A 144179-nucleotide genomic window follows, 5' to 3' on the forward strand; every position below is an offset into this window, starting at 1 on the left:
TGATTGCCTTTGTTTTGCAGATGGGAAAACTTGATAATGAAGTATAAATTTTAAGGGTGTTTTGTCTCCTAAATACTAAATCTGCCCCATCTCTGTGTTCCAAACACCATCAAACATTATTCAGGGGCTTGTCTCCCCATCGCGGTGCCTGTTGTATTTGTGACCGTAGCAACAGTGACCGATGCTTAGCAATGTGTCAGGCAGAGGGGAATCAAACCAACACACCCTCTGAACACAAGCTTCTTCTCCAACCTGTGGGTCATGAATCATTCCAAGGTAATTCAGACTAATTTCAAGCTTGTATCGCTGTTTTATAGTGAAAGAGTCGCTTAAAGTTAAAACAAGACATAAAACTGCAGCAAAAAAAAGTTTATCAAAGTCCTTCAAGTCCCAATTTTATATCTCTTTATTAAAATACTCCGTTTGTTGCACTTCCTTTAACTCTAGTTAAAATTTGACACATTACTTAGGGGCGTTTTAAATCAAGAAGAAAGACAACATTGGGTGTATCAAATCAAAAAAGTCAGCGAGTGAATCTTAACTGAAACTTTATTGACTGATCAGATTATGGAAGTTGTTCTGCATTAACGTTATTACAGTACAAACCAAGAACAGAAAGAAAGGCCACGTTACTACAGCTGAGAAAAGCATGTTCAGTTAAAAAACAAACAAAAATAAAACGGCTTCTCCGGGCAGAAAGGAAAGAGCGACGGCAGCAGAGAGAAGGAGATGTGGAGGAAGAAAGAGAATTAAGAATGAAGTTATCAAAACATAACCCTTCATAGAAGGTCATTTAGATTTACAGCAGCTTCAGGTAATGCTGTCAAAATGACTGACATCAATCAAATAAATCAGTAAAAATTTAGCATTAGATTGTGGATGCCCCGTAACATTTCCAGTGTGACTTCATCTGAACGCCCCGCTGACGGATGACATCAACGGTCATGAAGGAACAGAGAAAATGGCTGCAGGTCAAGTTGTATCTAGGAGGTGGGGGGCTGGAAGGTCTTGGAGGTGGCCAGCATGGCTCTCACTTTGGCCATCAGGTCCTGAAAGCAGAAGGAGAGACCAGTTGGTGTTTTTTTCCACACGTTCCGGAACACGGCTCATCGGAATGACATGTAAAAATGACAAATATTACTTAAAAGAACTAACAAAAAAAAAGGATTAGCCTGGTGTGGTGATGTTTTTGTGTCGTCTTTGCAGAGTGCTGCACCTCCTCAATGAATAATAATTCCTAGTATAATTATTCAAACCGCTCCCTGAGGCGTGGAAGAGTTACAACGTAATGCTGCTCCCACTGGGAATCAACTTAGCAGCTGGCAGTTACTTAAAGCTTACATTTGTTTTAGCTCCGTTTCTTTCCTTTTTTTTTTTTTTTTTTGCTAGCGGCTTGCATGAATGAACAGAAGTGAATCAGTGCAGCACAGGTTTTCTGACAGGACACATGTAGGCTGGATTAAAAACTATATAAAGGCTCCTACAAGCGTTCAAGCTGCTTCCCATTTCACGTCTAATCCTCCACCGAGGCAACAGGTGTGCGATAGGAAAATTGTAATCTTGAACTGGGGAAAAATTCGTCAAAGCTGCAGAAAATGTATGTCCCCCCCCCCATCCGTTCTCTTAGACTTAAATTCTGCTGACTGGCAGACAAACTCACGCTTTTGCGGGAAAGGAAGTCTGCATTTGCATTGCATGCATGGACAAAAATTCCGCCCCCTGAGCTCTCCTGACAGATGAGACAAATTAAAAGCTGTAATCGCAGAGGGAAGGAAGTGTCACGTCAAATCAGCTGAAGGCCGTTCATCCACGCCGCGTCCGGACACACAATCTACACACAATATGGCAAATAGTGCCATGCCTCCTATCCCTGAGAACAAGGCGGCAAAAATGAAATAAAAATAAAAAGGTGCATTCCGTTAACTAGAATGTCCGTTACACTCCTTAAAAACGATTGGGAGCCGCTAAGGACCAATGCCTTCTGTTGGTGAGACACATTTTTTTATTAGGAGTTGAAGTGGAGCAGACGCTGAAATTATAACAACTTTCTGTTGGTTGTTAAAAGCCTGTGGCAAGAGGCCATAACCTGAACCCTTCTTTTCCCATAAAAATGCTCCTCTGGCTCTCAGAGACAGAACACTCTACAGGCATTGTTATAACTCAACAAAAAAAAGTTTGGAAAGATTTATTTAAGCATTTCATCCTGTTTGATCACAGTTGTAATCATTTTTTTAAAAGTTATTTTCTAACTGTAAATGATGGGAGTTTGAAGTAAATAACGCAGGTTAGGAGGTGGAGAATAACACTTAAGAACCATGTTCTTTAATCATATGTTTAAATAGAAAACTAGCCGGACAGTTCTGAAGTTCAATTCCATGTGTTTGTTGAAATGAGGGTGATTTTCTGACATGTTTTGAGTTTATTTAGGCAAATGCTAAATGTCAGGACTCCTGTGAGTATTTCCTGTTGTACTCTTTTCTGAAAATACAAATAAAAAAGAGAAATCCTGAATGTTTCCGTTAGTATCCTTCTTTATCTAAGTGATTTTAATGAGTTTCAGCAAAAGCGTCCATTTTACTGACTGAATCTGCAAAAATATTTGATATTCCTCAACATTTTATTCTAATATTTAATTGCATGTTTTTATAACTACTTGGATTACTTCAGTAGCGTTTTAAATGCTACAAACTGAATGAAGTTAGCGTTTTGTAACTGGACTCACAATTGTCCAGCTCTGTCACAATAAGGTTCCGTTGAAAAACGAAGTTCTATTTTGCCTGATTATTGATTTTAAATAAATATACAGAAGTGGAGTTTTGTGGGATTCAAGAGGTCAAGGGGTGACCTAGACTGGAATCTAAGTGGAGTCTGACAGGAAGTTAAAGGGCGGAGGAGGCTGTTTGAGAAGCAGCAAGGCGGTGTCACAGGAGCTTGTGTGGGAGTGGTCACAAGGGTCCAGGCAGGACAAAGATGCCTACCTGCTGGTAAAGTAGCAGAAAGGAGGACAGGGGAGAGGAGGGACAAGATGTCCTAAAGGAGAGGGGATAAAATGACAGGGAGCACGGACCTTTTATTTTTTTCTTAATAAAATAAAACCGGATGGAGCCAGGCCAGTTTACCAGATAACCACAAGGTGATACTATTTCTAAAGTGAGATGTAACCCTTGTGTTTTCTTGTGGGGTCCAGATGACCCCACCCTTACATTGACGTGTTCTCCTTACCACAACAAAGGTGGATAAAGGTGGAGAGGATTTCATGTAATCCATGGACACCAGTGAAGATCACAAATCATTGAGGAAAAAAGTTTCAGCGCACTGTCTAGTGGGTCTAGATGACCCAACTCCCAACGTTAACGAGCCTCCAAGGCACGTTAAGGCATGTTAGTCTGAGTTATCATTTCTATGGCAACCACTCTCGCTAATCAGAAGTGAGCTTGTTTGAAGTCCACACCCCTCCCACTTAAACAGGGCTGAGGAGAATCTGTCAATCAAAAAGGTTTGAACGTTCGAGGTGGGGGCCAACATGCACCACAATCTTTAGAGGTATTTGATTGGTCAATTTCTACTTTGAATAACTTGCACTACAAAGAAAATGAAATAAAATAAGAATTTGCAAGAACATGTTAAAAAGCTAAGAGCAAGAATGGTTATTCTGAGGAACAGCTTTTTATTTCTTTATAGAAGTCTATGGGATATTGGCTTCTTGGAGCCAGTGGGTACTTCCTGTTTGGAACACGAGGGGAGTGTTTTTTACATAACCTAATATTTTCTAATGTTCAACAAAAAGTATCTTTTATTTTTTGAAGTGTAATGCAAACATGCACTGAATGGCTACCTAACAAGTCAGATCCACGGCACACAAGCCTGTGGTTTATTCTCCTTCATTGCTGCTCTTATTCTATACCATGAAAAACGTTGAGATTGGAATCTGGTCTTTATATTATTACAGATGTCCAAAAGAAATACAACCGGTAAGTGTGCTACTCTTCAAGATTTCTAACAGCGCGCTGATAAAACCAGATCTAAAAGCTTTTCTGAGAGGCGACCCAAGTACTTATCAACTGCAAAGCAAAGAATGAAGTAACAGAAGTTAAAGGAACAAAGACAAGCTGGAAGAAAATGAGAGATGGGATGAAGCAAGTAGCAGCCAAGCATCCTCTGGGATGTGGAGGCCATTATGTAGATGAGGATTTGCTGAATTATTCAAGTTGTGTTTGTAAAACATCACAGATGGGGTATAAGTAGTTAGTGGTTTAGAACTGGGGCATGTTGCAACAGCATGTTTTTATGAACAACTTAATATTACGGTGAGAAGATGAAGGCAGGAAAAAAAGGGATAAGGGAGATAACGAGCACAAAAAAGAAATTAAGGCGTTTTTTAAAATGAAAAATAAGTATGAAGCGATGGGAAATGTGCAATATGTCTTTTGTGGAGCATCTGGTCACTAAGCACCAGAGGCTCCCACTTTGTCTTTCTCTCTCACACACACACAAACATAATGGTGGGGGAGAATAGGTTCCAAATGAGTAAAAGTAGAACCAATATTTATATAATAGCAAATGCTGCTTCTTCATTCACAGTCTGATTATTTCATTACATTAAATTTCGATGCGTCTTAAATCCCGACTTGTGGTCTATCCTCCCAGCACCCACCAGTTTCTGCAGATCGTATCTACATCATGTAATAATGCCGTGGAAACAGTTCTAGATCACTTTAATAAGATCTGTTTGATAAACTTTTAATGAACAAATCAAAATCTTCAAATTTGACCATTTTTGTACTCTAAAGTCGCCCAATAACCTCCTTAACACAGACACTTACAAAGTAAAAACAATTATTTAAAATCCTAGTGGCCCTTTGTTGATACTCGTATCCAATAAACTTTGGGTTTGGAGAGACATAGCAAGAAATTGATACCGAAATAGCAGTCAGCCTCTTTTACATGCTGGGCCATTCAAATAAGTGTTCCAACTACGGGTGTATTCAGATGGGAAAAGTCCTTTGGTCTGGACCAAGTCTGCTTGATCCTGATCGAATCCTGAACTTTTATGTTTCAAATCAGAGCTTGTACACAAAACTATGTGACTAAAGAGTGATTCAGTCATTTACCAGGAATTATGAGGGTGGGACAACGCAACAAGAGAAAGAATAATGGAAATCCTGAGCTTTGTTCTACTTTGGATATTTCACTTCTTCAAACTTTAGATTTCGTTGACTAATCTGGAACGTCTGTATCAACATCAAGTAAACACTTTTCACTTGCCACTTTGCCAATAGGTGTTTATGACAGATAGATTTTCGGAAAAACTGTGAGAAGCAATGTGTATCATGTTAAAAGTTGTATTCATAAGCCTGCATTCATCCGACCAGTTGTTTCACTCCGTGCATGGAGCGTATTCAGACTGAGGAAATCATTTCCAATCATTCCAATTGGAAACGGACCTAAACCAACCCGAAAAAAGGGTCCGAGAGGGGTTCCTGGTCGCTGGCCAGGATCCACTACGGTACATTGTCTTAGATTCTGATCAAATTATAATATTAGGGGATTTTAATATTCATGTTGATGACCCCAGTGACTGCCTAGGAAAGGCTTTTGCAGCTTTATTAGATGATGTTGGTTTCACCCAAAGTGTGAATGAACCCACTCACTGTCATAAGCACACCCTGGACCTTGTTCTAACCCATGGGATAGAGATCAGCCAGCTGAGTGTCCTTCCTCTTAACCCCATCATTTCTGATCACTTTCTGATTACCTTCCAGCTTACACTGGAACATCCTTCTGCCCCAGTGAATAAGAAACAGCTTAGAAGAATCTTAACTGACCGTTCTGTGTCTGAGTTTAAACACACAGTTCAGCCAGTACTTAGTGATATTCTGAGAAAATACTCTGAGACCAGCTCCCATAGTATCAGTCCTAGTATAAATGACCACTTTGTTAATGATGCCTTACAAGCCCTCAGGAGTACAGTCGATGTTGTTGCCCCCTTGAAACCTAAGTTCGTCAGACAAAACCGAGTAGCACCGTGGTTTAACGCTGAAACTCGTTCTCTTAAACGAGAAACCCGTAAGTTGGAAAGAGAATGGCGCCGCTCCGGTTCAGAGCAGTCTCTGGATATCTGGAAACATAGCCTATTAAATTATAAAAAAGCTCTGCGTAGAGCTAGAAGCCAGTACTATTCAACCTTAATATCAGAGAATGGAAACAATCCAAGATTTCTTTTTAGCACTATAGCTAAATTAACTCGCAGTCAGAGCTCAGTAGAACCACATGTTCCTGTTTCTCTCAGCTCTGATGATTTTCTTACATTTTTCGATAGTAAAATCTCAAATATTAGACATAAGTTAAATCAAGTTATTCCTACTATCAGCCCAGAACAGGCTGAAGCGGTAGAAATGGAGGCATCCATAGAAACCTCTGTAACATTAGACTGCTTCACTGCTGTGGATCAAGCGGAAATAACATCAATTATTACGTCCTCCAAATCCTCAACGTGTCTGTTAGACCCAATTCCCACTAGACTTTTTAAAGAAACTTTTCCCCTAATTAATGATCCCATATTAACAATGATAAATGCCTCTCTGGAAACGGGTTACGTGCCACAGTCTTTTAAATATGCAGTTGTTAAACCTCTTCTGAAAAAGCCCAGTTTGGATCCTAGCATCTTGGCCAACTATAGACCGATATCAAACCTGCCCTTTATTTCTAAAATCCTAGAAAGAGTTGTAGTTAAGCAGCTTTACTGCCACCTACAGGACAACAGCCACTTTGAAGACTTTCAGTCGGGGTTTAGACCTCACCACAGTACGGAAACTGCACTAGTTAGAGTCTCTAATGACTTGTTATTGGCCTCAGAAAAGGGACTACTTTCTATTCTGGTCCTGTTGGACCTCAGTGCTGCCTTTGACACTATCGACCACGGTATTTTACTCCATAGATTAGAGCAGGACATAGGGATCAGACGATCTGCTCTCCAGTGGTTTAAATCCTATCTGTCTGATAGGTATCAGTTCGTTAATGTAAATGGCCATTCCTCTCAGTGCACTCGAGTCAACTATGGAGTCCCACAGGGCTCAGTCTTGGGACCGATCCTGTTTACGCTTTATATGTTACCCCTAGGAAACATAATCAGGAAACACAGCATTAATTTTCATTGTTATGCCGACGATACGCAGTTGTATTTATCCATGAAGCCTGACCAGAATGACCAGATAGAGAAACTGAACGCCTGCATCAGTGACATCAAGACCTGGATGACAATTAATTACCTCCTCTTGAACCCAGAAAAAACTGAGGTCATTATACTTGGTCCTAAAAACCTCAGAGATGCTCTGTCTGCTCAGATAGTCTCCCTGGATGGTATACGTATAGCCCCCAATTCCACAGTTAGAAACCTTGGGGTTTTACTTGACCAGGATTTATCATTTAAGGCTCATATATCTCAGGCGTGTAGAACTGCCTTTTTTCACCTGCGGAATATTGCTAAGATCAGAAATATACTTTCTAAGAGTGATGCTGAAAAACTCATCCATGCATTTGTTACGTCGAGGCTGGATTACTGTAACTCCTTGTTAGCAGCGTGTCCTAAGAGTTCCTTAAGAAGTCTCCAGCTTGTTCAGAACGCAGCTGCTAGATTGTTAGCTGGAACCAGCAGAAGAGATCACATCACTCCTGTGTTAGTTTCGCTCCATTGGCTCCCAGTTGATTCTAGAATTAAGTTCAAGATCCTCCTGTTAACCTATAAGGCCTTACATGGAATGGCCCCGTCCTATATTAAGGACCTCATAGTCCCTTACCAACCAATCAGAACACTTCGCTCGCAAAATGCAGGACTGCTTGTGGTTCCTAGAATTGGTAAAAGTACGGTTGGAGGTAGAGCGTTTAGCCACCAAGCCCCTGTCTTATGGAATAAACTCCCAGCTCATATAAGAGAGGCCGACTCAGTTTCTACATTCAAAGCTAGACTGAAAACATTCCTCTTTGGACAGGCTTATTGTCAGACTAGTTAGTATTCAGAGATTATTTAACTTAATGTTAGTTTGTTTAAATTAAACTTAATAATAACTATTTCTTTTAAAAGGCTGCTAGAAGTTGAAGCTGGGGTAACTATGGTACACTGGGGTTCTGTCCTCTTTCCTTTTTTACTTCTACCCTTCCTCTCCTCTATTCTTGATCATAATTTATCATTTAGTTCTCCATGCCTCTGTTTGGTGCAGTGCGATTCATGTATTGTCCCTCTTTTCCTCTCCCCTCCTGGGGAGTGGGAGTGCTTCCAGACTCCAGTTGGCTCATCCGTGCTCCAGTTCCTGACCGTTTACCTCGCCTTTGCTCCTGCTCCTACACCTGGCTTTGGATCCTGCCTCTGGCTCATCTCTGGCTCGTCTCTGCTCTGTACCTGACCGAGTACCTCGTCTCTGCTCCTGCTCCTACACCTGGCTGTGGTTCCTGTCTCCGGCTCGACTCGCGCCTTTGACTGTCCCGATAACCACGGCTGGATGAAGCTCGTCTGCTGGACTTTTATATATGTAGTTGTAGATTTAGATAAGTGAATTCTTCTCTAAGATTTCTGGTAAATCGCCTGTCCGTCCTGGGGGAGGATCCCTCCTTCATGTGGGCACCCCTGAGGTTTCTTCGTTTTTTCCGGAATCCGTTTTTTTTGGGAGTTTTTCCTTACCGCGAAGGGGGGTCTAAGGGCAGGGATGCCAGTATAGCTTAGTCAGTTTGTTAGTTCATTTTAGTATTTTTCTATTGAACTCTTTGTATTCGTGATCCTTTTGATTTCATGTTTTACTTCGAAGCCCATCGAGACGACTGTTGTTGTGATTTTGGGCTATACAAATAAAATTGAATTGAATTGAAATTGAATTGAATTGAAAAAATTTGATCCAGATTATTTGGGAAATTAACTTTTGGTTCACTTATTCACTTTAAGCGAACTAATAGTGTCCAGTCTGACTACACCTTAAATGTTGAATCTGTCTTTTATTGCAACTTGTCCGATCTCATGTTGTATTGTATACACATAATCATACATGTATGATTGTGCGTACTTAAGTGCACTTAGAGCTTAGTGAGTTGTCAGGTTGTTGAGCGCTTTCATCCAAAATTCGAACTGGTGCAGTCTAGTGCTTGTGGCACAGTTATCAAGAAAGTTCAGCACATCTACCGTACCTGTTGTTCATGCTTATGGTACTAGCGTCTACACTCTACAGCTTTAATAATGCCGTACTGCTGTTGTGACGATTTCCTTCATTCCTGAAGCGTTCATCCAATGTTGTTGCTTGGATTTTGAGGCTGTAAACACATACTGTGTTTCATTGCCAAATAATCCCCGTTTACCTATTACCATTCCGTCTGCAAGGTGAAAAATATCTGGTCTCCTATGGTTTCTATTAAACGCTCAATAATTTTTTGAATAAATGCCGGCGCTATTATTTGAAGATAAACAATATATTTAAAAGAACTTGTCTCTTTTGGAATACAGTGTTCCCTTGTTTTCGTGGAGGATACTTCCATGAATACTCTGCAATAGGTGAAATCGGCAAAGTAGCATTACAGATGTTTTGAGGCTGTAAAAACCCTCGGTTCAGACTTTATTGACTTTTCTCAGAATTACATGAACATTTTCACTCTTTTTTTTTCTCTCTCTTGTTTAAACTCTCAAAGTTCAAACCCTCAGGAAAAAAAAGTCTAGTATTATCAAATAAAAACAAAGATCTGCTTGCCTTGAAAGATTTATGCATCTGTCAAGCTGCACGCGCAGCATCTCTTTACAGGAGACACGGCACGGAAGACATTGATTGATAAAGTCAACAGCCAATCAGGACAGAACTTAGTGCGCTGTTGAAAAAACAAAACAAAAAAACATGTGGTAAAATAATCTGTGACCCAGCAAGACTGTGAAAGGTGTAGCAGGATATAGCGAGTGAACATTGCAATTTAAACTTAACCGCATTATAACAATGCTTGTTTAGAATTATTAGATTTAGAAACCACTTGAATCGTGTAATATACTCACCTGCTTTCAAACGATTCGATTATTTTCAATTTAAATGTTCAATTCCAAGATTTCACAGGCCACTTCAGACTTATTCTTAAAGTGAATTTGCTAACAAACAGTAATTGTTTTGTGCATTGGACTGTAATACTTTAAACAAAGTAGGAGTAGAAAGAAGCACGGTCATTGATTGAGGGCAAGTGTGTGTGGGTGGGTGAATGTGTGCTGCAGCTCTTCAGACACAAAACTGATGGGGACACAAAGTCACTTACAGTCATTTAAAGACAAAGTCACGAGAATCAGAGCATTAACAGTAATTAAAGAAAGAGCACAACACAATAAAACACATCCCTCACACACAAACAAGTTGCTTAGATCTCTGACTGTTTCCCACTTAGCCCTTCTTTTTAAATTGGAAGACTGCAGTGACCTTTAAAACAGCAGTGTGATGTAGAAGGCTTTTATTTATTTCATTAAACACTGGTTCAAATGTTTCAGCCATCAAACTTACAATGATAAGATTCAACATGAATGCCTCTAAAACGACCAAATATTCTTTAGGGAAACTGCCGGCTGAAGTTTCCAATAAAGACTGGGAGGACCAGTTCTTTTCACTGTTAAACTGATCCTATTGTAAAGAGAATGGAAACAAAAAGCAAGCTTTTTGAGTGGACCAAAATTGAAATAGAATAAAAAAAATTGAACCTCATTTTCTGAGGAAGACACTTTAAATCAATCTACAAACGAAACGCATCAAGGACGATTTTAAGATGATTTTGCCTCCGATAAGCTTAACCTCACACCTAAAAACATTTTTTATTCCATCTAACTTAACAGTAAATGGGTTACAAATAATATTGAGTGTTTAAAATTAACTGGATTTTACCCTAAAATTAAATGTATACTTTATTTGAATTAAGGCTTTTTTTTTTTAAGTTTTAACTTAAAAACAACTTTTAATTAGTTTTTATGCTAAGAAATTGTATATTGTAATCAGATGTATATAGTATTTTGGCCATAACCCCCAGCCTAACTAATGAATTAGTCTTAAGGAACTACAGTAGTCTCTTGTTTATTGCGGAGGCTACATACTAAGAATAATAAGGCAAAATCCGCTAAGTAGGATTACTGATGTTTTAAGGCTGTAAAACCCCTTACTACACACTTTATACACTTTTCTTGGACAGAGGCCATGTCCAACTTCAGCCATTATTCCCTAGTGCGGGACTATCGAGGGCCCTGAATTTTAACAGAAACTCTATCATGCTCATTACTTACATGATGTCACCGATTCCCCAAAGTAAAAACCTGAACATTTTACAAACACTATGAATCTACTGTGTTCTGATCATAAAAACTTTGCTTTTTTGGATAAATAAATAAAAAAACAAAACGTTTTCAAATGAAAAATCTTTCAAATAATTGCATTGTGGTCTATAGTTGACAATCAAGTGCAGACTACATATAATGCACATATCGATGCACAATATTTTCTCACTGGATTTAGGAATTGTGGATTCTGACACCCAGTTATAATGGGGAACGGCCTATACAGTGGACTACGAAGTGAGTAGTGAGGGAATTCAGTCATTCAAGTATTCACGTTCTTCTCCCTTGTTTATACTCTTAAAATTCAAACCTGCATAGAAAAATAAGTCCAGTTCTATAGAATGAAAATGAAGATTTGTCAAATTGAACACATTCTGTACAGGAGACACGGAACGGAGACAATTGATCGACAAGGTCTGTAGCCAATCAGGATGCAAAACAGTGTGCAAAATTGTACTGAAAATAATCTGCCAAACAGCGAGACCGTGAAAGGTGAGCCGGGATCAAGTGAGGAAACACCGTATACGAAAACAACAAACATGAAACCATTGATTTATGCAAAAAAAAAAAAAAAAAGCATTGTATACAATACAATATTGACATGTCTTAATATATTAAGTTCAATTAAAAAAAACTATTTGTGAATACAGTAAAATGGATGACATTATTATTTAATTTCATGCCAAAATATGCAAGTTTGGTAGAATCTTTTTCTTAGAAGCTTAACATGACCTTTGTGAGAGGTCAAGAAGACAACGATCTGTATTTTTCAAAATAAATCTTCAATGATTTAAATTATATGATTCAGACATCTGGTTCTTTTGCTTTTATCTCATCTGTCAAAAACAGAATAAATAGATGTTCTAATAGAGCTTAATGTGAGTCAAAGTGGAAATGCTGTAGCAGGGAACTGATGAAGGCGTGTGTGGTCATCATAAAGAAATGAGATTCTGACAGCTGCAAATAACAACTGCCACAAAGCGGCAACATGCAGAGCCTCAAATGATTATTTTTAGTTTAGGTGACAGCGCCTTCAACCTTTTGAATATTCAGTAAAAGACCAAAGCTTGCATGAACATTAGATTGTATCAAAAATATGCTGTTATTGTTTTCTTTAATTGGCAAAAACTACACATTTAGGTTGACTTTCGATTCTCTGGGAAGACGTCTCAGATGGATAGAGCAGCTGCACTTCGCAACTCTATTTACTGGAAAAAAAAAAAAAAAAAAAAAGCTATTCCTAATCACTCCCCCGAAAAAAACTCCAGTGACAGAGGAAACTGAGAATATCAAGAAGTGGCTTGATTTAGTGCTGAAGGAAGGTAGAGGCATGAAAATCCTGCACGGACAGATCCTGAACGTGCTAGAGGAGGGGAGACAGGTTTGGGGTCTGAATGATCAAAATGTCAACAGGATTGAGATAATCGCAAAATGAATGGATGACCAGGAGCAGAACTCCAGGATTAGCGACATGATTATCACTGGATTGAAAATGAAACCCCGGTCATATGTGCATGCAGTGACCACCGGGAACGGTGAGGAATCAGACGAGCAGGAGACGAGCCCTGGAGGAGTTCTTAAAGTCCAAAGGAAATTTCTCAGGACCCAAAAACAATGTGGAGACCTGCCGACCGTTCCCCAGGAGAAGAGAGACCGACAAACCACGATTCTCTTGAAGTTTGTTAATCGGAAACACAAAGCAGCTTTATCCCTTGTGCTATCCTAAGCACTTTAACATTGGGAGTTGGGTCATCTAGACCCACTAGACAGTGCTCTGAACCTTTTTTCTTCAATAATTTGTGATCTTCACTGGTGTCCATGGATTACATGAAATCTTTCCACCTTTATCCACCTTTGTCATGGTAGGGAGAACCCGTCAAAGTAAGGGTGGGGTCATCAGGACCCCATAGGATAGCACAAGGGTTATTGAAACAAGGAAGAAATCTGAAGGGAACCATCATTTTTATGAATGAGGACCTGACTGAAAGGAATGCCGACATTACCAGAAAAGAATGTTATCTGAAAAAGCTGGGAAAAATTCAAAGCACTCGGGTAAGAGACTGCAAGATTTACGCCAACCTATACCGCTCCCCTAAGGAAGCCATGGTCATCATTATCAGGAGGCTGGAGGAACTGGAGAAGTCTTTACCCACTGCAGGCAATCAAGAGATAAGTGAAGATGCTGGTCTTACAAGGTGAGGAGACGAACTCTACAATCAATGGCTTCCAAAAAAAACAACACATTTTCTTAAACAGTCACCTGCAACCACGACTTTCAGAGAGATCTGAATAGTGAGCAAACAGACCTTAAAATATTCAGTAATAATGACAACAACCTGCAGATCATTTTTTTCCACTCTTAGTATGGACTGTAAATTTTTCAGCATAATGACTTTAAAAACTGTTAACCCAGAAGGAAAACTGTCAATCATTCTCTTTAACAGCAGAAGCATGTATACCAACTTTGGAGAAATCACGGACTATTTACAGAATATTGGACGTTCTTTTAATATTCCGACCATATTTGAAACTTGGTTCAGTTGCGACAAGGACAATGACGTTGAATAGGAAAACTATGAACTTAACAGATGAGAAGGGTCAAAGCCATAACATCAATGAAGAAGCAAACTAAAATAAAATAAAATCATGGATGGAGTACAACAAATTATCACTGAACCTAGATCAATCAATAGGCACTTCTTCTCACTCCTTTTCAAGCAATAAATCAAGCTCTACTTGACTTTAGTTCATGATCACTATATTTAATAAACAAAGTCGACCTAACTGTGTCTTTGTTTTTTATTTATGCTTTTCATCATTTCTGTATTACATTTTATGAATGATTTTTTTATTGCACTGACTAAAATTGACGCTTGAAAATCAATCAAATCAAATCAAACTAATTTGAAGCTGAGGGAGAAATTATGAGCAAAATGCAAGACGGAAAAGGAAATTTCAGTTTTTGCCAAGAATAACATTCGTCATCAAGTGCTGTTTAAATGAAATCAACCGTTATGGAGTGTTTTTCCTCTAAAATGTTTGGCAATGTTTCCAGGATGAGTGCATAAAACAGAAAACAGACTGGATAAAGGCGCGTACATCCATGACAGAAGACGGAATCCCAGGAACGAAGCTTAGTTCAATAGATAAAATAAAACTTCAGAAAACACAAGAGCTTACAAAAAAAGAAGAAAAAAGCTCTGATTAAGGGAGAGGCTAAAGTGATATTTTAAAAGAATCAATTAAAGAAGTAGGGAATTGAAAAAGTTAAAGAGCATACCACCAGTTTAAAGAAAACATTAAATACTAGTATGATTAATCGTCCCAAAAGACTGAAAAATTGCATCCTAAATAATTCTCCACAAAAAGAGCCCACTTTGTGCTTTTGAGGCCCAAACTCCGACTCCTATAGGCATTTGTTCCGCCTTTGTGAGGCCAATTCTCAGACGGAGTGCAGCAATGGGATGTACATGCGTACATAATAAAATGAACTATCGTAACCCCCCCTCCCGAGACAAAAGCTATAAACCTGGCTGTTAAAGCAGAGCACTTTGTGTCCCCTCTCATTGCGTGATGGAAACAAAGAACAGCACTCAGTACATTTAAGGCATAGCCCCTAAAGTTCAGCGGAAGAAAGAGGAGAAAAACAAACAATACCTGAGTTATTTTGGACTGCACAGAGGATACTATGGATGAGGACACTGCCTTGTCTTTCTCTTGAGAAGCGCCCCTAAAGAGAGGGGAAAAAAATCAATCATTTTAGCAAAAAGGACATATAACATTGATGATATTTAGAAAATCCTAAAGTTAGTCAGGCTCTGGGAGCAGAACAGGGAGCTCAGAGGATGAGAGAAGAGGAAAAAAATCAGCTTCTGTACATTCACACCTATAAAAACGCACAGTAAAACTTCAACAACCAGAAACACTCAGACTTTTCGGAAAATACTCTGCTCTTGCTGCTGCTCATTTTCAAGTAATCTGGCAAATGAGTGATGAAGAAAGAATGGCCATTAAAATGACAAAACTCTGGTTTAATGTGTACATTATTCACATTTCACCTAGAAAGATCTTAAATAAAAATAAAAAGATTCCTATTTATTGTAATCTTTTAACATCAAAGTAAATCTGCTGAATCTGGTGCGGAGAAAAGCTGCTTTTCATGTTGCCATTGCCTTGACATGCGTATCTCTGCAACAAAAATCGTCTGATTTACGTTGATTGCGTAATCACTTTAGCCAATCAGCCTAAAGCTGCTTCTCTCTGCTTCAGAGTTCGCTGGAATTATGTTAATTGTGTAAACATTTAGTTTCTTTAATTTTAAAGTTGAATTCGATCTTTAAAGTTAATTAATTTCAACTTTAAAAATGCTCATTTTGAGTCTCTGTGCTACAGTCTTGTTATGTTTTATTGGCGATACCTGGATTGGCCAAAGCTTGATGCCGGGCTGGCAGACTGGGACAAAACTCTGGGTGAGGAATAAGGGGAGACATAGGAGCCCATAGTTTGCATGTTTTTTGAAGACAACGTGGAGCGTTTTTCTTTTTCAGGAGGGGACCTGAGAGAAAAATAGAAAACACTCGGATCTCAAAGCAATAGACACATGGCAAAGTCTACATAAGGTGTATTCCCTCATAATGGCGGGTATATGATGTAAAAAAAAATGGGAACAAATAACTCAGAGCCAACACTGAAGTTTTTGCTTCTGATCAGAGCAATTACAGTTAATTGTAACAGTGAACAGGCTGAATATGGAGAATCATGACACTTCCTCTCAACCCAGACTCTTAACACCAGCAGTTCTATTCACCTAGACTTTGAATGCCTTCTTTGCAAGCTGGAACTGCTACTGGGGTGATAGCGATTTCTCTCATCGCGCCTCCTTTCTGCTGAGTGGCCCCTCCTGTCCCTCCTCCCCGGCGAGTGTGAGCGAGATCTGGCAAAAATAAAAGACAACGCAACAAGACAGAGTGAGATCGTAGATCATAGCCATGCTGATACATTTGAAAAACAGAAGCCTCACGAAAATCCAACAAAACTATAAATAAATGGTAAAAACTGAAAAAAACATGAATCAAATTTTAAGTATTGAAACAGATTTGTTGTGTTTACATTGGGAGAAATATACAAAATATCCAGCATGGATACTACAGTAGGATAAAGATCTGTTTTTCTAGATGTACTGTGAAAGATTTAGCAATAACACTTTAGATTTAAAAAATATGCAAATTCCCACTAAACTATTATGCGTAAAAAGTGCTGAGACGAGAGGTGATTCTGTAAACAAGAGTCCAAACCTGCATGGATCTGCAAACAAAAGTGAAATGAGTGGATCTGAATCCTTTATGGAGCCCATTACTGCCAGCAAAATACTGCAAACAGCCAACTCTGTTGCTGCTAATCAAGAGTGTAACTCATATACAGATCATTTGGAGAAATGATTAGAAATGAAAATATAAATACATAAAATATGTTGGCAACTGATAAGCCACATATTTAAAACCATTTATTCTAAGAAAGCAAAAATCTCAATATTTTACTGAGTTTTGCCTTCTTTTTTTTTTTAAATTGGTTCATTAGGGATCAGCGTCTATTAGAGACCGGCCACTATCGGAAGATATACAGCAGTTCAGATTGTCCAAATTTTGGCAAGGACCAACAGTCAACACTTTTAAAGCACCATTTGTACAGGTTAGTTACCCTTTAATTCCAGTTCTCAAAGTTTGCTGACCTTCTTTTCCATCTAACCTCAAGTTGCTGATTCTCATTAATGGAACACACCTGATTATAAAGAATTTGAACTGTGGCACATGATTTTGGCTTGGAGAATAAATATGGGTCTGCATTTCCTTACCGGGATCTACGGGATCGTCTGTAGGCACTAGGGAGAGAGTGGCTGGTCTTCGATCTAGACCTCGACCTAGACCGTGATCTTGACCTTCTCTTGTGTTTCTTTTTCTTTTTGTCTTTATCCCGCCCCTTGATGCGGTCTCTGTCTCGATCTCTTTCTCTGTCTCGCTCTCTGTTGCGGTCACGGTCTCGGTCTCGCTCTCTGTCTCTATCAGAGCCTTTGGACCCGGAGTAAGAGGACGATGAGATGTGGGTGATTTCCCTGCTGCGCTTGGTTTCGTTGTTCTCTGCCGAGTGCCTTTGATTTTGATGACAAAAAGTTGTTGCCTGATAGACTTCAGCAGGTGCAGGATCACACAGAGCAGACAAGGCTTCTTGCATCTATAAGACATAAACAATTAGAGTGGTAGTAAATATTTTTATTGTAATTCGGGAGAGTCAGGATTTGAAGTTTAATGGCTTTGAGAAAAACAAGCTGACAGGATGAAACGCTCCAAACAGCCATTGACAACAGGAACATTGAATACATTTCCATAATTGTTGCTTCTGAGAGATATTGATACAAATCTGTCTAAAGAAAAACAGAAGACAGTGTGTAAAAACTAGGTAGAAGTCAAGAGTAAAGATGTATTTATTTAGGACATCCGTGTGCCACAGTGGTAAGTCCTTCCTAATTTTAACAATGTCACAAGATTTGACAAGAGACGACTGCTTTCTTAGGAAAAAACAAATTCAACTCTTACTTTTTTTTTCTATAAGATTTTCACTCAATAACAGAAATGATAACATTTAAATATTTCATTTAGATTCATTTTTTTTACAGCACTTGCGTTGCAACACGTGAGAGCAAGGGGTTTTAGTACGGAAGCACAAAACGTGTGTTTATTTGCGTTTACATACTTTTCATTGGAAGTGGCGGCTTGAAAGAGAAATTCATTATTTTAAAAGGGGGAAAATTAATTCGAAGACTTCTTTCCAACTCAGACAGTGTCACCTCTTAATTAACCATAACAGAATAAATAAAAAGGGAGAGGAGTAAAGGGGGTTAGGATGATGATGAAACAAAAAGAAAGGAGGCAGTAGATGAGGTAAAGCAGCAAAGGTAGGCCAAACAGAGAAAACCCTCCAAGACAATTTCAATAAATGTTTAACAGCACCTGAAAGGAGGAAAACAAACAATTTACCGCTTTGATTGAGCTGATTAAGAAACAAAATGACTAGTGAGACCTTGTTGAGGATTATTGCTGGTGTGTGAGAGTTTGAATCTGCACGCCTGTTAAGCCTTTTTACACTTCTTTAACTGGAGAGAAACATCTACTCTTAAAAATTAAAAAGAACAGTCTGGAGAAACAGCATTATTTGAATTCTTTCAGGTTTGACCACTTTTGTCAAACTAAAATAAATAAAGTAACAATGTATTCTGTGTTCTTATTAAGGACAGTATTTACTAGAAGGATTAGTTTTAAAACAGAGGGGTAGTTTGTTGCAGACGATGGTTATTTAAAAGCGCCTGAAGGAAAGCTTGAAAATCCTCTATACATTTAACAGCTATACTACAGCTATACTTGAACCACAGTTGAGTACTAGCCCTATTATTGACCCCGTATGAATGCCACACGCACGGGGTGGAACCCAAGTGCTCGTAGGATGCCCACACATACTACCCAATTATGTCAAATTTTCTCATTCCTAAGTTGGTCACAACGCCACCATGCTAGAGGAGAGTGAACTGCTTTCTTACATTCACAACGGAAATATCAACCACATGTTTAAAAGGACTTGCAAGGCTTGCTTGAGATTTAGTTTTTCAGCATCTCTGCATTTACCCCCTGAGCTACAGATGGAGAAACCCAGGAAGTAGACCAACTGTCAAAATAACCATTCAATACATTTTTAAAACAAAGTTTTGAGAAAATGAACCATTATGTAAATATCCCACACCAAGACCGTCGCTCCATGGACGATGAGGTGGAGAAATGAAATGGACTGTAAAATGCAAAACCCGATTTTATAACAAACAAAGCAAGGTGCACAGTAGCCACATCTTTGAACTTTTGAACATGCTGCTGTGAAATGTTTTGGTGTGAATTTAGCGTATGGTGAAACCCTGTATTTTTAGTGGTTCCGCATTTATTGGGACAACTCTACATCACTTTACTGGGACAAAAACATTAGTTTAGATCAGGGTCTTTTGAAGTTATATTGCTTTTCCTGGGGGAAATTGCACACTGAGGCAACAGTTGTGTTTCCTCTGTTCTGTCTAAATAACCAAATTGGTGTAAAGATGGCCCAATTACTACTTTTGTCCACAACAATAGGCTGAGGCAGGGCCTTTGTGAAGCTGCAGAGTTCTGTTTTGATAGTGAGCGGATCATCATGTGTCAACTTTTATATCTGATATTACTTTAATAACTCCGAGTCAATTCATCAAAACCGCTCTACAAACAGCATGAACATTTACATTTGTCCCCGAGCCTTTCAAGAGATTAAACACAAGCCGTTTTAAACAATGATTGCACCGTGTCAGCACAAAAGACGCCTTCATTAAGCCTCAGCGTGTGCTTATACACAACAAGCTGGAGTCATAGATGTCAGAGCAACACTGTTGTTTAAAGAAGTGCGTTTTCCCCTCCACTGAGCAATTCATTTAGCCTCTGTTACTACCTCAAAGCCAACAAAGAAGCAGAGAAATCAGCTGCTCCGCCTTCAAAGATAGTACACTGGGGAAGAATACTAGTCTGCCAGGGGCAGAACAACTGTCTGTGCTCATAGAACTTTTTGTTTTAAACAACGCTGAAGAAATGGAAACTACAACTCTTTGTAATATGGAAAAACTCTACTGTGGCAGAATCAACAACCTATCAGACATGCTAGCATTGTTTAATTTATGACTTAAACTTCCATTTTCTGATCTTGAAAGGAGCAGACCGTTTTAAAAGCTGTCAACTTTTTGTTCTATTATTGTCTATTTTTGTTTCTAAACACACACACCAGGCTAAAGAGTGAACACTTATAAAATACAGGGCCGTTTCTTGCTATAGGCAAACCAGGCAAATGCCTCGGGCACCCAAAATTCATCCCCTTCAGAAGAGTATTCAAACGTCTGTTTTTTGTCTTTAGTTATCTTCTGTGTGCATTGCCCCCATTAAAGGCTTAAAATAAATGTTAGCTATACATTAAATAAACTGCAAAGATAAGCCGTGGCTGATATTTTTTGGCATTTTAAGGTCTTTGGACCACACTGCTACACAATTAGGGATGCAGCGGTCTGGAGACGCCCATAGGCATGGTGGGAATGATTCAGAGGTATCATTCAGCCATGTTAGCAAGATGATAAAAAAATAAATAAAAAAAACTGTAATGCCACGGAATAAAAAATGAGCCCCCCCCCCAAGGTTTGCTTTCCTAGCGTCAGATACCGGTTCTGCAAAAAATCCAAAAAGTATCCAGACCCATTTATTCTGATGCTTTCAAAGAGGACATGTTGGAATCTGTTGCAATGATAGAGTACTGACTCAACGAAAGTTTTAAAGTAGTTAAAGTAAACATTTTCATAAATACTAATTGTTTAAGTATAGGGGATTCCTGTCCTTGTATTACAGTGCTTTTATGAGATCAGTTTAGCTTGGCTTAGTGCAGGGGTCGGGAACCTTTTTGGCCGAGAGAGCCATAAACGCCACATATTTTTAAATGTAATTTCGAAAGAGCCATACAATAATGTTGTGTCTCTTTCCCACACTGATGCACGGAGACTTAACCTCTTTTAAAGTTCTTTATTCTGGTTACTGTAGACCGCAACAAACGCCGTACAACTAATTCATCAACTCCTGAATCTCTCCTGCCGAGACGAGAGAGAGCGTTTCTCCCAACTTTATATTCACCTGCTCCCGCTCCAGCCCTCCCATTTTCCTTATTCGGCCCATAGTTGAACCCCATTGGTCCAAATTACCTAACAACAGGCTGAGCGACAGAACTGAGAGCCAATCAGATCTCTGCTTGATGCCTTCAATGAACCCCAGAACTTTTAACGCGGCCCGACAGCCAAGTGAAACTCAGTCCGCGACAATATTTTTAAAACTAAATATACAAGTGAATGTGTGCATTTGATGTAATTTCAACATTTTTAAAGTACAATAAGTCTGTGGATCCTTTTTAATAACATTGTTATGCTGTTGCTAATAAATGATGAGTATTTCTCGTGGTAGTTTTGTTGATTGTCTAGTCTGGTTGATACGTGGTGAGTTTCTGCTTCATGCAGGCGTTGAGACTTTAAACGTGATCGTAGGTCTGAATGTTCTGTAGATGTGACAAAGACTGCTCACATAAAGACGGGGAGCCAAACACACACTCACACGCTGCAGTGAGTGACAGGCAGCGGGTTTTACGTTATTACAATCCCTGCGCGATTCACCTGCAGCCTGTCCCCACAACCCCTCACCCCCACCCTCTGCTTTCTTCCTCACACATCCCGTCCCCGCAACTGCGCGCTCTTTCTCTTTGGCACGGCAATTCACAGGTTTCCGGGTGGTACAAACTCTGTGAAATAATAGATAATAGTAAACTGATAGTTTTTTCTCCAAGCACCGCTACTACTGCGCGCCTCTGGCATCGCATTGCGCCCGAAAAGGACTGGTCTAATGAAAAAAAAAGTATAATTAAAGATTTGTCTGCGAGCTACATGTGACCATCAAAAGAGCCATATATGGCTCGCGAGCCATAGGTTCCCGACCCCTGGTCTAGTGGTTCAGTTTAAGATTAGCCTGTTTTGCTTGTAAAGTGTAATACAACAGACCATATAATATAGAACATATAAAGGATTTGGAATCTACTTGATTACAAACTAGAAGCCCCCAAACAGCATCTTGCCTTGAGCCCCCACAAAGCTAGAAACGGTCCTGCAATCAACAGTCTTACTTTCAAAACATCAAACAGGAAAATTCACTTTATTATCAGAAGCTATTACAATTTAATTAGGAGCAGTAGAGCTGGTATGGCTACAGTGGAAGGCAAAGAACATCTGGAATAGAACAAGAGTCAGCGCTTCAGTGACAGGAGACTACCCACCGCCACCTGGTCTAGCAGGCAGCTGGCCAGTTTACTACTCATCTGTTGGGCTAACATGAGGACCTGACACAAAACATCCATCAAGAGAACTTGCAATCTACACATCAAATGACTTATGTGTCTTATTAACACAATAAAGTACTGGTTTATCTACCTTTTTGTAACTATAAAAACAGAGTTTTAAATGATGTAGAACCTTTACGGAACTTCAGAAGCTGCCTTTATTCAGAACACACAGGGTGATCTGATAACTGACTAGCCACTTTAACAAAGGGGCCTCTGGACATCTTTTTAAAGGCCAACTTAATTATCTGGGATATTATCCGGGAAAATGAGAAAAATGCTACTAAAGATACAAATAACTTTTTTTTGTTGCTTCAAAGATGGCACTAGTTCAAGAAAAGTATGTAAAATATATCCAGCAGTTGCCTGGTGATAAACTTATACAGCATACAAATGTAAACAGCCTTTTTTTTTTAATGAGTGGCAAAAAACAAGAACCCATGAATAAAGCTGCTGATGTGAATAGTGTCTCCACAAGGGGTTACCAGCTCATGAAGGTATGCTAAAATTTATCTTGAGCTAAATCTTTGACCGTGTAGCGTCTGCTAATTGTTGCTTCTAAGTGACAAAACTACTATTTAACCCCTCGAGGATTCGTGCGGCATGTCAACCATTGCCATAAATAAACAAAACAAAAAACAAACAAAAAAATCGGCCTCATCCCTAATCCAAAACCCTTTGGATTGGAACTACCTAGCTGCCTATGCTTTAGCTGCCTATGCTTTTTAGTGTTATTCACATTTGGAAGAAATTATTATTCAGCTTTCCAGTTTTTGTCTATCTTAAATAAATATGAATGAATATATGTTTTTATGTTTTTTCCATTTAAGGTGATGCTAAATTAAGTGGAGTTCATAATTTGCTAAATTAGCAACATTCGGGACAAAGGGGTTAAAAGTGAGATTGGCAAATTGGTAAAGAATGGGTGAAAAAATAAAATTTAATCTACAAATTAAAATGATTATAAAGGCTGGGGTTTCACAAACAGGAGATTCTTTGTGTGAAAAATGCAAGAATCCTTAATCCTCAATATAAGAGAAACCCAAAAGTTAATCGTATACGCAGTGTTTCACTATTATAATGTTTATCATCTACACTGGAATCTCTCAGTGAGAGATAAGTTCTTATCGGATGTAGCAAAAATGAGCTAAACTTTTTCATGAATTAAGGAAGAAAATGGTGTAATTAAAACCTTGATCATGCTTAGGGAAGCACTGCAATTTGTTTAAGTCCTGAAGCAGACTTAATAGTCTGTGAAAATTGACAAATTACCTACTGTGTTTGTGGAGACATATTTTTATTAGTTAATCGGCTTAGACGGCCCATACAATCAGATATAATGAACAGTACGTATAGAACTGTATCAACTGATTGCTGTGTTTGTGTGACACACTATTAGCGGCTGAGAGAGGTTTTGGTTCGGAAAGATGTTTATCATCTTGAGTCGAACAGAATATGTGAATGTGGCTGCTGGATGGGGAGGAAAAAACCCTGCCTAGGCATGAATGCTGTGTTTTCTAACACAACTCCATCTGCGCTTACACTTTCATGGTGAACACTGATTTTTCCTAACCCCACTGACGCAAATGAAGGCATTAGGAAAGTTATGTAAACACACTTTTTTGTTTTAGAAAGGAAATTTAGGTAAATTTTATGCATTTATTTAGCAATCAATAAACAAAGCAGTAAAAACTAAATAAGGTATAGGGCGAGACCTTTTCTGATTCACATTTGTAATGAAAATTTACCACAGTTTCAGTTTATGTTCTGAGGGATCAAATCCACTCAGTAGCATAGTAAATACTATTTTTAAAAGAACTAGTGTGCCTTTTAAAACTATTTTTTCAGTAAATACATTTTTATGATAGCTCAATTCCATAAAGAAAAGAAAAACATAAAAAACATGACCACAAAACCCCAGTAACTTTATAATGATAATAAAAACATAATTTTGAATAGCTGACCTACAAAAAATAGAGTGAGAGTGTATATTCTGTCAGTTATCTTCCATGACATCATAGAATAAAAAGTATTGTGTGCATGACTAATGTGTCATATCTATTTATCTATCTATCTATATCTATATCTATCTATATAGATATAGATATATATCTATATCTATATATATATATATGACCTGCACGGTGGCGCGCAGTGGTTAGCGCTCTTGCCTCACAGCAAGAAGCCCCCTGCTTCAAGTCCTGGCCGGAGGACATTAAAAAAACAACATCAATGGGGGGGCCTTTCTGTGTGGACTTTGCATGTTCTCCCCATGCATGCGTGGGTTCTCTCCGGGATTTCCGGCTTCCTCCCACCGTCTGATCTGGCTTCCGGGGACAAAACTGTACAGCTGGATAGCTCCGGTATTGCTCGAGACTTTTGTTAAACCGCTAATGTTAGATTAGTGGGTGTCAGGGGCTCAGTCCTCCGGTATGAGTGGGTCCTGCCTACAACTAAAGAGACGTTTTTCTAATGAACTACTGGTGTTCTGCAAAAGCTATGTCCTATATAACAACACAGGTTTATTGATTTTGGCTAAAAACTGCATAATTATAATTAAAAGACCACTGGGAACACTTAAAATAGATTAAAAGACGACCAGAGAGAGACATCAACTTACTTCCTTCTTGGTAAGCTTCATTAGTGAGTTTGATGGGGTGATAGGTGCAATTAAGTGTTCTTGTTTTTTTAAGTCAGGGTCTGAGTGTCCTGTTGTTTCTACCCATAACTGATTTTTGCTCTCTTCTTTTGTTGTCTCCTTTAAATTCACCGGAAAGTAAACGAGTTCAATAACTTTTTTACTCCTCCCCCCCCCCCTTTAATTTTGGGTCACATATTTCGCCCTCCATGATGAGCCTGTCAAGGACGTAACGATTGTTTTAGAGTAGTTTGAGGATAAACTGCCCTGGAAAGAATCAGAAATTGTTTTGTTGCAAAGAAGCATTAACAGCTGAGCAGCAAAGAAGCTGTGGGGCCAAAAGGTTGAAAACTTTTTTAAACGATCTAACCTCTGGACTAAATCAAGGCTACACTACAGGTAAGGCTAAAAAAATAAACTATTTACTGAACTGTTGACAGTTGTGGTTGAGCTGTGAAGCATGAAATAACGTAGACAGTGATGCTGTAACTGCTCTGATAAAATCTTTGATTACTTTTACAGCCACTGCTGCTGTAATAGCCGTTGAGCTTTTTCCCTTGCAAACAGCACATTACCACAAACTCCAGTCCAGTCAGTCTTATTGATTCTTCTGGAAAAACAGGGTTGTGCTGTAAAATCCACACTAAGTGGAAATGAAACTAAACGATGTTGTGTTTTAATGTTGCGAATGAAACTATATCAATCTTTGTGTCATTTTATTTTAAAACCAAAAGGAAAAACTAATAGCGCTTTAGCAATACCAAAAATTTAGGGAAGCAGTGATATGAAAAGGATCCACGAATAGCAGATTCTCTTTTCATACAGATCTAAGCAGTAAGTGATTAATATCCATTTTTAACCAAGTATAATCTATCAGCTTCCTAGAATTTTATCTCTTTGAGGCAAATTATTGCCTCGAACATCAATCTGAACTCCTCTTACTTTGGAAAAACGGTCTCAGATCAACTTGTCAAAGACCAGCTTTAAACATTTATGAAATGAAAGGGTTTTTTTTTTTTACGATTTAGTCTTCGGATGTGCTGGTTGATCCATTTCAAAGGGGTTGGGGTTCTTTCAAACTGAAGCTTTGCTTGTGACTAAATACATTCAATTGATTTTGCCAATGAAAATTAACATTTTAAAGCAATAAGGAAGGAAGTCAAATTAGAATTTCAGAGCACTCACATGAGTCTTTTGGTCAAAAGGAATAAACACAAAGACAATAAAGGCAAACTGGCTGGCTTTTATCGGCCTACCTCAAGTTGTGCATATGCATCTAGCTCGGCTCTCTTGGCCTCGGGCTCTCCAGCGGCGGGGCCACGGAGAGTCTGTAGGAAGAGCGCTGCCTTCCTCTTCCGCTCCGCCTGCAGCTGTTTCTCCTTGGACTCCTTTGACGCCTGGGCCAGCTTCTCCCTGGCTGCAGCTGCAAGACGATCCTCCAGTTTCTGCTTGGCTGAGGACAAAAAAGATGGGACCGCAAACACTGGAGAGATCAGTTGGATTCTTGTCGCTCTTTATTGTTTTCGTCAGACAGTTTAATGTTTGACAACTGAACTGTGGGCAGCTTGCCTGTGATTTTGTTTATGTTTGAAAAGACGAGACAAAAAAGAAAGAAAAGGGCAAAAAGAAGATGGGAAAGATGGAAGCAAAAATTGGGCTTGGTATGTTTTTTAATCATTTTAATAAAAACTAAGATCCTCCCATCCATTTTTGATTGAAAAATTAGGTCTAAAAATAAAAAAAATGTGAAAAAAGGACTTTGGGCTATGAAGAAGAGAAGTCTTTAGTTTGACAGTACAAAAAAAACCGTCTCTGAAAGTAGTGGTATGGGACTGACAAAAGAAACGAGGAGAAGCCAGGAAGAGGCAAATGTGTACAGAAGACAAAAAGCTTCCAGTCACGCAGCCACAGGGGCTACAGTTATCGCCTCACTGTAAAAATAGGCCAGCTGCTGAAGCAAATCACTCTCGAGCACAGAGAACAACGGCCAAGTGGAGCAGAATGCATCTGTACTCTAGACAATGACAACACAGTAACGCTGCGTCTGCCTCCGACTACTGTACACACACACACAGCTGACTGACTCCCTATATGATGTCAGAAGATGAAAACAGACAATGTTTTCACTGGAAGTGTTTGGGTTACACAACCGGGAGGACTTTGGTTTGTTGCACGACGTCCAAAAAGTGAAAAAAGAAATCTGGTTTGGAGATGATAAAGAAACCAGGCCCGTGGAGTCAAACTGAAAACTGTAATTGCTGACCATTGGTTTGGTTTATTAAAAAAAAAAAATTAAATCAAGAAGAAAGCCGACATCCCATAGATTCACAAGATTAAACATGTCCTTTTAAGACCCACTCTATGAAAAAGTGTGTTTTTTACATGTTTTTCTGATGGTGAAGGACATTTGTAAAGAAAATTCAACTTCAAATTGCTTTTCTGAGTATTTCATTATTCAAATAGTTGGGAATCAGGAGTAGATGGAAAAAAAGAGGTTTTGAAAAAGAGGACATTGGATGTGACATAAACTGGGCGAACTACAAACTCCGCTCCATAATATTGTTGCTCCGCACCAAAGGTCCCGCCCACAACTTACGGGAGAATTTTGTCATGAACTACTGCCGCTCTGCAGAAACTATGTTCTAGAAAGTGAATGTTTTTTTTTCTTTCATTTTTTGCCTAATCGGCATAATCATGATTAAAAGTGCTTTTAAAATGGCTCAAAAGATGATTGGAGTGGGACCTAAAAAGGGTTAAAAGGTTAAAATAAAAATGACAAAACTTTATAAATGCAGTTATACGAGAAAATGAAGTGAATTAAAAAAGTGAGTGCTAATCTATGAACTGGTGACTCAATAAAAACGTTTTTTTTGACTGAATCCAGCCTTCATCAAACATTGTTGAAGTAGGAAAATTCTGATTAAAAAAAAAAAAAAAGATTTGGGGTAAAAAATGGAAGCCATTAAACAGCCTCCATGCTGTCGCTTGCAGAATATTCAGCTCCTTTTTACTTTTGTTTGTCCTGAGAAGTAATTGACTCCCTGTTGACAAACTACCCAGACAATCCCACCCATTCCTTCTAAGACGTACCAAAATGAAAGACATCTTTTTGAGAAGTAACTCGAGTTTGTACTTCTGCAACTTTCGCCTCAAAGGCCAAATACTTCCACTCTGTTGAGTACAAAGTGATTCAGACCAAAATGTCTTCTGTGAAGAACACAAAAGAAAGTGCCCTTGGACAACAAAACGCATAACATTGTCTGAATGGAAGAACTACGACCACAAACCCCCATGACACCAAAATGAGCTCAACCGCAAAGGGAAGTTACCGGAATATGATTATTTGGAGCAGTACACACTCTAAACGGAATATGAGTTAATCAATTTGTAATTCTTTCATTTGTTCTATTTCTCAATTCTAATTCTAAGTCTAATAATTATCAGTTACATTTCATTTTGGATATTTACCAGCATTTTCTGTAAAATATAATTGGCCTGTTTGCTTTGGAGAGGCTTTTTGTGTAATGTAAGGAGACACTAAATGACTGACTTTGGCTTTTGCTTCGTCAAATCCCAACTATTGTATGTAAATCACATTTATGCATCAATTAACTTGATCGATTACAGACCACACCTACACTTACCGTAATTGTAGCAAATTCATCTTTATTACTGAATATTTGCCACTTGCATTGGTCATGCAGCCATTTTAAAAAGACATTTGAAACCAAGTGCAAATCTTTCACCATTTCATTTTGGGATGTTTTTCACTCAGTAAAAAAAAAAAAAAAAGTCTTGGTAATATTAATTTTGAATCATCTGTTCAACCTTGAAGCCACTAGAAATTGATTTTTGTTTTTGTTATGCATAAAAACTGGTTCTAATCTCAACAACGTCAGACTTCAAAACCAATAAGCAACAGTTCTTTCTTAACAAATAATAATCCATTTTATTTAAAAGCGCCTTTTTAGAAACCAGGGCTCCAGACTAACTTTTTTCACTAGGAGCACAGTGGCCCCTAACTGAAAATTTTAGGGGCACAACCAGAAAATTTAGGGGCGCATACCGTAAATCAACATGCTAACCAAATCTACTAATTTCCACTGTATTACTAATAAAAACTTTAATAATTGATGCAGAAATTACAATGTGCTGTTTCAAATTCAGTGTCACATTTTATTCTGCACTTTTGAAAATGCAACAAGAAGGTAAACTGACAGCAGCATCACTGTCATGTATGGAGTCCTATACTGTTCATAATTAAATAAATAAATATTTAATTCAATAAATAAATATGGCCCCATGCAAATACACAATCAACCAATAAATCTCTCATAAATATATAAAAAGATCATGAAATTGTGAAAAACCTGCACACTGATTTTAAATTAGCCATTGTATTATTCAATATATTTCATTTTGCTTTAAAAACATGTTCATTATTTTAAAACAGCATTTTAAAATATTCATTTTTAATCATGTTGAATTTTACTATAATTCTGTCTTTTTTCAGAAGCTCATATTTCAAAATCGAATATTTTCCAAAGTAGCTTTGTTTTATTTCATGTTGATGTTTTTCACAATGGCTTATTTATTTCATGAAGAGCTTTTCAGGAGAATGGTTCTGTCTGTCAATCAGTGAAAGTGGGCGGGATCTAAACGCTCATTGGCTCACCCATGGAAAATCGACTCATATTCCTCGATACCCGCTCAGCGGTGTGCCAGTCAGAGGGATTACATGTTTCAGCGATATCCGCGAGGCTTTGCTGACATTAGAGGATCAAATAGAGACAAACTATCTGTCTGCTGCAGAAGATGCAAACATCCACAACTCTGTTTTTGTAGTTTGAGGGTTTGTGTGGACCAAACCACAAAGGAGCTCCGGTCGTCAACATCTTTCACACTCCTCATTCTTACGCCATTCACTCACAGCTCACATCGTGACATATGTCGGCTCGCAGGAGGATCGACAGAGTGAGCAGCTGTGCAAAGCGGGACAAGCCGGCTCGGGCCTCCTGAACCTTATGATATTTTTCTATTTTCAATGAGACAATGATTATAATCAGGTCCTCTGGTTTTATTTTTCCCTCTCAAGAAAAATGTTGAACCTTTCCTGCGATGACGTTTCTGACATCTTAACACTCTCCATGTACATTGTGCATCCATGCATTGTTACTGAGATAAGCACAAGCAACCGCTCCATGTGGCTATCAGGCTAAAAACATTAGCTTGTTGCCCCTCCCACACGCGGCATGGTGCGTTCATGGAAACTCCAGTTCATAGAAGCTTAGTGGAACTCCAACAACCACTCGTCCTAACTTAGACCACTACTATACGTTCATAAGAAGATGAAAATTGCCAAACCGACCACAAAATCACCTGAATTATGCACACTCGCCCAAAGCCACTTTTGTTTTTAAAGCAAAATGAAATATATTGAATAATACAATGGCTAATTTAAAATCAGTGTGCAGGTTTTTCACAATTTCATGATCTTTTTATATATTTATGAGAGATTAATTGGTTGATTGTGTATTTGCATGGGGCCATATTTATTTATTGAATTAAATATTTATTTATTTAATTATGAACAGTATAGGACTCCATAGTCATGACGGTACAAATAGTAAAGAAAACGGATGGAAATTCATCTTTGTGACACCAAATAGGTGTAGCCAAGATGCACAATAAGCGTGTTTGAGATCACCCAGGTGAACTCAACGCTGCGCAGATCACCTGGTGTGTGACATATATTTTTGTTTTTGCTCCAACATCAACTGTCAATCATCACAAAAATATCGCGAGAAAGGGGAGGAGCAAGGGGCAAACCTACCCGGACACAGCTGGAAACTGAACTGACTGAAAGCTGCCCTACAGACTACAAAACAATGCATTATGGGACATGTGTCCCGCACTCGATTATCTCTAGGCCCCTACACGCATTTTAGCCACTCACAGTGGCTTTCCCTATTCTTCTCACACGCAGTGGCCGCCTCACAGACAGGCATCATGCGAGTGTGTCCTCGCGTTTGATGAGTATGTGCGCGAGTGTGTGTCTGGCTGCGTCCGTGTGGGCTTGCGTCTCATTGATTATTTCATTGATCATTGACGTGCCCCTTCCACGTTTAATGTATAAAAAATACGAAGGGTGGGGGAGGCAAATTTACTGGTCGCGCATGTGCGACTGGATGTAAAATTCAGTCGCACACTCTCAAATTTTGGTCGCAAAATGCGACCAATTGCTCGCAGTCTGGAGCCCTGAAAACCCAAGGACACTGTACAAAACAAAGGTTAAAATAATCATTAAAAGCAGAATAAATAGAATTAGACAGAAAAATCAAAAGTGAATCAAGATGAGAAGGCAGAACTAAACAGATGATTTTTGATTTGAACGTTTGTAAAGAGTCTATGTTAGGGAGGGAATTCCAGAGTATGGGAACAGATAACATCTCAACTGTCACTGTGCGGGTTGAAACCATCTTTCCAATTTTAAAATGTAAGCAATTCACTTTTAACTCAAATATTGTAATTTGAATAGAGAGGAAAATGCAAAACTCCATCAAGTTACTTTCTTCCTTCTTGTAATCTTTGGTTTAAAAAATTCAATTTTTACAAAAACTACCAAAACAACAACAAATCTTTTGCTTTTTTGAGGCTAAAAACACAACTACGCTAATGAAATACATTGTTGAAGATACCAAAAAGCATTTAGTTCGTTAAACTTGCACGACTGAACGGTGACATCCACAGGTAAATGCCCCCAGCCCCAACAGTTAAACAGAATGTACCAGCAAAGACCACATTTAGTGTGTGAGGTTTATTCTCAGCTTATTCTTCCACAGATTCAAGTTTGCTGTCTGCTGCTGATTCTAGTACTATCTGATCAAGGTAGGTCTCCTGACTGACATCCACTCCAGTGACCCTCAAAGACAATTCTGTTTAGCTTTTTATTAGGCTCTTCCAGCCTTTCTCTGGTCAGTTTCAAAAGTGGCCATTATGCTCTTAAACTGTTTCAGTGAACCCAAAGTGGACCCGTCAACCTCTTTGATGCTGAAAAGCAGCACATTTGTCTTTTCCGCCATTGTTGTTGCTGCCAAGTTTCTTGTCTGACCGTCTCCATCTTTTATCTCCCCAAACAACAAACTAGGCTTCAATGAAATTTGGTGGAGCGTTTATGATGAGGAAAAGGGTCATTTTGTTTTTTTATGCCTGAAAAGTAAACACTGCTGTAAATAACAAGAGTGACAAAACGTTTTGGTAACCAAATCTCTTCAATGCTATTTTGTGATGGACAAACACCCCTAAATAAACAATTTAACAAAATAATTTTATACTTGCAATCAAAAGTTTTAGGTAGAAATAATTAATAAGTTAAACTTCATGAAATACAGCGGCTCCTCGGTTATTGCAGGAGTTCTTAAAAAATAACTTGCGATGGGTGAATCCTGAAATGTATTTTTCACAATATTTCTAGATGTTTTAAGGTTGTAAAACTCTTCACAAAACACTTTGACTTTTCTCACACAGACATGAACATTTTCACATTTTTTTCTCTTGTTTAAACTCTCAAAGTTCATACATTCATAGAAAAAAAGTCCAGTATAAAACAATAGTATTAAAGTAGTATTAAATAGATTTATGTAACTAAAGTTAACTGAAGCATTCTGTACTGGAGACACGGCAAAGTGATTGATTGTTGTCTACAGACAACTGGGACCCAGAACACAGTGTGCTGGAGAAAACAAAACACAGCAGGTTTAAAATTAGAAAAATAAAAATAATAGAAAAGTGAGGCTGAGAGTGCTGAACCATGATAAATCAAGGACACTTTTGTTTGATAGAATTTAAAAGTGTGTCTGTTACCAGTCATTATATTGCTTTGTTTAACCCCTTAGTTTTTTTTATTTTAAACAACCAAAAATAATCCATTTCATAATTCACCTTGTTTTGCTTCCAGTTCCTCCAAACTGAGGGTGGCTCTCTTTTCTTCAGGTGTGATCGCTGGAACCGCCTCCTTCACAGCCATTTCAACCCCACTCATCACAGCCTCTAGACTCGCCTCCTCCAGCAGCTTTAAACACAAATGACGACGATGTTAAACACGCTGCAACAACCGGAGGAAGTTTTGTAGTTCAGACCATAAAGCAAGAAGAAGGGAAACAAAAAGACCTTATCCTCGTCAGAGTCATCATCCAGTCGCACTCTGTTTTTCTCTAAAGGAAGCAGGTCGTTTTCCTTGGGTTTGATGGCAAAACTGATGGGTGCGAAAGAGGCTGTGAAAACACAAGGAGAGCACACTGAGGGGTCAATCCACGGTACCAAAAAGAGGGTTCATGTAGGAGGAGGCAGACAGCCACTCCAGCATTTCTACACTTACAAAAAAAAAAAAGAAAAAAAGAAAGAAGATGTGGTAAGTGTGGTTCAATCAGGCCAAAAACAAGTATTCAGAAATAACGGGGACAGACAAAAAGGGAAACTAGGAAATAGAACCAATATATTTTTAAAACAAAAAGAGTCAGAAAGGAAGAACAAAAGTGGTTTAAGCAGGAAACATACTTCTATTGCATTATTAAATGGAGCAGAGATGACAATGTACCCTGTTCCCTGAAGCAGCAGCCTTAATGCAGGACCAAGATCATTCTTGAAGCAAGCAGGATACTTTTTTTGTTATTAGTTTTCCCTACCAGATTCGTGATTGGTTGCATTCAAGCAATCTGTATGCGAGCACGCTTTTATTTGCATGAAATGTCTGCACGTGTTTACGACTCCTGCAAGCGCAGAGGTAAGCGCTCATCTGCATAGACATTTGTGCTCTGATACCGTCACATAAACCTGTCTGCTTTAATAAAAAACAGATTCATGCACAACAGAGTCCCAACGCAGCAGCACACAGACAATGCAATAAAAGTCAACACACACCGATATGATCAGATACATGTTTGCTCGCAGATGTGCGTCTACTTTTGTAGAAACAGCTCAAGAAAAGAGGGTTAAATTTCGATTGCGTCTGTGTGTAATATGTTACCTTTTGTCAGCATTGACCCGTCGGCTGATTTATCGGATTCAGGCTCGTTTTCTTTGCCGTTCTAGATGGGGAAAAAACAAAAAGAACATATTTAAACGAGGTAAGGTAAAGATCCATCATTTGGTTTCCTTTCAATACGTCTTTGATAGAATCCTGTGTTTGGGTGATGGTTAAGCATCTTCATTGAGTCGTGTCATGGAAACGGTTTGAATTGTAGGGCATTTCCTGCCATTTGCACATGGAATTCTGTCCATATTTATGGTCAAAAAAGACCCTACAGCGAGCTGGCTCCCCGATGTCCATTTTTATTACTATTATTGATGTATGCCACCTTAAAAACAGAAACCAGTCTGAGGAGAAATGTATTGCATATATTTTACACTTGTGTGGAGGAACGGCAATGAAAAAACACACACTTTAAGCTACAAATATTGGGAGAGTGAAAAATGTAGGGCAGACATCTATGAATAAACTGCTCATATTCTTACTCAAAAATTGTAAAAGTAAATAAAGTGTTCGGCAAAAACAAAATGTCAGCAGGAAAATGTCCTCTTTCGTGTTTTACAACTGTCCTTTTACTATTTATTAAACAACTGATTTTTTATTTTATTTTATTTTTTTAGGGTTGGCCCATTTGGATGGGTAAAGCGGTTATCTCGTCTAAACATTTCATCAAGATGCTTCACTTGGCAGCATTATTATGAATAAAATGTGCATTTTTCATCAATTTCTTTACCGTAATACTTCATGAAGTCTAACTTAAGCCATTAGAACCAATGCTATAATTCACATACTTTCATTTTTAAGGAAATTTTGGATTTGGGCGAGCGAGCATAGCTTCACAGCAACCGGGAGGAAGCGCCATGCAACTTTTCTGCAAGCTACCAGATCGATCGACCAAGCATGGGCTTCAGTGACAACCAGGAAGACCATCCTGTCTCTGGAATAATTTGAACTGGAACCGTGTCTGAAGACAGCCATGCAGAAAAGGAAGCTTTGCGCCGTCTTCCTCCGGAGTTGGCGGAGTTTTTCAGAAGGGACTCAAAGGACGAAGAATTTAACGGATTTAGTGGAGTGAGATTATAGTTACGTAAAGCTGTTTGTTATGTGACATAAGCACTGGACACCATTTCTGTTCATGTTTATTTTTTGTGTAGCTAAGTAACCTTCATTGTGTTAGCATTTCTTACACCAATTCAGCATGTTCTATGCTCTTTTATTCATTTTAGAACTTGCCTTCCAAGATGATAATGGCAATGACGGTTTTTGGTCAAGTAGTTTGTAAAATAAATGACACGACAGAAATGCGACTTATACTCTGGAGCGACTTATAGTCCGGAAAATATGGTGATTGTAGGCAAAAGCTCTCTGGGAGCAATTTTAAATATTTTACAAGACGGTCGGAGTGGATCTTTAAAGATATGGTATTTAAAACACTACCAAACATATTTTTTAAAATAATTATAACAACTTGCTAGGCAATGTGGAGTTTTTCTTTTTAATTGGATGTAGGGCGGCACGATGTGAGGAGAACTCGCAATATGCGATATTAGGGATTAACATTGCAATAACTATATAATTTAGTTTAAAAATTATACTCCAAATGACCCTCCTTGACATTGGAAGCGATCATCTAACATAACAAGCTTCCATCTGATTGGTCAACAATGTGAAGGTGTCCATCCGATTGGTCAAATGCATTAAGGGATTTATTTGATTCGTTAAATACTTCAAACTGCCATAAGATTGTTTTAGCACATTTAAGGTAATCATTTATTTCAGTTTTTGCAGCCTTTTGCGATATGAATATTGCACAGCTTGACATTGCGATAACGACAAATTAGCGATATATTTTTGCAGGCCTAATTGGATGCGTTTTAAAACATCTTAAATAACTCTGCTGGATGTCTTTTAGCCCACGTGAAGCTACTGATAGTATTCCATCATGATTTTATGTTTCTGGATCAAGATAACACTAGGAGAAAAAAAATGTTCATAAATCAAGAAAGAGATAACAGTAGATGGTTAAAAACAAAAAGGTTACTCTGAACATAATTAGGAGCACATTTTAAATTGAGATGTTCGGTGTTAATCCTCCAGAGTGCGCAGACACAGTTTTTACCCACCATCACGGTTAAATTCATTTTCTTATTTCCTATTTTGTTCTGCAGCATCTGGTTTTTTTGTAATGCATCATGTAGTTTACAACGATTGAATAAGATCACTGCAATTCTTTTTGTTGCTTTTAATGAGGGAAAAGTGAGACATTTTTCTGGCTGCTGCAGAACTAAGGACACGTCCGCTTTGCTACCATCCCTTAACATTATTCTTGAACTCAATCTTGCTGGTAAGAACCAAATTCATTACTCCATGACCGTTATTACATTTAATTTGAGGATTGCTGCGAGTCCTGTTCTTCAAAGCATCTCCACAAATCATTTTTTCAGATTAATATTCTAAGGGCAACGAGAGGTTCAGAGTCCTCCAAAAGGACCAAAGTGCAAAAACAGGAAAGTGAGGATCAGCTAGAGGGGATAAGGCACTGAGCATAAATTTGTATGGTTCTAAAGAACTCTATACCTCTGACAAGCCTCTTCCCTCCTTTTGCATGAAGTAATTCTTCTTATACTCATAATAGATGTTGTACTGATGCCAAGACTGCAGAAAGTCGAACCTGCAGGAGACAGAACGAGTGAATGTGCATGAGACTGAAGCGCACACAAGACATGGGTGGTTTACAGAAAGTCCCAAACACTTACCGGGGGTCGTTCTTGGCGCGAACACTGGCCTCAAACTTCACCCCATTCCTTGCCACATATTCAGCCAGCTTGTCGATGACGGGCTGGATGTCGGGTGGAGGAGGAACGATAGCCTGTGTCGCTGATGTGGAGACCGAGGGTTCAACTTTTGAGCTGTTTGAGAGGAAATATCATCAGTATTACTTTTTTGTTTCTTTATAATCACCTCTAACAAAAGCTGAGGTCAGCTGAACACAACTCATGTACGTTTTGAGATATTTGTTTTGAAATTTGAAAACTCAAAAGTACAGCAATAACCTATTTACAGATTCAGTCAGATGCAGGTAAAAGCCACAAAGACTCCTACCTGGTCTCTGATGCGTTGACAGGAGGCGTGGAGCTGGAGACTTGAGGAGGAGGAGCTGCCGCTGCAGCAGGAGCAGGAGCTGCCAATGTGACAGCTTCAGCGGGTGTGGGGGCAGTCCTTACCTGCTGCAAAGCTTCAGCAGAAGCAGGGGCTGCCATAGCAGCTGGGGGGATGCTACTATAGTATGAGGTGGCATCGACACCTGGGGGGGGAGGGGCAAAGCAGCACGACCCATCTGGTAGCATGTAGTAGCCATAGTACATTACAGCTGTGGTTCATGCAAAAAGAGACAAAAAAAACACAGAATAAGAATGCTTTTATTTCACATAAATCATTCAGTTATTGTAGTTATAAAAGTACTGTTTGTCAGACGCTGCATGCATGATTTAAATCTGTTTGAAAGATTGTGATGGTCTACTACAGAAAAAACAAAAATCTGACTTTTTAGCTTTTAGTTTTTCCGAATCAAAACATAATAAAATATATTTGCACTTCAGAAAGTCTTAAATCTCAAGAAATACAGGAGTAATATCCCCAAAAATCTTGGTTTTTGGAAATATAATAATAAAAATAATAATAATAATAAAGGCCTTTGCAGCTTCACCAATTTAAATTGGATGGTATTTTCACTTCCTAAACCTTCAAAAAAATCATTTAATTTCAACCTTCCAAACTGCCAAAATGTTAAATATCAAGCATGCAACCAGTAGACTTTAAATTCTGACATCGAGTTGGACTCTTGAGGTGCATTTCATGGAAAATTGAAACCTGTCCCAATCTTTTTTCCCCCCTGTGAAACGACAAAGTAGCACAAATACATTTGGAAATGGCCTTTACAACTGTTCTCAGGTGGATGGGCAACAACGTTTGGCTTCCTGAGCTCATTAATGATATGGCTCCTCTTGTACATTAGGCTGATAACAAACGGAACATGGCAGACAACCACCCTGCCAAAGGCCTTTTTATAGCGGTATTAAAAATCAAACAATGATCAGTTAATCAGGCGGATTTCATTTACAGTGTCTGGCTGCTGCAGAACGTCCTAGTATAATTTTATGGTCACACCTTATTTATGTGTCAATATATTTTAACTGGACTGTTTCTGTTCAGCTCTTTTCTCTTCACGACCTTTTAAAAAGGACTTTCTCAAAAACTCATGAAGTCCCTTTTGTTTTTTTCAAATTATTGTACCGCTATAATTTTTAGATATGTTTCCCACCTTAAAGACCCACTCTGAGGAAAATTGTGTTTTTAACATTTTCTAAATGTCCTCCTGATAATGATATTTATTTAGAAAATTAAGCGTAATTTTTGCATTTTTTTCTTCAAATTTTTGTGGTCCGAGCCAACAGTCCAGCCCAAAACTCAGAGGCAAATTTCTAATGAATTACTGCTGCTATGGCAGATACAATGTCCTAGAAAACAATACAAGTTAGTTCTTTTGTGGCTAAAAACTGTATCATCTTTATTAAACAACTACTGGGAACACTTTGACTATAAGCAAAACCCTAAAATCTCTATTTGCAATATTATTGGATGCAGTCATGTCAAAGGAAGTTTCTATATAATTAACATTTTATGGAAACACCACAAAACAGGAGTTAAACCAGAAACTCTCTAATTGATGAATGCTTATCCACTTCATCCATAACACTCAGCACATTTTTGATAAATGTAGTCACACACAAAAAAAGAAACAATTCTGTTTACTTTCAACTCTTACATAATTGAACTGTAATTAGTTACTTACCTCTAGGACAGCATTGTGCTAATCCTGTGCATTCTAGGCTAATTTCATGTATTAAAGGGCTAAAAAACACACATCTTCTGCTATGATTAACATTTTACTTGAAGTTTTTCAATAATTGTTTTAGAACCTTGAAGAAAGCCTAATATTCTTTCCTGTAAATCCACATGATTTAATATGCGCATTCATAAATGGTTGTGAACATGTGTATTGGGTCCTGTAATCCTTCCAGCTATCTCAGCTGAGGTCACAGTAAACCCTCAAATTTCTGCTATAATCTGTGACCAGAATTCATAAAAGTCACCTATAGACCTTAAATAATAATAAAAAAAATGTTAACAGCAGCATTTTCAAGTAAATGTAAGGGTAGCTTTCTAAATGCTTGCTTTATTCGCCTGCATTAAAAGATTGTTATTCAGACATTTTGGGCTCTGCGTGGTCTGACTGAACTAGAAAAAGTAAGATCTTCTGTCTACTTAAGTCTAACCCAATACAGAGCCCAGCTTCAGGGCAAGATATGTGTGAGCTGATTCAGGTCAAGTACTGCTGCTCTCAGGAGATCTACCCTGTCATGGAATATAAGAAACCTAATACTAGGTTAGAAACTAAGAGTTCTGTTGTAAACCAAATGGTCGTAAGAATAACTTTAAAGAGTAGCTCACTGCAAAGTTGTTGTACAGTTATCTGTAATGCTCTGCCCTTTCTCTGTTAGATAAAAACAAAGGGTATGCTCACGCTCAGCAGAATACTGGATGGGTGTGCTGGTTGGAGCCTCCTCTGGTTTGGTTTCCACAGGGGCCACCCCGTTTCTTTCCTGCTGAGCTTTCCGAACGAGTGCAGCCAGCGGATGATCAGGGTCCATTACCTTGAGAGGCTGCAAAAAAATAATTAGACCTTTCAAGTTGAGTCCGATTGTCCTCCATTTAAATCATAAACACAGGAAAAGATTTTCTCAGAGGATTATGTACAAAACAGAGATCACAAAGACACACTGTGCACCGCACATCCAAAATAAATGTGTTAGTGTGATTTAAAGTAGGGACAACTTTTGATACAATACTGACATTGCAGCATTTAGTCTGGGTACACTATCTGTCGATACCAGTATCCGTTCAATCCTATTTTAGGATAAATCAGACTTTTATCTACTTTGAAGTGGGAATTGGTGAGAGGCTTCATGAAGTACTATTACTAAGACTGACAACAACAGTCAGCAACAGTAAGTATTAACCTTTTGAACCCGAAACATAGGAACATATAACACATAGATACAATATTAACAAATTAAAAGATCCAAAAAAATAATTGAAATAACTTCAACAAAGCAATATTATCAAGTAAGTACAGCTGAGGAGGGGAGAAACAACTCTCTGTCCATCCATGTAGTTTCTTTTTTAGACTTAAAAATCCAGACAGTAAATAATGGTCTGAGGTCCAGATATCAGTGGCTAAGCTAACAAACAGCATTTGTTATATCCACGTGTGCAGCACTTTATTTTTGGACATTTCTGTCCTGTTGATATTTGTCCCACATTGCAGGTTTTTGGGACAGTGTTGGTTGTTATAAGAATAAAGAGGATTGTTTTTCATCTTGGTAGTCTTGAAAAAGTCAACATATACTTTCTTATGATGATGTATTAAATGTTCTGTTTTAACTAACCTGCTTTGCACTTTTTTGGACTTAAATGAAAAGATTAAACTGCCACACCGCCGAATTTGCAATTTCACTCTAGTGAAGCTTTCCCACTGCATTCTATTATGCCTATGTGAGCGATGGTACTAAATATATATGCCGGAGAGAATATATATGCTTAATTTATAAGCTTCAGAGAGGAAATGGACTACTTTTCTGAGATTTTTAATGCAGTTTGATAAAATCTGACCCGTTTTTGTATTAATATCAGGTTGGGACACCCCTAACTTAAAATCACAGGAGTCAGAAACCTAAATCATAATACAGTTTAGGCGTCTTTATGGTTTGTAATTTTAAAAGACTCGCTCCAATCATATTTTGAGCCATTTAAAAAGTGGGACAGTTAGTGCTGAGCAACCCGCACAGGTTATATACGTTTTTCAAACTGCATTTTTGTGTCTGTTCCAGATTCAAAACTATTTGAGTAAATATGTTTCAATTTATTCTTAATAAATGTCCTCAAGAACATGTTAAAAACACCAAAAACAAGATTTTCATCGGAATGGGTCTTAAAAAATTATACTCATAAAGATGAAAATAGAAAAGATGCAGTTTAACATCACCAGAAGATAAGCACAGAATCTTTGTTGCATCTGGAAATTAAATTCCAAGTAGAGAAGAAACTTTTAGCAGGAAAGCCTTATAACAGGAAATGAAAAGTTTATTTATCAACATTACCCTAGTCAGCTCCTCCAGGCGGGAGCACCTTTTGGGGGCAAAAAGGCTGGGATGGAGGTAGTTGCCATCACAATCATCATCGGAATCATCAGAATTTGACTCTAGTTTAAAAAAAAAGAAAGAAAATAAATGACGACAAGAACATGTTAATAATATGTGTCAAGGAATATTTTCAATGAATACCAAAGCGGAAAATGTCAGAAAGCTATGTACACAGTGGATGCTTCTAGAACTTACCTTGTGACTGTTCCTGCTTCCCAGTAGAGGCCACTTTGTATTTGCCGTCTTTCATGGCCTTCAGAATGTGCTTGTAATACGGGTTCAGGTAGTGGTCGAAGCGCAGGAAGTCAAATTGGGAATTACCAGCCTGCTTTGCTTTTAGCACGATCTCAAACTGAGCTCCCTGTTGACACACAAAGTTGGCTGTCCTCTCAATGATGTTGTGGGTCTTCACGGTTGCCGGCTAGAAAATAAATGAATAAAAAAAATTTAAAAAACGAGAAACAGGAACACTAGTCTTAAAGCAAACGACCACTAAGATACAAAAAAACCTGTGATTAACCGAAGGACGACCATTTAGGGTTTAGACATTTCCATGCTAAGAGCCCTTTACTGTGATAAAATTATTTCTGAGAAAGTGGAAATCAGCAGAACAAGACACATCCCATTAGTAATTATTGCAACCCTTAAGCCCTTTGAGTGATTCATCCTCATCAGTAGTCTGTAAAGAGCAAAGAGTGGCAAACCCCAAAACACTGTCGATGCCTCATCAAAATGAAAGCCATTTGTCATCAGTCCTGCTAAATTATTCCATTGTCCAACGAAGAGACAACTTCTTTACCTTTCGGCCGTTCTCTTAGTAAGTTGACAGTGAATAATCTGCATCTGTGTGTGCATACCCTCAGCGATTTTCTCGTTTACGTCAACCACCCTCATGTCCACGAACCTCTTGTTTGGCAGCTCCAACCTCAGCATCCTTTACCAATATTATATATGTTCCTCCTTTCAATATTTCTAAACCAGGAGCCGGCAAGCCAGGGCAGGCGTGCCACAGTTGGCATGCGGAGAGCAGACAGTGGCAGTCTGTTGTCTGTTTGTAGTATTATTTCTGATTTGAAATAAAGTAAGGGTTTGGGTGACAATCTCCTCAAACAATGAGCTTTTTTTCCTCCATGGGGTCATATGGAAAGGATCCAATCACGCTGCGCTGTTACTTTGACCCAGCCCACCAATAGATAAAAACCAAACCCAAAACAATGTTTGCCAAGGGGGAAATGAAAACGCTGTGAAATAAGTGCATCTGTGGATGGACCGTGTACGTCAGTGGGGAAAAGCACGAAGCTTAAAAGTTAATCTTACAGCTAATCGCCATTCCATTTAATGAGGATGAACAAAATAATAATGTTCAATTTAGGAAAATTTATATTACTATAATTAGCATACTAAGGAAAAAGGAAAAACCTCTAATTTTACATGCAACAAAAGCACTATCACAGAATGAACTTACATTAAGTTACTTAGGCTGTCTCATAATGTACCAAAAGATAAATAAGCTAAAATACACTTTTTTGTCATCTTAATGGTGAAGTTCTTAGAAATGTTGATGGTATTTTGTTTTGACATATCCAATTCTATTGCAGTAGGTATGACATACCACAAACGTAGTACTTTTTGTTTCAAATATAGATGCAACTTTGCACAATGTTTCTTTGTGCAATATTGTAATAAAAACATTTTTTTGAGTTACTGCCAAAATATGTTTAAAAAGATATTTGACCTGCTGTTGGTGAATTTAAAAACATTTCTGATAAAATGGAAATGTTTCTTTGTATTATAGTTCACATTATGGTTGATGCTGGCACAGTAGCTACGGACAAAATTTCCAACTGGTACTTCATGACATAAACATTGCTGGCCCCTGGTCTAAACCATCTCAATCTGCTTCCCAGGATTAATCTCCAAAACATTCAACATGAGCTGGCCCTCTGATGGATTCCTGATTCTATTTATCCTCTATACCTACATTATAAAGCTGGACAATGCTCTGCTGGTGCTTCAATTTAAAGTTCACAGTAAAAATATTTTCATTGTCCAAGATAACACGAGTAATCTGGAATTTATTGGCTTTACATAGCATGTTTTTTTTAACATGACTACTAAAATCGAACCCTACCTCTCCCAACAGGTTTCCTTTTTTTTGTCCAGAAAAGCTCATGGGTAATCAGAAAAGCTCATGGGTATTGCACTTAATCTAACGATAATTTATGACTAATGAGGATGGTCGAGTTTAGTGTAAGAATAAAACCAAATTGGGTATGGTTGGACTTATGGGTTGATAATGACAAATGTCCTATTAAGAATTTAAGTAGACAAGATTGATGATTTTAAAATCAAGTAATGATTGATTGATAAAGACGTCTGCAGCGTTAAGACTCTATCCACTGGTTGACCTATCATGTATCTAGGTAGTTTGAGAGCTATCCCCTACATTGATTTTTCTCTACAATAACTGCACAGCCAGACCTGAAGAGACAGCAGTACACATAATAAAAAAGTGACTATCTTGAAATCTGTTACAACCAGAGCAAACAATGTTCATCAATGGAGCACAAGTAAAAAGAGGTGAACAGTTTATGTATCTAGAAAGCCCTACTACCGATAACCTGTTCCTGTAGCCATACATCTGTATCTTGGACAAAACACCTCACACCTTTATTCGAGCATTTTTATGAGCTTTCAGATCTTAATGTCTAGTTTTAGTAAGCTCCTAAAGAAGAGAAACAGAAGGCATCCTCACTGGCGACGTGACAAACTGGCATGGATGTGCACGTCTCACTTGCTTCTCCAGCAGATGATTAAAACTGTCCAGAGAATCGCTGATGTATTTGGCTCCTAAAAATCATTGCGCATGTTAGTGCTCTTGCATATTAGGCTAATAAACATTTGACTGCTCCAGTCTATCATAGTGCCAAAACCACAGCTTTTAGAGGAGCGACTGAGATTAACTGCATTCAGGTACATCGAGTTTTCAGTATGATGTATTTATAAGTAATTACCTGTGGTTGAAAAAGAGCAAACCTACTTCTGCTTTAATGTCTATTAAGCCTTACAGATGTTAGAGGGAAGTTTCTACAGGATTCAGAGGTCTTTACAGGCAAATCTCAACATTCTTATGTTAATTATTATTATTATTATTTCTCAATTTTTTTTATTTTTAACACATATTGAAACACTTTTTATGGAGTTTTATGTATTATTCATTATTTTATTAGTAAGTTGTTTACTTTTTTTAAAGTATGAATGTTGCACTGACCAGAAGGCACTTTTAATTTCATTGTATGCATGACAATGACAAATAAAGATCAATTGATCTATTATAGTATAATACAATACTAATCAAACTCATGGTTTAAAACTACCTTAAATGCTGCATGTGTGAGTCTTGTGCCTGTTACAACTGCACTAAGAAAGTTGAAGAAATATCCTCCTCATAGGTAGATAATGCCGCAATAAACAATTTTCCAAGAATGAAATCAATACATTTGGAAAATCTTTAAAAATGGCGTATACTTATATAGCGCCTTTCTTCCTACAAGGACAAAGCGCTTTACAGTCACAGACCCATTCACCCAGTCACACACACATTCACACACACAGTCACACACTGGTGGTCGCTCCGCTGCCAAACACAGGCGCCCGCCTACCACCAGAGGCAAGGTGGGGTTCAGTGTCTTGCCCAAGGACACTTTGACTCATGGGCGTGCAAGGCGGGAATCGAACCTGCAACCTTACGATCATGGGACGACCGCCCTACCGCTGCACCACTCCCTGAAGACACCAACTGTCTTCAGGGAGAATCATGAAATCTGGTCTTACTTGAAACGCTCTGCCACTTATGCAGGTAGCTTCATCTGTCTTCAAAAATGTATCAGTACGATTGCAAATCCACTTTTACACCTTTGCTTTTTTCTGTACAAGAATTTTGTTGTTTTTTGTTTTAATCCTAAAATCTATGTCCTTTACTACTGTTATAAGTTTAAGTGGCAAATTGTTCTGTTGTGATATTGACATACTGAATAGTGTAATATTGAAATTTTCTGGAGCAACAGTGACAACCAAGGACACACTGCAAGACTGTAAGGCAATCTAAAGACAAAGGACGATTGGCAACGTGGGATGAGGAGGGTTTACATCCCAAACCACTTTTTCAAGAGTAAGAACACAAAATTTGCTACAAAATCCACTTAAGGTTCGCCTGAATGAGGGTACATGTTGTGAAACCCGAAACAACCCATGGCTCCAAGAGACAATACTGATGATGTATCCAAGGTAGTAGACCAGTAGATTTAGCTCCATTGGTGGCGTGTAGGCCTGGCGCATGGAAAACTAGGGTTCGTTTCCCAGGGGGTACAATAAGCTTCTTCTTGGGCAAGGCCCATTCACACTACTGTCTAACTGTGTAGCCACAAAGGGGTCCAATCTGGGTTTCCCTGTGCTGGTCTCGAGACCGAATAAAAATACAGGCTTGTGTCAAGAAAGGCAGCCGGCGTAAAAATCTCTGCCTAACCAAATGAGGTAGGTACTCTTTGAAGGCTCACTGGGGCGATTCCTGACAGGGTTTGCCGAAAGGTTAACAATACCCTAAAAGCAAATATATTGATCGATATATTGCAATTCTAGAGCTTTAGGCCACATTTGACTACCGTCTAACACATACACTGGTATTTAGCATAAAACATACATATGCTGTGATACCTAATGTAGACAAAAAAAAGAAAAATGTGTTTTAAATTTAGGAAAATGAACAAATCAATCCAACTGCTTGGCAGATGTATAACTTTATACAATCATTTCAATGCATTTTTGCATTTTTTTTTTTGTTACCCAGCTGTTTTTCTTTTTTTATTTAACCTTTATTAAACCAGGAAAGTCCCATTGAGATTAAAAACCTCTTTACAAGGGGGTCCTGTTTGTTTGTACAACAGGATACTTGCAAAACAGAAGAAAGCAGTGTATTACTTTAAGAAGTGTATGCGTCTTGTCAGCATTTGCAGAAAGATGCTGAATGTTTTCCACAAGTCTGTGATGAAGAGGCTCTTTTAACACGCCGTCATTTAATAGGGGAGCAGCACTGAAGCCACACATTCAGTTTCAGAGAGCTTTTTGCTGAGGACTGCCCTGGAACTACAGAGCTGACTGTGCAAGTCTTTGAGCAGTTGACCTTTGTTTTAAGTGACAAAGTATTACAGATAATTTTGCACAAAGTATTGATAAAACGACAGAGGATCTTCAGTTTGAGTGTTTTCTTTGCCCCACAGCCACAAACACTGGGATAGAAGGTCGTTCTCATCTACAGAAACAATATGAAACAATTTTTACTTTATGGACAGACACTTTGCACTCCAACAGAATAATTTCTCCTTGAGGATCAATAAGATACTTTAAAATGTTGGTACTATTTCTTTTTAACAGTTTTTATGACTATATCAGAGTGAACACAAGTATCTTAAGCTTCTTTATAAATTCCCTTTATTTTCTGTGATTGCAACACTAAAATTGAAAATAATGTGACAGCCTGAATACTGTGTTCGGTTACACCTCAAGTTTAAAGATTTAGGAACATTTGCACAAAATAAAACTATGTCTACGCGTGCAAGCAACTGTTTGACTCACCAGCTCGACGTCTGGAGGGATATCAAGTCCTGGGGGAGCAACAAATGGTTCTTCACTCTCTGCAGGCTCTGCCTCTTCTGTGTGTATGAAAAGACATCAAAACAGAAACAATGTTTAATAGTGAAATGAATCACAGTGAAGCATCTGACACAAAACTGTTTACAACACAAAAAGTTCCAAAACTATAAAAAAATAAAATAAAAGAAGAAGAAGAAATATGTCCCCGTTGTTTGTCTGCATATGTGCGTGAGGACTGTAGTTGTGTTGATTACATGTTGACATAAATGTATGTCAAGGGTTTTGGAGCCAACAGGTATGTTTGTGACAATTGAGTATTTGTGGACAGGCCCCGCCCCTTTTGACTAACATTTATACCAGACAGTCATGATGATAATCCTCCAGCATCTTGTTGCTTAATGATTGTAGCCCCAAAGCACCTCTGTAATCCTCCTACAGACTTCCGTAACTCCCCTTTTTGCCCCTTTCTTCTGTGCCCTTACCCCCCGTCTCCAACATCCTTCCCTTCCTTCCTCTTCTTTTCCATCCGGTCCAACAAAAATTAATAAATTAATTTAGGAAGGAAACAAATATTATCAACATAAATAACATTTAGCCTAAATTACAAAAGGGGTTTATACAAATATAAACCTTCTGTGTCAGAAGATCCAGAACCCCTTGTTGTAACAGTAAAATATGTCCAACAGAAGAGACCTTCAGCTCCTATGTGTCTGCTCAGGGGTTGGACAGGACAAGTTAAAAAAAGTTAAATAAAATAGGTCCCCGTTTTATTATTCTGTCTTCTGCATTAATGCATTACAGAGAAATACCACTTTAGCCTTTTATCTTGGTGATAACACAGAGGTCAGGTAGAAACAAGATTGAAATGCTAATAGAGCACTACAGCCAATTCATTCTCTTTTACAACCAAGCAGAACGAAAAGAAACGACAAACTCTGCCCCTCTGCAAAGCCTTAGGAACTGATTGAAACAAATATATGGAACTTCCATACATAGAGCCAATAAACAGAAATGCATTTTATTTGTTATTGCATAGCATCTTAATAGAAATTTAGGACAAAAAAAATAATCTTGGCTGCAATGGTGTGTATAGCTATGACAAAAGGGAAAAAAGAAAAGGTTGAATAAATAATTATCCTGATGTGAATATTTGGGATTGGAAAAAATATATATATATGTTTTGGCATTTAAACTGTTGCTGGCCAAGTATGCTGTAAATAAAATCACACTATACAAGACAAAACATAATAAAGACCTGCAACTGTTACACAGGTAAAAAATGGAAATTTGGGCAGATTTCAGAATTGGTCCTTTTAGAACGCGCCAAAAATAGGATTTCTCCAAATAACAATCAGGCTTATGTGACTTTGACAGAAGAAGAGGAAAACATTATTTTAATCTTTTGAGACTGTATTTAAAGGTACAAAATAGGACTGTACAATGGGGCAATTTTACTTGATTTAACAGCACAGAGAAGCATTTATAAGGAGAAATTTGTTTACGTTTTGAAAAACAAAAAAAGGAAGATAAAAAAAAGAACAGAGGAAAAACTTGCTGTCAAACGTCTTTTTAAAGGAAAGAAGAATTGATTTTAGCGCTAAATTGGGCCAGGATTAAGATTAAGCTTTAATTCGGGTATGAGCATGTTTTTCTTTCAGAATAAAGTGATGGAGAAAGCAATAAAGACCAATGTGCTGCATATGATATTTGTGGAGAGCCTGAGGGGAGGGGATTTTTTAGTGTGACGGTTCTTGCATATATAGACAGACAGATTTATGCCTTGCAGACAGACATCAACAGAAGCAGCATCCTCACACCTGGGAGTGCACAGATGCTCGCTTAGGTAGGACACAAGGGCAACAAAAATGTCACATAAAAGAAGGAAAAAAAACAACAACAGAAAGATTCTTTAAGGCCATTTATAAACAAGGTGATTTAGCTACAGAAGCAGAACTGCTGCCTCTATAAACCACCTGCTCCTGCTTCTGTAAATGTCTGTGCTACATAAAGGAAGTTTTATATTCTGTTTGCCCCAACACATCTCTTAGACGTGGCAAACTTACCGGACAACCTGTTGGCCTCCTCCTCTTCTGTGGGCTGTGAGGGGTCGTAGTAGTCGGCGCTGTATTTGAAGGCCACCGCGTTGTAAGTCCCTTCATCGGCCAGAGCTTCACTCAGTCGTTTGTACTCTTCCTCTGGGGATGAAATATTCACCGAGCATTTTTAAAAGTCAGTACAAAAACTGGAAATTATTTACTATGCAACGTTCAATTTTTAAGTGGTTCGTTTACATAATTTAGGTAGATAGATATGACAATTTCAGGTGTTTAAAATCTGGTAAAAAATGAAAAGTTTTAACTTCCAAATTTTGTGTTGTTATCAAGGTTGTCCAAAAAAAAAAGTGTCAAATGAGACTTTGGAACTAAAAGTATCGAATTACATAAATGCCAAAAATTGAAAGGGCGTAAAGACAACTAAGCGGGCGTATTTAGAAACTGAGTGAGTGAACCTTAAAACTGTGATGGCGCAATTCTAACCAAGCGACCCCGTATTTTACAACTGAACGGCTGAAATCCTAACTGAGCAGTGATCCTCCTCGGTCAGTTCTCCTTTGCGCCCTCACCTGGATTTACGCTCAGTGATAAGGGGGCGTTTTTGTCACTTGGGGGCGGCATTCAGGGGTGTGTTTATCACTTAGGGGCAGGAACCTTTCTGGTTGATCTGATTTGCATGCCAAGCAGCGGGGCGGGACTTTAATTTTGGGGCTTTAATAGAAATCGAACGGCGGCTGTAACGTGGATTAAAAGCATTAAAACGGTAACAAATGCAGTGAATTTCACATGAGAAAAACATACAGCACAGAAAAACCCGCTGCACTTTCTTACCTTAGTTTTGGGTCGTTGGTTAATGTTTTAATCCACGTTACATCCGCGTTTTTTTTTCTATGATTGCTTCTAACAGGGGGGACAAACAAGTTTCTCTAACTGTGATAGTCAAAGAGCCACACCACACACTGACCTGCCAGACAGACACACAATTAAAGCCATATTATTTCTCATAACCCCCTCCTCTCCTTACAACAGCACTGGATTAAACGGCGCCGTTTCAGTTTTGAGTGTTTTTTCTGTATTTAACGTTAACACACATACCGGTGAAACGTGCACGCTGGTGTGTGTTTAAAAAAGGCAGCGAGCGCAAAACTGAGTTGGTTGTGATTTATTTTTACAGTCATCAATCAGCATTTATAATCCATCAAAGTCCTCATCTTCTGTATCTGGAACAGCTGGACTACATCTCTATCAAACACGCCAGCTTCCCTTTCCTCATGATCATCAGACTCCGTCTCTTTGCCGTGCGGCTCCAAACAACAGTGAAAGCAGACGCGTCAGGCCAAGTTTAAGTCCTACAGTCCCAAAATGTGGCGTAACTCGCCCGTTGCTGCGTCCCGGTAAGGGGGGACGATGGACAGCATTTCACGGTCATCTGCTGGAAGTAGCAGCGCTCAGCCTCGAGTCGATCTTCCAACACAGGCCTTTCCTTTTCCGCGGAAACTCAGCAGCTGCTGCGTCTTCTTGTCTTGTCGGAGTTAGTTTTCCAGCGTTCTCACTTGTGAACCATGGATTCATTATTTTAAATTCTCTGGCAGCTGAGGTTCGATAAGTTAGAAAGATCTTCAAAGATTCAGACTTCCTGCTTCAATAACTCTTCTGATCAACGTTCAAATATGTCAGCAAGTATCTCAATCCTTTTGTATTAACACAGAGAGTGAACCACAAATGCATTTCTAAAGAAAAAAGATCGTTTTTTTGCCTTTTAATCAGAATTGTTCGCTTTAAACTGTGAATGCAGACATGCAGCAGCCGGCTGCCAAGAGACCGTCAACAAAGTGCAACCTCTGAACTGTGAAACACCACTGTGTAAAAATCAATAATCTTACAAAAAAATCATAAAATTATAAAGCATATTCTTGTTACAATACCTATTTTGTAGGAAAGTCCATCTTTATTTTATCTTGTTGCATATACTTTTTCAAATTTTAATAGATATGAATCATGACTAAAGTTATCAGTAACTTGACATGACCTTATTGTCATACTAAAATAAAGAATGTCAATAGTTCACTTTGTTTATTTATAGGAATTTTTCATATTTACAAATGGATCAGATTTGGTCAAAAATCCTCAATAGCTCTGAAGATGCCAGATTTTTTTTTTTGCAAAATCTTTATTTTAGTAGGAAAATATAATATAATAAAATAAAATAAGGTCATGATTAATCAGTACAGGAAGTTTTGTGTCAGTAACTACAGCATCTTCAAAGCCATTGAGCATTTTTGACCACATCTGATCAATATTTCAATATGAAAAATTCCTAACAATAAACAACGTGAATTATGACATAATCTTTGTTGCAGTAGGACGATGAGGTCATGATTACTCAGTACAGGAGGTTTGGTGACAGAAGCTTTAGTATCTTCAGAGCTATAGTGCATTTATGTTATGATTCATGTCTCTATTAAATTTTAACTTTGACTTTCTAACAAAAATTAGTATAATAAATAATAATGTAGCATGACTATGCTGACGAGTCTTCATTACCAGTTCATATAAATATAGACATTTATTCGCTTTTTAAAAGTTCACTGATTTTGACAGAATGCTGTTTCACAGAGGTTGCACTTTGTTGACGGTCCCTTGGCAGCCGGCTCGCTGCTCTGTTTGCATTCACAGCTTGAAACGAACAATTCTGATTAAAAGGCAATAAAAACGAATTTTTTTCTTTAAAAATGCTTTTGTAGTTCACTCTCTGTGTTAATACAAAATGAGTGAGATACTTGCTGACACATTTGAACGTTTATCAGAAGAGTTATTGAAGCAGGAAGTCCGAATCTGTGAAGATCTAATTTAACCGAACTGCTTCTGGTCTATTCCCGTGTTCCTCCGCGTAGCTGATAGCTGCAGTTTAAACTATGCCTCATAATCGTGTCTCTTTGCATTTCCAGGGTTTCCAAACGAAGTTGTTCTGCATTATTCACATATCTGCTCCTTTGTACTATGGGGGGGGGGGGGGGGGGGGGGTCTTCTTTCACGGCCTTATGGTTGTGAAAGTAGTGAATATAGAAAATATGATAAAAGGCAGAGGGCCGCACGCAGCTCAAGAGCCGCCTGTTAACCCCCCCACCCCCCCCGCACTGAAAATGAAGGTCCCGCCCCTCTGCCTCGCCGATAGGCCATGCAAATTTCAGCCAATCAGATCAACCAGAAAGGTTCCTGCCCCAAAAGTGACAAAAACGCCCCTTAACACTGAGCGTAAATCCACATGAGCGCGCAAAAAGGAATTGACCGCGCAAGATCACTTCTCAGTTAGAATTGCGCCTGCGCGGTTTTAAGGTTCACTCACTCAGTTTCTAAATACGCCCGCTTAGTTGTCTTTACGCCCTTTCACTTATTGGCAGATTTGTAATTCCATAAAAAAGTCACCAGAAATTCATCTTAGTCAGGCAAATACCCTGGTGCCACATCAACAAATCACTCAACGTAAAACCACGTTACAGCTCAAAACAACAATTAAAAAAGCAAAACAAATATACAGGTTTCCCTTATCGCCAGGGATAAGTTCCATAAATATTCAGCGATAGGTGAAACTAGGATTTCAGATGTTTTAAGGCTGTAAAGCTCCTCACTGCACACTTCTCAGACAGACATGAACATTTTCAGACTTTTCTCTCTCGTTTAAACTCTCAAAGTTCAAACCTTTGTAGACAATAATTCCAGCATTATAAAATGAAAAAGATCTGATCGCGATTAAAGATGTATGTAACTAAATGCATCCTGTTTCAGAGACACTGCACGGAAGAGATGAGCTCAACAGCCAATCAGTAAGCAGAACACAGTGCGCTGATTACAAAAAAGTAAAAGTAAATAAATAAATAAATATATAAAAAAGATCTGAGCCAAAAAAAGATTTTGAAAACTAAAGTAGTTTCCAGAAATAAAGATGAAATGTTAAAAAAATGAAACAAACAAAGAAACCACAAAAGGTTGGTATTATGGTGGCAGGTCGCCCAATGATTGAAGGGTCGGCAGTTCGATCCCCCCAGTCAACTGTTGTGTGTCCTTGGACAAGACACTTCACCCTCCTTGCCTCCAGTGTTGCTCCACTGGTGTGTGAATGTGTGTGAATGTCCCGGTGATGGTCAGAGGGGCTGTAGGCGTGAACTGGCAGCCACGCCTCTGTCAGTCATTTTTCTTTTTTGTACAGTTTGAGTGTAAATGAAGGCTGTATGATATTCCAAACATTTGTTTTGATCAGAGTGGGATGCTTACATACATTAGAATTAAAGTTACTAATTAAAGTTACGTCAGCCCTGTCAGCCAGGGCAGCTGTGGCTACATCAGTAGTTCACCATCACCAAGAAGGAATGAGGAGTGAATGAATAATGGACACACTGTAGGCTCTTTGAGCGTCTGGAAGAGCACAAAAAAATCCAATCCATTATCATTATTATGGGACACCACTGACTGGACAATGGTCTGAAATTTTGGAAGAAGGAAAAAAAAAACGGAAAGCAGAAGGATGTTTTGGCCAAACTGTTGTAAAGAGTTCACTGAGAATTGGGTGAGGCTTTGCCATGGGTAAGTAAATTGTATCATCTATGTTAGATATCAGCTTGTACATTTTGGAAGTGAGCTTTGGATTTTTAAGGTCAATGGAATGTGTTACTGTATGGGGGAAGGTCTAGGTCTAATTGGGTCAAGCAGAATTTAGTGCTTATAGCTGATTTAAGTTGCTGATATTCTAGAAATTTGTTTTAACTAATCCGATAGATTGAGGATAACGTTGGGAGGGACATAAATGTTCTGTTCTGAATTATATGCTGAAACTGATGGATCCCTTTGTACTTCCATGAAGCAAAGTGAATCATAAAATAAATAAATAAATAAATAAATTAATTAATTAATTAAAGCCGAAAGCGGCGTTGTATGGCCCGCAGACGCAACCCGCCTTCCACGCCCAACTCTACGCACCACCGCTGCTCTCACTGCCCACAAATAAAAAGCTAGTCAAGGCTGCGTTTGCTAATTATGCTAACGTAGCTAACGTAGCTAAAAATGCTAGCATTGCGATCAGCATCATCAACTCTATCAGAAAAACACATTACGTAAAATGCTAATTATGCTAACTATGCTAGCTATGCTAATGTGGCTAAAATCTCTAGCATAGCGATCAGCATCATTAATTGACTCAGAAAAACACATTATCTAAAATGCTAATTATGCTAACTATGCTAGCTATGCTAATGTGGCTAAAAGTGCTAGCATAGCGATCACCATCATTAACTGACTCAGAAAAACACATTACGTAAAATGCTACTTATGCTAACTATGCTAGTTATGCTAACATAGCTAAAAGTGCTAGCATTGCGATCAGCATCATCAATCGACTCAGTGAAACACATTCCTCCATTGGTGAAAGCTATATGTCATAAGTTTATAAAAAACCCACTTTTTCCAAAATGGCGGCTTTTCTGTTGTTTTTATCTCCATAACAACCATTTTATGTTTTGGTCCCCTCAGGAGGACGAACAGATTGACGTCAGTTTCAGACAAATCGGTAAAAGTAAACTTTTTGTCGTCCTTAGCAACAGTGGTTTTATGATAGCCACGCCATCATTCCTTAAATGTCCATATCCAGTGTTTTTCAATGTATTCAGTTTCAGGCATGAATGCATGCATTCAATTTTCACTGTATTGTATTGAAAGGCATGGGAGTTATAACAGTGCGCCACTTTGCTAGCTTGCCACGCGCACGCCGTTCAAAATCTACAACTTCTACTTCCAACATTTTTTCCACAGTAGCTTGCCATTGATGCCCAAAAAGTTTCGAAACAATCGATAAAAATTCCAAAGACAAGTTTACGTTTGAATTCGGCGGTAAAGGTGTTTCTTATATAAAATTCAAGATGGCTGCCTTTTTCCGAGGTCAAAGGTCGAAAAAACTCCAGAGATGATTGTAGACTTACACTATGGACATGTGAATGAAATTTCGTGAAAATCCCTGGAAAAAAAGTTCATTTTTCCATGTTGTGTAATAACGCGAAAATGGCGAAATTGCAGATTTTGGCACAAAATGGCCGCCAAACAGTAGGTCGTGTCACCATCCCGTAATGATTTCAAAACTTTCTTTAGATATCGCGAACAAGGGTAGATTGGTTTCGTTTGGCGATTCTCAAAAAAAAGTTCCGAATTTTTTCGTTTTTGCCGAGTCGGCACATTTTTTTGCGACGTTTTTTTGCTTACCACGCCCACATTCCTTTATCGATCTTGTCGTGCGTGACATCGTTTTGTTCAGCGCGGGCCGGGGAATTGCATATTTCCTCTTCACAACATTCCGGTGAAAAATTTGCGAGCTAGCTAAGATGGCAATGGTTGCGAGCTCGCCACGCGCACGCCGTTCAAAATCTGCAACTTCTAATTCCAACATTTTGTCCAGAGTAGCTGGCCGTTGATGCCCGAAAAGTTACGAGACGATTGATGAAAATTCCAACGACGAGTTTTCGTTTGTATCTGGTGCTAAAGGTGCTTTTTTGAGAAAATTACAGATGGCGGCCTTTTCCCAAGGTCAAAGGTCAAGGACACTTCTGTGGTGTTGGTAGACTGGAGCTGGCAGCAAGTGTGTGCAATTGCGTGAAAATCGCTCAAACAAAAGTGTCGTTTCCCCATATCGTGGGAAAACACGAAAATCGCCAATTCTCAGAGTTCGCCACAAAATGGCCGCCAAGCCGTAGGTCGGGTGGCCGCCCCGTAATGATTTCAAAACTTCTTTGGGATATCCCCGACACGTGTGTTTTGGTTTCGCGACTGTATTTTGAAGTACATTTTGTTGGGCCCCATACGCGATTTTCGGCCCATTCATTTTTTTGACGGGATCGCTGGCCGTGATGTCATCGTCTTCGGGGGGGTGACGTTGACTCTGTGGAAAATTCATTTGCAATTTATCCCAGGTGTGTGCACGTTTTGGTGACTTTTCGAGCATGCGGCGGGGGTCACATTCTCGCTGAAAGGCGGCGAAGTCGTCGTTCCAACTGCGAAAACAATATGGTCCTTGCAGTCAGTGACTGCTGCTGCGGGCCATAATAAATAAATAAATAAAAGAGAGAATTGGGTGTGGCCGTGGTCAGAAAGCTCAAGAAATATTGTTAAAAAAGTGACCAAACAAACAAACATTCTTTTTTTAACATTTCATTTGTAATAACTGGAAATTAACTTTGTTTACCAAAATGTTTCCCTTTTTATTATGGCCCGCAGCACTCATTTTTATTTCACTTTTTTGGAATAGTTTTGTTTTCCTTCGATCTATGCTTTTTTTTCTGGAATTTTGTTTGGATTTCTAAAATTGATCATGTTTTTATCATTTGTTTTCCTTTTAATTTTTTCTTTTTTAATTTTAATTTTTGCATTGAGTGATTTGTTTGATGTGATTTGCACTTCAGGGCCACCGTAAGAAAAGGGCCTTTCCATTAGATTGAATGGGAAGTTGGCATTAGAGTGAGTGAAATTCAGAGTCACAACAGTTTGCTCCAAGCCATCGATTCCGTGCACAGACCCAAGATACCAAACCTGCCTTTTAGCCTTCTAGAGACATTCAGCCTGCACTTGCAGAAAAATACCCAAAATGCACACTAAAGCTTTTGATTATTCTGGATAGTTATATGGATATTACAAAGGGACATGGGCTCTAAGCTTAATGATGTGCAATTGTACAAAGCAGCAAGGAAACAAAAAAACATAATTCAGTTGATGCTTTTACACACATTTACGGAGCAGGGCTGACTCAAGTAATGAAATCCCTTTTAAAATTCTTCTTGGTTGATGCCCTTTCATTTCACAAATGTGCAATAGGCTGAGTATATGGGCTCAGGCCCCCCAGGTTCAAGGGCATAGCAGTCTGCAGATGAAGCATCTGCAGCATTAAGAGTGGAGAACATAAACGGACTCGTTCTGTCCTGCCAGTTCAGAGAGAAGACATTATATTTCACTTAAAGCGGCAGAGCAGTCATCAAGTTTGTCTTTCAAATGGGGGCTTCGCCGTCAAAACACCCTGCTTTACTTCCACGTGAAATGGGATCCCAAATGTAAGAGAGCCCAAATTGATTTCAATGGCGGCTCTTACGGGCTCATAGCCGGTCCATTTTGCAGACATCAAGCGGAAAAAAGGTCTTAAAAAGAGGGGCGGGGCTGCACACGGCCAACATTTAGATGCACTTAAGGAACAGTTTTTGGAGCAGAGCAACTACATTATCGACATGGTTCAGCCGAGCAAAATGAAGTCGTTTCAGAAAAGAAAAACATGTCATGACAGGAATCACAAACCTGATCCAATATGTGACATATTTTGTCCAAATGCCAAATATTTCCAAATATTGTTCCTCTTACATTTCATGGCTGTCTGTAACAAACGTTTGTTCAGCATCTCCAGGATTAGCAGGAAAATTCAGATCCAAGTGGTCAGACAGACTCTCGCTTGGTTTGCTCTGCACTGTCGTTTTATACTGTAACTTTTATTCAGTCTATTGCTCATTCCAAGTGACCATTATTTCTAGCCAGAGGAACCCGTGTTTAGCTCATGATGTTGACACTGGATTCTTCCCATCTGATACTATTGCATGTCTGCCACCTAGTTGGAAGAGGCTAGGTGTGAAATTTTAAAGCAGTGCAAATCTTGCTCTAGACATTTTTTTCACAGCTCTATTCCGATGTGTGAAAGATTTGATGTCACATAATTCTGTCTAGGCGCAAAACACAATTATTATTATGCATCATGATCAATTTTCAAACGTTAACAGGGATGACATCCATATGTCACCACCAAATCCCAGTCCCTAATTGGTCAAAATTTGACCTGGTTTAACTTTCAATGTAAATTCAATGGCCATATGTTTGGTACGTCTTAACCCTTGTGCTATCTTAGATGACCCCACCCTTACATTGGCGTGTTCTCCCTACCATGACAAAGGTGGATAAAGGTGGAAAGATTTCATGTAATCCATGGACACCAGTGAAGATCACAAATCATTGAAGAAAAAAGGTTCAGAGCACTGTCTAGTGGGTCTAGATGACCCAACTCCCAACATTAAAGTACCTTGGAGGCACGTTAACGTTGGGAGTGGGGTCATCTGGACCCCACAAAATATCACAAGGGTTAAAAAAGTGCGTAGTTACACGCGAACGTTAGAGCTTTGGATGCTGTGCGTTTACATGGACTTTTCATCAAACGTGATTGCTTGAAGAAGCGATGCAGAGGGTGGAGTTAACGTAGTTTTAGTTCTCATGTATCTAAGCATCCAACTCTAATCAAAACAAATGTGTTTGGAATATCGTACAACCTTCATTTACACTCAAACTATACAAAAAAAAGAAAATCGGAGTTAAAGTGTCACTATGTTTATTTTGTTGAAGTGCCAAATTTTATTTGGCAAAGATTTAGCATAAACTACATTTAATGAACTTCTGTCATTTAATTTGTGATTTCTTTTGTCTGAATTTGACTTGCATGCATAAATCTGTTTCATTTCACCTGTTTTCTTCCCAACTGCTGACTTTCTACAAAGATTTGGTTTTTACCTTCAGCTCTTCAGGTTTGTTCAATCGAATTCTTTCAAAGTTAATTACATATTTTTTTACTTTGTTTGATCCATAATCCATTTTCACGTCTCCTCCAATATAAATTCCTCTACCTTCTTAAAAAAATTGAATTTCTATTACCTTCCCTGTGCCTGACCCTCACTAAACTCTTAACTTTGTGTGTTTATTTTCATTTCCTGTTTGAACATTTTGAACAGTGGTATAGAATTCAAATGGCCTTATCTGAAGACGTCTAACAACACAGGGAAAATGACGTGATAACAGGAATTCGTTTGATAACACATTAATGATTGTTTTTCTCTATCAAACCATTTAAGTGTTGCTCTCTGCAAAAAGCATTACATTGATGTTCACTTTATCCCTCAGAGATTCCCATTTTTTATGAAACTGGTTAGAGTCTCTGCATCCAAATGTACTTTTCCAAGCACGTTGCTTTGTACATTTCGAGTTTAAAGCAACAAGAGAAGCTTTACTATTAAATTATATACATAGTTTAGGTTTACACTTGGAAAAAAAATCCCTACAACCCTTTAAATATTACGATTTTTTTCCTTTTGAACTTTTTTGTTTCTTTTTAATTTTTTTATGTCATTTGACGGGATTATGTTTCTTAACAAATTAAAAAGCTTTTAGCGTAACCTCCACATAATTATGAAAAGTTCTAAAGAACAGGCACAAATAACAAAAATGTATCTTCAATCCCGTTTAGTCATGTTAAGCGACTGAAAGGAATGAGTTTCACTTTAGGTGTTCAGAGCTAAACTTTTGTCACTTTGTAAACTCTCTTTTGGGAGTTTTGTGTCCTTGGTCCTTCTGTACATTTACTACAATATATTAGTACTTAATGTTTAACTCAAACTGACCTGGAAAACATTGAGCAAAACACATACATTGTCTGTTCTTTAGAAAAGGAAAACATCTGGAAAAACCTTTAGTGAATCTGGAAAGTTTTTTACAGCATTCAATCTTCCCACACCATTTTATTTCATTAAAAATATTTTATAAACTTTATAAAAGTTACGTTTGAAATACAGAAGTAGTTCACACAAGTGAATACAAGAAAAGTAAAAAAAACTTTGTCCCGAAACTCAACAAAAAACGTCTATTCATGGCTTTTCATCAACTGTTCTCTCTGGTCTGTAGTCAAGTAGCAGTAAGCCAGGGGTGGGCAATTCCAGGCCTCGAGGGCCGGTGTGTCTGCATGATTTCCAGATAGTCTTGCCCTACTCATGGCTGATTACCTGGTTCAGGTGTGTCCAGCCAATTAGAACATGCCAGAGCAGGGTATGCTGGAAAACATGCAGGAATGCGGCCCTCAGTGCCCACCTCTGCAGTAAGCCGACTACCCCCACAACATGATGCTGCCACCACTGTGCTTCACTGTAATGAATGATGTTAGTAAGATTCTTTTGGTTCACTTGGCACTGATGTTAAAGAGTTGACTTGGAGAATTTTGTTTCTAATAGCCTGAGAGTCTTTCAGGTTTAACTAACTCCAGATGGTTCCGCATCACCTCTCACTAAGGAGTGGTTTCTGTAAAGAAACTTTTCCTCTCTACACATAGGAAATAGTGCTCTGACTGGTCGATCATGAAATTCTTGGTTTCCCTCTGACAATTGCTCAAGTCGGATGGTTGAAGAGCTCTACAAAAATTCCTTGTGGTTTTAGACTTCCTCCATTATGGACAAGTGATCCGCTAAGCTTATGGGAACCTTTGTGGCACCGCTCCCTTCCCCACATTCGTGCCCCGAGACAACCTTGTCTTGGAGGTCTAAAAAAATGTCTTTTGGTTTTCACGTTTGCTCTAACATTTACTGTCATGTAAGCGATCTTACAGCTTAGGAATATAAAGATGTACCTCAAACAAAAAAGCGACAGAAACTTTCCAGATGAACTGTGGGATCCAAATATTACAAGTTTCTGTATTCTTTGCTCTAAAACATGTTTTTATTCTATTAAGTTGCAACATTTGATAAAAGAAAACAAGAGGGTTTAATAAAAAAAAAAATCAAGAAACTTAAGTGTCAATAAACCCAAACTTGGATGCTATATTTATAACAAACAATTAGCAGAGAGGCTTAAAGCAGCGTTTATTAAACTGTTATGTCAAGATAATACTGAAATAACTTAAAATGTGGAAGGATTGTTTGTGTGTTTAATAGTCTGAAGTGTTAAGAAACTCACCTTGTCTAGCCTCCTCCTCTAAGAGGTCAGTGTGCAGAGCCAGGTACCTCTCTTCATCACAAAGGGCCTCAATCCTGGCCTCCTCTTCTGACAGCTGGTAGGATGTATTCCATGACCCGCTGTCATACTCTGACAGGTCATGTAAGTGACCACGGCCATCGTATCTGTTGAATGATAAACAGGATTAGAGAAAAGGGAGTCGACACATTTTTGACTAATATGATTGTGGGACATAAAAAAAAACCAATTATACAAGATTTCAACTTTATGTTTTCAGAGAATGTTCTACAAGCCTAAAATTTGGTTGTTGTTGTTTTAATACAACATATAAGTATTTTCTATTAATATGGTCTTTTAGTTTTTTTTTTCCCAATCCAGGACCCTTCATATGAATAAAGAAGAAAAATGGAAGAAAAAAAAAATAAAAAGAAAACAATAACAACTCGCCTCTTACCTTACAGGGTTCAAATCCCCCCCTGTAACATTCATCATTACTTCTACATCTGCAAAGAAAGTTACATTCACACAAACCCGAGCACATAAATACCTATCCGTAAGAACCCAAATGGACGACATTTTCCAAGGTTCGTCCCTCTACGGCATCGCTCTGTTGTAGTTTCTTCATGGAGACAAAGAAATGGGAGGCTGTGGAGGGCATTCGGGGTTTGGAAGGACCCCTAAGCCTAACTTGCTGGGGAAAAACCGGGTTATGTGATAAAGACACACATACAAACTGTGCACAAATGAAATATAAGCTGGGTCACTGCAGACCAAGGTGATTTAAATGTTTAAAATATGGGAAACTATAGTGTTTTCTATATAAAGCATATTACCTATATATTCACTTTAAAAAAGGTGATTTTTTAACTGAGTGAAAGCACAAACCAGATTAATATTTTGAACCACCTTGATTACAGGGACCCATTCCGGTTAGATTTTGCTCTAATGTTGCAAAATACAACAAGGCATTTGAAACACCTCAACATTTAAGGCAAGAAGAAAATGACAGGAAAAAAATATAAAGTTAGGCAAAACTTTAATGCAAATATTCAATATAAAACTGATATCTCCACAGGAAGTTCTCCAAACATGCTAAAATGCAAAGCCTACTTTAAAAAGGACACAAAATAGTTCAAATATGGAAAAATAATTTATTGATTTCCATTTTAGTTTTGCTTTCAGTGTGCGCATGCGTATTTATAGGCCTGTTGAGGCTAACTTTAGCCATCTGCATGTTAGCATGTTATTGTAGATATCAGACAACATTTGTTGAAAGTTCAAGACATCATAAGACAAGTTAGCAGGAAGAAAGCATCTCATTGTTTGTCATGTACAGGTTTTCCAAAGCTTACGGCATAAAACATCCGACTTGTCCCTTGAATTTTGAAACAGGCTAGCAGAGATGGTTAGCATAAGGTTTCGGTCTAAGTTTGTTCAACCGACCTATCAATCATGATGCTCTTGTCCCCCATCCATGGGATAAGATGCTTTCCATATTCGTGGTAAAGAGCCTTTTCGTCATCCCGGAACAGTTTGCAGGCATAGCCGAAAACAAGCAGGTCGGCGTATTTGTCGCTGTCGCTCACATCCTTCTTCGCTGGTTTGTTGTTGTGGTCCCTCTTTGCAGCTCCGCGCCGATACATCTTCGAAACACTTAAAAAATAGATACTGGCCTTAAAAAATGAGTACTGACAGTACAGTGATGGCGTTGTGGTGAGCAGAAGGCAGGCAGTTATCCCAATGTATTAATAAACTCCAACAGTTCATCGAAGAGCCTGCAACCTGACTCTGCAGAGGGCCGCCATGCTGTTAAGAAAGTAAATTAAACGGCGCAGCTAGTCAGCACTTTCTATGCAATTCTAAAACGTTAATAAAATGACTTCAACCTGTAAAATTTAGTATGTTATGTAGAATATTATACCTAAAAAATTTAAATGTAGAGTAACGATTTGTTTACTTTATTTGATTTTATTTTAATTGGCGAAAGTGTTACGAACAACTGCTTGGTGAATGTTGTTTATGGAAACAACCGAAGTTGCCAATTAAAAAAACGAGGAAAAAAGTGATTAGGTTGATACGTTTTATTTTATACACATAAACTGAATTATTAAATTTGTGTATCATTACCAGATATGATTTTCTGTTTAGCTATTGCGGTTTAGTGTTGAACCTGTTAGAAATCGCTATAAGCCATTTCGATGAAGAAACGTGTTCAACTTTTAGTTATTTTTTTTATTTTTGTATCCGTCACTTCAATATTGGTGATCCTGCAACGTTTAACAGATTGATAAAACATGTAATAATGATGATGACGATAATAATAATATTAGTAGTAGTAGTATTGTTATTATTATTATATAAAATAATCATTTTCTAATAACAGTAATTTTTATTATTATAAAACGTGACTATAATATATTTAGGAAAGCGTTAGAAATAATAAGGATAGAAAATCATTTTATTTTAACCCTATAAACAAAATTTATTTATAAAAAGAAATGTACAACTATTTACACTTACATCATGCTTAATCACATGATCTTTAAACATCACTATTTATACACTAGTTTTATTTATTTATTATTATTCTATGGTTCTTGTGGACAAAAGAAAATTACAACATTAAAAAAAGTATTTTAGGTGGTTTGGGTAAGAACTGAGGTCATTATACTGGATCCTAAAAACCTCAGAGATGCTCTGTCTGCTCAGACAGTCTCCCTTTATGGTGTAAGTATAGCCTCCAATTCCACAGTTAGAAACCTTGGGGTTTTTTTTGACCAGGATTTATCATTTAAGGTTCACATATCTCAGGCACGTAGAACTACATTTTTTCACCTGTGGAATATTGCTAAGATCAGAAATATACTTTCTAAGAGCGATGCTGAAAAACTCATCCATGCGTTTGTTACGTCTAGGCTGGATTTCTGTAACTCCTTGTTAGCAGCGTGTCCTAAGAGTTCCTTAAGAAGTCTCCAGCTTGTTCAGAACGCAGCAGCTAGATTGTTAGCTGGAACTAGCAGAAGAGATCACATCACTCATGTGTTAGCTTCACTTCACTGGCTCCCAGTTGATTCTAGAATCAAGTTCAATATCCTCCTGTTAACCTATAAGGCCTTACATGGTATGGCCCCATCCTATATTAAGGACCTCATAGTCCCGTACCACCCAAACAGGACACTTCGCTCCCAAAATGCAGGACTGCTTGCGTTTCCTAGAATAAGTAAAGGTAAGTTGGAGGTATAGCTTTTAACCATCAAGCCCCTGTTTTATGGAATAAGCTCCCAGCTCATGTAAGAGAGGCCGACACAGTTTCTATATTCAAAGTTAGACTTAAAACATTCCTCTTTGGACAGGCTTATTGTCAGACTAGCTATTATTCTGAGATTACTTAACTTAATTTTAATGTGTTTAAATTAAACTTAAGTAGTTGTTAGTAGGCTGCTAGAAGTTGAAGCTGGGGTAGCTATGGTGCACTGGGGTTCTGTCCTCTTCTCATCTACTTCTACCCTTCCTCTCTTCTCTATTCTTGATAATTATTCATCATTTAGTTCCCTCTGTTTGGTGCAGTGCAATTCATGTACTGTTCCTCTTTTCCCACTCCCTCTTTTCCTCACCCTTACATTGAGGTGTTATTCCTACCATAACAAAGGTAGATAAATCTAGAAAGATTTCATGTAATCCATGGACACCAGTGAAGATCACAAATCATTGAAGAAAAAAGGTTCAGTGCACTGTCTAGTGGGTCTAGATGACCCAACTCCCAACGTTAAAGTGCCTAGGATAGCACAAGGGTTAAATATGTAGTTGTAGAGTTGTAGAGTTAGATAAGTCAATTCTTCTCTATGAGTTCTGGTAATCGCCTGTCCATCCTGGGGGAGGATCCCTCCTTCATGTGGACACCCCTGAGGTTTCTTAGTTATTTCCCTGATTCCGTTTTTTTTGTTTGTTTTTTTTTAGCTTTTCCCTACCGGGCTATTTGGCCTAGAAGGAGAGTGATGGGGTGCTGCGCCAGATGACCTGGCTGTAACGGCCCCAACAGGCAAACCTGTCCCAGTCTAGGGGAAATCACAAAGGGGCCAAAACATATGAAAGATGGAGACCAAATAAGTTTAGGATCACAGTTTATTTAGAGGAAGAAAGAACCTGTGTCCTGCAAAACATAAATAAATTACTGTGCTGGTCCCAACAAAAGACAAAACAGAGGGATTGGAGCCTTGGCCAAACATGAAATAAGTCAGGGAGACAACTGACCCAGCCACCATGACCGTCGGAGTCAGCAGCTCCCTGTTAAGGCTGCCTAACAAAATCTAACCAATGAAAGAAACAAACAAAGCCCACAAATAAGACTACCAAGGTCCAACCCCAAACTGAAATCACAAAACCCAGCAGTATAAGACTGCTGAGGAACAAGAGGGAATCAAAAGAGAAAACAAACCAACCAGCACAGCTCCAACTCAGCCTCCGTCGCTGCGCTGCGCAAAGTAGGGCTTTGTTTGTCTGCATACCTCTCCTTTGGTTGAGGCCTCCCCTGACTTAAATACCTGGCAGGTGCTGATCAAGACCATTGGCATCACCTGCCAGGTGAGCAGAGTGGCGGCGGCAGCAGCAGCAGCAGCACCACCACCACCACATAACACTGGCCTCCTCAGTCACCGGAACTGAACCCAATGGAGATGGTTTGGGGTGAACTGGACCGCAGAGTGAAGGCAAAAGAGCCAACAAGTGCTGAGCATCTCTGGGAACTCCCTTGGATAGGGCAGAACAATGCCAAAAATGATCTTTTCTACTAGAGGTAATCACACTCTGATCATCAGTGACTCAAACGTAATCGCTTTGCAGAACCTGGCTGCTGACATGATAGCACCATGCAGTTGCTGCAGATTTGTCTGCTGCACATCCATGATGCTAATCTATCGTTCCACCACATCCCAAAGGTGATCTATTGGTTTGAGATCTGGTGACTGTGGAGGCCATTTGAGTACAGAGAACTCATCGTCATGTTAAAGAAACCAGTCTGAGGGGATTCCAGCTTTATGACATGGCGCCTTCATCCTGTTGGAAGTAGCCATCAGAAGATGGGAACACTGTGGTCATAAAGGGATGGACATGGTCACCAACCATAGTCAAGTAGGCTGTGGCATTGTAACCAATTGGTACTAAGGGGCCCAAAGTGTGCCAACAATATATCCCCCACACCATTACACCACCACCACCAGCCTGAGCTGTTGAAACAAGGCAGGATGGATCCATGATTTTAAGTGGGTGTGGCAGCAGAACTGGAAACTCATCAGACAGGGCAACGTTTTTCCAATCTTCTTTTGTCCAATTTTGGTGAGTCTCTGTGAATTGTAGCCTCAGTTTTCTGTTCTTGGCTGAAAAGGGTGGCACCTGGTGAGGTCTATTGCTGCTGTAGCCCATCTGCCTCAAGGTTGGACGTGTTGTGCATTCAGAGATGCTCTTCTGCAGACCTCGGTTTTAACTAGTGAGTTACTGTTGCCTTTTTATCAAATGGAACCAGTCTGGCCAATCTCCTCTGACCTCTGGCATTACTGTAACAAGGTACGATAATTCCACCCACAGAACTGCTGCTGACTGGATATTTTCTCTTTTTTGAACCATTCTCTGTTAACCCTTGAGATGGTAGTAGGTGAAAATCCTGGTAGATCAGCAGTTTTTGAAATACCCACCAGTAGCTGGAAATACTGCCAACAACCATACCACATTCAAAGTCACTTAAATCCCCTTTCTTCCCCATTCTGATGCTCAGTTTGCACTGCAGCAGATCATCTGGACCATTACGTATTGAGTATCTGCCATGTGATTGGCTGATCAGAAATTTGCGTTAACGAGCTGTTGGAAAAGTTTACCTAATGACAAAAACTTTATCAGCACAGATAAAAAAATCTACTTCTCCTGTCATAATTTTTATGTTTATCATTAGTGTTCAGTTTAATATTTCTTCTCTGTTTCCAAAGTGTTGTCAGTTCATTCCAGCAGCTGCTTCTGTTTGGGATGTGGACGCCTTAAATGCATCGCTCTTTCTTTAACTAATGTATATGATTATCTTCAATTTCTTGTTTACAAAATCTCGTGGTAAACTTTTGTATTTCCATTTTTTCTTACATTAAGTCTAAACATGTGTATACCTTCACCTTTTAGGGAGCCTTGTTTTGTTTAGCCCATCCATAATCCAAAAACTATCAGCAATTTAAATGAAAAAAATATAATTGACAGTGAATTTGAGATGCTTATTAAAAAAATCTGCCTTGGTACAAGAAAACAGGCATAATTTAATTTAAGGATAAAAATTGAAATTGTTAAAGTCAGAGGATACAATGGTTAGATGAACACGTGTGTACTCTAAAAAGTAGGATTCTATCAAATCTCTGCTGTCAGAGGAACAACAATGTATGAGAATTTTACATTCATGTCAATCTTTTTGGATTGTTCTCTAAAAATTGAACTGTCATGTCAGATAGATTTGCCTCTGTGGGGAGTGACATCAATCTTTTTGTTCCCCACACTGACATCCCTACATTCATGCATCAAGTAGCATCAAGCGACTGTGTGGTGGTATAAGTAAAAAAAAAATGCAAATTTGTCCCCATTTATACTTTTTTTTTCCTCTTCGGGACACTTGGCACAGCACGTCAGAATTCAGCCAAGTGATGGAGGAAAAAATACAGACTTGCATAACAAGAGATGAATTGAGTTTATCCTTGCAGCAAAGCCACTTCCTACAGCAAGTTGCATTAACTCTTCTGAGTGAGCATGGATTGTTTTAGGGATACAATAATCACAGTCTACTGCAGAAAGTACAGCCCACTCAAATCTGTCTTTGGAAGTCATCAGTCTCACAGTGCAGTTCGAAATGACTCTGCCTCTCTGTATCGCCTTCTTCATGCAGAGCCGAACAGGCAGTAAAGATCAGACATGTCTTCCTGTCAAGACCTGTCTCATCAGTTCAGGTGATCAGCTTCACAAGTTGGACAAGACGCAGGTCGTCGAGGACAAATGTCTCAATGCTGTGGCTGTCACTTGTATTTATAGGCAAGTCCGCCTGGGCTGTACTGTAGTGGCAAGTGGATTTATCGGTATGAGTCAGAGGCTTAATGGGACCCCTGGGCTCTCATCATTATTTCACACAAAGCCAGTGCTTAAGGGTGGGGTTAAACAAAGTATGAAATTAATTTAGGAGTATTTATAGCCCCCTTAAATGAGCCCCAGCTAATCAGCATTCTCTATGGAAATGTTGCAGGTAAGACCCCCCCTTTGCCCTTCTGGACCTTCAGTTTGTTTACCGGTTTTGTTCACATTATCTGAGTAATTAACACGCTGATTTAGTCTTACCTGTGACATGTTTTGTTTTTCATTAGCCACTGATGTGCATCATCATTGTGGATCATCAAAGCATCACGTCTTTATGTGGTGCGTGAAATGTGTAAACAGGGACTTTATGAGCGATAATGTACTGATAATCCGAAATAATGGGAGGATAAAAGGATTGAATGAGCTTCAAATCCCTGAGAAGTTAATCCAAGATATCTTTGTGTTAATTCTTACAGACAAACACGATATATTATTTTTAATTATTAAATCTATACAGGTTTATTTATTGCAGATGATTCGATATTGGCTAAAATTGTTAAAGGGTTGCCATTCTTGTTGCTCTGGTAATGTTAGATTGGGAGTATAAGGGGCAATAAGTAAAATAATTTTAACAGGTGGGTAAAGTGGGGGCGGACTTACCATCGGCCCTGCCCACAAATTAAATCAAATCAAATCAAACTTTATTTATAAAATAGCGCTTCTCATGCATTTTGTGCAGCTCGAAGCGCTTTAACATTAAAAACAGAAAACACACAATATTACAGTAAAAACCCAACCCACCCTTCCCCCTTCCCACTCCCCTCCGTTAAAACACATGACCCATGGCCCCCACGTGTAACTCTAAATAAATAAATAAGCAAACAAACAAACAAATAAGTATGGCTTGGCTCTGCTGTGAGGAAACAGTATTTGGGAATCCCTTCATACCAGGAGCCAGCCTGGCCATTGGAACATCGCCACAGCACCCACCCAGACTGGGACAACACTAGGGTCCACTCCACAGCTGTGAAGCTGCAAAATTAGACCCCAGCTGCCCCAGCAAGGGCAAGAACTGCAGCAACAACCGCTGACCAAGCTGGCAAGCTCTGGAGGAAAAGATTCCCACAAGAAACACTGGGGCTAAAATCATGATAAGATACTAAAATTAAAAACATAAGATTTATATAAAAACGTAAAATTGAGAATAAGATGGATAAAATGAAAATAAATACATAAAATAGCCTGTACTAAAACTAATAGAATAAATTAGCAGTTAAAATCAACTAAAAGCTAAATTAAAAAGGTGGGTCTTGAGCCTCTTCTTAAAAACTTCTACAGTCTCTGTGGCCCTGAGATTCTCCGGCAGGCTGTTCCACTGGCGAGGACCATAATGGCAGAACGAAGCCTCACGATACGTTTTGGTCCTCGCCTTCGGAACAACTAAGAGGCCAGCACCGGAGGACCTCAGGGTCCGGGAGGGGTCATATTTTAAAATAATATCATTTAAATAAGAAGGCCCAAGACCATAAAAACATTTATTAACCATTAAAAGAATTTTGAAATCAATCCTGAAACGCACAGGGAACCAATGCAGCGATTTTTAAAACCGGTGTAATGTGTTCCCGCCCCCTGGTCCTCGTCAGAACTCATGCCGCAGAGTTCTGGAATAGTTGTAGATTTAAAATAGACTTTTTTGGTAAACCAGAGAGCAGGGCATTACAATAATCTAAACGACTGAAAATAAAAGCATGCATTAGCACCTCTGTGCTGGCAAGAGAGAGGAACGGACGGACTCTGGACGGATGTTTTTAAGATGGTAAAATCCTGTCTTAACGACATTTTTTTTGTGTGGGATAAAAGTTAGCTCAGAGTCGAAAAGTACGCCCAGGTTTCTCACAAATTGAAAAGGTTTACAATTATGAAGATGTGATAAAATCATCTCTCTCTTGTCTTCAGAACCGATGATTAGAACTTCAGTTTTGTCCTGGTTGAGCTGCAAGAAGTTTTCTGCCATCCATGACTTAATATCTAAAATGCAATTTAAAAGAGTGTTAACAGGTTTAAGGTCACAGGAGACACCGGGTTGTAAAGCTGTGTATCATCAGCATGGCTGTGAAAGTCAGCGCCGTGTCTCCTGATGACATCCCCAAGAGGCAACATATATAAATTAAACAGTGTTGGCCCTAAAATCGATCCTTGGGGAACCCCACAACTTATTTCATGGATTCCTGAAGAGCACGTATCCATACTTACATAAAAGTGTCGATCTGTAAGGTAAGAGTAAAACCACTTAAGAACATTTCCAGAGAGGCCGACTAAACTGCTAAGTCTGTCTAATAAAATCTGGTGATCTACTGTATCAAAAGCGGCACTAAGATCCAGTAGCACCAGAACAGAAAGTTTCTGTGAGTCATAGTTTAATCTAAGATCATTAACGATCTTTGAAAGAGCCGTCTCTGTACTATGGTTTGTCCTAAAACCAGACTGATATTTTTCTAAAATTTTCTTGCCATTTAAAAACTCATGCAGTTGAGTAGCGACACTTTTTTCTATAATTTTACTTAAAAATGGTAAGTTGGATACGGGTCTATAGTTATCCAGATTTTTTGGATCTAATTGACTCTTCTTCAGAAGGGACCTCACCACTGCCGTCTTACAGGCAGAGGGGAAGACCCCCGTCTGAAGAGAGCAGTTAACTATGTTTAAAAGCTCTGACTCAAAGAATCCATAAAATGTTTTAAAAAGTGAAGTGGGAATGGGATCTAAAAGGCAGGTTGTAGTGTTTACTTGGGATAAAACTCGACCAAGCATCTCAGACAAATTCCTACTACTGCTCTGCAGAAACTATGTCGTAAAAAAACGACACAGGTTTTTTTGATTTTGGCTGAATACTTCATAAATAAAGTAGTAAAAGATCACTGGAAACACTTTGAAAAAAGATCAAAAGATGATCGAAGTGGAACTTTAATAAAAGTGCTTTGTACTTTTCCGAACTTTATTAGAAAAACTGAGAAAAATAACTTGAACCAAAAGCTTCCCCTTTTCTGTTTTGGATACAGCTTAAATTGCATGCTGCTGTGCATTTTGACAAAAATACTCTTTGCTCTTTCCCTTTTGATGATTGACTTGAGCACTTCAGTCAAGAGGCAATATGTGAGGAAGCTAAGTGAAGGACGGAAGTTCCGAATATTTGCTCTACTCTCAATTTAATTAAAACTTCTAAAGCCATGTTTGTAATTTTCTTATTTCTAAGATTCTTTTTTTTAAAACATACACAGAGTTTTTCAGCTGTGTGTGTTTGTCCTTAATAAAGTATAATGTATGACATCACGTAACAATGACTTTTTCAAACATGAACAAATGAGGGGAAAAAAACAAATGAAATTAAAAACATTGTTTAGAACATGCCCCAAGAGGGCCCTGCGACAGACTGGTGACCTGTCCAGGATGTCCGCCGCCTTCGCCCACAAGTGGCCGGGATGGGCTCCTGCAGCGCTGAGACCCGAACGGGATAAAAAAGGTTTGTGAATGCCCGAAGAGTTTATTCAAAACAGAAAATGTAGTTATGACAGAAGGAGTGTGGCAAGTTGTACCACAAAGGGTACTATGTGTGAGCCAAAATCACCACAAAAACTCCTTTAAAGACCCAATCTGATGAAAATTGGGTTTTTGGTGTTTTTACATGCTTTTATAGCATTTTTCTCATGATGGAGAACATATAATAAAAAATTTAAGATTAGTTCAGAACACTGCCAAAAAATATATATTTTAATAGAGGTGATCACACTGATGATCAGTGACTCAAACGTAATTGCTTTGCAGAACCTGGCTCCGGCTTACCCAAGGCACATCTTGCTAATGTCTTTGTTACCTACACACAAAATAGCACACCACAATTCGTCACAACACTAAAAAAATTTGCTTACAACACGAAAAAATTAACTCAAAACACGAAACAATAACTCACAACACAACACTTTAACTCACAACACAATAACTCACAACACGAAATAACAACTCACAACACGAAACAATAACTGTGAGTTAATCTGTTGTGAGTTATTGTGTTGTGAGTTGATTGTCATAGTGCCTCTGGCAGCTCTCCTCCCCCTCCCCTCTTTGCTCGGCTCCTGAGGACTCCCAGCTGTTTCCACTCAACTCATCTACCAGCAGCCTTCTTAAGGAGATCCATATCGCCAGTTCGTTGCTCCTCCATGGTGCCTAGTCTGGTCACTCATGGGCTTGCTCTTGATGGTTTGCCTCAAGCTAATAATTTCCTACACCTTGCTTTCAGGTAGGGATGGGAATAGAAGCCCCATGAAGCTTCCCTTGGGGTTCATGTAATTGTGCCGGAAAAATGAACCAACCATTCAGGGCTTTGAAACCACGCAGAATAGCGGCATCTTGTGGCGGACTGGACATCTAAATGTTGATTTAAAAAAAAAAAACAACGTAAAAAAACACAACATGACGTTTTCTATCAGAAGTGCTTGACACAGCAAAATACACATCACATGAAGAAAATAAATGCAAAGCAAAAAAAAGCAAAATACTGGCCATGAACCAAAGACCCCTGGATACAAACCCCATTAACCTTTCCAGTGAGCTAAATCTATTGATACCGATGCACTTTTGCCATTGTAGATTTATTCTAGTATTTTTTTAAACATTTATACTTTGCCATTATAGATTTATTGAAGTATTTTTTTTATACACAACGTTCATAGTGTATTGTTTTATTAGGAGAAATCAAGTTGAAATGATCCTGAGCCGCAGTACGTTTTTTTTACCAGGAGTCATGGTAAAGTACAATGAACTGACGCTGATTCAAATACAGGGGAAACAATAAACCTGGTCGGGAAACGTTCGGGATTCATTTCGTATTTCTAGAGAAAAGCGCGCCCAAGTGTTCGAACACAAGTGACATCTGAATCGTGGTTCGACCAAACGATGCATTTGGCGCGTCATACGTCATCAACCACGTGATCTGCGCTAGTTGACACACGCCCCGAAACATTGTGCCGAGCCACTCTGCTTCATGAAGGTGAACCACGCGCTAAAGCATCCGTGTCAAATGGGCCATCACTACTTTCAGGAAACAAACCCACCACGAGTGTTAACCTGGGATTCGCCTCTAGAGCTATCGGGCCTCCTCGATCATGCCACGATTCCTGTTCATGCCTACCCACCAGCACAGCCTTTGCAGAAAACCTCCAGCCACCCCACAACTTCAAGCCAGGATTCACGTTTCTCATTCTACTACTCACCTGCTGTCATCAGCCGTCCTCCTCGCCATCGGATCTACGTCCTGCAAACATAAATCATCTAACTTACCTTACACTCCTTGTTTCCTTCCGGGTTCCAGCATCTGGGTCTGTCTCAGTTCTTTGAAATCATTACATTATTGTGTTGTGAGTTATTGGGTGTACTTCCGGTTCCGGGTTACACGGCAGGACGCGTGGCGTGCCTCTCTGCGAATACGACTATCTTCAAATTACTTAAAAGGTTGATTTTCAAAAAAGAGAGCTGACCATGCCCCCGAAGAAACCCCAGGAATATGAAGATCTCAAAAAGACTCTTGACATTATTCAAGAAACGCTGAAAATTTTTATGGAACAAGTGTCGGCTAAGCTAACGCCCCTTTGGGATATGATGGAAGAGTTCCGAAGATTTCGGGCTCAAAACGAGCAGCGAGAAAACCAGGTCGAGATTCTGGAGAAAAGACTGGACGATGTGGAACACCAAGTAAGGATGAATAATGTCATTCTCACTGGAGTACCAATCAAGCCTCGAGCTAGCACTGCTAATGCTAGCGCTAGCGTAGCTAGCAGTGCCAATACGGAGATCGGTGCTGTGTCTCTGGATCAGCAAATACATTCATTTCTCACATCTAAAGGGATTTCCCTGGATCTCAATACCATCGAGACCTGCCACCTGCTCCCCAGGAGAAAGGAGACGGATAAACCAGCGATCCTCATCAGGTTTGTGAATCACAAACACAAGCTAGCTTTGATGACCCAAAAGAAACACCTGAAAGGTTCGGCTGCTTATCTGAACGACCATCTGACCAGAAGGAATGCTGAAATCTCAAAACATGCACGGCTTCTCAGGAAGCGTAAGCAGATTGAGAACACTTGGGTTAAAGGCTGCAGGATTTATGTCAAACCGCTCGGTCCAGAGGACCGGTCCAAGGTTGTGGTTGTGAACACCATGAAAGACTTTGAAAAGTGTTTGATCACGGTCGTCTGAAACAACGTGGAGTAATAAACCAAAGAGCCAAATAATTTCAAGAAATATGACACGTGGATTCATCACTTTAACGTAACCTGAATAACAGCAGAGTTCTGACCTGCAGAAACTTGACCTCAACTTTCACCGTCGCTGATATCAGCTGAAGAAGGATATGGACCTGAATCTAATGTCTGCAGACATAACATCGAAGAGAACTATAAACTCTGTTTTGAACCCAGGAGATCAGCTGTTATCAGTAAAAGAAGAAATACCAACCTTGGACAATCGACAGTTATGGACCCTTTTTACTCTTCCCCTACAGCATTTCTTTATTATAAAAAAAAAAAAAAAAAAAATACAAAAAAATATTTTAAAAAAAAGTAAAACAAATGATTAATCACTTATTGAAAATTGTTAAATTGATTGACTTTTAATGATATTACTACACTTTCTCCAAAACTTGATAAATTGATTCAAAAATCTTTCCTAATGTAGCATAATTTTGCACATGTTTTTAACTTTTGATACTTGATGAAATTATTGCTATGAAAATTCCTGAAGTAGTGTTGTCTGCTTTAATAATATAGTATTATGTTTTATTCATATGAATGGCTTTTATAAGTAACATAAGCTGCATATATTTCAGATGACTGATCTGCATTTGCCATGTTGATTTCTAAAATAGTTATTTTTGACGTAATACTTAAGTAATTCATCTTTGTCATGTGCTTTATCGATATCTTATGATTTTTAATTCTGTCTGATAAAAAACTGGGAACCGGATATTGATAAATCATGTAATGAAATGGTTACAGTATAATCGGGGTGGGATTATATAAGTTCGCTTCCTCCCACTCCCTTTCAAGCAATATTTATTAATATGTCTAATTATCCTAAGTTTGATTAGTTACTGTATGAATGTATAACTGATGTTTATATTGCTGTTGTGTATTATTTCTACTTAATTTGCTTGAAATAAACCATTTCAAATCAAATCAAATCAAAATTGTTTCGTGTCGAGTTATTGTGTTGTGAGTTGTTGTGTTGTGAGTTATTGTGTTGTGAGTTATTGTGTTGTGAGTTATTGTTTTGTGTTGTGAGTAAATTTTTTTTTTAATGTTGTGATGATTTGTAGTGTGTTATTTTGTGTTGTGTTGCGAAATCTAAAGTGTTGTGTTGTGACCCTTCTGTAGGTTTGGCAAAAGATGGAACAGACTAAGACTAAGATTAATCACAAAGATTAACATGATTTATGAAAAAAGAAGATTCCTACATAATGACAAAAACAAATCTTTATATTATCTACTTCAGAATGCAAGACACAAAATATCGTCAATTAATCAATCAACAGTAGTTTCTCACAGTACTAAACAATTGAAAATGTTTCACATGTTTCAAGAGACTTAGATTTTTTGTCACTTTTTTTAAAAGTTGTCACATGCAGGGGTTTTTCACTGGAGGGTCACAGTCTATAATCCGTGACGATGTTCTATCCTTAACAAAGGCATCATCATGTAGTTCTTCTGTCATGATTCAGGGTATTGGAGCGAACTTGGTTTTTGCTCCATTGCACACTATCTACCTGGAGTCATCCCTTGTTACCGGAATGGTTAAAGGGGCAGTACTTCCAGCTCTGTCTATTGAAGGCATTGACCTCATTTTAATTAACGATTTGGCTGGGGTAAAATATCAATCCAGTCCCTGAGTTACTCAACAGCCCTGACACGGATGATGTGCCGGATAACTTGATGGGTGTTGCTCTTTATAACCATGCTTTTGTCTCTTTATGCTGGAGAGTGTGGGAGGTTTGTGGACAGGTAAGACAGGGTACCCAGTACACCTCATGTAGCTTGTCTTCTGGAAGGCACACTAGATAAGTTGGTTGGTGCGACCTTTTGTATGTTTTCATTCCCTTTTTGTAGATACAGTACAGACGAGAAGTTCGGAGACACCTTCTCATTCGAATGAACGGGAAGGTGTGTCCAAACTTTTGGTCTTTACTGTAGGTCAGTGAGACTTTTATTTTCTTGATTTTGTTTTAGAGCACTGATAGCTAGGCTGTGTTTTGTTCTATTTATTCTCTTCCTTTGGCCAAACCTTAGTTCCTCCCTCCTCTCTTTATTCAATTAAAACCTTAAAAGTCATTCATTGTGTGTTTTATGCTAAGTACCCTCCAACCCTAGACCTGTATGTTTGTGGATGTAACACAAGTCAATAAAGACATTTTGAAAAGTCTTCAATTCTATTCTGTTTTTTACATTAAATGTCAGGAGCTTTAGAGCTGATAAAAAAAGAAACACTTAATTTTGTTTTGTTCAAAAATATCACCAAAATTTCATGTGTTCACAGGAATAACGTTCAAATAATTTGGATGAATAATTAAAAAAAATCTGTATGACTAACTCTTCTATTCAACAATTTCTATTTAACAATTTTGTGGGTTCTAACAAAAGTGTTGAAGACGATTGTGGTTGTTTTTTAGAAATTGAAAGGAACAGTTTAGAAGTGAGAAATGCAGTTTTTGCTATTATTAGATCATATAAGCCAACAACACAAACATCATTTGATGGTATGATTTCATTGTAGTCTTAGCTAAATGAATAGATAGATACTATTTAGTATGCATATTTTAAACCCAGTCATTAATAATTCTTGTTCAAATCTCAATTTATCTGATCCTTAAAAGCTTTAAAATCCTAACATTTAACTGTTCATAAAGTTAGAAACCACATAGATTAATTAAAACATGCTTTAACTTTTGCTTTACCTTTGATTATGTTTCTTGATTTTTTGGCACTGGAGTCTAGTCTCTTGTATAAGGAATCGTGTATAGACATAATTAGACATTATTTGAAAGTGCAAACATTGATTAAAATATATATTAAAATAAATATTTGAAATTTCAAGCTTTTGGATTTGCCGTCCAGTGCAGTAAAATTATAACATTGACCCACAAACAAAAACAATTGTCTAATGTCAATGATGTTATAAGTTAGAAGATATTCACAAAAATGAAAAACACAATTTTAGAACATCATAAACTCACTTACCCGAAAAGCCAAAAAAAGGGCATACCTGCATTCTCAGGCTAAATGAATAATAATGTTGGATTTTTAAAAAACAAACAAAATAAATATTGTAGCTTAGTCATATAGACTAGTATTATTGACCAAAGAAATGTCATATTTTTAAGATTTTACTCCTTATCTTACTCAGGTGCTGAATCATTTTTACTTTTTTAATCAATTGAATTTCCCAAAAATGCCAAAGGTTTAATGGAAATCTGCAGTGCAAATGTCAATTTAGAAGAGCAACAAAGAGTTCTTAGATCTGACAAACCTCAGAGGTGAATTTCCAATGAACTACTGCCGCTCTGCACAAACTATTTCCAAGAAAACAAGTTTTTTGATTGTGGTGACAAACAGCATAAAAATAAATAAACTACTAGGAACGCTATAACAATAGAATAAAACATCATCGGAGTGGGACTTTACCTAGTAATTTTTATGAGCACAGTTGGGTTCACATTGGAAAGCCAATTTTTGTGATGTTGCATGAATCTATCAAAAATAAACACTTTGAAATACAATCCTGAAACTCAGTCTCACCATCTTTGACAGTTTCAGAACCATTACATGGTTGAACAGCAATTATAGGTTTATACCCACAGTTTCATAAAAAGGATAAAATCTGATATCATTCCAATTATTTTAGACACAAAATCTGGCTTTATGAGAGGTTGATCAATTCACAATAAAGTTTGCTTCTGAATCTAATCAATTGCAAGAATTTAATTAAATCACGGATTTATTAAAAAAAAAAACTATGTCATTTGTTAGGATGGAATATAATTGTATTATTCAGGCCTTAGAAAATTCTGGTTTTGAAAATAATTGTATCTAATTAAAATCTTATATAAAGAAATAAACATAAGATACGCTCATTCTCAAAGATTTAATTAAGCAATGCTGAATAAAAAGGGTATTAGTATTTTGTCATTAATTGGCAAATTAATGCATTAAATTAAATTAAATTAGCATTTTGCTGAATTGCTATCAAGTTATAACCGTAACTAAAGGGAAGTTGAGCTAGTAGCTAGGGCTGCATGTAGGACTGGCCCATGGTAAACAGGGGTTCAATTCCCAGGGGGGCAGCATAAGCTTGGACAAGACCCTCTATGCTACTGCCTACCAATGCAGCCACAAGGGGGCCTGGATCTGGGTTTCTCTGTTCTTGTCCCAAGCCCTGATAAAATACAGGGTTGTGCCAGTAAGGGCATCCAGCGTAGAACTCTGCCAAACCAAACCAGTGATAGCTGATTTGCTTGAGGTGATATACAGAAAGGTAAAAAACAACTTTAAGGAAGCTACAAAAACTGTTTGCTGACATCACAGTTAATAAAAAACATATTTTTTACAGTGAGGCAAAAAAGTATGAGAGAGGCCTGTAATTTTCATCATAGGTATGCCTCAACTATGAGAGAAAAAACCCCCAGAAAATCACATTGTCTGATTTTTGAAGAATTTTTTTGCAAATGATGGTGGAAAATTAGTATTTGGCCTTCAACTAAAGTTCAACTCAATACTTTGTTATATACCCTTTGTTGACAATGACACCAGTTAAATGTTTTTTATAAGTCTTCACAAGTTTTTCACAAACTGTTACTGGATTTTCGCCCATTCCTCCATGTAGATCTCCTCTAGAGCAGTGATTTTTTGGGGCTGTCGCTAGGCAACACAAACGTTCAACTCCCTCCAAAGATTTTCTATTGGGTTGAGATCTGGAGACTAGCTAGGTCAGTCCAGGACCTAGAAATGCTTCTTACAAAGCCACTCCTTCATTACCTGGGTTGTGTGTTTGGGATCGTTGTCATGCTGAAAGACCCAGCCACGTTTCATCTTCAATGATCAGAATGCTGATGGAAGGAGGCTGTCACTCAAAATCTGACGATATATGGCCCCAATAATTCTTTCCCTCATACTGATCAGTGGTCCCAGTCGCTGTGCTGAAAAAAAGCCCCAAAGCATGATGTTTCCACCCCCATGCTTTACAGTAGGTATGGTGTTCTTCAACTCAGCATTCTTTCTCCTCCAAACATGAACCAATAAAGGTCTATATAGATTTAATCTGATCATGGGACATTCTCCCATTCCTCTTCTGGGTCATCCAAAAGCTCTCTATTAAGCTTTAGAAGGGCCTGCACACGTACTGGTTTTAGCAGTGGGACGTGTCTGGCACTGCAGGATTTGAGTCCCTGGTAGCGTAGTGTGTTACTGATGGTAGCCTTTGTTACTTTGGTCCCAACTCTCTGCAGGTCATCCACTAGGTCCCCCCATGTGGTTTTAGGATTATTGCTTACTGTACTTGTGATCATTTTGAGCTCTTGGGGTGAGATCTTGTGGGGAGCCCGAGATCACGGGATATTATCAGTGATCTTTTATGTTTTCTATTTCCTAATAATAGTTCTCACTCTTCTGTTTTTGGTGTCCTTAGAAAGCTCTTTGGTATCGGCCACAGTGGAGTGTCTTGACTCTTTGAGGTTGTGGACAGGTGTCTTTTATATAGATAACAAGTTCAAACAGGTGTCATTACTACAGGTAACTAGTGGAGGACAGAGGATCACAGAGGAAGTTACATTTCTTTTATTTTTTTATTTTTTTTATTTTTCTACTTGTCCTATCCAACAGCTAGGCAGGCAGATGAGAGTTGAGGGCCTCTTGTGTTGGACATATTTTACTTTAACAATAGGGGTTATTAATCTTCATACAAACCAGAGGTATGTCTGAATAAACCCCTTTTGTAATTGAGGCCAAACTTTATTAATTTCAACCATGTTTGAAAATCTTGGGTGTTGGACCGGACGGAAAAGGAAAGAAGGGAAGAAAAGAGAGGGACGTTAGAGAGGGGGGGGGGGTAGGAGGGTGATAATAGGAGGGGAGGGGGGATAAGACCATGAAGCAGCATAAAGCAACAAGTTTACTGGTTGTTTATCATTACGGTAAGGTTCAAATGTAGTACAAAAAGGGCGGGGCCTGTCCACACACACACTCAAATGTTATCATCACACCTGCTAGCTGCAAAAATGTCCACATGTCGACATGTACAGAAAACAGATAGTGTTCACACGCATACTTATGCCTTAAAACCAACTAGTGTGAAATATTTCAGTCATTCAATCATGCAAACTGTTAGTGCAAAGGTGAGCTAACACCTGTGCTCAGGTGAGTGTTTATGTTCTTTTAAAATGGATGGTGGAACTTGAAAAGAAGGAGGGAGAGTACCCAGCCATCCCCACCCCAAGACCCCCGCCGCAGCAGCAGCGGCAGCCGGGATCCCCCCAACGCCACACGGGAACAAGCAGGGAACAACCACCCCCCGGGCGACCAAGCCCGCCACCCAGGCCAGGGCCAGCAGGACCGCCGCGAGGCCCCCAGAGCCAGAGAGCAGGGAGGCACGGAGGGAAAGAGAGCGCCGCCCCAGCCCAACCAGGAGAGCAGCCCCCCCACCGCGCCGGGAGAGCCCAACGCAGGGCCCCACCAGAGAAAGACGCCCACAGCCCCAGACGAGCACCCCACCACCACCCAGGAGCTCCGGGCATCCCCCCGGCCCAACCCCAGGTACGAGCCAGGACCCCCCAAGGGAGACCCGCTCCGCACTCCAGGCAGCCACCCACCCGGCCCACGGTTGGTCCAGGGAGGAGCATGTCAGGGGCCTGCCGCCCCCGCCCAGGAGGGGGGAACCCCGGGGGAAAAAGAGGGCCCACAAGGGGTGTTGTAAAGATGGTCCGACCAGGCTCGGCCACAGTTGGAAATTTGGCAGGGCCCAGCGCTCAGGGGCAAGGACCAGAACCCACCCCCCAGGGACAGGAACACCCCCGGCTCAGGTGTAATGTGAACCCCCCCCCACCGCGCGGAGAGAGCTCCGCCGGGCCCAGGAAGCCGGCACCCCGGGGACACGGCCGCCGCGGCCAAGGGGCCCGTACCCCCCACCAGGAAAGGGGCAGGGGACAGATGGTCCTAGGTCCCACCTTCCTTGCAAAATGTGTGTGCGTGTATGTGTGTTTGAGAGGGTGTGTGTGTGTGCATGTGTGTGTGTTTATGTTGGAATGTATATATTGAGGGGGGAGGGGTGTGTGTACTAAGGGGACATCTCCTGATTACTCACAGTGATGTCCCCTCACCCTCCCCACCAAGGGGCCCTAAATGTCTAAGGTGCGGGTAAAATTGGCGGGTAGGGTACTAAGAGAACATCTGCTGCTTGCTGGCAGTGATGTCCAAGCACCCCCCCTACCAAGGGCCCTACATGTCTAAGGTGCAAAAAAAACCGAAAGAGGGGGGACCCACTCCATACGGCAACCATATGAGGGGGGCCACTGCCAAGTAGCCCCCCCCAAGGTGCATCGCAGGCTAGACCCCCCACCCCCTCACCCTAATATGAGGTTATATGAGGAAGGGGGTAAGTTGGGGACAGCTGGTAGACTGTCCCCCGGTGGTCAAACAGCTGTCCCCCAGCCCCCCCCCAGCAAAGGGGCCAGACCCACCCAGCCTAGGGGCCCCACCCCCGGAGGCGCCGACACCCCAGGCCCAGCCCCACCCACCCCACACAGAGAGAGAGGAACCAGAAAGCATCACCCCCCCGGGAGCAAGCCCAGGCCCCCACCCCCAAACGCCGGCCCTAGAAGAGCTCTGGCCAGGCCTCGACGGGACCGAGGCAGCCAACCGGCCGGGGCAACCGCCGATTGCCTCAGCGGAGACCCCGACCCGTCAACCCCCCCCGCCCCGTAGCAATAGTGGGCCCCCCTCCCCCCCAGAACGCCCCCCCACAGGACAGGGCCGACAAGCCCCCCACCCCAGACCCCGCAGCCGAAGCGGATGACATCCAGAGCGACCGGGGGCCCCAAGAGGGTTGTCCCGTCTCGTCCCAGAGCCAGGGAAGGGCCGATCCCAGCCCCAGGTGTAGATGGTCAGCCCATCCCGCGCCACTGGCCCCCCCCCCGAGCAGGGCCCCCCGGCAACCCCCCCAGCACAGGCAAAGGGACCACCCCCCCAAGCCAAGCCAGACCACCCCCACCACGCACCCCCACACCCAAGCCCAGAGGACCACGCAGCGCCCCAGCCCGCCCCACCCAGGCGCCGGACCCGACCCACCAACCAACGGAGCCCCCACCACCCCCCGCCAGGCACCGGAGGCCCCGACCCCCACCCCGACCCACGGCAGAAGGGCAAGGAGCAGCGACGACCAGGCCCCCCCACCCCCTAAGTCATGGAGTTAGATATGGGAGACCAGAGAGACCGAATTCTTTCAAAGTTACTTGAACTTTGGGCTGACATTTTTTCCAAGCTGATATGACCAAGCAGCAGATTTCTGTGTTGACTTATATTAATATTTTTCTTGTTTTTCCAATTTATTAAAATAGTTTTTTTAGCAATACAAAGAAGTTACATTTCTATGAGCACAGGGAATCTTGCTTGTTTGTTGGTGACCAAAAAACTTACTTTCCACCATAATTTGCTGGTGGCTGACTAAATAGTTTTCTCCCACTTTATCTCACCTGTGGTGCTGTTGGGATGACACGATCCAAATAATGTGTTGTTTGTAGGCCCTTAGTCAAGGCCATGTCACACAGCCACTATGTACTTTTTGCCCATATTGCACGGATGAAATTTGGTCATTTGTATCACAAATGAATCATGTCAAAAGGACGGAAGAAGTATGAATAAACCATGCAAAGACCATGCAAACCAATGAACTGTGCGTGATTATTGTGCTGTGCTTAGTGAGTTGTGTGTCAGTTACATAATTTGAATTTGGTGTGTGTGCTGTATACACAATATAAAAGTTATACATCAGTGGTACATGTGTGAAACGTCTGTTAGACATACGTGGAACGGCTGTGAAAAACCATAAAGTTGCGTATGCAGCTTGCAAAAATGCCAGACAATTGTGTAAAATATACTTATTAATTGCATATAAATTACGTACAAAATATTCAAACGCTGCATAATTTTCAACTGACCAACATTTTTGAACAGCTCTAAACCAAATTCACATAGACCCTTCGGCCGAAACCCTCCTTCGCTTCAAATATCTGGGGGTCCACCTCAGCCAGGACCTCACCTGGACACTCAACACCTCACAGCTGGTGAAGAAAGCTCATTAGCGGCTGTACTTTCTGAGGAGGCTGAGGAGGTTTGGCATGTCCCCAAAGATCCATTCTGACCAGCTGCATCACAGTGTGGTACGGCAGCTCTACCGCCATGGACCGCAAACGCCTGCAGAAAGTGGTGAAGACTGCGTCCAAGATCATCAGGACTCCTCTTCCCTCGCTGCAGAGCATATACAAACGCAGGGTCTGCAGGAGAGCTGCCTCCATCGTCAAGGACCCCACCCACCCGCAACGAGGACTGTTCCCTTTTCTCCCCTCAGGACGGAGGTACAGGAGTGTGAAGTGCAGGACCACCAGACTCAAGAACTCTTTCTTTCCCTCTGCCATCAGACTCCTTAACAGCTGACAGGAGTCTGAAACAACAAACTGCACCTTTGCACATCCTCATTGTTCGCTACTGTTATTGTCACTTTTGCACATTTGCACTTTTAGAATTGCCATTCGACATCTTGAGTTTTTGTATGTATGTGTGTGTGTGAATTGTTTCATTTTTATCTATACTTTTTGGCATTCGGAGATGACAGCAAAGAAAGAATTTCATTGTGCAGGGAAACCCGTTTTTTTACTGTGCATATGATAATAAACCGTTTGAATCTTGAATCCACGGAAATCTGCACAGATCGACAAATGACGAACGCAAGAAACAATTATGAATTATGTATTTCATGCATGTATCACGAAAGACAGACATTTTATACGTGGAAAATGCACAAAATATACGTAGTGCTTACAGCCTTTAGTTGGAGCTGGTGGACATTGGTTTTGAATTTTTTTTTTTAATTCATTGCTTAGGTTTTTTACCGAGTACCTTTTACCTCTTCCTCTTCAAAAGTTTTTTACTCTACTTGTTTAACATTTGAAATTAATGTTTTAAATTGATAGTCGAAGGCAAAAACATTTTAAAAAGATTTATAGGCAATCATTTTTACATTTTTAGTCCATAGTTTCTGTAAGAAGCTAAATTAAAGGATTAACGCAAAAGACGTCTCTCAAAATGTATCTAACTCCCAATTACAAACTGTAACAGTCTATAAGCTATAAGTAGTGTTTTTTGTCTAATTCACAAAAGACAGCATGTCATAAACAGTAACTCTGGAGCTTTATTTAGAGATTGGTTATAACATCTTACCATTTTAAAGTAACATTTTAAAAAAATCAATGAAAGCTCTCTTCAAGTAAATTAACCTTCTCCTGTGGCCTTTTCCCCTGAGGAACTGAAATTCCATGTGACAGAAGCTCTCAGCAGAATTAAATTAGAGTGGAGTAAAGTGCATTTTATCCTGACTGCTGTCTCTGAATTTATAGCAGCTTTCATGAAGCCCAGACGTGACATTTCACTCGCTGAGCTACAGGTCGAAGATACTTAATCACATGAAGCACCTGTGACCAAACGGAAGAGCAAAACACCTGGCTTGCTTTGAGTTTGTTAGGAGAAAGTAGTTATTCATAGCCGCACTTAGCAGCGTGACTCAGGAAATGGAAGTTTGGGTGCGTCACGTCACTTTCTGTGTTGCTTTGCTAATAGATTGCAATGAGTTTGACCAAACTTCCGAACTGCTATAACTTTTCTTCCATGGTCCCTCTGGCTGCACAATAATTCATATTTTGACGTATTTTCCTTTGGCTCTGAAATCAGATTGCACCATTTTTAAATCTCAAATGGATAAAAAAATACAAGTTATTTAACTTTTATTAGCAATTATGTTCGCAGCACCTGAACGAAATCACCTATAGATACCGCCAGCGTGTACCTTTGCCTTGTTTAGGCTTTAAATAAGTGATAGCTTGGATCTGTGGTCCTTCATTTTGTAAGAGCCGAGGAGAAACAGGCAAACAGATACAATAATAAAAAAAGATGGCTTGCTAAGGAAGAAGAAAACCTCAAATGTGATTATCAGACTGTAAAAAACCAAACAGTATGATGGGCAGAAGTCAATGAACGGCACCTGACAGATAACTAAAATTTTGGAAATAGTATTTCTGCTGAAAAATCTAATGGAGCTCTGAGCCATTTTTTTTTTTTTTTTCTGAGTAAATGATGAATAGGAAACCTCAGTAGCCCTGACTGGGCTTTGGTCAGTGCACTGCAAAGAGCTCATTCTTCATTGCTGGCCCTGTTGGATTCTAATGGAATGGGAGCCTGACCGTCTTTGACAGAGAGAGCAGTACAAGGCAGAGTGATGGCATATTTAAAACTCTGGGCATCACTAAGTATTACTCAATTTAATTCAGTGTGCAGTATATCTTAATTAAATGTGTAAGTGGCTGGACTTTGCAGGATGCAGACTTGTTCAGATGGTCCATAGCCTTGCTAAATACTTTTTGGAGGAAATAAGAGCCTGCTCAAAAAAAACTGAGGTCTGTTTTCACTGAATCTGCATAGTTTCATGCACTAAAATATAGATTTTTGTTGATAATCAGTAATATTATTTGGGATTTAGCTTTAAGTCTGAGCCAACGTACTGTAATTGTTACCAAAAATTAGAGCAATCTTGCTAGTTTGAATGGAGTTGCACCTGCATTTTGATACTATTGCAAGTTTAGAAAGGGAACTGGTTTGCTTTGATTTGGATCAGCTGCATCAATGGGAAAATGGTAGAAAACATGAACTTAAATATTGCTTTTCTGCCTTGCTTCAAGGCCCAAAGAGCTTTACAGTCACGATCGCCCATGCACAGACACACAGACTACAACTTTGCTGCTGTGACAAAGGGGCAGGGGTATTGGGATCCTTAAGCAACAGTGTTTGTTAGTGAACACAGACAAGGCCAGCAGGACAAACAGGACAAGGGTGAGGCAAAACATAGTCGATCAGGCAGAGGTCAAAACACATGAAAGAGACTAAACCATAACCCGCTCAGACTGAACGGCAAGCAGAGCTTGGTGACAGATCAAATAGTGTTGTGGTGATTACTGAATGAGGAACAGCTGGTGGAGAGTCTGGGCATAAGGAGGAGTGGCTGTTGGGAGATGAAAGGTATAAAGCGGAAGCTAGGTGAAGGTAAATATTCAGGAGATGGCTCCCTCTGGTGGTGGGCAAAACAGAGACTTGACTCCTAATAGCTGCCAAACACTGGCCCCAACCCATAACCACCAGGGGGGTATTCCAAAAAGCAGGTTATGTGAGTTACCACGGTAAGTTTGAGGATAGGGAAGCGGATAACCTCTGCTTTCGGTTCCAGAAACTGAGGTATGTTTCAGGCTATGCTTAGTTCCCATACTAACTCATGCTCTGAACATAACCTGGTCTGGAGCAGGTTTAGTTGAAGGTTAGTTTGTTTGCAGAGAGGTGAAGCAGCATTGCGTGTCCATTTGAAGATGATTTAGTGGATGAAGAAGCTCGTATAATACTTTCTCCAACGTGAGAGGGTGATAAAACCATTGATGGGTGTTGGAAACATAAACTATTTACATGAATCTAACTTAATTATTTGCTTCAGTTAATTTAAATCATTTTTTTGAGTTCAGTCAACCAAAAAATAACACGTAGTTATCAGACAGTTATTTTACTTTCATTTAAATTAATTCAATTAAGTAGGTGTAAATGTGGTGCTGCTGTTAGAATAGAATAGAATAGAATGGAATAAGTCTTTAATAATCCCTAAGGAAATTTAAAAGTGGCCATCTGCTCACACTCATAAAACACACACAAAATATCCATAGATTAAAAGGATTAATAGAATAAAAAATATATTTTTACAAGAAATTACTTTTAAGATGCCCTGCCAGAGAGTTGTATTGCCTGATGGCACGAGGAACAGATTCTGTTAGATTCGCCGTGCAAGGAATTGTGGGATACCATTCCCTTTGCCTGTCTGGATGGATTTGTTAAATTCTTTCTGCACCATGAGTGAGAGGGAAGCAGAGGGTGATGGGTAAATTTAGCTCCCCAGTGTTATTTTGTATTACAAGAACAGAAGTTAGAATCAGAGTCATGATAACTGAATGTATGTTATACATTGCATTTCCACACTGTGTTATTCATTTTAACGATATAAAAATGAGTTCATCTGCAGGCTCAAAATTAGACATATGAGAGTTCAAGAAGTACAATAAATTAAGATGGAAAAACATTTAATTGAATTGGAGTAAAATTACATTTTGTTAGATAAATATGTAAATTTGAGTTGTATAAACTATTATTGAGTTGGATAGACATAAGAAATTAGGTTGAATAAATGTACCTCAATTACTTGGTACCAATTGAAGTCATTCATTTAAATTGGATAAGTTAGATATATATGCATGACAATGAAAATAGAAATGAAATAGAAACTTGTGCGTTTACTTTGTCCGTTGTTTCTCTACGAGCAGAAACTCTTTCTTTGTTGATGCAGCCATATCACTTTTTTGATGGGCGTATAATCTTCATACGCCGTCAAAATCTCTGACTCCTTCTCACTGAAGTATAGCGCTCTCTTTTTTTCTCCATGCGTTTCCATGGTAACTCCGGAAATCGGGGATCAATTGAGAATGCCTTTATGTTCTTGCCGCGCATTAACTCAGGGTTACCAAGTCGAGCGTAATTACCCTAACTCATAACCGGTCTTTTGGAACCGACATACCCAGAGTAAGCAAGTTCAGGCGGATTTCAGCCAGAGTTCAGGGTTAAAGTCAGGATATTTTAAACGGGCCTTCTGGAATACCCCCCTGGAGCAATGTGGGGTTCAGTGTCAGCTTAAGGACACTTGAACACATGGGAGAGCAAGGCAGGAACCAAACCTGTGACATACCGATAAGAGTTCGTCTACTGCACCGCTGCACCTTTTCAAAAAATAAAATGAAACAACAGCCAGGAAAATGACTAAACGCATAAAATAATAAAAATCCCAGGCCGCACTTTCCACATACAGTTTAAAAAAAGTGCTATTGAGAATAAGCAGAGTGACTGCATTGGGGATGAATGATTTTTAGTAGATGTTTTTCTGGCCAACAGTGTTCTGGATCTCCTGCCTGATGGCAGTAGAAAGAAGGAGTGCTGGAGAGCGTGAGTGGTGTTCTCAGTGATGAAGGTGGCTTTTCTCATCACTGATCGCCTGCACAGGTCACTGAGAGGGGACTGTGGTGTTTGAGTAATTTTGGTGGCATAATTATTTTCTTTTAAGATCGTAGACTGCTCGTTGAAGCTGTAGAGCAAAACTGTTCATGAATAATTTTGATCTATGTGCATGCTGCATGCGACAGGTTGTGGCAAACACTTAAAAAACTTGTAAGGCTAAGTAAGAGTGAAGAAGGTGAGATGCAAGCATGTTGTGCGCCCATTGTGTGCTCCTGGCTCTGTTAGATATGAAGAAATTAGACAATTTGTGTGGACATGCTCAGGTGTCCTGCAAGCACTCACGTATCACGTGCACACCCAGTTTGTGTTGCCTCTTCCTGACTGCACGTCAAGAAGAGGCAGTACTAGCAACTTACTAATGACTAGAGTGTGGCTCTATGTCAGCATTACCATCATTAGTGTGTGCAACTGAAATTATCCGTAAAAGGTACACGTACGACAATGGCACGTTCCATTTTCATGTCGTCCCTTAAGATGGCTCAAACCTTAAGGGAAGCCTTAAGGCAGGGGTGCTCATTATGTCGATCGCGATCGACCGGTCGATTTTCAAGGACATGAAGGTAGATCGCGGGACAGAGAAGATACAAAAAAAAAAAGTACAGTAAACCCTTGTTTTTCGCGGGGGTTCCGTTCCAAAAAGAACCCGTGATAGGCAAAATCCGTGAAGTAGAAACCTCTATTTTTTTAAACAAGTATTATACAATTAAATACTCTATTATACAATGAAAAGAAAGAACAAACCATTTTACAGGCTCAAGCATTTGTTTCACAAATAAAAGTACTTTAGAAAAGTTTTCTTTTCAACAAATAACTTCTGTACTGTACTGTCAAATAATAATTTTAATCATCAATGTGAACATAAGGCTTCAAATCGCGGAGATAAGCCCCGCCCACCGCGACCCGAGAGTAATTGAATTAAACGGGAGAAAATTTAAAATAATAAAAAAAAAAATACAAAGTGCAGTGGGACAAATACTATTTGAAGCCTTCTGTTCACATTGATGATAATAGTGACTCAGGTGTATTTCACAGCTCCTGAGCCGCTGCAATCTGACTGCGCTCAGCAGTGTTTTCTCCTTTTGAACCCCGCGGTGCAGCTGTGTTTGTTCGGGAGAGGAACATAGTGATAGTCGATTGTCGATCTTTTTTGCAAGATGATTTGCAGGTTCGTGTTGTAAATTTGGCACGCTGATTTATGTACGTGTACATATAAAACTGCAACGTTATTGACGCACAGGTAGAGAAGAAGCGGAGTGACTCTTTAGCCAATCAGAATGCAGAACACAATGCACAATGCAAATCCGTGAAGTAACGAAACCGTGAAAAGTAAACCGTGTTATAGCGAGGGATCACTGTACTTCTTAAAAATCCACCAGCCAATCAAAATCCTCACCAAGACTTGATTGACATGCAGAACGGCCAATCGGACAACCTCTGAAGCATACGTCGCTGCAGACGTGTGTTTAAAAACACTGAGCGCGAACTCTCTGTCATAAGAGAGTTGCTCTCTGCCCCGCGTCACGTCAAGTTCCCGGCAGAAGATCGGAGTGTTTATTGAAGCCGACCCGCGTTTCTCCTCCTGCTATCAGCTCTGCAGTTCTCGCCTGATAAATACAAGCTCATAAGGAAGCTGTTATGTCCGAGGCACGTGCTTCGTACGGAGCCAACAGCGCCTTTGAAACACCATGATGCTCCCCCCATTGCACGGTTTACAGCAGAGCATCACATACCATGGTTGCTGCTTTCTGTCTTTGTAATAAGATGCCTTATCTTGTTTCCCTTTCGGCTTTTCCCATCAGGGGCCGCCACAGCGAACGAGTCGCATGGTAAACTTGGCAATGTTTTACGCCGGATGCCCTTCCTGACGCAACCCTCTCATAGCAACCGGGCTTGGGACCGGCACAGAAGTAGAGAAGGGAAATAGGGAGCAGCCTGGAGTCGAACCCTGGTTTCACGGATGGAAGGCGCCGCAAACCAGCACGAGCTAAACCGGCTCTTAAGATGCCTTATCTGTTAATACTAAATTCTCTGTGTGTAATCTCACCGTGTAGTTTTTAATCATCAGTACATAAACAATAATGTTACTAATAAACACAACTAACAAACATTTACTAATAGTAATTTATATATATATATATATATATATATATATATACACACACATATATATTTATAGGTAGATCTTCAAGACATTGTCGATTCAAAAGTAGCTCACACGCCAAAAAAGTGTGAGCACCCCTGCCTTAAGGTGCGGTCGCTCCTCTCTACAACCCTTTGTGGGCTTGGTTAACCATAACACCTGCAGCACTGAAAGTGGTCAACCCGCGTATGGATTCGTGGCCAAAAATAATCAGTAAATGAAGTTTTTCAGACATTAAGTTTAAAAGTTGACAACGTTTTTGAATAAATCTATATAGGCATTGGAGACATAAAATGACAGTCCTCACTGTGTCAATGGTTCAGACAGACATTCTGAAGTCATTGGAGAATCCAACCAATACCCTGCAAGATGAGAGTAGGTCAACCTAAAAAAAACACAATAATCATGAGAGTTGTAGTAGAGAAGAGAAAATGGCCAATTGGGCTCAACTTTATATTTTAATGACCAAATGTCTGTGTGAGGGCCAACCATTGAGTGTATAGTGAACTGGACTGGGTGACCCTCCTCCTGGTCCAAATAGGAAGTACCCGCTGGTTCCAAGTAGCCAAAAACCCATAGACGTCTAGAGAAATAAACAGCTATTACTCAGTCTTTCTATTTGTCAGAATAAACCTTCTTGCTCTGCTACCTTTTTCTTAACACCTTCTTGCTAATTTTAAATTTTTTTCATGATATTTTTTCTGTATCGCAAGTTATTTAAATTATAAACTGACCATTCAGGTGCCTCAGTATAAGGACGTGGTGGCCCCTACCTCAATGTTTGATTGACAGATTATCTTGAGCCCGCTTTCAGTGGAAGTGGGGTGGATTTTGAACAAGCTTACTCCAGATTGGTGACAGTAGTTGCCATACAAATGTTGAATCAGACCAATTGGACCAACCACTGTTGTTTAGCTCCATTTGTATTGCAGAAAAGTGGCGACTGAATTGGCTTTCTTTTCACTGGAGGCGGAGGTAAGGCATTTCCAATGGGTGATGTTACACCTGCTCTGTCCACTTCTATATGCTCAGTCAATGGGGCCGACCTGATAAAGGGAGCTTTTATCTTTTTGAGCTATGGTCACACTTCATATAAACATAGTTTTATAGAGGTTATAAACAAGTTTTTTTTTTATAAAAGTTATGGTTTAAGAGGATTTATGTATTTCAAAAACATGAAAGTTTTTACTGTTTAAGTATACACTTAAAGACCCACTTCAATGAAAGTTGTATTTTTGGTGTTTTTAACATGTTCTTGAAGCAGTTTTCTCGTGATGGAGGACATAATTAAAGAGGATTAGGGGGGCTGTAAGCTACAGGGAGATAAACAGATGGATGTCGGGAAACGGGGGAGGGCTTACTTCGTCCCAATGGTCTCGCCAACACTTAGAGGGGAATTTTTAATGCAGAAACTGTCCTAAAAACCTTTTTAATTTTAACCAAAAATGGCACAATAATAATGAAAAGACGTCTTAGGGAATGCTTACAAAATAGATCAAAAATAGACCAGAGTTGGTCTTTAGGCTTTTTTCACTCTTTTTTAAATTTTTGTTGACTCAATTTTTGGGGGAGAAGGGTTCAGTGGGTGGAAGCTGTGAAAAAATTATCTGACCAGACAGACAAAAGTTGTTCTGTCGTTTTGGCCCTGTCTCCCACATCTCTGACGCAGACATGACAGTGTGCTGGGCCACTGAAGGCGTGAAAATTGAGAAAGAAATGCCCTCACGAGGACACTTCTGCTTCTCTGTGTTTTTTTGTTTTTGTTTTTGGAGCACTAGTGTTCTTCATTTGGTTTCCCCTGATACAATTTCACATGCTTGTATTCTTTTTCTCTTTTCTGGGGCTTCTCATGTGTGCAGAGATTTCTGAGCTTTAAAATAGTTTGAAAAAACAGATCCAATCTGTTCCCAAAGCGAAAATAACAACCTGCATGCAAAGCTAAAGTTCCCAGCAATTTTAAAAGTGTCAGTATAATTGTACGGTATATTTTGTTTTTTTGTTTGTTTTTTTGTTTTTTGTCAACTACCTGTTTGTTTTTGTGCATTTGAAACATTTTATCTCAGCTTTCCAACTTCCTTTATGCATCTCTTATTCTGTCAGAAAGACTTGAGGGAAATGCTTATTTTCCCCAAGTATAAGATGTTTGAAGCCACCCTTGCAATGAGGATATGACTCTCTTGTCCACTTGAGCTGGCAGACTGTGAGGTTAAAGTAGAGAAAACCTGAAAAGGAGAGAAATAACAGCTTTTGCAAGATTCCTTTTCTGTAGTCCCAGGGCTTTTGTCTGGTCCCACAGACGGAAAAAAAGAAAAGAAAATGTTGAAGCTTTGAGCGACATGAGACACAGCAGGAGGAAAATCTTTTAGAATGTTAGTTTGGATTGTGGTTCATTCACATTTTATAACTTGAATCCATCAAAAAGTCATTGATTAACGTTTTTGTCATTAACTTGTTTACACATTCAGGTATTTCTCTTGTCTCTATCAAGTAAACTCACAGGATAACAAAAAGTTAACTTTGGCTTGGAAAGACTTATTTTAAATCGTGTTTTGACAGGAAAAATAACTACAGAGAAAAATAGGACAAAAAAACAGCCCCTGATTTTTGTAAATGATAAACATTTAAATATTTTATAATAAATGAAAGTTTAAACAGCTTTAAATACACCTTATACATGAACTTCTTTAAAATCAACATGAACGTGCCCTAATTATTCCGTTTTTGTGTTTCATATCCGACGCAAGAAATTTTCCAGTAGACACAAACAAAAACCCAACAACGATGTTGGTTTAAAACTGTTTATATTCCTCTTTTTAAACTGTATTTCCTGTTTAATATTTAATTACATTGCCTTTTGCATCAATAATACATTTTCTGTAAGAAACTGACAGCTGCTTTTCTTCGGTTGCATCGGTCTTTTGGTCAAATCCATCCTGTCAATAGAAAGAGATTCCGCAGAGATCAAACCAGTGTCCAAGATCCTCAGACTAATGTGTTTTTGAGTGAATAAATGTACTTTAGTAATATTTTAATTAATTTCAAACAGAAAAAGTATGACTAAAGTAAAGATAAAAAGTGCTCTTTAATTCCTTTTTCAAATCACGTGATGTGGTAATTTAAAATCTACAGGTTTTTTTTTGGAGTAAGCCACCTCTTTGCTTTTCTTCTGTCTACTTTTTTAGCAACAATTTTTCTTGCACAGCAGTAAAAGAGAAATAGTTTTTTTTTTTTTCTTCAGGTGTGCAGAAGATGTCAGGGGATTGCTACAAACCCTTCACACTCACGTTCCAAATAGGAAGCACCCTCTAGCTCCATGTAGCTGAAATCAAATAGACTTCTATTGAGAAATGAACAGCAAATAAACTCAGTCATTGCATTTTTTATCTACTACCTCTTTTGAAAATGTTCTTGCTAATCCTAATTGTATTCATTGTTTTATGGTGCAAGTTATTCAATACACCAATCAGTTGCCTCAATAAAAGTAGGTGGTCTTACAACAAACATTCAAAATGTTTGATTGACAGTTTCTCCAGAGCCTGCTTTCAGTGATAGGGGTGTAGACTTCCAACAATCAGCACCACCTTTATAGAACCTGCCTAGGAAGCGTGTGTGATTTCTGCCCACAAAAGCAAACAACATCCAAACTTTTGCAAAGATGGATGTACATATTGAGCATCATCGCATCATCGCTAGCTCCACGGAGAAAGTGGGTGTAAGCCTGAGGGAGGTGCTGGCAGCACTGACTCTTCCCAGAAGAGGCTGTTCTTAACGTTTTGACGTCACATTGTGAGAATCTATTTGTTTTTCTGGATTGGGAGGGACTGTTGCTCAGGGTGCAAGTTATAAGAGGAATATTCAGAAATGTGTGAATCTAACAAAATACCACTTTGATTTCTCTTTTTGTGAGGAATTAGCATTATAATACACTTAAAAGCTCAAAAAACAGATTTTTCATGATATAGGCTCTTTAAAATGTTTTCATCATGAGGTTGACTAAACAATCTTGACCCACCTTCCTTCCCTTGTGGGCAAATGTCAAACTAAGGAACATCTTGTCTTAGTACGATGCAGAAAAACTCATCAGGTCTCGACAATACTCTCTGAAATGCTTCCAGCTGATGCAACACAGAAAAAACTGTTCAGAAGGGAAATAACAAGAGAGCCAAATTAGAGCTTGGCTCTGAATTTGAAAACTTTCCTTCACATCAGAATCCCTTAATAACTAAGCTCTATTGCATAATAATTGTGATACAGTTACATTCGCCCACCAGCATTTTTCCCCTTGAATGTGGAAAAATTAGCTTTCTTGAGTTTTGAAGTGTGGAGTTTTGAAGTGGAATCAGAACCTTCAGCCTCTCTTGTGGACAGGAAGGGGACCTCTTTTGTTTAGGGATTTGGATAGAACTATTACTTTTGATCGAGTTCTTTTTCTCTCCAACATATCATGTCCAGGTACTAAGCAAACAGTATAGAAGCCTTTTGTGTTGGGCAGTTGATCTTTTCTTTATCTTTATCACACTGAAATGTGACTGTTTTTTAAGCTATGAAACTTGTCTTGGTCATCCCGTGCTCCACGGTGAAGTAGTGGTTGGGACTAAAGATGCTCTTGGTTTAAAGAGAACCATGTAAGTTCGCTTCCTTCCACTCCCATTCAAGCAATATTTGATTTAATATCTAATCCTAAATTTGATAAGTCTTTGTGTGAATGTATGAATGCTGAGGGACTGAGGGACTGTGACGTCACCCATAGAAAATGGCTCTAACTTCATGAAGTTAATTCAGTTGCCAGCTGAATAATTTGCAATAAAGAGAAAAATATCATGAAAAAAAAGGATTAGCAATAACTTTAAAAAAAAATGTATTAAAGCAGGGATGGTTATTCTGACAAATAGATGATCAAGCAACAGCTTTTTATTTCTCTTTAGAACTCTTTGGATTCTTGGCTTCCTCTTTGGAATGCGGGAGGGGAGGGGTCACTGAGTCAATGATGAGTCAATCAATTACCATGATGATCATGGTGATTGATTCTTGGTCCCTTCTGCCCAGTGTGCAGTCATTGTTGTTGTTCTTTCTCTGTGACTTACTCTAATTCAATCTATCAACCTCAATTGATAAAGTTAGCCCCCTTCTTCAGTCTGATTTTTGAAGATTAGTTTAAGTTATTTAAATGACCTATACCATGCAAAATCAGTTTTTAGAGCATTTAAATTTAACGTAATGCTCATTCCTCACAAAAAACTAAACAAAAAAAAACCCACTTTCTCCACAGAGCTAGCGCTGATCAAACACTTTCCTTTTATATGTACAATATGGACATCCATCTTTGCAAATGTTTAAAAGTTGTTTGTTTCCATGGGTGAAACGCAGACACGCGGCCAATGGCAGCTCTGGACTGACGTCATGAAATGGGCGGCACCCACACGGAGTGAAAGTCAGTGCCCCAGAGATTGAGTCATCTTCTGGGTAGAAAAAGAACTCAGAAAAATAACTACTATCTAATAAAAAATGTTTTTCTTTTGTGTGCTGATGTTAATACATCATATACGTGGATATTGTTTACTATAATAGCCTTAAGAAATGTATGGTATAGGCCCTTTAATAAGATAAACACAAAGATACTTTATTGATCCCAGCTTGGGAAATTTGGTTGTTACAGCGCCAGCGTTAGGCTCAAGATACAAACATACAACAATGGGTGGCAACAGAGAAACACAACAATCAATCAGATGGAAACATCAGTGAAAACAGTTGTACTGCCTGACAGCTATGGAGAAAAAACAGACAGACATTTAATGAGTGTATCTATTGCAAATGGATGACGAGTTATAGAGTCCCATGGAGTGAGGCATGAAAGATCTCCTGTAGCGGTTTGTGTGACAGTGAAACTGCCTTAGCCTATTGGAGAAGGAGCTCCGCTGACTGTCGAGAACAGGATGGAGACGACGCTCCGGATTATCTCCTCTCCATCACAGCTTCAAATATGTCCATTTTACATCCGATTACGGAGCCATCTCTTCTGATCAGTTTGTTAAGTCTATTAGTATCTCAAGCAGACCAGAGAAAAAAACAGAGTGCTGGCCACAACAGACTAATAAAAAATCTCAAGCATCCTACTGCACATGTTGAAGGACCTTAGTTCCCTCAGGAAATGGAGTCTGCTGCTGGCCTTCTTATACACAGCAGAGCTGTTGCTCTTCCAGCTCAGCCTGTTGTTGATGGTTACTCCCAAGTACTTGTACTCCTCTACCTCTGCCACATCCCTGCCAAAGATGCTGAGAGGCTGGGAAGCTGGTGGTTTCTTCCTGAAGTCCATCACCATCTCTCTGGTCTTTTCCACATTCAGCAGTAGGTGATTTGCTCCAGACCACCTCACGAATTTATCCACCAGTTCTCTGTACTCCTCCTCGCGCCCACCAGTGATGCAGCCGACTACTGCAGAGTCGTCAGAGAATTTCTGAAGATAGCATGACTCTGAGTTATACTGGAAGTCACTGGTGTGCAAAGTGAACAGGAAGGGAGAGAGCACAGTTCCCTGTGGGGCCCCCACACTGCTCGTCACCACGTCAGACAGGACACTGCCCAGCCGGACAAACTGCGGCCTGTCCGACAAGAAGTCGATGACCCAGGAGATGTTTATCAGGAAGAAAAAAACAGGGTGATTCTGTCAGTTTCTTTCCAATACTTATCTAATCAAATCAAATCAAATCAAATTGATTTCAAATAGCGCTTTTATACGTACTGTAATACAAAGTGCTGTAGACCAAAAGTATGCAGGGCTTTTTACATTTACTTGAGCTAGATAAATGCATTGCTATAATGTTTTATTTAAAAATTTCAAAGCCAAGTTCTGGACTTAAGACTTTTAAGTAAAAATGATATTTGTCTGCCTTTTTTATACTAGAGTTGCAGTGATGTTTTGCAGAAAAACGCCCCTTGTAAAGATAGACATAAATCTACCCATGTTTTTTATGAAACCCCTAACAGTTGCTTGTGGAAACACGTCTAATCTTTTGCAGCATATAAACCATTCCTGCTAAGTCTAGTCTGTACTCTGTGTCTCTTAAACCCCTTATTCCCCTTCATGCAACATGTAAATTAAATAACACCTGCTTGTCTCAAACTGGATGCAAAATATGAACCCCGATGCCACATATGTAGAAGGCGAGAAGACCAAAGACATAAATGAGAAGCACATCCACTACAAAGGAGTATCCAAAGGGTTCATCACTTAAGAAAAAAAAAATCAATAATTTTAGTCATCACTGCATTATAAAAAATTCACCAGGTTCTACTGTTTGGAGGAAATGGGACAATCTCAATTGAGATAGTCAAGGCAGACATAAGCTCATCCCAGACAGTTATATTTAGGATCTGTTTTTAAATAAGAAATGCAGCGCCAACGTGTAGATGGTGAAATGTTAATGCATCTTTGACTGAAACTTATTGCTTGGGAGCAGCTGTTTTTTTTCAGTATTGAAGGAACTCGACTGCATAACTTGTTTCTTAATGAATAATTTATTCATGATGCAATAAAAAAGTTTTGGTGTCTCCACTGGAGCATTAATGATCCTAAAATGAATAATTAAATAAATACAGCGAAAAGAAAAGAAAAACACATTTAATGTGTAATGTATGTAGATTTCTGCTGCACTATTTTGGCTCTAGTAAGTGCAGTTTCAGTGGCCACCTGGAATATTTAGGTAAAAAATAAAACTTAGAACAATGCTAGGTTTATATTTGCATAAGTTTAATGCAAACATATGTGGGAGGATGAGCTAATTGGGTTACAGGTGTAGTCACTCCCATCCTGGTGCCACTATTGAGCACCTGGCCAGCTATAAAATGGGACTTGGCTCTCCCTTATTCCTGGCTGAGACTGCCTCTCTTTCTGGGTTTCTGATCCTCTGTCAATGCAGGTATTGTGGCAGGGCTTGCTGCCCTTACAGTTCCCTTTATCTGTTTGCTGCATTTGTGGTGTTTTCTTATTTTTAGTACTATGGGTATCACAATTCCTTATCACATAGCAAATCTGCTTGTGAGTGGAAAAAGGTGAATTGAAACAGAGTGCATCGCCCCCCCCCCATCCCTTCAGGTGAGATCCAGTGTTGATCAGTATGTTTGTGACTGGTGCCTCTTCGCCCTGCATATGTCCTCTGGCTGCTGAGGTAATGCTCTGCTGCCTGTTTTTCTGGTTTGCCTCCACAGGGTCTGTTGTGTGGAACCCCCTGCTGCTTCGTACAGGTCTTGTGGCCTTTGCTGGGGTTAATTGCGGATGCTTCACGGATCCCTCATCTGCTCCACCTGTCCGCCGGGTCAGCCGCTGGGCAGTGGCATCTCCGCTCCCCAATCTGCGGCTACTCACGTGGCTGCGTAGACGCTGGGACTTGGTGGCCTTTTGGGACTTGTGTAATTTCTACTTTTCTTTAGCTGCCTGCAGCAGTGGCTGGTACTCAAGTGGAAGTTCACTCTTGTTTCGTTGTCCCCCTGGTCTGGGTTCCGTCCACCTACTGTACATGCATGTGAGTGGGGTGTTTTGGTTTAGTTTGTGATGTGAGTAACCAGCTCTCTGTTTGCAGGTTGGCCTCATGCTCCTATTGGGTTTATCCCAGGTGGGCTTTATTGGGTCTTGTCTTATAACCATCATTTATAATCTCTTTTAAATTTGGAGCCATGTCACCATTTGGTTTGAGTAAGTAATAAAACTGTATGGGATTTTTCAGTTACCCTTGATTCTGTAAAGCAAACTAGGAACAGGGATCAAACTTCAACTCCTTGTTTGAAGAGTCTATGGCCCACTTCCCTCACAAATGTCCACATATTACAAGTGTTGGATAAACACTTGTTATTGGGAACGCATGTTTTTCTTTTTAGAGCTGTAGGACTAGAAAATCTATCATGTAAGTGCTGTTTAACTCTTCCACTCTATGGGGTTTAAACAGGTTTTTAAAAAGTATTAAAAAATCCCTTCATGAGCCTTATTTCATGGTGTTATATATCACCCCAGAGCTTGTTACAACTGACTCAGAACATGGGGTCATTTGTAACATTTCGCTTTGTATGTTCAAAGCTATGCATTTTGTGCAGAGGCAAAATCTACATCCTTTATTAGCAAACACATGAAGCTAGTTTGTGTAGAAGTTTAAAGAATGTGAGTTAAACGAGCTTTAAGAAATTTTTAAAAATTGCTGCAACCCTACTTTGTGGTACCACCTGTGTACATGGGTTAGGAACCACTGCTCTAAAGCATTCAATTCAGATAAAAAGAAAATCACAGGAAATGACAGGCCCTATGTGGCAGTACTGTGGCTTTGGTGGTGTGAAAATGGCATGTAAATACAGAACAACAAACTAATACAAAATGGCAGACGTAAATGAATCTTGGGATTGCACAACTGTTTGGTTTTTTTCTCTTCCCTATTTTTGTAATCTGTGAACAGATTGACTCTAAACAGTTTACAATTTAAGTTACAGGCTTAAGGTATATTTGTTACCCCAAAAGTGATAAAGCTATTACACAAAAATCAATGGATATTGTTTTTTAACATCTGCCATGCCCACCTGTAATTGTGGTACTTTCTGTCCAAAGAACTTGGATATTACGTGCAGCTTTTAGTGTCCCGTAATGATCCACAGTGCTTGGAGTTTGTGTATTAGTATTAGCACTATTGCTACAACTGTTAAAATTAGTTTGAAGCAAGATGAGATTAAATGTAACTACTGCTATATAAACACATTTAGTGATTCTGCAAATGCATATTTTAGATGATGGGTTCGCTACATTTAGGTTGTGTTTTACTTTTTGGGTGAAATCACCAAAACGGGTAAAGTAGTCCAGTCCTTCTCAAAGGCTCAATGCTTTTGTAGTGTATGTGTTTTTCTTTTTTAATTCCTTCTAATGATGTGGGGTAGGCCTCTCAGTTTTCACAGTAAAAGGTATAAATGATATGACTTGCACAGTGGGGGAAAAAATTGCAAGATAAAAAGGAAAATGAACAAGCGAAAAGCAATGGCCTGCAGGGGGATAGTGGGAAAAGGTTGCAGTGCGGAAGATGATAAAAGCTTTTCAAGTCAGTGGCTGCAAAAGAAGCCCTGGCGACTGACGGGTGTCTAATAGGTTTCATTTTGTTTTTCTATTACTTACTGCTTTCAGCAAAACATTTGCGTTTTCAGCCCCACAAAAAATGACCCTTTAAATACTTGATTTATTGTAGAACGGTTTTAGCTTAAAAACACAACACTCAAATTCAGAAAGCTGAACTAGTTCATGATGCTGATGACCACTGAAGTCTAATTCTTTATTCCACGATCCGCAGAAGCCTTACAATGAGTAATCCACATTCAAATTTATGAAACGTTTATTCTATGAAAATATATTTGATCTCATAAAAAAGAATAACTTTCTAGTGCAGCTTCACCGATGGGGATGGTATGCTACTGGCTCTCCTCTTCCAATATGTTTAGTTATCAAACGAAAATATTTAAAGTAAAATACTACTTAATATGATGGGAAATAAAGAAATAATCAAAACATTTACTCTAACCTGTGTAAGATTTTCCATCACCACACCTACATCAAGGAATCACCTCGTTGTTGCTATCACAGTATCCCATTTGTTAACTTAATAGCTTGGACATTGTAAAACAGGCGAAACCGAAAACAAAGCTAGACCGTTTGCCAAAGAACCTTCATGGACAAATGAGGCCTGTATTATCTACTTCAAGCAATTATCTGGACCTAATTTAAAAAGTGCCATTGGCCCAGATGCAACCGTTGGGCTTATCATCAAGGTCTTAGGGATTTGTCAAATCTATTTGCTTCTAATGTGTAAATTACGATTCTCAACATCTGAACACCGATCTTGGACCGTATCACCGTGGTGAGTCTGCGCCAGGCTAGACTGGCACAGATTTTATTTTTAATGAAAGAGGCACCAAGTGAAAGTTGATTCCCAAAATATAGCTGAGATGATTGAAATTGCAAAACCAAGCAACATAGTTGATTTAATATAAGAAATAAAAACACCCTTAGGTCAAATTAGACAGTTCAATTACCCCCCCCCCCCCTTTTTTTTTTTCATAAGATATATATTATGTGTAGAAAAAAATCGCCCCTCTTACCCTTCCACGGGTGGTTTCTCCTCTAAGCTCGGGTCCTCTACCAGAGGCCTGGGAGCTTGAAGGTCCTGCAGTATCTTAGCTGTTCCTAGCACTGCACTTTTCTGGACAGAGAGGTCAGAGGTATTTTCAGGAATCTGTTGTAGCCACTCCTCCAGCTTGGGGGTTACTGCCCCGAGTGCTCCAATTACCACAGGCACCACTGTCACCTTCACTTTCTGGAGTTTCTCCAGTTTTTCTCTGAGTCCCTGGTATTTCTCCAGTTTCTCATGTTCTTTCTTCCTGATGTTCCCAACGCTTGGCACTGCCACATCCACCACAACGGCTTTCCTCTGTTCTTTATCCACCACTACAATGTCTGGTTGGTTCGCCATTACCGTCCTATCAGTCTGGATCTGGAAGTCCCACAGGATCTTTGCCCTCTCATTCTCTACCACCTTTGGAGGTGTTTCCCATTTTTACTCTGGGGTCTCGTGTCAATATTCTGCACACATGTTCCTGTATATTATTCCTGCCACTTGATTGTGGCGCTCCATGTATGCTTTCCCTGCCAGCATCTTACACCCTGCAGTTATGTGCTGGATTGTTTCAGGCACCTTTTTTGCACAGCCTACACCTTGGGTCTTGTCTGGTGTGGTAGATCTGAGCCTGTATTGCTCTGGTGCTCAGGGCTTGTTCCTGAGCTGCCAGGATGAGTGCCTCAGTGCTGTCCTGTAGGCCAGCCCTTTCTAGCCATTGGTAGGACTTCTTGATATCAGCCACTTCAGTTATGGTCCGGTGGTACATCCCATGCAGGGGTTTGTCCTCCCATGAGGGGAGGAGATATATACGTGTGTGTGTGTGTGTCTGTCTGTCTAATTAGTCCACGTTGCTCAGAATAACAGTTTTGTCTATAATGAAACTACTAATGATCAAAAAGTATATTTGATTGTGAATAGAACTGAAAATAAAACCTTTGAATTTTTTTACAAAGTTAATGTAATTTAAAATACTTTTCAATCTGTAAAATGGAGGGAGGGGAGCTGTTGAGCAACATTAGCAGTTGCTGATGCCCATTCCTTATAGGTCAACTTGACTAGAATCAATTCTTGCTTAGAATCATGTCTTGACTTTTGTAACACAAATGATCAATTATTCTTAAGGCTTCATGTAAAATTCGTGAAACAAAGAAATTTGTGAATTCAAAGAAAACTAGTCTCAAACTAGATAGTATTTTTTAAGGAAATTCCTGTGTCCTTTAGCATGAAAGGAATTGGCACAAAGGTAAATGAGAGTGTCATCTGTGAAAGTGTAAACCAATCATCCAACTCAAACATCTCTTGATGCACTAAGTTATTGGATGTGTAAAGTCTTGCTTGTAATGCCGGAGTCCAAAAAGTATACCATTTAAAATGTGCTAGAGATTTTGACACTAGACTGAACAATAGGAATACTGATTTTGGTGTATGAGAGTAACAAGAGTCTTTGGGGCAGAGGGAAATCTGATTAGTTGTGAGATTGACAACAGTTTTACATCAAAATTATAGTAAAATTCTGGAATCTGTATGATTTAGGATGCTGTGGGTGCTATTTTTGGAACAATGGCAAACTACGTCCATTCATGTTTAAAAAAAACCTTGGATCCTGATTATTCTTTTCCCTGCTTAATCATTTAAAATTATAGCTAATGCTCCAGTGTTATCTTCTTTTGACTACCATAAGTCTTCAACTGTTGATGCAATTAACGTTGTTTCAACATATTCTGAAGCGGAGATAAGTAGCCTTGTGCTGACATGTACGGCCAGGTTTATATTTCAAAGCTGATTGTAATCGCGTGGGTCACACTGGTGGCAAGGCCATTAGAGTGGAATTGCCCCGATGGCTGAGAAATGTGGCACCTGCTGATGACATCATCCTCGACTGGAATTAACATGAATTCATTTCAGTCAGACAACTCTTGCAGTAAGAAATATTTATTTGACATTTTTCCACATTCTTTAAGTTGGCATTCACATATTTTCGTTTGGCATAAGGCTCCGTTCAATTCCATAAAACTTCCATAAAATTCCATAAAATTTCCATAAAACTTTCGGGTAACAAAACCCCCCTTTACGGAGCCCACAGGTGGAAGCCGGGGAGGAGGGTGGGGCGAAGAATGAGCGCTGAAGGTAAGAAAGAATGAACAACTGCGCACCTGGCTTAAATAGGACGCTGAGCAGGTGAGTTAATTAACTGAACCGCCCTGGGGTATTTACCTGAAAACACTGCTTCGAGTATCTGCCCGAAATACGATAAATCGTCATTTCAGTCAGACAACTCTTGCAGTAAGAAATATTTATTTGACATTTTTCCACATTCTTTAAGTTGGCATTCACATATATTCGTTTGGCATAAGGCTCCGTTCAATTCCATAAAACTTCCATAAAATTCCATAAAATTTCCATAAAACTTTCGGGTAACAAAACCCCCAACACTAAAATCATCCAGAAGAAGAGAAAATGTGAATGTATAATCAGTGTGTAATAAAATGGGGTGTGTTTTCGGCAGCATTCCATTTTCATTTCATTTCCCAGTATGACTGCTATGTGTGACCCGGCACCATTGACCGTTTGGGCCGCCCCCGTTCGAGTACAGCGCCACGAAGGGAACATGCTATCTAGTGGATCTGCTATGTGTGACCCGGCACCATTGACCGTTTGGGCCGCCCCCGTTCGAGTACAGCGCCACGAAGGGAACATGCTATCTAGTGGATCTGCTATGTGTGACCCGGCACCATTGACCGTTTGGGCCGCCCCCGTTCGAGTACAGCGCCACGAAGGGAACATGCTAACTAGTGGATCTACTATGTGTGACCCGGCACCATTGACCGTTGGGCCGCCCCCGTTCGAGTACAGCGCCACGAAGGGAACATGCTATCTAGTGGATTTGCTATGTGTGACCCGGCACCATTGACCGTTGGGCCGCCCCCTTTCGAGTACAGCGCCACGAAGGGGACATGCTATCTAGTGGATCTGCTATGTGTGACCCGGCACCATTGACCGTTGGGCCGCCCCGTTCAAGTACAGCGCCACGAAGGGGACATGCTATCTAGTGGATCTGCTATGTGTGACCCGGCACCATTGACCGTAGGGTCGCTCCCGTTCGTGGAAACCACTAGAGGAACATACTATCTGAAAGAGAGAGGGAAAGAAATAAAAGGGGAGCCAACATAAAATTACTTATACGTGATCTTAGAACGTAAGCTCACTTCCGCAAAACGCTGTGCAGAACTATAATTTAAACCGCCAAACAACCCGTATGATACACTAACTTAACATCCAATCCAAAGCTTCCGATGGCGTATGACATGCTTAACAGCCATTATTGGAACTTCTATTAAACCAAGAACAAGTTTGATGGCCATAAACTCTTCCATTTTGGCAACTATATATACACGCGCTTAAGTAACATCCATTATTTCGAAGCTCCCAACGACAGTACCACGAACGAGCTTAATAGCCATAATTTTCTCCATTTGGCATACCAATTATAAGCGCTCAAGGAACATCCATATAATGAGGTTCCATCCCAATATTAAGAACGAGTTCAACGCCCATAATTACTATGCTTCTTTGGCATACTACAAACAAATGAGCTTAAGAACCAGATTCGAGCTCCTCGCAGACTATGATACAACTTAGAGCAACCTAAATTTTGAGGCTTCCACCTGGCTATAATTTTCTTTTAACATCTATAATCGAAGAATTTACATTCATTCTGCGGTTGACATTGATTAATTAATTCAGTCAGAAGTGTCATTGGAATGCAGAGGAGGTCCAACGCCCCGTCACTTTCAGTGCAGCAATAGGTACGTCGAGCAGTCATCGTTGCAGCACCAGATCAAGGAATGCATGGGTGACATCATTTCCTGGAAACGGAGAAGCTGATCGGGGCGTAGGTGTTCGCAGGCTCAGGATGCGATGCATAGATAAAAAACAAAGCAGTATTAGTCTTGACAAGAATATATAAATAACCCAGAAACTGATCAGTTTCAAAATGATTGAGATAAATTAAATAACAGTGCTTTTAAAAAACAAATCTGAGAAAGTGAAATTTAGTAGATAGTAAAGGTAAAGACCCATTGTGGATTTATCGCACCCTAGAAACCACCATAATTACAAATTCCAACAGTGAAATGATAGTGAAATATATGACCTGCACGAAATCTTAACACCAATTTTTTATATATTCCAATGATGAGAAAAGTAACCTTTGACAGTTTCAGAGGGACGCACCTTCAGGAGGCCATCGAGGAGTAGTAGATGGGAAGAGTAGCCAAGGAGATTTGTAGATGAGGAAGGTCAACATCCCACATGGCAAAGGATTACAGCTCGGCTGGATTTGATGCCTTGTATTTGATATAAGTGGTTCTCAAATTTTTTAATTAGCCAAGGGCGACTGGATACTGCAAAAGAGAACTTGAGAGCCATGAGGGATCATAGGTTTTGATAGTATTTTTGCTAGACTGAACCTTAAGCATTTAGAGGCGGAGTATAACAAGCCTCTAAATGGGGATGCATCTAGCAGAGTGTCATCTGCTTAAAAAAAAGCAGATAGAAGACTGACTTGTGGACACAAGATTTAACTCTTGAACTAAGCTTGAGAGCGCAAGTGATATATATTTCCTACGGTCAGGGTAGAAGTTGCTCAAGGTGTTATTTAAACATTAACCAAGTCAACCGATGACACAATACTATCATTTAATATTGAAACAGCCTTAATATAATCTCCAAGGATGAAATAACCGGACGACCCCTTAAGAACCATCAGAGCCGTAGATTCTGGCGGCCGGACAAACACAAACCACTCTTCTTAAATCCTTTTCCCCCAAACCAGAAGGCGCAGACTCAGGAGAACAAGTGGAGGGAGCCTGAAGACACAACAGGTATCACAAAACCACTCCAGGCATAGAGAGGGAAAGATCAAACAAAACACGAAAATCCAGAACAGGAACACGTGGCCCAGGATCGAACAACCCAGAACAAGAACACAAGATGAACGGATGACCATAGGACCAAAGCTACAGCAAATGTCAGGTGGCCCAATCATTGACGAATCATATCCAACCAAAATTTGAATAAACGACATGCTGCACAAAAGCTAGAGATGACATAATGGGGAGAGACAAGCATCAATGAACCACCCAAATCTATAGAAGAAAAAGAAATCCGGACGGGTGGAGGACCGTACATTATAGATAACGTGGAAACCCAATTTTGAAAATAAAGTTTTTTCACAGAGATTCAAAAGACCAGGGATACAGAGGAAAGTTGGCCACCAAGAAATCATCGATAACATGCAAAATAAAGGGCACCCATCGCCTACAAATATCCAGTACAGGGCGATAAAGTCGATTTTATGAGGACTGCCACGACAACGGAAAGGTAAACCGGCAAACACCTCGAGCGCCAACTGAAGGCCAAGAGACGCCACTGAGAGGCATAGAGGCAGAACAGTGAGACCATCAGTGACAGTCATCCTCAGCCTTATATCGCGTTCGGAGGAAAATCGAGGAGACAGCATGGGGAGCTGAAGAAAATGTATACTAATCCTGAAGGCGCATGGGGAACCAGGCCACTGATGCCCAGAAGATTAACTGCGAGGCGCTAACAGGTCCAGATCAAGTCACGTCAACCTGAACACTTCCTAGGGGCCACCCTCAGTGGCGGCTTTGAAAACGATGCCCCGGAAGAATCCATCACATAGCCCCCACAAACCTCCAACCAAACTAGAGAGAGAATAACAAATTAACTGTCCAGCCGAGAAAACAAGGCCGCGACGAGACCGACACACTCACTAATGCGGCCGACGCAAGTCCCTGAGGACAGGGCAGGACCCACTGGGGTACACAGAGCGGGGAAAAACAGGCGAAGCAGAACCAGATGCAGAATGTGCGGGGGCAATGAACGAGGATCGCTGAGTGAATAAAATGAGCCATAGACGCTGCAAAAGAGAGACCAATCATAGGGAAAAATGTCCACAGAGCAGAGACGGGTCCAAGAGACACTGATTCACATTCTAACTAACCAGCAGCTACAACAACGAAGAAAACAAACAGAAGAAACGCCATAATAACAAAGCCAGCATCAAATTAAAGATAAGATTTACACACAGCTCCCAAAGAACAAAACAGCAACAGAAAACAAATGCTAAAAGCCACGATAAATTCAGCCAGCATGAGAAACCTGTCCAAACGAGGACTGCCAGCCTTCACAACCACAGAAAGGACCCCACAACCCCTGAAAAAAACAACCGGACGACACAGAACTACGCAGCAGAAAAGGAATCAGAAGCGCATCATGAAGGACCCGGAGTCAAAACCACAATTCCCAGGGTCCTTAGGGGCGTGACGTCACCGAAGTAAACAGGAAGTGAGACGCAGCCATAGAAAACTACACGGGAAAAGTACCGCATGACGCTCACTGTGGATAATTGGGGTGACCACGGCAGACGAGAAGACCCGGACTACTCCTGATCGGGGGGCACGGACATCCAGAACATCGCGGAAAGCACACCCCTTGCAGATGCACGCGACTGCGGCGAAACGAACGCGCTGTGCGCCGTCAGCCGCCCGCGGATCGGAGGAGAAATTAAGGAGAGCAGACGCGGCGAAACGAAAACCCCACATCAGAAAGATGGGGATCATCCATCCGAAGGACGGGGGAACACAGCAAGACGCCGAAAGAGACGGAGACCCGCGGCCTCGGAGACCGGCGGAGAATGAGCGCTGAAGGTAAGAAAGAATGAACAACTGCGCACCTGGCTTAAATAGGACGCTGAGCAGGTGAGTTAATTAACTGAACCGCCCTGGGGTATTTACCTGAAAACACTGCTTCGAGTATCTGCCCGAAATACGATAAATCGTCATTTCGAGTGATTGGAGTACGCAACAACAGAGCAAACTCTGTCCAGAAAAATATGTTTAACACTGCAGATGTTAAAAACCTATTTGAAAAAGTGAGTTTTCACACACAGACTCAGAGAGACACAGAGAGCAGACAGCTAGAAAATAGAGTCACTGGAAAAATGCACTATATTACAAAAAGTATCTTCTCACCCATCCAAATGATCAGAATCAGGTGTCCTAAACACTTGCCCTGGTAACAGGTGTGTAATATCAAGCACTCAGGTGTGCAGACTGTTTTTACCAACACTTGTGAAAGAATGGGCCGCTCAGTAAACTGACAGGATCAGAGAGGGTGAGAGGGGTCAGCGGATGCTGAAGTGCATTGCACAAAGAGGTTGCCGACTTGCTGCACAGTCAACTGCTACATAGCTCCAAACTTCATGTGACCTTTTGACTAGCCCAAGTACAGAACACAGAGAGCTTCATGGAATGTGTTTCCATGGCCGAGCAGCTGCATCCAAGCCACACATCACCAAGTGCAACACAAAGTGTTGGATGCAGTGGTGTAAAGCACACCGCCACTGGACTCTACAGCAGTGGAGACATGTTTTCTGGAGTGATAAATCGCACTTTTCAATCTGACAATCTGATGGACCAGTCTGGGAACTTCGTAATTTCTTAACTGTAAATTTCGGACTGCATTGTGACGAATGTGATATTTGGTGGAGGAGGAATTATGGTGTGGGGTTGTTTTTCAGGATTTGGGCTTGGCCCCTGAGTTCCAGTAATGGGAACACTAAATGCTTCAGGACACCAAAACAAATTTGGACAATTCCGTGCTCCCAACCTTGAGGGAACAGTTTGAAGTGGGCCCCTTCTTCTTCCAACATGACTGTGCACCAGTGCACAAAGCAAGGTCCATAAAGACATGGATGACAGAGTCATCAGGTGTGGATGAACTTGACTGGCCTGCACAGAGTCCTGACCTGAACCCGATAGAACACCTTTGGGATGAATTAGAGTGGAGAATGAGAGCCCGGCCTTCTCCACCAACATCAGTGTGTGACCTCACCAATGCGCTTTTTGAAGAATAGTCAGAAATTCCTATAAACACACTCTTCAACCTTGTGGACAGCCTTCCCAGAAGAGTTGAAGCTGTAATGGCTGCAAAAATACCATATTGGACTTTATGGGTTATAAATGAGACGGCACTTCCGTCCATATTAGAGTCAAGGAAGGTGAGCGGTACTTTTGGTAAAATAGTGTATATCTTATATTTCATACCTTGCAGCACTAGAAAATGCAATTCACCTCTGTTTTTTATTATTTGTTTATTTTTTGCCTCTGTATTCCCTGCTTTTGTTTGGTGGATGATCACACCACTTCCTCCTCTGCCTTTCATTTGCCTGCAGGTTCGCAGCAAGTGTATGATCAAGATGTCCTTCAAGTTGAAAAGAAACGCTGGTGATAATCGCATTGCTTGAAAAGTATAAACGCCACTCAGAGGTTCACAGCAGTTATCGCGGACAGTCACAAGCAAAACCAGCCAACATTAGCTTGAACTAGATTGCGCGATTGTGATTAAAATTGATGTGATGGCTGATCTCTGTAAAGTATAAACTGGGCTTTACAATTTACAGAAGTAAAGTGCCTATGCAGTAAACCTAAATCAGCTGATACAGACAGAGAAAAAGTAGATTGCAACACTAAACGTTATTAATGTGTTGCACATCGGTGCAAAGCCCATATGAAAAGCCGTTTTAACCCACGTCAGAATTATCTGATTCACGTTGATGGAGTTAATAGTCGTACAGTTACTTTATGTCAAGATTATATAGGTCTCGCTGGTGACATTTCCGGTGTTAAGAAATTAATGGTAAAAAGTAACCTGAGCAATATAGTAAACATGCATTGTATACATTTGTAAAATGTTAAAAATGTCTGTGGTTCCATCCAAGGTTAAAGCATTCCTGTCCTGGGGTAGAACTCAGTCTTTCGATGCACTCTCTACCTCTCAGTCTGAAGTGTAATCATGCTGGACTCTGACCATTTAACCAGTCCTTAACAGTATTAGTGAAGTGTCTAGAGAAGCACATTTCCACCAAACTCACTGTCACTTGTGTGACGGGGAGGGAGAAGGCTGGAGGACACAGAGCTCAATTTGGACTTTTTCACTGTAGACAAGCTTGAAAGAGTGAGGGAAAAATCTAAGATAAAGCTGCTTGTAAGGAGTATGCTTCTTACTTTCTAAGATTTAGAACTCAGAAATTTAAAAAATAAATTGGTTTTTGGAAATGTTTCATACATCTTGAATAGCAAAAATAGCCTTTCTGGCTTAACAAGGAGAGCTCACAATTCATTGATAAAATATGTCTTTAGTGGGAGTTTTTTTTTTTAAATATAATTTTAATTCTGCAGAAGTCTTGCAAAGGCCATGAGGATCATTTCATTACATTTGCATTAAATGTACTTGAACCCCCATTGTCAGAGTAAAGGGATTCAAACTCCATATCTTTGTCTTCCCCTGTGATCCCACCTCCTGTCTGATTGACAGCTTTGTTGGACTCCAGCCTCCCAGTGACCCTGAACAGGGTTAAGCATGTATGGAAAATGAGTGACTGAATGACAAATTAGGGTTTGTGCCAGTGCAAAGCATTAGTGAGTCTGACCCTTTGGAGTGTGACAGACAGATGAGACACTGAAAGACTTGGCTGAGTGCTGAGTAAGAGTCTGAAAAGGACTTCCTGTCACAACAAAGACTGCGAGATGTGACTGAAATCTGATGCAGTCAAACTCATTTTCTTTTTCCGAAAATGTAAAGTAATGAAATATGAGGGACTAAGACAATACTCACTTCATCTTTTTTATCTTTGAATTTCAATATTTTATATTTAATCAAAGCTTTTGGATGGTCAGGGGCCCCACACCTATTTGTATACTGGTTCCGAATAATTCATATTTATCCCTTGTGCTATCTTAGATGACCCCACCCTTACATTGACATGTTATCCCTACCATGACAAAGGTGGATAAAGGTGGAAGGATTTCATGTAATCCATGGACACCAGTGAGGTTCACAAATCATTGAAGAAAAAAGGTTCAGCGCACGTCTTGTGGGGTCTAGATGACCCAACTCCCAATGTTAAAGTGCCTAGGATAGCCCAAGGGTTACACAGATCATTGACATTGACAATTACTGTCAGAATTTAAGCCTATACACATTTTAATTTTGACTGCACCACAAAGATTTGATTTCAAAGTCCTTCTCCAATCATTTTTTTGATCTATTGGAAAAGCGTTCCCAGATCTTTTAATTATGATTATACCATTTTTAACCAAAACCACAAAAACCTGTGTGGTTTTCTAGGACATTGTTTCTGCATAGTCTGCAAAAATTGTCTGCAAATAGATCCATTAGAAGGGAGCAGTGCAGGGAGCTTGTGGCCTGCAGGTTGTAGCATTTACGTCACTGCTACAAACTTTAAACTGCACTTTTTCACCTGCTCCTGATTCACAATGAATTCAGTAAAGAAATATTGTCACAAGAACACACACAAAAATACTTTTGTGGAGTGGGTCTTTAACTCTTCAAAACACGAAACAAAAGCCAAAAAAAATTTTTTTTGGTTTTCCTAAGTATAGCTAAAATTAACAATTTTAATTTATTTATAGCCTTCTTTCTAAAAAATCTTTTAGTTAGGATATAGCCAATAATGACAGCTAGCTAACTCAGACAATAACAAAAATGATAATAGTGATTTAATTAACTGAACAGGTCGATAATCCTCAGTTACCTAAAAGTGGGGATGCAGGGTACCTAGTGAGGAAAATTCATTTTTAACAGCACTTTTATGTTTAGAGATAAGTCTGTCAGACCTTTTTAACTGTCTTCACAGTAACTCTTTGACTTGTTTCTAATTCTAGCAAAATTCTTGTACTCCCATCCTTGTTTGCAACGTGTAAAAAAACAGACTTATAGGCCTACCACTAAAACAAACATTATTGGTACTGCGTTAACTCCCAACCTCATCAGTTACACTTAAAAAAAAACCTTCACGACTCACTACATATCGTACTATGTAAATGGCGAACGCATATGGTGCGTTCGCCATTTTATAGAGCTGTCCGAATCTACAATTTCATAATCGAGTGCCCTAGAAATTTCCCAGAAGTGTCTGCGAAAACCAATGTGCATTGATGGTCACTGGATCGGTGAATATAGACCACAATGCATTGCGTTTGAACAATTTTTGCAAAGAAATGTTATTAGAACGTATTTTTAAAAATAATAAAACTCTTTAAATGATAAGGTACAATATCGGCTTTTAAGTGACCTTAGTCTGGAAAGTTAGGTCATTCAGTCTGCCTTTACTATAATGGCATGTTTTACATGTGTTATTGCATTGCAATTTTTGTTGTAGACGAAAGAAGATTGTTTATTTTCGCCAATTCCACAGTTTGTCATCCTAACTTCAGCAATCCAGAAAAGATAGATGTCTGTCCTAAGGACAGAAGACTGGTGTTGTTTAATCATCAGATAACATACATATAAAAAACCTTTTGGTCAACACCTTTGATTTTCTTTTTTTGTTTAGTAAACCCTTTAGAATACCATAAAGTGAGTGGAACTAAAACTGGAATGAAAGCTGTTTGTTTGCAGCTCCACCCAATAAGAATCAGGCGCACAAGAGCCTTACTCAAGATGGAGCAGTTACACACCAGGAAAACTCAAGAGGACCAAAGGAGCATTGAGACTAAAGAGGCTGGGATTTATCTCTGCAAGATTAACATTCTAGTTTAACATGCGTTTATCGCATATTTGACTGCGTGACACATGACCAGAGTGTCCATACCTTTAAGCACATGTGTCAAACTCAAGGCCCGCGGGCCAAATGTGGCCCACCATGTCTTTTTACGTGGCCCACGAGAGCATAAAAGTTTTTAATCTCTTAAAATAAAAGTAAAAACTTGTGTGTATTTGTTTATATCTAGGGGGAATTGAACTTGAAATATTGGATTGGGCAACTATACATTAGGACTTAAACAGTGTCCATATAACCTAACCTGACAGAATCAAATTTTAAAGGATTTATGTTAGAGTGACAAGCAAACATATGTTTTCTATGCAACTGTAATTGTCACTTTAAAAAATGAATAAATAATGAGGAGTAGTTACATTTATTTTGTATTATTTGGTTACATGTATAAGTTATATCTGGCCCTTTGAGGACAGCCACTATGCTGATGTGGCCCTCGGTGAAAATGAGTTTGACACCCCTGCCTTAAAGCAAAAACAAAAACTGGACCTGGAGTTGACACAACCCCGACACAGTAACTTCACATGTCTGAAACTACAAAGGCACTGTAAAGTAGAAAATCCTTTGAATGGAAATGTTCTCATTTCAGTGTTTTGCATCGCTGGTCATTTGTCACTCTATTTCTCTTTTTTTAATCATGGCTATCTTGTTTTCATCCTCTTTGTCTGAGATACTATCTGGAGCCTGTTAATCTTGTTAGGAGTCACAATTGTTTATGCCCCTGGGAGGACAGCTGTTGTTGACTGTCAGGACGCATTGTTCCACCTGAGAGATCCCAAGATTAGAGGTTGAACTCAGAGTGGTTCATGGACCTCTGTGGGGCTGGATAGAGGGACAAATGGAAGATGGAAAAGCGTGAATGAAAAAATACTGGCTTTCAGTACAGGAACTTGTGGGCATTTTAAGGAAAGTTGTAGGAAATTGTATCAGGAAACTTCATCCGAGTTAAAAAGTCAGTGTATCATCTTTGGTGATAAATAACAAACTCAAAGAGGAGAGTGAAACAACAGAACAATGGCACCATGGTGTTTTGCAAGTTTTTAATCGTTCTCTTGAGCAAAAAAGTGTCTGCTTTCAACCTTAGTTGCTGTATTTCTGTGTAGATCTGCAAGCATTATGTGTGTTTTCTATAATCCATCTTTTTAAAAGACAAATATGAGGCCAGTTGGTGTTTCAAACTGTGGATTGGTGCACACATCATTGGTTTTCTTGTTTATCTTAGCGTGACCTGTGATGAATGGAAGCGCTACCAAGGGTCTAACTTGCCTTTTTCTTAATGATATCTGGAATAGCTGTCTCCCTGACATCCCAGACATAATAAAACAGAAATTGAAACTGGATGGATGACATTTCATTTTGACAGTGGGGTTCTGTTTACCTTCTGAAACAATTATTTTTCTACTTGAACCTGATAGAATCCCTCCCAAGTCCTGAGGAACAGTGTTGTTTGGTCTGTTTCTGCATCAGCTGGTGGGTGGATTTAAGGGTCCAAAAAGTTGGATGTTCATGAGGAGCAAAAAAAATAAACAGAAAGAAAATAAAACAATGCAGCACCTTAAAATGACAACAGCAATTATAATGTTTTGGCACTTAAAACTATATAAAACAAAATCAACGTAATAACATGTATTTTGATAGCATTTTATTTTGGTGAACAAGACTATAGAGAGCATTTTGAGCAATTACCTCAAGCATTATCTACGTGCTCTTAAGTAAAATGCTGATTATATATCTTTTGAAATATACCATCCATCCATACTTCAAATCCTCTTCATCCCTGTCAGTATCACAGGATTGCTGGAGCTTAGACCAGTTACTGCTGGGGGAGGCTGGGGTACACCCTCGTCTGGTCACCAGTCTGCCACAGCCCCCCCCCAACCACACAAGCGCATTAAAACCTAGGGACAATTTTAAATACTCAATTGACCTATGAAGTCAACACACTTCCGGTTCCGGATTACAGCATGGACGCATGTGGCTCACGGCGGCTAAACAACTATCTTCAAGGGACTTAAAAGTTGATTTTCTTCAAAAAAAGAGAGCTGACCATGGCCCCTAAGAAAAACCCTGACTACGAAGACCTTAAAAAGACTCTTAATGATATCCAAGCTGAGTTGTATCCTTTCATGGAGCAAGTGGCAGCTAAGCTAATGGAAGACTTCCGAAGATTCCAAGCTCGAAATGAGCAAAAAGGTAACCGGGTCGAAATTCCCGGGCCTCGTGCCCCAGATGCCTGGCCCGAGCCCCTGGCACCAGTCGCCTGGCCTGAGCCGCCTGCCCCAAACTCTGAACCCGAGCCGCCTGCACCAGACTCTGAGCCGCCAGCCGTTTGGTAGCGGGACACACCAGACCGGACAGCGCGGGCTCCCGGACGTCCTCCGGACCCGCTTCGCCGGACAGCGCAGTCTCCCGGCCGTGCTCCAGACCCACCTCGCTGGACTGCGCGGGCTCCCGGCCTTCCTCCATACCCGCTTGGCTGGGCAGCTCTGTTTCGCCGCCGTTCCCCGGACTTTGGATTCTGTTGGGCCTTAGCAGGTCATCTTTCGGGCCCTCTCCTCCTTGGCTTTATATGGAACCTCTGTGCGGTTCCTTGAGGGGGGGGGGGGGGGGGGGGATTGTTACGATTTCCGTTTCTTTGCCTTTGTGTTTTGATTCTCTTTGACTCTGGCATGTTTTCAGTTCCTTTCCTGTTTTATTTTGAAAAGTTCCTGTTTTGTACTTTGGTTTCAAATTTTACTTTGGTCCCCATCTGTCCTGATTGTGTTTACCTGTGTCTCGTCAGTCTTGTCATTCCCTTCCTCTTGTGCTGATCCCTACTACGTTACTCCCCTGTTGGCTTGACGTCCCAGAAAGATTCCTTGCTGGGTGACTGCGAGGCGGAGGCCTTCCGGGTCAGCTGGGTCTGGAGTTTGGCCAGTTCGTTCTATCATGACTAGCTAGGCGGGACAGACCCAGTAACTGGAACCCAGAAGGAAAACACAGGTGAGTAAGTATTGGGTGGTAAGTAATAGAGTTTTATTTTCTCCAGAATGAGGATCCAAGGGTGAGGATGTTGGAGGCATGGATATTTACAGTGTTAAGAACGGAAGCCTTGACTGGAAGTTCCGACGTGGCTGGAGGTTTTCGGCGTGGCTAGGATTCGTGGCGTGGCTGGAGGTCTTGGAGTTCTCAGGGTTTTCAGTGAAGGAAAGGCTGCTCTTGGAGAAGTGTGACTGAGGTGAACACTCGTGGTTTGAAGTCCATCAGGAGCAACAAACTGGCGGTGAATGCTGGAACTGGATCTCCTCATTTAGGGCTGGTAATGTAATGGTTTCAGTTTCTTTGCCTTTGTGTTTTGATTCTGTTTTTTTTCTGGCATGTTTTCAGTTCACTTCGTGTTTTATATTGAAAAGTTCCTGTTTTGTACTTTGGTTTCGAATTTTACTTTGGTCCCCATTTGTCCCGATTGTGTTCACCTGTGTCTCGTCAGTCCTGTATGAATTTAAGTCGTGTCATTCCCCTTCTCCTGTGCTGGTCCTTATTGTGTTATTCCTCTGTTTTGAGAATTTCAAGTTTTCGAGTTTCGGTTAGCCTGCTTAAACAGTGATTTTCTGTTTGTAGTTTTGTGGAAGTCCATCAGGGGCAACGAACTGGCGATAAATGCTGGAACTGGATCTCTTTATGAAGGGCTGGTAATTGATAAGGTGAGTGTTCACAGCTGGTCCAAATCAGGAAGCAGAGCAGAGAAAGGAAGGGGGAGGAGAGACTGCCAGAGGCACCATGACAATAGTATTTTATTAATCATATACATGACTTTTATAAGTAACATTATCTGCATATATTTTGGATAAATGATTTGCATTTGCCATGTTGATTTCTAAAAGTTATTTTTTTCATAATAATTTAAGTATTTCATCTTTTTCATGTGCTTTATTGATACTTCAGGATTCTTAATTCTGTCTGATAAAAGCTAGGAACCGGATAATGACAAATTATGTAATAAAATGGTTATGGTAGAACAGGGGTGAGATTATATAAATTTACTTCCTTCCACTCCCTTTCAAGCAATATTTATTAATATGTCTAATTATCCTTAGTTTGATTCGTCATTGTATGAATGTATAACTGATGAATGTATTGTTTTTGTGTATTTTTGTTATTTGATTGCTTGAAATAAACCATTTTAAATCAAAAAACAAATCAAAGTATGTTTTTGGACTGTGGGAGGAAACAGGCTAACCCACAGAAAACCCAAAAAATTCACAAGAAGAATATTAAAAATTCCACTCAGAAAGGGATATACTCGCTGTGAGGCGAGCGTGCTAACCAGTACACCACTGTGCAGCCCTGAAATAAACAATAAAGCAACTCCTTAGCTCCCCAACTATTTTTTCCAACAGCTATTGTGCCACATAGTAGCACATTTTCTGAGAAGTTGGTGACTTCTCAATTCTATTGATGACCACAGAACTTCATATTGGCCAAGTTCAAAGGTTGACTCACAGGATTTCGTCCACCCTTCCAATAAAAAAGATGAAATACAAAAATAACACAAAAAGGAACTAAGGCAAACATTTTATCAAAAAAGGGTATTATAAATGAACTGTTGGAGTTTTTGTTTTTGTGTAGCCCTTCAAACTAAAAGTGCCTAGCTAAAAAGCTCAACATTTTTTATTCCAATTTAATCATATTTTACAGCAACAGATTTGCATCAACGATACATTTAAGAACATTTGTCTACAAGTAATCATGCTAATCCATGACTACAGACAGGTTTTTGTTCTTATAAATCCATCATGAAAATAAGAGGAGGAGCTCTGAAAGAAATTAAAATCTGATAGAATGAGCATGGCTAGTTGAACCATATTGTCTTGTTCAGATTTTCCATTTCTTTCGATAATTGGTTTTGTGATAGTCATTCACTTCAGGTAATGGTGTCTGGCTGTAATAAATGATTACATTTTCTGTTGTGTAACTCTGAATCTGCCCATGTGTTGGAGATATTTGTCTTCTAATTATAGACGAACCACTTTTGCATCTGCAAAAAGAGAATGACAGTAATAGTCAAAGGCTTTGATGGGTGTTTGTACAATAGGAATTACTTAAAATGTACACTGCAGTCGTAGTGCAACGTTTTTTTGTTTTTTCTTAAATCCATTATGAAAAAGGAAGCTAACGGCGTTGGGATTAAAACTTTAGGGAATTGTCACCAATTAATATTATGTGAAATATTCTGCCAAAAGGGGGAAAAAAAAGACATACAGCAAACATGTTAGTTCTGTTGTGTTTTGAGTGCAATGTGGGGATTAAAAGTGAATGGGAATGCACCAGGGAGAGGAAGAAAAAGGAATACATTAGATGGAGACTGCGATAGGAAAGAAAATTCAAAGAGGGTTTTAAAGAAGACAATGATGTTTCTTTGAAAAAAAAAACATTGTAAGTTGTTAGTATCTTGCCTTTCCATTTAAAGTCGGGAACCACAAAAATATTTATATTAAAATTGATTCTACCTTAAAACCAAGTCCCTTGAGAGTCCAGTGTCAATTTCAACGATGACTCGGCCAAGAGGCAGGAAAAAAGGCAGACCAAAGAACAATAAGAAAATAATAAAACAACTAACAATACAAGAAGCAAAGAAAAAAAAATTAAGATAAAAATGTACTGCTAACAACATATACAGTATTACCTTGATATATCATGATTCAATCTCCTCTGTGCTGCGTCCGCTGTACTATGTGCAGCTCTCCAATTTTAGATATATCTTCAATTGCGTTCAGATCTTTGGCTTCATTCTATAGTACTGGACTTACTTTTGTATGAAGGTTTGAACTATAAGAATTTAAACAAGAGGGAAAAGTGTAGTGAGGGGTTTTACAGCCATAAAACATCTGTAATCCTACTTCGCAGATTTCACCTACGGTACAGACCAAAAGTTTAGACACACCTTTTTTCTTTATTTTCATGACGTATGACATATGACTATGAAAATTGTAGATTCACACTGACGGCATCAAAACTATTAATTAACACGTGGAAATATATACATAACAAAAAAGTGTGTAACAACTGAAAATATGTCAAATTGTAGGTTCTTCAAAGTAGCCACTTCTTGCTTTGATTACTGCTTTGCACACTCTTGGCATTCTCTTGATGAGATTCACCTGAAATGGTCTTCCAACCGTCTTGAAGGAGTTCCCAAAGATGCTGAGCACTTTTTGGCCCCTTTGGCTTCATTCTGCGGTCCAGCTCACCCCAAACCATCTCGATTGGGTTCAAGTCCGGTGACTGTGGAGGCCCGGTCATCTGGTGCAGCACCCCATCAACTCCTTCTTGGTCAAATAGCCCTTACACAGCCTGGAGGTGTGTTTGGGGTCATTGTCCTGTTGAAAAATAAATGATGGTCCAGCTAAACGCAAACCAGATGCAATTGCATGCCGCTGCAAGATGTTGTGGTAGCCATGCTGGTTCAGTATGCCTTCAATTTTGAATAAATCTCCAACAGTGTCATCAGCAAAGCAAAATGAATTTATCCACCGCAGCAGATATGAGTCTTGATCTTCCTTTCCTGGGGCGGTCCGCATGTGAGCCAGTTTCTTTGTAGCGCTTGATGGTTTTTGTGACTACACTTGGGGACACTTTCAAGGTTTTCCCAATTTTTCGGACTGACTGACCTTCATTTCTTAAAGTAATGATGGCCACTCGTTTTTCTGTACTTGGCTACTTTTTTCTTGCCGTTATACAAATTCTAACAGTCTATTCAGTAGGACTATCAGCTGTGTATCCACTTGACTTCTGCACAACACAACTGATGGTCCCAACCCCATTTATAAGGCAAGAAATCACACTTATTAAACCTGACAGAGCACACCTGTGAAGTGAAAAACATTTCAGGTGACTACCTCTAGAAGCTCATCAGGAGATTGCCAAGAGTGTGCAAAGCAGTAATCAAAGCAAAATGTGGCTACTTTGAAATACCTACAATATGACATATTTTTAGTTGTTTCACACTTTTTTGTTATGTATCTATTTCCTTATTTGTTAATTCACAGTTTTGATACCTTCAGTGTGAATCTACAATTTTCATTGTCATGAAAATAAGGAAAACTCTGAATGAGAAGATGTGTCCAAACTTTTAGTCTGTACTGTATAACTGGTTACTTTTAGAATCTAATCCCCACGATATCTATGGGAATATTGTACAACATGCAGCTAATTGTTACAAAGAATATCTTTATTAACATTTGCGATGATCCTAGACAACAGCTTGTGAGAAGTTCTTAAAGGTGGACACTGGTCTGACTTGGCTAAGCTTTAGTGTCTCCTGTAACAGATTGCTGGCAACAGAAGTGAAAAGAGGAGTGACCAAAAGAGGCGCTCACTTTTCTGAATGACAAAACTGATTAAACTCTTGGATAGGAATAGAGTTATGAATATAAGTTTTGCAGATATAAAGGGATTTTTCCATTAAGGGTTTTGTAAATGACTAAAAACTTCTTAGGAACAGAGAGGGGACTAGTTCAATAAAGAGTAGAGATGGAAATGGTGGGTATTAAAGAGGGAAGATAAGAAGGAGGGATTTAGGAGCAGACCTGTAAATAATATCACTGTGACGGTGTGGCACCGTCAGATGACGAGGGGGGCCCGCACTGTTTTTATTTTATGTGTATTTGTATATATTTTACGTTTAAACATGTTTCCTGTGACCTTCCTGTGGCCTAATGGAGAGTACCGCCCCGTAGGAGGGGCGTAAGGTTCATAAGGAAGTGTCACAGGAAGTGAAAATGCGTGACGGAGGTGCCATGCGCTGGTGCAGCCATGCGTGGTGCAATTGTGAGCATCGTGAGCACATTATGGTGTCAGAAGTGGGAACGCAGAGGAGACCACAATAAGGTGGAGGACGCAGAGGAAGACCTGCAGGAACAGCTCCGTTCGAGGAAGTCTACCCTCTAAGGAAGAGGGGGTGGATCCGGGTGGCCTTGGCGGTGCTTCAGGCCTGGCCAGGCGCCCAGAGAGAGTCTATGGCGTCTGTTTCGGCGTCCATGAGCGGCGGACTTCACGGACAGCAGGGGCGGACCGCCGGAGCGCGGAGACGGCCGGAGGCGGGATGGGCACACCACAGGCGTTGGAGGCCTGCGTGACGATTGACAGGGGGCGGACCCACGTCTACCGGGTCGTCCATGGAGTGCTCCGGGAGAGGCGCAACATCTCGCCTGGAACTTGCTGTCGGCGGCTCCGTTCTGCGGAGGTGCCATCCGGAAGGGGACCAGCGGGGGCGTGTTGCCGTTTGAAGGGCCTTTGCTGGGGCTGGGACCGACCGGAGCGGCGCACCGAGGAGCAGAGCGGGAGGATCGTCGCCATGGGGCCGCAGCCGCAAGTGCATCCATCCGGCGTCAGGACGTGAGTGGAGGAGCACGAGCCGGAGGAAGGACCCGTTGATGCCTGGACTGCTGAACTGTCGGGTGGATCGGCGTGGAGCCTGCACTGTGGCAGACGACTGGACTAGACCGCCGCACATCGTCGGTCCCTCAGAGGAGGGGGATGGTGTGACGGTGTGGCACCGTCAGATGACGAAGGGAGCCCGCACTGTTTTTATTTTATATGTATTTGTATATATTTTATGTTTAAACATGTTTCCTGTGACCTTCCTGTGGCCTAATGGAGAGCACCGCCCCGTAGGAGAGGCGTAAGGTCCATAAGGAAGTAATAATAATAATAATAATAATAAATTTTATTTAGAATGCGCTTTACATTTTAGATAAAATCCCAAAGCGCTACAATGGAGGCAGAAATAAAAATGATTTACAATAAGAACAAGGTAAGACAAAAATAAAACAACAATGAAAGTACTAAAAAGCATTATTAAAAAGAAAAGTTTTTAAGCCTTTTTTGAATGTGCCAAGGCTTTGTGGGGCTCTGAGGGATTGTGGAAGATTGTTCCAGAGTCGAGGGGCAGCAGCCTGAAAGGCTCTGTCTCCCATAGTGGTTAGCCTGGTCCTTGGCTGATGAAGGCAGTGTGTGAAATTGGAACGGAGGAGTCGTGAAGTGGCGTGCAGGGAAAGGAGCTCACTGAGGTAGGCAGGGGCAGTTCCATGGACGCATTGGTAGGTGAGGAGACAGAGTTTGTATTGAATTCTGGAACGAATGGGTAACCAGTGAAGTGACTGAAGGACAGGAGTGATGTGGTCAAATTTGCGTCTCCTTGTCAGGACCCTAGCAGCGCAGTTTTGGATGTGCTGGAGCTTTTCCAGGCTCCTGCCAGGAATCCCAACAAGGAGAGCATTGCAGTAATCTAGTCTGGAGGAGACAAAAGCATGGATTAGTTTTTCTGCATCAGACTGGGTTAGTGAGGGGCGGAGCTTTGCAATGTTTTTCAGATGGAAAAAAGAGACTTTGGAGAGGTGACGTATATGATGATCAAATGTTAGAGTAGAATCGATTTTGACACCAAGATTTATCACAGGTGAAGAGAGTGGAATGTTGTGACCAGAGACCAGAATGCTTTTGGTGGAGGATGTTTTGATCTGGTGAGGGGTACCGATTAATATGGCTTCAGTCTTGTTGCTGTTGAACTGGAGAGAGTTTTCAGCCATCCATGCTTCTATCTCCTCGAGACATGCCTGGAGGGCAGAAGAAGTTATGGTGGGAGTGGAATTCATTTTTACATATAATTGTGTGTCGTCGGCGTAACAGTGGAATGAAATGTTGTGTTTACGAATGATTTGTCCAAGTGGAGATATGTAGATGGTAAAGAGTGAAGGTCCAAGAACAGAGCCTTGAGGAACTCCGCAGGTGACTGTGTGTGTGTGGGATTTAGCATTTCCCAGAGCCACATATTCTGTCCTGTTTGTGAGATATGATTTAAACCAGTTGAGTATGTTCCCAGAGAGTCCAACAGTAGTATGAAGACGGTTAAGGAGAATGCCGTGATCCACAGTGTCAAATGCAGCTGATAGGTCAAGAAGGATGAGTAGAGATGGGGAGCCCTGGTCCGCAGCCATGAGTAGGTCATTCATGACTCGGACCAGGGCTGTCTCTGTACTGTGAGCTGGCCGGAAGCCAGACTGAAATTTTTCATACAAGCTGTGCGTTGAGAGATGATGGTGGAGTTGAGCGGCGACAACTTTTTCAAGAACCTTGGACAGGAATGGTAGGTTGGAAATGGGTCTATAGTTTGCCAAGTTATCAGGGTCCAGTGCCGGTTTTTTTAAGTGTGGTCTAATGATGGCGGTTTTGAGAGCAAGGGGAACATGACCGGCTTGTAGTGATTGGTTAATTATAGTTGCGATAATTGGACTGATAATTGAAATGTTGTCTTTGATCAGGGCTGTTGGGAGGGGGTCAAGTGAGCAGGTTGAGGATTTCATAGTCCTTAAGATGGCCTCAACTTCTTTCTGTGTAGTGGGTGTGAATTCAGAAAGGGGCCTTGGAGCTGTTGGTACAGTCGTGTTTTCAGATGAGGTGGGAATAGTAGTAGTGGGCAGGAAGTTAGATTTTATGGAAGATATTTTGTTGGTGAAAAAATCCTTGAATCTATCACAGCTGCTGACACTAGCGTCACTATGGGTAAGTGTGGGGGGCTTAAGCAGAGAGTGTATGGTGGAAAACAGCTGTTTTGAATTTCCAGTGTTGCTATTGATCTTGTGGGAATAGAACTTTTGCCTGGCTATTTTAAGGGCTCTACAGTAGAGTTTTTGATGGTCTCGATAGGCCTGTTTGTGTACTGTCAGGTTGTTTTTTATGAGTCTTCGTTCCATGGTTCGTCCAAGTCTTTTAAGAATTCGCAGTTCCTCTGTGTACCACGGGGCTGATCTAGTGAAAGAGACGGTTCTTGATTTCAGGGGTGCATGGGATTGCAGAATGTTATGAAGTGTAGAATTGTAGCGGTCAACAGATTCATTTACTGAGGTGAGTGGTGATGGCAGAGAGAGTTTTTGTATATCCTCTTGTATGGCTGCATGGTCAATGTTTTTCAGGTTCCTGAAATATATTTCCCGTTTTGTGTTTTTATGTTGGTGAGCTAATGCTAGTTCCAATGAAATAACCTTGTGGTCAGACACGCCCAAGTCATAAACTTCCATGTTGGTAATAGGGGCTGTGTCCGTGATAGCCAAGTCAAGAGTGTGTCCTTTAGAGTGTGTGGGTTCTTTTACATGCTGTGTTAGCTGTAAGGTGTCAAGTAATTCCAAAAACTCGACAGCAGAGCAGTTTGTAGGAGTGTCTACATGTAAATTGAAGTCTCCTAGTATGAGCGTACTAGGTGATGTTGCGCATATTGTCGTCAGCAGGTCTTGGAGTTCATTGAAAAAGCCGGGGTTTATTTTGGGTGGTCGGTAAATAAGAATTACTGTTATTGTTATTTTTTCTGTTCTGCATTTGAATAACAGGCATTCAAATGTAGACAGTACAGGTGTTGAAATGGGTGTCAGATGAAGGTTTCTGCGGTATATGACAGCTAAGCCTCCTCCTCGTCCAGTGACTCTGGCTTTTTCAAGGTAGGTGTAGTCTGGAGGGCAGGCTTCATTTAGTGACAGGTATTGCTCTGGTTTATGCCAGGTTTCAGTTAGACACATCATATCAATTTGTCTGTCAGTGATGTGTTCAGATATTAAAGATGTTTTGTTTGAAAGTGACTGCACATTAAACAATTCAATTTTTAAATTAGGCATTGCTTTCACTCTTGGAAGAGAGCGGAGCATCCGGTAATCCACTCCGCGTTTTTGATTTCTCCAGTGATGTGGATTGTTATTAGTCCAGGTAGTTGGCGTGTTCTGATGACGTAAGCGGCAATGGAGTTTTGCGGCAGCAGGAGACCGGCAAAACGGGTTGCTGGAGTATGTCCAGATATTGTTCAAGGTATCTAGTTTGTAGGGATATTGTGGGGGGCGCACAGATCGACGGATCCCTGCGCTGTCTGGTGTGGCCGTGGCGGAGATTTTTGAGGTGCTTGAGTTTGTGGGTTGGCATGACGAGGCCGGCCATGGAGTTTCCCTGTTGTTCCGGGGGTGCGTCGGCTTCATCCATCCAACATCTGAGGTTGTTGAGGTCGCCGGTGTCGTCACAGCGCTCATTCGAGGGATGAGAAGGTTCGGGTGAGTACGTTGATTCACTTTGTAGAATGTACGTAGTGAATGTACCTGAAAGTTTCCGGAGGTGCTCCTGTTGTTGGATGGTGGAGTAGAGAAAGGTGTCTCACTAGAGCTGGCAGCCGGTCCGGGGCATTGATGGATATCACCGGACAGCAGAAGGAAGACCGCAATGACCAAAGCAAGGCTCTGTTGCGGGTTTAATTTAATTTCAGAGTGCGTTTTTATACGCCGGTAGTAGTGATGTGGATGGACGAAGGTGGTAGCCAGCGCAAGTTTCCCGAATCCAAAGTGCTTGTTTAGTTGGAATTTCATTTTTGGTCGCATATATGACGGCTTACTTAATTCATTGACATTTAAAGATTGATAGTTGTCATCGTACTTTAAACAATTAAGTAACACATAAACAAGCAGAGCTGCGACTACACCTGCAGAACCTGGCGCCGCCATCACCGGAAGTGAAAATGAGGAGCGTGACGGAGGTGCCAAGCGCTGGTGCGGCCCTGCGTGGTGCAATTGTGAGCATCGTTCCGAATAAAGGAAGTACCTCCTCACCTTGGCTCCTCTTGGCTCCTTTTCCGGCGGGACCCCGTCACAATCACCCTAATCAAAAATAGGAGGAAGTGTAAGTTCAAGCAAGAGTGTGTAAATGAAGATTTGTTGCGATGGAGGAAACCCATTTTAGATTTGACCTTTAATAATGTTGTGAGTGAGTGTCAGATGTAAGAGAGCTGTCCAGCCTGAGCATTTGTAACTGTCAACAAAGCAGATCCCAGAGCTACTCAGGGAAATGATTTTAACTGTGCTCTTGATGTGGACCTAAGGGAAAACTTAGCTGTATAGAAAATGGTATCATCAGCATATCTGCAAATAATGGTTATGTGAGCAGCATATGCAATATTATTGATATAGATGTTCAATAAAAATTGATTTCTAAGGGACTCCATTGGATAAAGGCAAGGAGTTAGAAAGAAAGTCCTTGACCTTCAATGACCAGACCTGGCCAAAGCATTAGATCCTGAAGCAGGTCAAGCAGCTCTTGAAACAAATTCTTGATAGTATTAATTTTCTTGCAAGACAATTTTTTCCTGAAACAATGGTCTTTTTCATTTTCTAAAGATTAAGTTTTTACAGTGTACCGTATGTCAATGTATCATTAAATAAATAAAATAATATCATTACGAGTCTTTGAAAGAAAATGGAGTGATCCAAAAAGTAAAAGGCCAAGTCCAACAAAACAGCACAAGTAATGTTTATGCCTACGGCAAATATTTAATTCAAATCTCAGTCAAGGCAGTAATGCAGCTGTGTCAAGCTCTGAATCAGCTTGAATCACAGGGTTGAGGACTTTTTCATTTTGAAGCTGCTTATTTATTAGTTCTTCAAAATTTTGTAGACACATCTGTTGGCTGTAGGAAATGATTTGGTGGTTCATGTGGTTAAGCAGGTCAGTCATTGACCAAAGGCTTGACGGTTCAAACCCAGCCCACCGTCCTTGTGTCACCCTTCCTACCTCCAGTGTTGCTCCACTGTTGTGTGAATGTGTATGAATTTTATGGAATTACATATCTGCCAACTAAGCGGACGTATTTAGGAACTGAGTGAGTGAACCTTACAACCGCGCAGGCACAATCCTAACTGATCAGTGATCTTGCGCAGCCAATTCCATTTTGTGCGCTCATCTGGATTTACGCTCAGTGTTAAGGGGGCGTTTTGTAGGGCGGTGTTCAGGGGTGTGTTTGTCACTTGGGGGCAGGAACCTTGCTGGTTGATCTGATTGGCCGAAATTTGCATGTCTTATCGGCGAGGCAGAGGGGCGGGACTTTCATTTATCAGTGCAGTGGGGGGGAGGTTAAAAGGCGGCTCTCTAGCTGCATGCAGCCTTTTAGCATAGTTTCTATATACAGTACTTTCACAACCATAAGGTGAAAGTCTTACATTTTCTCCAAAATGTACGGAGCGGCCCTAATGTGTTGTTGTGTGACTTCGGTAAAGAAGATCTAGGAGAGAACAGCATGATGACGGTACGGAGAGAGGAGAGGACATGAAAGAAGACACCTCCCTATACAAAGGTGCCGACATGAGCATAATGCAGAACAACTTCGTTTTGGAAACCCTGGAAATGTAAAGAGATGATTATGAGGCACAGTTTAAATTGAAAGCTATCAGCTACGCGGAGGAACACGGGAATAGAGCAGCTGCAGTTTGGTTAAATTAGATCTTCACAGGTTCACACTCTTCTGATAAACGTTCAAATGTGTCAGGAAGTATCTCAATCATTTTGTATTAACACAGAGAGTGAACTACAAAATCATTTTTAAAGAAAAAAGATCGTTTTTATTGCCTTTTAATCAGAATTGTTCGTTTCAAGCTGTGAGTGCAAACAGAGCAGCGAGCCGGCTGCCAAGGGACCGTCAATAAAGTGCGTACCCTGTGAAACCCCATTCTGTAAAAATCAGTAGTAAACTTTTAAAAAGCGATTACATGTCTATATTTATATGAACTGGTAATGAAGACTCGTCAGCATAGTCATGCAACATTATTATTATTATTATACTAAATTTTGTTAGAAAGTCAACCTCTATTTTATTGCTTATAGTTTTTAAAATTTAATAGAGAAATGAATCATAACATAAATGCACTATAGCTCTGAAGATACTAAAGCTTCTGTCACCAAACCTCCTGTACTGACTGATCATGACCTTATTGTCCTACTGCAACAAAGATTATGCAAAAAAAAGTTCTAGCATCTTCAGAGCTATTGAGGATTTTTGACCAAATCGGATCCATTTGTAAATATGAAAAATTCCTAAAAATAAACAAAGTGAACTATTGACATATTCTTTATTTTAGTATGACAATAAGGTCATGTCAAGTTACTGATAGCTTTAGTCATGATTCATATCTATTAAAATTTGAAAAAGTATATGCAACAAGATAAAGTGAAGATGGACTTTCCTACAAAATAGGTATTGTAACAAGAATATGCTTTATAATAATTTTATGAATTTTTTGTGAGATTATTGATTTTTACACAGTGGAGTTTCACAGTTCACAGGGGTTGCACTTTGTTGACGGTCCCTTATGGAGTTAATTCAGTCTCAATAATCAGAAATGCACACAACCGGTTTTAAAAATGCACACGCTCCGATTCACAAATGTCATTTTATGCAAACGTGAAAAATAAATTCGGAAATACACACCCTGTGTTTCACAAACACACAGATTGTGTTTCACAAATGCACACTAAATGTTTTACAAATGCACAATAAGTGTTTCTCACAAATGTGCACACTGTTTTTCACAAAAACATTTTAGAAATTCACAATAAATGTATCAGAAATACACAGTAGTTGCTTCACAAACGTGATTTTTAGTTACACATGTGATGTGAACTCACAGATCATTCGAACTGCAGACTGTGCATTCAAAATCCCGTTCTCGTTTGTGAATCTCCCCGTGTGTGTGAGAGATTTTTCTACGGTGAATATTGAGACTCATCTGACGGAGCGGGTCAACTAATGTCACCATTGGCTAGTGAATCTGTCAATCAAACTCATCGGGAAAGCAGGCGGGTTCGCTTTTAGCCAATCGTATGGCCCCTTACACTTTCTCTACGCTTTCTGCGGGTGGCAAAAGCCCCGCCCATATTTGATTCTGTACCAGTCGGTCGTTAGCGTGTTAGCCTTAGCATGGCTTGTCGGTTTATTGCCTTCGGTTGTCAAAAATTACTGGCTTGTGCAACTTTTCAGTGGACCTGGAAGCAAGGCAACAGTGGTTGAATGCAGTTGACATTGAATCCATCGAACTCTGTACTGGTCATGAGATTTAAAATGAATGTTTCACTCGGGATTGTTTGTACGTTATTCTCTTAGCTTTCATGCTAGCATCATTTCAACACTCAGACACGGTTTTGATCATATGAAGGTGGAGGAGAAAAATCTTCAACTTCCACAGGTTTTGTGGAGAAACTGGCATCACTTTGCTCCGTACCACGCAGTGGGACTACATTACCTCAAGTTCATCTCACTGTCAATCACAGATACCCAATACACATCCCCTGCTCAGCCCGAAGTCACTTTGCTTGACCTTAATTTTATTTTTTTAATAACTCAAATGTCATTGATTTTATATTGTACAGTATTTCTGCTTCTAACCTCTTGGCCAGGTCACCCTTGCAAAAAAGATCCTCATCTCTCTGGGTTTTATAGCTGGTTAAATACTACACAACAAAAGATGGTCATAGAACAACAAAGTGCAAACATTCACCCTTTATTGCAGGGTAAAATTCAGTGAAAACATGGACAGATTAAAACATCAAAATTTAAGCAAAGGTGGGATCTCTACTGATTTTAATTTTATTTAAACTGGAACTAATTTTCATAACTTCCTTACATACAATGAAGTCCCTTGAACAATACAGCAGTATTGATTTGAACTCTGTCTTGCCCCGCTCAGTCTCTCTTCTTCTGTATGTAATTATGTCGCCTAAATTAAGTTCTAAACACACTGGACAGTAAAGATGTAGGTCAACTCCCAAACGGTCTGAATTCCACAATGGATTGATGTCGTCTTGCAGTTCCAACATTTGTGGACCCAAAAGAGGACTGTCCCATACCAGGACATTGATCCCAGGATGAGGTTCAGTCATGGATCCACTCTCCTCCCATTCAATCTCTGGAACCAGCATACCCTGACAAAAAAAAAAAAAAGATACTGTTTATGAACAGCACTGTTTTTTTTGTGTTTTAGATTATGTAGGAACAGTGACCGACTAATAATAACTTATATTGTTGCTTGCAGGCAGACCTCATATCTCCATAACTGTTTATAATTTGCAAATAAGTGAACCTTAACAAAGTAGTGACATTAGTACATCTGATGGCTCATAATGCCATGCATTGTGATGCATTTTGAACTTGCAGATGTGCTATTCTTACTACAAACAAACAATTTAGGGAAATTGTTTGCACCACACAACAATAATCTTTTTCATTCATTTTCGATGAAAATTCACTGTAGTCATTATGATTTCATGATACTCTTCTTGATACTTTCCACTTTAGTCAAACTGCACACAAATCAGTTGTCCAGTACAGTGAGATTAAATAAAGCATTTACCCGGGGATCAGAAACAGGGTTCTGGGTCAAGCCCAACTGCCACAGCTGATTTGGTGTCATGCTTTGCTCCGTCCTGATTGGATGGCTGTCCCACGCGTCACTAAAGACATCCAAACTGGCCTGAATGCGTGGTAGAAAAATGTAATGGCAGCAGAATACGTGATGTGACTGATATTGAGCAAGTCTTGGTCCTCAGGAGGGTGCAGGATGTTGTAATATAAACCAGTAACACTCACGAAGACATCACACCAGAGGAGCTCAATCCTGTATTTGGAAAAAAGCAAAAAGAAATATTATATTGTCAGATTTATTTTTAATACATCATTCACTTTTATGTATCAGGGCTCCAGACTAACTTTTTTCACTAGGAGCATAGTGGCCCCTAACTGAAAATTTTAGGGGCACAACCAGAAAATTTAGGGGCGCATACCGCAAATCAACATTCTAACCAAATCTACTAATTTCCACTGTATTACAAATAAATACTTTAACAACAGATGCAGAAATTACAATGTGCTGTTTCTAATTCAGTGTCATATTTTATTCTGCACTTTTGAAGATGCAACATGAAGGTAAACTGACAGCACCATCGCTGTCACGACAGTACAACTAAGTAAAAATAGTAAAAAAAATACCATACATTTAGAATAAAAAAAAGTTTTTAGTAACAAGTGATTACCGTAGTAACCTTTCGTAATTTCACAGTTTCAAACAATACTTAAATGTATGTAAATATTAGAGGATGGAAATTCATGTTGGTGACACCAAATAGGTTCAGCCAAGATGCACAATAAGCGTGTTTGAGATCACCCAGAGGGACGCAACACTGCACAGATCACCTGGTGTGTGACATATATTTTTGTTTTTGCTCCAACATCACCTGTCAATCAAAACAAAAATATCACGAGAAAGGGGTGAGAGCAAGACACCAATCAGAGCGAACGCAGCTGGAAATTTAGTATTGAACTGACTAAAAGCTGCCCTACAGACTAAAAAACAATGCATTATGGGACATGCGTCCTGATGGGTTTTTTGTAGTTCACTGATCAATTAAAATAATTTAAAATACCAACTGATTAAAAAAAGGCTACATCCATTACAAAACATTAAAATAATTATAAAAGATGTAATATCACAGCTCATACTTAGGGGGAGAGGCATATTAAAACGAAATTGAATGTTAAGGACAACTAATTCCTGGTCTCTTTCAGTCTCGCTGCAGCTTCGATTTCATGCGAGTTTGAGGCCCCTGCTGTACACTCTGTCACTGGTACACTAGCTGCAGGTCGGAAGAACGAATCAATAGTTCGCTTGCTCATAGCTCAGACGCACATATCAAGTTGTGATGATATTTGTCTCCGTTTCCTTCCCACGGACGTTAACGCGCGCTCGATTATCTCTGGGCCCCGCCCCTCCACATATTTTAGCCACTTGCAGTGACTTTCCCTATTCTTCTCAAACGCATTGGCCGCCTCAGGCATCACTCAATGAAACGCGAGTGTGCGCTCGCGTGTGCTCCAGTCTCATGAGTATTCGCGCGAGTGTGTGTGTCTGCCTGCGTGCGTGTGCGCTCGCGTCTCATTGATGATTTCATCTCTCATTTCATCGATCATTGACGTGCTCCTTTCATGTTTAATGTATAAAAAATACGGAGGGTGGAGGAGGCAAATTTACTGGTAGCACATGTGCGACTGGGTGTAAAATTCAGTCGCACACTCTCAAATTTTGGTCGCAAAATGCGACCAAATGGACGCAGTCTGGAGCCCTGTGTATATATTAAAGCTTCTAAAACTAGGTTCAACTCACCGTTGATTGTGTGTACACTTTTCCCACAATGAAGCCGTTTGTGTCAGTTGTACGTACTGTGAGCATTAACTCGGCTATGCCCACATTTTCTCCTCCGTGATCTCCTCTCACCCTGACAATAACATGAAAATCATGTCTCAAACACATAATTACAAATGCATCGGCAATACGGTACACATCAGTTTAAAATGTAATGTTCTTATGTATGATGCCAATAAGTAGAATTTCTTTTTTGAACCGACACCGGCTTGAACTTCACTCACACTCACAGGCAGACACAACTTGCACAGGCTAAGCAAAACAAAGCTAAGCTCATTTGCGGTGGGGGTACTCTGCAAACGACTCGGCTGCAGTGTTCATAAAGCATTCACACATGTCACTTGGCAAAGGAGAACGCTTCAACTTAGTATTCAATAACATTACAGGACGTACAACGAGGGAATGATCAAATAAGTGCATTACTTACGGGCTGAGACTGATCCCGTTCTGAAGACCTCTCCGCCATGTTTGCCGCCCGCGTCCTTTCAACTGCTGTGCTGAACAGCTCCCTCCCTCGTCACTTTGAAAGTGAGGAGTGTAAGGGGCCATTCGATTGGCTAAAAGCGAACCCGCCTGCTTTGCCGATGAGTTTGATTGACAGATTCACTAGCCAATGGTGACATTAGTTGACCCGCTCCGTCAGATGAGTCTCAATATTCACCGTAGAAAAATCTCTCACACACACGGGGAGATTCACAAACGAGAACGGGATTTTGAATGCACAGTCTGCAATTCGAATGATCTGTGAGTTCACATCACATGTGTACCTAAAAATCATGTTTGTGAAGCACTTACTGTGCATTTCTGATACATTTATTGTGAATTTCTAAAATGTTTTTGTGAAAAACAATGTGCACATTTGTGAGAAACACTCATTGTGCATTTGTAAAACATTTAGTGTGCATGTGTGAAACACAATCTGTGTGTTTGTGAAACACAGGGTGTGTATTTCCGAATTTATTTTTCACGTTTGCATAAAATGACATTTGTGAATCGGAGCGTGTGCATTTTTAAAACCGGTTGTGTGCATTTCTGTTTATTGAGACTGAATTAACTCCATAGTCCCTTGACAGCCGGCTGCTGCATGTCTACATTCACAGCTTGAAGTAAACAATTCTGATTAAAAGGCAAAAAAAAAAAAAACGATCTTTTTTCTTCAGAAATGCATTTGTGGTTCACTCTCTGTGTTAATACAAAAGGATTGAGATACTTGCTGACACATTTGAACGTTGATCAGAAGAGTTATTGAAGCAGGAAGTCCGAATCTGTGAAGATCTTTCGAACCTGCCAGAGAGTTTAAAATGATGAATCCATGGTTCGCAAGTGAGGACGCTGGCAAACCAACTCCGACAAGACAAAAAGACACAGCAGCAGCTGAGTTTCCGTGGAAAAGGAAAGGCCTGTGTTGGAAAATCGACTCGAGGCTCAGCGCTGCAACTTCCAGCAGATGACCGTGAAAAGCTGTCCATCCTCCCCCCTTACCGGGACGCAGCGCCGGCAAGTTACGCCACACTGTGGGACTGCAGGACTTAAACTTGGCCTGAAGCGTCTGCTTTCATTGTTCTTTGGAGCCGCATAGCAAAGAGACAGACTCTGACGATGAGGAAAGGGAAGCCGGCGTGTTTGATAGAGATGTAGTCCAGCTGTATCAGATACAGAAGATGAGGACTTTGATGGATTTTAAATGATGATTGATGACTGAAAAAATAAATCACAACCAACTCAGTTTTGCGCTCGCTGCCTTTTTTAACACACACCAGCGTGCACGTTTCACCGGTATGTGTGTTAACGTTAAACACAGAAAAAACACTCAAAACTCAATCGGCGCCGTTTAATCCAGTGCTGTTGTATTGTAAGGAGAGGAGGGGGTTATGGGAAATAACATGGCTTTAATTGTGTGTGTGTTTGGCAGGTCAGTGTGTGGTGTGGCTCTTTGACTATCACAGTTAGAAATGTTGGCTCTTTGTGTCAAACTTGTCCCCCCCCTGTTAGAGGCATTCATAGAAAAAACGGCGGATGTAACGGGGATTAAAACATTAACGAAGAACCCAAAACCAAGGTAAGAAAGTGCAGCGGGTTTTTTTGTGCTGTAAGTTTTTCTCATGTGAAATTCACTGCATTTGTTACTGTTTTAATGCTTTTAATCCACGTTACAGCCACCGTTCCATTTCTATTTAAGCCCTGCTGAAAGTCCCGCCCCGCTGCTTGACATGCAAATTTTAGCCAATCAGATCAACCAGAAAGGTTCCTGCCCCTAAGTGACAAACACACCCCTGAATACCACCCCCCAAGTGACCAATACGCCCCCTTAACACTGAGCGTAAATCCAGGTGAGGGCGCAAAGGAGAATTGACCGAGGAGGATCCCTGCTCAGTTAGGATTTCAGCCGTTCAGTTGTAAAATACGGGGTCGCTTGGTTAGAAGGTTCACTCACTCAGTTTCTAAATACACCCGCTTAGTTGTCTTTACGCCCTTTCAATTTTTGGCAGATATGTAATTCCATAGAATTTCCCGGTGATGGTCAGAGGGGCCGTTGGCACATACTGGGAGCCACGCCTCTGTCAGTCAGCCCCATGGCAGCTAGTGGCTACATCAGTAGTTTAACATCACCAGGTATGAATGACGAGTGAATGAATAATCGATACACATAGCACTTTGAGCGTCTGAAAAATCACAGAAAAATCTAATAAATTATAATTATTATTATCAAATCCAATGATCTCCTTTATAAAGAGGAAGCTGCATGTTTCCAGTCATGTAGAAACACCAACGGTTGTTGGGAAAGCTGGAGCAGGCAAGAGATGGGGGCTGTGATGATATCAACTGCAGTTTTAAAGAAGAATGGATCTCAAAACCTGCAGATTTATGAGTTTATAAATACATGTTCATGTTATTCCCTTTTTAAACTGTTGCATCCTGTAAAATAAGGTAAAAATTGTGTGTGTGTGGGGGGGTATATTTATACAAGGTTAAAGTTTTATTTGAAATGTTGAAGACCTCTCAAGACATGAAGACTTGATAACAACCATTTTTTTGTTCTTGACAAAAAAACATTTAACAGAAAAAAAACGTTCTTAAAATATTATAATAAAAACAGATATTTTAGTATAATATTAACATAATACACAATGTTATAGTGACAAACCCAGCTGTGGGAAAATCTTTCAAAAAGTTACTTTTGCACAAATGCTCTCCAACCAGCAATCTTTCCTCTTTCTTCCAAACGTTGAGAAGATTGCAAAGAAAAGTAAAAGTTTAAAATCTAAAGGTAAGCAAAGCGTGAAAATGACAGGTTGACTGGCTAAAAAAGTTCAAAATACCACAAGGAAATCATCTCCAGAGCAAAGAGCTGACACGGTAAGTTAGTCTATCATTTTACCTTTTAAAGGAAAATTCACAAAGGAAATATAACGTTTGTCAGAGAATAGACTTTTTACTATAATCTGTGATTTATAGCGGAAATGTAAAGTCTGTGTCTATTATCTGAGTACCTGAGTACAAGTGGATCCTCATACACCTGTGGTTGGTTTAAAATACAACATAAATGCGGCTGTTCCACATATTCTACTAATAAAGTAATAAAAACTACAAATTATTTATTTTTCCTGCTGGACAAGTAGACCTGCTCTGACTTCTCCGTCTGTCATTCTTGAACTGAGTGACCTTGAGCATCTTGAACATGTAGTTTTTTCAGTTTGAAAACATCATCCAAAATGCGATAAAGTAAAGAAATTCATAAACAGCTAAATTGACCCATTCTTTCAATTTAGAATGAATGCACCTTTTGTTTTAACATTCTTTTTTTCTGTTGGGCATCTTTTATCAGTTTCTTTGAATATCCTTGTGCAGACACATCTGCTGTTGTTTTGAAGGAGGGAAAGGTGATGTTACTGAAGAAAAAAATTCAAATCAGTTATTTCGTTATTTATTTAATTTGTTTTAGAGAAAACCGGATTATTTGCCAATTATATTGTGACAAAGTTGAGCTTTAAAACTTGTATTTAAAATAAACCAATTTTAAAGGTGTAAAGCCTTACAGGTTACATAGTTAAAAAAAATCTCAGATTAAAAAAAGCTAAAAAGGTTAAATTAACAGAGGTGGTTCCAGTATTTTTTTAAACATTTGTAACTAAAGCTTTACATAAAAATAAATCTCTCTGAAACAGTCTTTCTTCCTTTTAGCTAAGATTTGAGAGAAGAATGGAGCTTTCAGTGCATTGGTATGTCTGTGCTTAATGCTGATATGAAGAGCAGCACAGTCTCAATGTGTGCAGCAATAACAGGCCACCAAAACGTTTCTTTGAGGAGTTATTCTTCCAAGTGTTTAGAAAAAAATGGCATTCCACTTCAAGAAAGCTGCATGGGCAAAATATAAAGTTATAATATAAAATACACACTTTGAAAGGACATATTGTGATTCAGTCTGTAGGACTACTTGTTTTGTGTAACCTTTTGTTTCTGTGTAAGGTCAAAGCTCTTTTTTTTTCTCTGTGAGAATCGGACCTCACAGAAAAACAATTTGTTGCTCTAATTTTTGGAAGCAAGTTGCAAACTGCACTTCAGAACAAAAATAGCTTTTCTGTGGAAAAGAAAAAACAAATAACAAATGTGCACTGTGATTAGTCTTTAACTTTATATGGGATAACTCAAATCAAATCAAATCAAACTTTATTTATAAAATAGCGCTTATCATGCATTTCAGTCAGACTACTCTTGCAGTAAGAAATATTTATTTGACATTTTTCCACATTCTTTAAGTTGGCATTCACATATTTTCGTTTGGCATAAGGCTCCGTTCAATTCCATAAAACTTCCATAAAATTCCATAGAATTTCCATAAAACTTTTCGGGTAACAAAACCCCCCTTTACGGAGCCCACAGGTGGAAGCCGGGGAGGAGGGCGGGGCGAAGAATGAGCGCTGAAGGTAAGAAAGAATGAACAACTGCGCACCTGGCTTAAATAGGACGCTGAGCAGGTGAGTTAATTAACTGAACCGCCCTAGAGTATTTACCTGTAAAACACTGCAGCGAGTATCTGCCCGAAATACGATAAATCGTCATTTCATGCAGCTCGAAGCGCTTTAACATTAAAAACAAAAAACACACAACATTACAGTAAAAACCCAACCCACCCTACACCCTTCCCACTCCCCTCCATGAAAGCACATGACCCACGACAATGAATGTTGACTACCAATGCAAGTTAAAATAAATAAATAAATAAATAAATAAATAAATAAATAAATAAATGAATAAATAAATAAAAAAGCAAGCAAGCAAGCAAACAAACAAGGCTAACAAGGCTTGGCTCTGCTGTGAGGAAACGGCATTTGGGAATCTCTTCATACCAGGAGCCAGCCCGGCCACGGGAGCATCGCCACAGCGCCAACCCAGACCGGCACAACACCAGGGTCCACTTCACAGCCGTGAGGCTGCAAAATTAAACCCCAGCCGCCCCAGCAAGGGCAAGAACTGCAACAACAGCAACCGGGCAAGCCGGCAACCCTGGCAGAAAAGACTCCCACAAGAAACACTGGGGCTAAAATCACAATAAGATACTAAAATTATAAGATTTATTAAAAAACAAAATAATAATAAATAAATAAAAAAATAAAATAAATAAATATAAAAAAAAAAACTGAGAATAAGATGCATAAAATGAAATGAAATATAGTATAGAATATAGCCTATAATAAAACTAATAGAATAAATTAGCAGTTAAAATCAACTAAAAGCTAAATTAAAAAGGTGGGTCTTGAGCCTCTTCTTAAAAACCTCTACTGTCTCTGCGGCCAGGGCTCCAGACTGCGAGCAATTGGTCGCATTTTGCGACCAAAATTTGAGAGTGTGCGACTAAATTTTACATCCAGTCGCACATGTGCGACCAGTAAATTTGCCTCCCCCACCCTCCGTATTTTTTTAGACATTAAACTTGGAAGGGGCACGTCAATGATCAATGAAATAATCAATGAGACGCAAGCGCACACGCACGCAGGCAGACACACACACTCGCGCACATACTCATGAAACGCGAGCACGTACACTCTCGCGTGATACCTGTCTGTGAGGCGGCCACTGCGTGTGAGAAGAATAGGGAAAGCCACTGTGAGTGGCTAAAATGCGTGGAGGGGGCGGGGCCTAGAGCTGACCAACCAATCACAGTGGGGTATATGACTCTTGGGGGCGTGGCAATGACAGGGTTTTGCAAGCAGGAAACCTGACAGCCCCCTCCCTCCCCGGACCACATTAAGGAGTTCTTTACTTTCCTTTCTAGAACGTATCTATTCGCTCGTAATTTTCTAAATACATGCAGTCCGTGCTGAACTTTTCTCTGGGTCACACAGACCCGGAGGAAGGTTTAGGTTTTGGCTACGGTTACGGCGGCGCATCTTACGGGTTACGGCAGCACACCGACCGCCCCCGTCCCGCGGGAGTCGGGTCAGCTGAGGAGAATAAATGTCCCACACCTACATGCGTGACAGCTAACGGGGCTTGAACTTTAAACACGCTCGAGTAAAAACAACATTAGTTTTAGACACACTGAAAATACGTGGGGAAAATGCAACGATAGACGTGCTTGAGATGGATCGTTGGGGACAGCAGGCCGGGGGGGGGGGGGGGGGGGGGGGCTGCGGCTGTGAGATGAAGGCGAATCTGCAGCAAGACTGAAGGAGAACAGGAAATTGGAGTTGTCCTTAACATTCAATTTAGATTTAATATTCCTCTCCCCCTTAGTATGATCTGTGTTATTATATATTTTATGATTATTTTAATGTTTTGTAGTTTATGTAGCCTTTTTTAATGAATTGGTATTTTAAATTATTTTAATTAATCACTCAACTACAAAAACCATCAGGACACACGTCCCATAATGCATTGTTTTGTAGTCTGTAGGGCAGCTTTCAGTCAGTTCAGTTTCCAGCTGTGTCCGGGTAGGTTTGCCCCTTGCTCCCACCCCTTTCTCGCGATATTTTTGTGATGATTGACAGTTAATGTTGGAGCAAAAACAAAAATATATGTCACACACCAGGTGATCTGCGCAGCGTTGAGTCCACCTGGGTGATCTCAAACACGCTTGTTGTGCATCTTGGCTGCACCTATTTGGTGTCACAAAGATAAATTTCCATCCGTTTTCTTTACTTATTTGTACTGTCATGACAGCGATGGTGTTGTCAGTTTACCTTCTTGTTGAATCTTCAAAAGTGCAGAATAAAATGTGACACTGAATCTGAAACAGCACATTGTAATTTCTGCATCTATTATTAAAGTATTTATTAGTAATACAGTGGAAATTAGTAAATTGGGTTAGAATGTTGATTTACGGTATGCGCCCCTAAATTTTCTGGTTGCGCCCCTAAAATTTTCAGTTAGGGGCCACTGTGCTCCTAGTGAAAAAAGTTAGTCTGGAGCCCTGTCTGCGGCCCTGAGGCCCTCCGGCAGGCTGTTCCACAGGCGAGGACCGTAATGGCAGAACGAAGCCTCACCATAAGTTTTGGTCCTCACTTTAGGAACAACTAAGAGGCCAGCACCGGAGGACCTCAGGGTCCGCGAGGGGTCATATTTTAAAAGAATATCATTCAAATAAGAAGGCCCAAGACCATAAAAACATTTATAAACCATTAAAAGAATTTTAAAATCAATCCTGAAACGCACAGGGAGCCAATGCAGCGACTTTAAAATCGGTGTAATGTGTTCCCGCCCTCTGGTCCTCGTCAGAACTCATGCCGCTGAGTTCTGGAATAGTTGTAGATTTGAAATAGACTTTTTGGGTAAACCAGAGAGCAGGGCATTACAATAATCTAAACGACTGAAAATAAAAGCATGCATTAGCACCTCTGTGCTGGCAAGAGAGAGGAACGGACGGACTCTGGCAATGTTTTTGAGATGATAAAATCCTGTCTTAACGACATTTTTAATGTGTGGGATAAAATTTAGCTCAGAGTCAAAAAGTACGCCCAGGTTTCTCACACATGGAGAAGGTTTAAAATTATGAAGATGTGGTAAAATCATCTCTCTCTTGTCTTCAGAACCGATGATTAAAACTTCAGTTTTGTCCTGGTTGAGCTGTAAGAAGTTTTCTGCCATCCACAACTTTATATCTAAAATGCAGTTTAAAAGAGTGTTAACAGGTTCAAGGTCATCAGGAGACACGGCGACGTAAAGCTGTGTATCATCAGCATAGCTGTGAAAGTCAGCGCCGTGTCTCCTGATGACATCCCCAAGAGGCAACATATATAAATTAAACAGTGTTGGCCCTAAAATCGACCCTTGGGGAACCCCACAACTTATTTCATGGATTCCTGAAGAGCACGTATCCATACTTACATAAAAGTGTCGATCTGTCAGGTAAGAGTAAAACCACTTAAGAACATTTCCAGAGAGGCCGACTAAACTGCTAAGTCTGTCTAATAAAATCTGGTGATCTACCGTATCAAAAGCGGCACTAAGATCCAGTAGCACCAGAACAGAAAGTTTCTGTGAGTCATAGTTTAATCTAAGATCATTAACGATCTTTAAAAGAGCCGTCTCTGTACTATGGCTTTTCCTAAAACCAGACTGATATTTTTCTAAAATTTTTTGGGCATTTAAAAACTCATGCAGTTGAGTAGCGACACTTTTTTCTATTATTTTACTTAAAAATGGTAAGTTGGATACGGGTCTATAGTTATCCAGATTTTTTGGATCTAATTGACTCTTCTTCAGAAGGGGCCTCACCACCGCCGTCTTACAGGCAGAGGGGAAGACCCCCGTCTGAAGAGAGCAGTTAACTATGTTTAAAAGCTCTGACTCAAAGAATCCATAAAATGTTTTAAAAAGTGAAGTGGGAATGGGATCTAAAAGGCAGGTTGTAGTGTTTACTTGGGATAAAACTCGACCAAGCATCTCCGCATCAACCAGGACAAAACTCCCCAGTGTTTCTTCTGGTAAAAACAATGCTGGAGGTCTGTTAAGATCAGTGTTTTGCATAGATGAAATGTTTGATCTTATAGCATTGATTTTACCCATGAAGTGGTCTGCAAAGTCCTCACATGCAGCATTAGATGATGGCATGGAGGACTTGTTGAAGTCTTTATTTATTAAAATATCAATTGTTTTAAAAAGAAATTTGGGGTTGTTTTTATTTTCTGAAATGATTTTTGAAAAATAAGAGGTTCTGGCCCGTTTAACTGAGTTATTGTAGATTTTGAGTTGTTGTTTTAAAATGTCTTTATGAATGATTAAATTCGTCTTCCGGTATTTCCTCTCTGCTCTCCTGCAGTTCTGCTTCAGACCCTTAATGTCGTCAGTCTTCCATGGCATTTTAGGAGTGGCTTTTAATGTTTTTGTTTTGAGTGGAGCCACTGCATCTATGGAAGACTGAAGTCTGTTATTAAAATGATCAACAATAAAATCACAGGGTGCAGGTAAAATCTGAGCAGGAGTTTGCTTAAAAACATCAATAAAACTTGCAGCCACTTCAGGAGTTAAATACCGTTTCCTCACAGTTCCCACTGAGGCTTCCTGCTGGATTTCACTGGTGACAGTAAAAAACACACAATAATGGTCTGATATGGCCATGTCAACAACAGAGGACACCCCAGTGGACAGACCATAGGTAATGACAAGGTCCAGGGTGTGTCCTCTGTTGTGAGTTGGCTGTGTGACATGCTGCTGAAAATCCATGCTGTTTAGAAGATTTAAAAACTCACAGGCATAGATATCATCATAATTATCAACATGCAAATTAAAATCACCAGTAATTAAAATCCTATTGTACCTAATATGAAGAGATGATAAAAATTCAGAAAATTCCTCGATAAAACAGGAAGGAGGGGTTGGTGGTCTGTATACTGTGACAGTTAGAACAGGTGGGTCTCCAAAAAGAAAAGCATGATGCTCAAATGAACAATATTTACTAATTAAAACATTTTCAGATGATATTGTTTTAAGAGCAATCGATGCTGTACCTCCACCTTTCTTTCTTCCCCTGATTGAAAATAAAAAGTTAAAATTAGGTGGAGAAGCCTCAGTGAGAATAGCTGGTGCATCAGTGCCAAGCCAGGTTTCAGTTAAAAACAAACAGGTTAAATCATGGTCTAAAATCAGATCATTAATGATAAAAGACTTATTTAAAAGTGATCTGACATTTAAAAGAGCCATCTTCATGGTTGTGGGTAAAATCTGATGTGTGCATGTCATGGGTTTTGTGACTGATGTGTGAATTGGCCGGAGACATGTAACATGCGAGGCACGTGGATATGAATGCAAATGATTTGAATGTCTATTGGTGATGCGGACTGGTATGTGATGCTGTATGGCAGAGAATGATGAGTCAGGGGTGTGGGTGTCCTGGTTCAACCGTCAGCTGGGAATGGTTTTTAAAGAACGGAGGGTGAAATCAATGTTCATGCTGAGAAGACGGGAACCACTATAGTTGGGGTGTAAACCGTCTGATTTGAAGAGGTATGGTCTATTGTAAAAAGTTGTGAAGTTATCAACGTATGGAATGCTTATGGAATGACAGTATGTTTTTAACCAAATGTGAAGCTGACGGACGCGTGAGAACATGATGTCTCCATAATGGGGTGCAGGTAGTGGTCCAGATATGATGCAGTTTATGTTTAACTGTTGGATGGTATGAATCAGATGGATGAAGTCCATTTTCAGAGTCTCTGATTGCTGCAGTTTCATGTTGTTGGTGCCTGCATGTATGATGAAAGTCTTCGCAGAGGGGTGTTTGACAGAAAGTTGGTGAGCAGAGTTTTTAATGTCATTGACGACCGCTCCAGAGAGTGAGTGTGTGTGGCACCTTCTGACCCGGACATGCCGGACAACGGAGTCTCCCACGATGAGCACGGGCTGCTGCACAGGTCCGGGTCTCCCAGAGGGGTGATGGGCAGCGGCCTCCGCTGAAGGGGGCTCAGGTGGAGAGTTGGGAGCTCCAGAGCGGTGTTTCCGGGCAGACAGTAATCCAGCGTGAAGACCTGTTTTTCTTGTGGAGAGTGGATCCCCTGAAGCCGGTGAAACGCAGGTTGCGGCGCGCGAGCCACGGGGAAGCTCGCCTGAGCGTCGGGCCACCGCCTCTTTCAGCAGACGGCGGCGTTTCCCTCTCGTGCCGGGCGCCAGCGGAACAGCGGAGGATCCGGGCGGCTGGGCCAGTGCCGCGGCTCCAGGAAGAAGCGCGAGTTGGTCAGACTCCAGCAAAGCGGGCCCCGAAGCAGCAGACGCCGTTGGACCCGTAGAGGTGGAAGCGGGGGTCGTCGCCTGGCTGGGACCAGCAGCAGAGCCGGATGCCACGGTAGGAGTTCCGCCCGATGTCGGTCCCGGTGAGCCCGCTCGGGTCGCTGACGCCGCGGTGAGGTCTTCAGCCAGCGGGGCAAAGCGGTCAAAACGGGGCAAAACTGTCTTTCTTTGAGCTGTAACAGCCACTTAAAAAAACAATAGGTTTGTATGTCCATTTGTAGTGACTTTTACATTGGATCTTAATGGTTTATGTAAACACAGAGGACAATAAAATTGACCTAAATATAGCTAAAAAGTCAGTATTGGTTTTACAGTAATGGACTTCCAGTCCTTTGAAAAGATTTTATTTAATCTGTATTGCTTGATACAGACATAAAGAGTCGTTAGCTGACTGGTCTCCTTCCTGGAAATGTAATTAAAACTAATAAACCTAAATTAAAGCAGCGATGGCTCAGGTGGTTGAGCAGGTCAGCCGAGGATCGAAGGATCGGCAGGTTCGATCCCTGCTCCCTGCAGTCAACTGTTGTGTCCTTGGGCAAGACACTTCACCCTCCCTGCCTCCAGAGTTGCTTCACTGGTGTGTGAATGTGTATGAACGTCCCAGTGTTGGTCAGAGGGGCCGTTGGCACGTACTGGCAGCCACGCCATTGTCAGTTTGTCGTAGGGCAGCTGTGGCTACGTCAGTATTTTATCACCTTGTATGAATGACAAACTTTGAGTACATGCGCTAGTATCGGGGA

The 144179-nt window shown here is 40.0% G+C and overlaps 1 protein-coding gene across 2 annotated transcripts; it reads right to left on the reverse strand.

The window, feature by feature from the left end:
• Positions 1-531: 531 nt before the first annotated feature.
• sfswap (splicing factor SWAP) lies at positions 532-62588 on the reverse strand. 2 transcript variants are annotated; one of them, XM_011481916.1, is made up of 19 exons: positions 62150-62588; positions 60707-60870; positions 48941-49072; positions 46860-46936; positions 41424-41649; positions 41187-41287; positions 39551-39689; positions 37069-37336; positions 36723-36875; positions 36544-36637; positions 33964-34024; positions 33108-33211; positions 32880-33009; positions 26195-26391; positions 17178-17554; positions 16134-16259; positions 15744-15881; positions 14984-15056; positions 532-1049 (listed from the first exon to the last, which is right to left on the reverse strand). In XM_011481916.1, the coding sequence occupies exons 1-19, from the start codon at positions 62347-62349 to the stop codon at positions 984-986; spliced, it is 2826 nt and encodes a 941-aa protein (XP_011480218.1). In that variant the 5' UTR covers positions 62350-62588; the 3' UTR covers positions 532-983. The 2 variants fall into 2 exon arrangements, with proteins under 2 accessions (XP_011480218.1, XP_020563440.1); XM_020707781.2 differs by having other exon boundaries at positions 61254-62516.
• Between the last annotated feature and the right edge of the window lie 81591 nt (positions 62589-144179).

Source organism: Oryzias latipes, chromosome 12 (assembly GCF_053564925.1).
Source record: "Oryzias latipes strain Hd-rR chromosome 12, Olatipes_Hd-rR_3.1".
Classification (NCBI taxonomy): Eukaryota; Metazoa; Chordata; class Actinopteri; order Beloniformes; family Adrianichthyidae; genus Oryzias; species Oryzias latipes.

What these genes read in the sequence shown, in the direction of transcription:
- sfswap (XM_011481916.1), bottom strand. Translation starts at nt 62,349, where the DNA reads ATGTATCGGCGCGGAGCTGCAAAGAGGGACCACAACAACAAACCAGCG. An exon ending in GAAGCAGGAACAGTCACAAG is followed by an intron (nt 41,288 to 41,423) that starts GTAAGTTCTAGA and finishes TTTTTAAACTAG; the next exon opens with AGTCAAATTCTGATGATTCC. An exon ending in CGCGCCAAGAACGACCCCCG is followed by an intron (nt 36,638 to 36,722) that starts GTAAGTGTTTGG and finishes TGTCTCCTGCAG; the next exon opens with GTTCGACTTTCTGCAGTCTT.